Source organism: Vigna unguiculata, chromosome 5 (genome assembly GCF_037176805.1).
Source record: "Vigna unguiculata cultivar grain cowpea cultivar isolate G323 ecotype 2 chromosome 5, ASM3717680v1, whole genome shotgun sequence".
Classification (NCBI taxonomy): domain Eukaryota; kingdom Viridiplantae; phylum Streptophyta; class Magnoliopsida; order Fabales; family Fabaceae; genus Vigna; species Vigna unguiculata.
Window position 1 is genome coordinate 37890286 of NC_140796.1, and position 144179 is coordinate 38034464.

At 33.8% G+C, this 144179-nt stretch overlaps 4 protein-coding genes, 1 non-coding gene and 4 pseudogenes across 20 annotated transcripts; 5 read left to right on the forward strand and 4 right to left on the reverse strand.

Moving 5' to 3' along the window:
* Positions 1–21370: 21370 nt before the first annotated feature.
* On the forward strand, positions 21371–21442 carry TRNAH-GUG (transfer RNA histidin (anticodon GUG)). Its single transcript has one exon. It is a non-coding gene; the product is annotated as a tRNA-His (tRNA).
* A 12341-nt stretch (positions 21443–33783) lies between these two features.
* Positions 33784–39005, forward strand: LOC114185472 (histone H3-like centromeric protein CENH3). 3 transcript variants are annotated; one of them, XM_085674064.1, is made up of 6 exons: positions 33784–33889; positions 33974–34019; positions 34133–34266; positions 35278–35352; positions 37057–37132; positions 38619–39005. In XM_085674064.1, exons 1-6 carry the CDS (start codon positions 33812–33814, stop codon positions 38630–38632), a joined length of 423 nt encoding a protein of 140 aa, XP_085530190.1. In that variant the 5' UTR covers positions 33784–33811; the 3' UTR covers positions 38633–39005. The 3 variants fall into 3 exon arrangements, with proteins under 3 accessions (XP_085530190.1, XP_027929008.1, XP_027929009.1); XM_028073207.2 differs by lacking the exon at positions 38619–39005 and adding an exon at positions 38068–38416; XM_028073208.2 differs by lacking the exon at positions 38619–39005 and adding an exon at positions 38068–38416 and having other exon boundaries at positions 34136–34266.
* A 2270-nt stretch (positions 39006–41275) lies between these two features.
* Positions 41276–43893, reverse strand: LOC114183297 (structural maintenance of chromosomes protein 4-like). 14 transcript variants are annotated; one of them, XR_014995163.1, is made up of 8 exons: positions 43611–43891; positions 43324–43373; positions 43113–43157; positions 42678–42806; positions 42465–42609; positions 42263–42369; positions 41829–41882; positions 41276–41628 (listed from the first exon to the last, which is right to left on the reverse strand). XR_014995163.1 is itself a non-coding variant. In XM_085673569.1 (7 exons), the coding sequence occupies exons 4-6, from the start codon at positions 42789–42791 to the stop codon at positions 42281–42283; spliced, it is 348 nt and encodes a 115-aa protein (XP_085529695.1). In that variant the 5' UTR covers positions 42792–42806; positions 43113–43157; positions 43324–43373; positions 43611–43891; the 3' UTR covers positions 41276–41882; positions 42263–42280. The 14 variants fall into 14 exon arrangements, 8 of the variants coding, with proteins under 8 accessions (XP_085529695.1, XP_085529693.1, XP_085529692.1 ...); XR_014995161.1 differs by having other exon boundaries at positions 41276–41720; XR_014995165.1 differs by having other exon boundaries at positions 42263–42317; positions 43611–43880.
* Positions 43894–52457: 8564 nt separating this feature from the next.
* On the reverse strand, positions 52458–88403 carry LOC146886396 (uncharacterized; annotated as a pseudogene).
* Positions 88404–101595: 13192 nt separating this feature from the next.
* Positions 101596–105882, forward strand: LOC146886397 (uncharacterized; annotated as a pseudogene).
* An 11583-nt stretch (positions 105883–117465) lies between these two features.
* On the reverse strand, positions 117466–118265 carry LOC146886398 (uncharacterized). The gene is made up of 2 exons (XM_085673425.1): positions 117579–118265; positions 117466–117489 (listed from the first exon to the last, which is right to left on the reverse strand). The coding sequence occupies exons 1-2, from the start codon at positions 118263–118265 to the stop codon at positions 117466–117468; spliced, it is 711 nt and encodes a 236-aa protein (XP_085529551.1).
* Positions 118266–133742: 15477 nt separating this feature from the next.
* On the reverse strand, positions 133743–136964 carry LOC114185449 (large ribosomal subunit protein eL20z). Its single transcript, XM_028073170.2, has 4 exons — positions 136562–136964; positions 135628–135703; positions 134291–134405; positions 133743–134072 (listed from the first exon to the last, which is right to left on the reverse strand). The coding sequence occupies exons 1-4, from the start codon at positions 136806–136808 to the stop codon at positions 134013–134015; spliced, it is 498 nt and encodes a 165-aa protein (XP_027928971.1). The 5' UTR covers positions 136809–136964; the 3' UTR covers positions 133743–134012.
* A 4067-nt stretch (positions 136965–141031) lies between these two features.
* LOC146886399 (uncharacterized) lies at positions 141032–142858 on the forward strand (annotated as a pseudogene).
* Positions 142859–143340: 482 nt separating this feature from the next.
* LOC146886400 (uncharacterized) overlaps positions 143341–144179 on the forward strand; it is a 1597-nt pseudogene continuing 758 nt past the window's right edge.

Sequence of the window (144179 nt, forward strand, 5' to 3'; positions counted from 1 at the left end):
ACCTAGAAATATGCACTCAATAGCTCTTGGAGCTAATTTGCCATTATTAATATGTGCATATGCAGGACATCTGAAAATTCTTAAATTAGAATAATCAACAGGATTACCTGACCAAATCTCTTCTAGAACTTTGAAGTCAAGTGCTGAATGTGGAGAATGGTTGACCAAATAGCATGCAGTAGATACTGCCTCGGTCCAAAGATCATGTTGATGCCATAGCCCAGCATTTGAGAGCATACAACGAGCTCTCTCAAGTAGAGTCTTGTTCATTCGTTCTACAACACCATTTTGTTGGGGATTCCTTGGAATGGTTTTGTGTCTAGCAATACCTTGATTTGTGCAGAACTCATTAAAGTCACCACTACAAAACTCTAATCCATTATCTGTTCTGAGCTTCTTTACTTTCTTCCATGTCTGGGTTTCAACAAGAGTTTCCACTTCTTGAATGTGGGGAAAGTCTCATTTTTATGTCGTAAAAAATAGACCCAGACCTTACGGGAAAAGTCATCAATGATAGTCATCATATAACGACGTCCTCCATAGGAAGGAACTTTAGAAGGCCCCCAAAGATTAGAGTGAATATAATCAAGAATACCTTTTGTATTGTGAGTTGCTGTAGAGAAACTAACCTTCTTTTGTTTCCCAAAAGCATAATGTTTGCAAAACTCCAACTTACCAATGACATGCTTACCAAGATATCCTTGCTTGCTTAGAAGATGCATGCCTTTTTCACTCATATGGCCTAGGCGCATGTGCCATAATTTAGTGGCATCATTTTCAACCATAGAAGATGATACAACTACTGAACCAGTCACAACAGTCCCTTGCAGGACATATAAGCTTCCAATTCGGTTAGCTTTCAAGAGAACAAGAGAACCTTTTGATACATTTAGAACTCCAGTTTCAGTTGAGTACTTGCACCCGAGAGATTCAAGAGTGTCAAGTGAAATTAAGCTTCGCTTTAATTTGGGTATATAGCGAACATCAGACAAAGTCCTGACGACACCATCATTAGTCTTGATCTGAATTATACCTATTCCTGCAATCTTGCATTGGGCATCATTACCCATCAAGACAACACCACAATCAATAGATTCAAAAGTAGTGAATAAGTCCTTATATGGACACATATGAAAAGTACATCCAGAATCAAGGATCCATTCTGTTTTACTCCTCTTATTAGAAGAGACAACAGACAAAGTAATGTCACCATCAGAGTCAGCTTCAATATTTGCAGCTTCAGGGAATTGTGTGGCTTTTCCTTTTTCTTGTTTTTCTTGTTTTTTCTTCAAGATAAAACAATCAGAAATCTCATGTCCAGGTTTCTTACAATAGCGACAAAATTTGTTGGATTTGCGTCCCTTAGACTTGGATATGAACTTTTTGTCACTTGTACTCCTTCTTTCTTGAGTTATACCTCTAACACTTAAACCCTCACCCTTGTCCATAGAATGAACTTCAAGATCAAATTTTTCTTTGGACAATAAATTAGATTTAACATCTTCAAAGGATAAGGTATCATTATTTTAATACAATATAATTTCTTTGAAGTGTTTGTAGGTAGAAGGTAGAGAGACAACCAACAAAACAACTTTATCTTCATCATCAATTTTAATATCAATATTTTCCAGATCCAAGAGGATAGAATTAAACTCATTAAGATGAGATTGAATAGGAGTACCTTCAACCATTCGAATGGTATATAAGCGTTCTTTGAGACGAAGCTTGTTTGCAAGGCTCTTAGTCATGTATAAAGACTCTAACTTTAATCATAATTTAGCAGTGGTTGTTTCATTTGCTACTTCACGGAGAACCTCCTTTGATAAGGAGAGTTGGATTGATGATAACGCCTTTTCATCTAACTCCTCCCATTGCTCATCAGTCATAGAAGCTGGCTTATTTTCTATTCCATCTAAAGCCTTCTTTAATCCACTATGGGTTAAAACGACCCTCATTTGAACTCGCCAAATAGAAAAACTAATCTTGCCATCAAACTTCTCAATGTCAAATTTTGCAGACATTTTGGAATTTTCAACTAAGAGCTCTGATACCACTTGTCAGGTTTTACAAAGGGGGTTTCATTGGGGAGACACAACACCAAATGAGACCTGAGCTCAACCATATAAGACACTGATACCATTCTCAACCCAAAACCTTAAGGCAATGGGTTTATGGGTCTTTATCCTTATATAGTGTCTACTTTCTCATTTCTAACCAATGTGCGACTTAGACTCACATTTGAATTCCTAACATATGAGTCGTTAAAGTAACTAGTTATAATGCAAGTTAACATGAATATATTTACATATAAATTTAATTTTATTGTCAACGAGAAAAACATACATTTCTGAATGTAAAAAATTCTACATATAAGAGAATACAATTTTAAACAGTAAAATATATATAATTTTTGTAAAGATAAGTATTGAAAAGTTCTACAATTATTTTTTTTAATAGAGACTGCGAGGTTAAGTTTTGATTAAAAAGATTGTATGGTTATATATTTTATAAAATAGTGGAATTATTTTATAATTTAATAAATAAAAAATTATTAAAATTACAGTAAGAACCGCTATAAGAAAATTATATTACCTTGTATAATGATATATATATAATATATTTTAAATTTTTTTATAATTTTTACTTTTATTAAGTACCTTAGAAGATATAAAGTTTTAAAGATATTTATAAATATTATTGTGTTTAAAACTTCATCCATGTCAATTTTTTATGCAATGTCATTATTAACAAAATCTAAAAAATTATGTTTAAATTCAAAATGAAAGAAAGTATTACAAAATAATATTGGATGGCATATTTAATATATATGAATTCTTACACGATAAATTGTATTTTAGTTTTTTAAATTTTTGATAGACCGATTTGTCTACTTGTCACAAACAAAATATAGTATTTTTTATCTTATATACCCAAAATAAATCAGACTCAGCGTATTTTAAATGGATTGATAACAAGATGAGCCTAATCAAGTTGGCTACCATTACTTATGATTTCTATAACTTAATAGTTAATTATTTTCTATGCTTTAAGATCCTAGAGCAACTAGAAGTTTCAAATTTATCCAGGTCCAGGTTATAAAAGAAGGATTAATTAAGTTTAAGTGTATAGTAAACTAAAGTATCTTTAGTAGAAGTTCTATAAAATGTATTATTTTATAAAGTGCTTAAAGTATTTTTTTTATTTTTATGTGAGTACTTTGCTGCTTGAGTTTTGTTGTTAATAAAATGGTCCGATAGTTATTTTTGTCTTATCATCTCTAGTTAAATAATTTCTTTTCTCTAATTATTTCTAATTTATTGGTTAATTTGCTTATTCTCCCACACCTTAATTTTAGATAGGTTATTTGAGTAAAAAATCAAATCAAATCATTGAATATAATTGAAACCTGCAACTAAATAAATCTCAACCATTAATTTTGAACAGTTGAATGCAATAAATATGTATCACAGTAGAACATTATTTTTAGAATTATCTGTTATTCGTTTATATTACAAGTTATACGAGTGATGGTTGATTTTGTTTCTTATCCATTTCTTTTGAGTGAGCATTATTGGGCTTTTAGGTCATCATAATCCAATTTTACATGTAGACTTATCAAACAGGTTATGTGAGTGTACCCCCACAATTTCTTCATGTACCCCTTGTAAACATCCAAAATGTCCATTTTACCTTCCATAAAAGTGACTTTCAAAATTACACTTTGCAAACAAGTTTTGGAACAACTTTTCCGCAAATTTCTAAAACAACATTTTCATAATGAATTTTCCCAAGAACCATCTTCATTCTCATTTTCTTGTCGCCATTTAAATTATTAAAATACTCATAATTATTAAAATACTCATAATTATCAAGTAATCTAAAATTTTTTATATTATATATATATATATATATATATATATATATATATATATATATATATATATATATATATATCAAACTTTTTAAATTGGGCATGGAATGATAATGTGTATGTATATATCCATTTCTTTGCTTACACACTTTTTGCTCCTAAGTCAATTGTTTGAATTGTTCTATATCTACAAAGTTCAGTCAAATTTTTAAGGTATTTTTCCTCTTACCACAACTTTTGATTGCACAATTTTTCCTTTATGTGCAATTATATATGCTCAAATGGTGTATTCCAATTTTCACTAAATCAGATAATTTCTAAGTTATTTATAATGTCGCCGTTGACTCTATCAAATTAACATTACTTAACTAAAACAATTTCAGTATTGTCAAGCTAGTACCCAACAAATCATAAAAGGCAAAGCCAACCCTAAGTTTTCTCCCGACGAACACATAATTGCTTTCTAACACATTAGTTGTTATGAAGTCTATTCAAGAAGGTTAATGAAATAAAATAAAGTAATAGTAGAAGATTAAGACAAACAAAATAAATAAAATATTAGATAAAAAAATAATAAATGAAAGAAAGAAATAAAATTGGAAAAAGTTATAAAGAGATAAAGATAATAACAAAGAAAATAGGTTGATTCCATTACTTTTCAGAATAGGATTTCAAATTAATCAGTAATTTCTCAATTAATTTGTTGGCGTCCTCACTTATAACCAAATTAATATCTCACTCAAAAGTAAGAACTTTTTAGATTAATCATAGTAGATTTAATCAAAGTAACTTCTCAGTTAAATATTATTATGCCTAATCATGTATATTATTTTACCTCTTATACTAAGTAAAAAGCTAATTAACTAAAGTAACTTTGATTACTTCTAATTAAAGTTTTCACCTTTAATCATAGTAACTTATTGACAAAAACTCATTCAATCATATGAAAGGTTTTAACTTTTATTAAAGCAACTTCTCAATTAATATTATCTTTTGGACTCAAGATTGTTATGTGATGTAGATTTAACATCGTATTAATTTGTTACAATGTAAATATCATTATTTTTACTTGATTAAGAGACAAAAGACATAGATAAAAATAAATCATCTCAAGAATAAAAAGAACAAATAAATTTACAACATCTAACCTCATAATCTAGTTAACAAATGCAACAAAATCAACCCCATGGCTTAACACTACATGAAAGGTAAAAATAACATAAAAGTAGAAGAAAATAAAGGGGAGGACATGAAATAAAAGGGGGAGGTCGAAATTAAGTTCTAAATTACTTTGATGTGTTTCCTTAAGTTTCTTTATATAGAAATTGGGTTGGACTTTTTTCTGCCTTTTTTGTTGATGTGATCTTCTTTTTTATAATGTAATATCCTCAATCATCTTCTAAATAAATCTAATATCTTAAGATATATTTCATTGTTATGGAGATTTAAAAATATTTAAGAAGATCTTGCTAAATTTTGAAAAGATTTATGTAAAACCCCCCTTTTCTTTTAAAACTCTAAACTAGCCACTATAAAATCACAAACAGAGAGCTTCCTTTCCAAAACCCATTCTTCTATAAAAACCTCTATCTTCTTCATCCAAATTTTCATGCATATTTTATCCATTTCATGATCAAAGGTCGGGGTTGTGATCATTGTAGAACCCTCTTCAAATCCAACCGAACAAAATCTCTTTTAGGATTGAGGATAGAGGTTTCGCAAGTTTGAAGGTGACTTGAGGATTCTTATACTTTTGGGTTGTCTTTGAAGGTGAAGGAAGCTAAACCTTACTTTTTGCATGATGATTTTATTTGAATGTCTGGTTGTGTGTTGACGTTGTGTTTGATAGTCAAATTGATCTATTGATGTTGTTCTTTGTGGGTGTGAGATGAAAAATCCCTAAATTCATGTTTGGGTATATGGGTTAGAAAATTTTTGGGGTTTCTTTGAATACATGTGATTTAAGATAAATTTGATGGAAATTAAAACTATAACATGGACTTGGAAATGTTCTTGACTTACATGGGGCTTAAATGGGTTTTAGGTTTATTTGATGCGGTCAAATTGTAGAATTCACATTTCTGCGTTATGTAGACTCGTTGGGCGAACCCAATATCTAGCTAGGTGAACCCTATATCTCGTTGAGCGAGTTGAGCTTTCCAGCCCTGACTCACCTCACAAAATTTTGAATTCCCGCTTCGTTAACCGTTAGATCGAGCTGAAATGATTACAACAGGTCCTAGACGTATGATGTTTTGTTTTTGTAAGATCTGGGAAAAAATTAGAGTAAAGAGAAGCACATGAAAATAGAATTGATGGCTTGATTAACATAGTTGAGTTATTTAAATTAATTATTTTATAGAAGTATTACATATTGAATAATTATTTAATGGATTTAAGTTATTGTTTATTTATTTTTAATTATTAATATTATATTTAATGTGGATATATGGGTTTATAAACCTGGGGTGCATGTTATATATATTCCAATGTGTGCAAAGGCTTGCTTTTGAATCTTGGCAGCGACATGCATCAGTTTATTAATGTTTTGTTTCTCTTTCTTCTTAATGGTGGGGCCCACGTAATTTTCCTAAGTCTTCCCTCTCCTCCTTTAATCTTTCAAAAAAAAGGTATAATTAGTCGCAACGTACCGAATTTCGTCCCAATGTGTCTAAATGGTACCCGCTTTTAACTTTGCATCTACTTAGTACCCAAATTAGTTAATTGGAACGTTTTCTGCGATAGAAGAGGGGTTTTCTGGAGTTAGGGTTTACTAAATTTGGGCCATTTTGTGCGTTGTGGACAAAATTTAAGGTGTAATTGACATCAAATTGGCAACTATTTGGGATTGCAGTTGCGCAAACCAGTTTTTTTGTCGTTGATTGCATTATTTGTTGTTGGGATCGTGGGGTTTAGGGTTAGTGGTTGAATGTTGTGTGTGGTTCAATTTAATGGTGTTATGCGGTGTTGTTGTAATTTTTTTATGATTTCGTTGATGGTGGTGGTCCATAAAGTGTGTTTTTGGGCACAAAAAGTGGTCCCCCATTAGTTATGCTTTTGTCTATTTTGATGCTTTTGTCGGTGTGATAGTGGTATGTTATGGAATAGGTGTTTCTTTATTTGGGTAAAATGGTATTTCGCAGGGTAATATAGATATATTATTGTTGGTATGGACGACCATTTTGAAGTCGTGTTTCATCATGGTGGGATGTTTGAGAGTAATGGGTCACTGCAATATGTTGGACAATTTAGTATTTTGACATGTGACCTGATGTAGGATTATCTTGTTCCTTTTAGAATATTATTGAATATGGTGATGGTTGATTAAGAAAACCAAGGAAATCCCCACTAGACATTAAGATAGCAAGCTATCTAGATGTGAAGGTTCCTTTCCAAGGTTCAAGAGAAGAGAAGAATGGATTGATTCAAAAGAAATAAGAGTGGACAACACATAAAAAGAGTAAAACCCAAGTTGTAAGACATGTGGAATTTAATTAATTAATTAATAACTGCGGGTGTCGCAACCAGAATCGCGACGGGAAGGCGAACCGAAAAAGAGAACGGGTTTAAAAAGATATTGGGAGTCGCCACCACAGTTATTTTTGAAAAACTATGGAAAACCATAAAATAAAGAAAGTCTGCGAAAAACCAAATTTTTGATCCGGGAGTCGGTTACGCATAGGGAAGGTGTTAGCACCCTACGCGCCCGCCTAAGGGCGGTACCTTTAATTAAAAAATGTAAAGTCGATGTGGTTTTCAAAATGTTAATTTTCCCCCAAAAGAAATAATAAGACAAAAAATGCTAAAAAGAAACAAAAATATTTTTTTTAATTTTTTGGGCCCGACAAGGATTGACCTTGGTCCTACGTATTCTCATTCAGGATGAGAAATCAGGGTTACGTAGTTCTTTAAAAGATATTTGAAAAACAATTGAGAAAAAGATTTGATTTTTTTTTAGAGGTGAACCTGACAAGGACTGGCCTTGCTCCTACATATCTCACGGTGGAGAATCAAGGATCACGTAGTTCTTAAGAAATACTCTTTTTTAAAATGTTGATATTTTTATATTTTGAAAATTTTGTATTTTTTGTGTTTTTTTTGAATTACTTGAAAATATGTGTCATACGACGCAAGCGGTCGGAAAGACACTAAAAGAGAAAGAAAACTATTTTTGGTATTTTTGAAAATGAGTGTCACACGATGCGGACGACCAGACACACACAATAAAGCAAAAAAGAATATTTTTCGTTTTTTAATTTTTTCTATTTTTTGTAATTTTTTATAATTTAAAATATTTTCATTTTCTCTTTTTTAGGAAAAGAAAAGAAAAAAAAACTAATAACAAAAAAGATAAAAGTAAAAGAAAAAACAATAGTAGGGTGCATGAGTAATGTGGGAGGTGCAACGAGTAATGGATAAACACAAGACCAAAAATGAGAAACAAAGACATAGGGGATACGAGTTATAAGATATGGGAGGTGCACACAATAAGCAGGCAGGGTGCGTGAAGTAAATGTGAGAGTGCATGAAGTAAACATGAAACAAGTGTGGCAGGGGTGCGAGGTTAGTATATATCAGGGGGTACTCGTAGCATAAAATTAAAACAAGGGTGCGAGATAAAGAAAAAAAAAGGGTGTGTAGAGTAAAATGTGAAACAAGTGTGGCAGGGGTGCGAGGTTAGCAATTATGGAGGTGTATGAAGTGAAAACAGGGGTGGAGAGGTTAAGATAGGGGGTGCACGAAGAAAAAAGGTTCAAATCTTTTAAAAACCCTAATTAAAATAAAACTTCCCCTTTTCTGGCAGCTTCTTCCTCCTCATCTCCGCACACCACAACTCCAGCGCGGTGCTGTCACTGCACATCCCGTGACCGGCGAGACACATCGCTGTCGACGCCAGCCACCACCGAAGGCGTCGCCGGCGAGAACCCAACTTCCCAAATCTTCCCCCTTCTCGTTTCTTCTTCCTGCGTGCGAGACAATGGCCACCTCTTCTTCCTTGTCGCCGCAGACGACACCAAATCCTCTCACGACCACAAGGCCATGCTTGCCGGAGACTACCGCCACTGGTTTCAGCCACTGTCGGTCCTCCATTCTTTTCCAATCCTTGATTCTCTTCCTCTGCGAGAGAGAAAGGCGCCATAGGCTTTGCGACTCGCAACCACCGTGCCGGACACCTCGACTGGGTCCGCGAGCACCACAAAAGCCAACCCTCTGGCCGTCGGGATAAAAAATGCCTCTGTTTGAGACTCAAACTCATTCCTCTCACTATTTTTCGTTTGTCTCACTGTTTTCCGTTTGTGTTTGCGTGGATGGGGATGAGTGATTGACGGAGGTAATGGAAAGCTCAATGGGATGGGATAACATGGTTATGTGAATAAAGTGTGTTTGGGGAAGGTGAATGGAGGCTCTCTATTTTTGGTTATTTGGTGTAGGTAGAAGATGAAGTGTATGCGTGGGAGAGAATCTATGTTGCGTAGGAATATTGGGGTGGAGTGAAAATGAAAGGATGATGGATTATGGTGGTCGTCGGAAGAAGGTTGGGGAAGATGAAGGTGTTGTTTTATTTTTTTATTTTTTAGAGAACAGAATGAAGGAAAGCCCCCTGAGTGAAGAAGGTGATTCCTTGAATGAAGGAACTCTGATGATGTTTGTTGTGTCTCTGCTCTGTTCCTTTCCCACCTCGAGACGTGGGATAAGGCTGAAAACAGATGTTGCTTCCTGCTCCTTCCTTCTTCCGCCATCATGACCATGGCCAGCTAGCTACCATCCATAACTATTAGAGACCTTACGTTAACCTCTTGGTCTTCTCTTTTTTTTTTTCATTTCATTTTTTTTCTTAAATAATAAAAAGTAAAAAGGAAAATAAAGAAAATTGTAAATAAAATAAGATTAAAATGAAAAAAAAATAAAACAAAAATAAAACAAAAATTAAATAAATAAAAAATAAAAATAGAATAATAATAAAAATAACAAAATAACAAAATAAAATAAAAGTAAAATAAGATGAAAATAAAAAACAAAATAAACGTAAAATAAGATTATGAGAAAAAAGGTAAAATACATTATAACCCGGACAAAATTGGGTGTTGACAGCGGGTAGTGGAAGCCTTTATGACATTAAATTCTTATTAGTATGACGTGGAAAAGTACTAGCTGAAATGGTTGAGAGTACTTCGTTGTGTGAGAGGACTTGGGTTAAAGTCCTATGTATGTCATTTATGTGTTATCTAATTACTATTGTTTTAATAATACGATTGATGATGTCTGTTATGAGATAGTGCTTGAGTTGTATTAGTTTGTGTACCACACCTAGCCGGCCTAGCCAAATAATAACCATAAAACTCGTCTATGTAACTACCAAGGACGTAAATAATAACAATCACCATAATAAAAGTAACTGGCCTGAAGGAAGGAGTCAACAATCACCATAATAACAATCTCCTCTGCAGGTAACCCCTCTCGGGTTCAAACCGATTCACACCGAGATATCCATAGGCGACATGTATCGGCCGGAAGGAAGCCTACTAAGAAGATTGCGGACTGGAGTAAGGTAACGCTTGTGTCTGACATATCTTATTTGTTCTCTGCAGGAACAATTAACGCCCACCGTGGGGCACGATATAATACCTTGCGAACCAACCCACATTTTTCCGAAGATGGTTTCTACCAGCAGCAGAGCAGGAGTCAACAAACAGGCTGAAGCAGGTCCCTCAGGACCTGCTAACATCACCTCGGACTTGGCTGCCATCCTAGATGGTCAAGCCAAGATGCAACAAGAATTGGCTGATTTGAAGAAGCGCAGTGCTGATGAGATGGAGGCACTACGACAGGAGAACTCTCGCCTAAGGCGAAAGATTGAGGCCAATCCCACTCAAAAGGGAAAGGCCAAGGAAACTTCCGATGCCGCAGGGTCCCCAGCTTTCTAGCCCACTGAAGAAGAAAGCAAGTACAATCCTACCCCGCACACCTTCACCACCACTCAACAAACTCCCACCCTCTCAACCCATCATACACACTTCCATTCCACCCTCCTAGGAAATACTACGGCTCCTACCCCCGCCGCCACCTTGCCCACCACCCACATCCCGCCTTACAACATGCCCACCACTCTACACAGTACTCATATACCACCCTATAACAACCCTCACACCCTCTTTACCACTCATATCCCCCCTCACAACTTCACTTCCACTTTTCCCACCCTCATTCACCATCCCATCCCTCCTCACCCGCTACCATCTGCTCAACCTAGGCGCTGTCATCCTTTTACTGATTTCATCGCCAACACTCCCTTCCCTACCCAGTAGGAACCTTTCACACTGGAACGCTACACTGGTGAGACCGACCTAGACGAACACCTCAAGGTCTAGATCACCCACGTCGCCCTCTACACTTCTCATGATGTTGTTTTTTGCAAGGCCTTTCCTACCACCCTTAAAGGCCCTGCCCTCGAATGGTTTACCACCCTTCCGCCATACTCCATTGACTGCTTCGACACCCTTTCCCACATGTTCACCACTCACTTCGTCGACAATAGCCGCATCAAACTACAACAATCTTACTTATCAGTGTCAGACAGGAACAAGACGAGACGCTCCGGGCTTTCATCGACCGATTCAGTAAGGCTGCCCTTCGCACACCACACCTAAACCAAGAGATGATACTCCAGTACATGGCCCTCACTCTTAAACTCGACCCCTTCGCCAACAACGTCCACCTTCACCCACCTGCCTCCATGCATGAGTTGAAACTACGCGCCGCCGACTACGTCCGCATGGAGGAAATGCAAACTCTCCATACAAAATTCTGCAATGACTACACACCCTCTACAACAACCCCCCCTTCACAACCTTCCCGACCTGATCTGAGACCCCGAGAACCCCGAGAACCCCACTTCACCAGATACGCCCCCCTAAATGTCCCTAGATCCCGTCTCCTTGACGAGGCCTTACAGGCCGACCTCATTCCACCACCACGAAAGACGACCACTCCTCCCAACGCGGACATGACTAAATATTGTCGCTAGCACCGAAACCATGACCACACCACAAAGGAATATAAAGCACTACAGAATAAAATTGAAGAATTGGTTCGTGCTAGCCATTTCCGCCGCTTTGTGCGCAGAGACAACCACCCTCCCCGATCCAATCACCCTCCTCGTTATGACCACCGACGCCCTCTCTATGACTCTCGCCATGACAAACGCCCAAGCCAACCCGCAAACCACGACCCCCAATCGGCTCGCACCGACGTCACCCCTACCGACCCTCCCTTACGCGGCACTATTAACACCATCTCTAGTGGTTTTGCTAGTGGCGGATCCACCTCATCCGCCAGGAAGAGACACCTCCGCCATATCCAATCCATCAAGCACATCACCCATTCTCATCACAGACGTCGAATGCCCCCCATAACCTTCACGGACGACGATTTTCATGGCCTTGATCACCACCAAGATGACCCTATGGTCATCACCGTCGAGATAGAAAACTACACCGTCAAGAAAGTCCTCATTGACCAAGACAGTTCCGTCGACATCCTTTATTGGGCAACATACCAGAAACTCCAACTCCCCAACACCGTCATGGTCGCATACGATGAGTCGATATATGGATTATCCAGGGAAAAGGTTTTCACCCGCGGCTACATTGACCTCTATACCGTTTTTCGCAATGGCACCCAAACCAAGACAATTCCTACCCGATTACTTGTCGTCGACGCGCCCACATCTTATAATGTCCTCCTCGGTCGACCTTCACTCAACACTCTTGGCGCTGTCATCTCCACACCTCATCTGGCCATGAAATTCCCATCACCATCTGGCGACATCCTCACCATTCATGACGACCAACGCCGCGCCGAATGCTACATGGCCAGCCTACCCCCCACAGCTTCCCGTCCTTCCAATCAATCATATTGAGCGACCATCCGACTCTGAAATAGCCTTATCTGGTGATGATCTAGACCCCAAAGTGGGTCGAGATGCCCGCCACGAACCGATCGAGGAAACCATCCCCCTGGAGCTCCCTAATGGTCGCGCCATCAAACTCGGCATTGGATTACAACCTGAACAGCGCGACATCCTCATACACTCCCTTATCAACAACACGGACCTCTTTGCTTGGTCAGCTGCTGACTTACCCGGAGTTGACCCTCATGTTGCATACCACAAGTTGTCCATTTACAAGGAGGCCCGGTATGTCTCCCAGAAAGAATGCAAGCTTGGTAAAGAACGACGATTAGCGGCCAAGGCTGAGGTCAACAAGTTGCTCAACGCAGGGTTTATCGAAGAAGCCCACTACACCACTTGGCTCTCCAACGTGGTTCTGGTCAAGAAAGCCAATGGCAAGTGGCAGATGTGCGTTGATTACACGGATCTTAACAAAGCCTATCCTAGGGATGCCTACCCCTTACCCAACATTGATCGACTTGTCGACAGTGCAGCCGGTAACAAGGTTCTCAGTTTTCTTGATGGATACTTCGGTTATAACCAAATTCTCATGGCCACATTCGACATGAACAAAACCGCCTTCATTACAGACGACACCAACTACTTCTACAAGGTCATGCCATTCGGTCTCAAGAACGCAAGGGCATTGGTTAAGGGAAATTAATTTGCATTTGTACCACACCTAGTCGGCCTAGCCAAACACGCCACCAACACTTATCATCCTTTACCGACATAGCTATACCGGCAAAGACTGGGGACTAGTGTACCACACCTAGCTGGCCTAGTCAAATAATAACCATAAAACCAATCTATGTAACTACCAAGGACAGAAATAATAACAATCACCATACATACGCTGAATGAATAAAAGTAACCGGCCTAAGCCGCTAAAAGAGCAATAGCGGTTATCGCAACCGAAATCGCAACGGGACAACGAACAAAAAATTAAAATTTGCAAAAAATAGAGTTTGGAGTCGCCACCATAGTTATTATAGGAAACTATGGAAAACCATAAAAAAGAGCAAGGTCTGCGAAAAATCAAATTTTGGGTCCGGGAGTTGGTTACGTGTGGGGAAGGTATTAGCACCCCACAACGTCCGTCCTAAGACGGTACCTTTAATTAAATGTGCAAAAGTTATGTGGTTTTCTCAAAATATTTAATTTTCCCAAAAAATATTAATAAAAGAATGTACAAAAAACAACAAAACTATTTTTTGATTTTTTGGGCCCGACGAGGATTAATCCTCACTCCTACGTATCTCCATGTAAATGGAGAATCAGGGTTACATAGTTCTTTTCGAAAAAATCTATTTGGAAAATTATTTGAAAATGATTTAATTTGTTTTATAATTTTGAAAATCTTTTTATTTAAATTTTAGTATTATTTTAAAATTGGTGTCACGCGACGCGAGCGGCTGGATTTACACTTCAAATAAATTCTTTTTTTTCTAATCTTTTATTTTTTATTTTTTTAATCATTTATAAATTTTTAATATTTTTTTAAAGTTATTTTAGAGTAGGCGTGGATGTCTTTGCGACGTGAGCAACCAAATAGATATAAAAGAGTAAACAAAGAAAGTTATATTTTATTTTTAGATCATCTGTATATATTTTTAGAAAACACAAAAGTCTAAATTGGATATCATGCGACGCGAGCGGTCGGGCAGACAATAAAGAAAGCAGAAAAATATTTTTAATGATTAAAAAAAGAATGAAAATTGAAAAAACTAAATCAAAAGCTGAAAGAATTGAGAGTGACGTACCTTACAAAATTTTCAATAGAGATAAAGGTGAGATGTGTCTATGTGGGTGGCAATGAGAGGAAGAGAGAGTGTAGAGAATGTTTTCTTTTTTTTTCTACCTCCTTCAATATGTTTTTTTAAGAGAGATCAAAAAGGAGGTGTGTATGTGGGAGTGGTGATGGGAAAAAATTAAAAAAGTGTAGAGAATTATTTTTCTTTTTCGGTCATGACAGAGTGTGTATTTATACTCACACCTTGCAATATCAATGCAATCTCAGCCTTAATTGTAACGAACAATATAAGGAAGGAATTGGTCATGATAGTAGCAAATTATGAGTTTCAAATCGCAGCAAATCAGAGCACAAAATCAATCATCATCAATAACAAATCAGAGCACAAAATTAATCCCAATTAATAATATTGATTCTTACCATTTGAAGAGATATTGCTTCTAATTATTATTATATATTAATTTCTCTACCAGGAACAAAGGTAGAAAATATTTGAGTTATTAGGCTCATGAAAATTAATAACAAATTAATAACAAATTGGGCTCTTCTTCTTTTTTTTTCTTTTTTTTTTCTAAAATTAAAGTTTGAAAATATTTAAAGAAAATTTTGTTTCACCTTATTTTCTACTTTTATTTTTATTTTTTGAAAATAAATTTATTCACCCGGACAAAATTTGGTGTTAACAGCGGCCAAAGCCACTAAAGGAGCAACCGGCCTGAGCCGCTAAAGAGTAACCGGTCTAGGTCGATAACTCTAGGAAACTAAGCAAGAACTTGACAAATCTCGAACATTAATGGTAAGACCCATAGGGCCCATGATGATCGAACTAAAGGACCTGGGCTAAGGCCCAAGCCCACTTACGACCCAAACAGGGGTCCGGCCCATGACGTGGCCAGACATAATTAATAATCTATAAATATGTATGGACCCCACGAATTAAAGGTACGCATTCATTACTCTCATAATCACAAGATTTGGCTTTCTAAGAGATTTTGCTGACTTGAGCTTCAGAGTCTCCTCTGCAGGTAACCCCCTTCGGGTTTAAACCGATTCACACTGAGATATCCATAGGCGACACGTATCAGCCGGTAGGGAATAACCTTCATGTCTTATCAACAAAAAGTAAGCATTTCTAGAACCATTACTGTTAATGTCTTAAACTATGTTTTCTACAAGCTTCCATAATTTATTTTTTAATTTATACAGAGACTACTCCCAGCACTACAAGAATGAATACCTAATGTTGAACAAAGGTTCTGTGTAAGGCACATATATGCAAATTTCCACAAGAAATTTCCTAGGAAAAACCTTAAAAGACTCTTATGGAAGGTAGCAACAGCCACTCACCCTCAAGCATGGGAGGCCATAATCAGAGACATGAAAGAGTTGAACGAAGATGCCTTTAAACATCTGATTGTCATTCCTCCAAGGCAAGTTATTCATACTTTACTAAAATTCAAATTTGTCTTTTTTAGTTACTGAACAATATTAAGTTTTATGTATTGACTTTGTTTTGGTGTGATGGATTTTGTTCTAGGTCCAGGTTCATAGGGCAGGCAGTAAGTGAAACACTTGTCAATAATATGAGCGAGCATTTAATAGTACAATCATCAATGCAAGAAGTAAGCCAATCATCAGCATGATGGAAGACATTAGAATTTATCTGATGAAGAGATGGGCCAAAAATAGAGTCAACATAAAAAAGGTTTAAAGTTCCCTTTGCTCCAAAATCAAAAACAGATTGGATAACGAATTAGAGAAGACAAAATATTGGATACCTTGGTTAGTTTTGTTTCCATATAATATAATGTTATTTATTGCTTATATTTTAGATTTGAATTATTATATGTTGTTTTGGTAGTTGGATGGAGAAAAATTGTTTGAGATTAACCACGTGTCCATGACTGGTGACAAGTTCGTGGTGAACCTAGACAAATTGGAGTGTACATGTAGAAAATGGAAAATCACGAGAATTCCCTGCTGCCACTCACTGTTATGAGGTTCCTCAATATTAATGTAGAACAACATATACCTCACTGGTTTTTGACATCAACGTATGAAGAAACATATATTCCATTGATATATCCAGTCAACGGACCTAATGTTTGGGAGATGAATTCAAATATTGATGTCTTTCCACCATCAAATAGGATATTGCCAGGGACACCTGAAAAGAATAGAAGACTTGAGAGTTGGGAGTTGCACAAAGATTCTATACAATTGAGACAGGGTGGGACTAGAAAGAGGTGCGAGATATGCAGACAAATAGGTCATAGAAGAAATGGTTATCCACAAGCCCCAAAGGAGCCACCAACTCAGCCACCAACTAATCCACAAACTCAGCCACCACCTAGGAGCAGTCAACAAACTCAGCCACCAACACATGGTCCTGAAACAGAACCACCAATTCACATACCAGCTGAGGCACCAACTAAAGGTCTTGGAACACAACCACCAATTCACACCACAACTGAAGCAGCAATTGATACACCAATTCAGCCCCCAAGTACAACAACCAATCCAAGTACTCAAACTGAACCAGGTGTAACACAACAAAGTCAGGCACCACCTGCATGTACAAATGTTAGACCAAAATTGGCATATAAAAGGGGCCCAGATTGGAAGCCATGATTCACCAACTGAATGCTTTTTCTTGAAGAATTTGGAATTCCTTTTTGTTTTTTAAAGTGTAATTTGTAATTGACTACTTGCTTTATATTGGGCTTATTTTGGAAGACAAATTATTTTGATATGCCCAGCTTATGTACTCAGCACTTGATATTCACTTCCTCTTTAATGAATGAATTTTCATCCATCTTTAGTTCATAATTTATGAATGTCAAATGAATATGCCATCACCTGTTATGGTTCTTCTTCTATGTGCATCAAATTAATTACAAAAGATTAAATTTGGAGATGTAACCACAAATTGAACACACTTTTTGTAAGACCCGAGGAATTTAAATAATTATTTAATAAATGCGGGTAGTAGGAGCCTTTAAGGCATTTAATGTGGATAGCTATGACATGGAAAATTATTAGCTCAAGTGGTTGAAAGTACTTAAATGTGTGAGAGGACTTGGGTTCAAGTCTTATGTATGTTGTTTGTGTGTTATTTAATTATTATTGTTTTTAATAATATGCTAGAGCACGTTGAGTGATAATATCATCATAAAATTATATTAATCACTACGAAACATGAATTGGTTAAATGGTTGAACATTGAGTTAACTTTGGCATGGTGAGGGGGTTAAACCTTGGTGAACCCAAATTAAACTTTATTTTTGCCAAAATATTCTTTGGCATGAAGGTGAAAGCGCAAGGAAACCCTAGCAGCCAAGGGAGGGCTGGAAAACCATCATAAGACAACAAATTGAATGGCATTAACCTTAGTTTAATTGTAATTTCGTTTTGCATCATTAATCCCACATTAAGACACCAATTATTGGCCAATTAAGGGAAAAAGATAGAGGTTTTGTTGGATGGATAGAGGAATACGAAAATCAGAATAAGGTGAGTGTATTGAGTGAGGCATTGAGGCTAAATTGATGAGAACTAGGGAAGGTTATTGGAAGCAAGGGAGAACCAAGGGCTACTCAAGTTTTAAGCAAAGGAAACCATGTTAGGGGAGCTGAACCACGTTCTATCTATGTTTTATGATTAAATGTATTTATTAAAGTATGTGTATGTATGATCCTTCTCTAATTGCATTGAAATTCGTGTTTCTGGAAATTTTCCAGAAACCGCCTAGCGGGCTATTCATAGCTGCTAGGCGACTCATGTTAATTTTGGTGTTTTCTGGGTTCCTACGAGGAACCGCCTGGCGGCGAGTCTTGTGCCGTCAGTCGACGCATACTGTTCAACCTAGTTTCTGGGTTTTGATGAACTGCCTGGCGGTGATGAACACCCGCCAAGCGACGCGAACCAATTTTGGTTCGATTTTGGTGTTTTAGGGTTCCTGAGTTAACTCTAATTGGGGTAAAAGACAGTAATAACGATTAGAAAATGGTTGGAGATCAGATTTTGTGGGATTATATGTAGTTAAAAGTTCAATTGAGTGAAAACTATATGAACAATAATTTAGGGCTGATGATTTGGGGATTTTCATAGTGGCACTAAATTAAGGGGAAAAGGTTAATGGAATTTCACTTATTGGAAGTTTTAGGAATGGATAGTGAACCTAAACATGTGAGTACAACCTTTTGAGTCGGAAATTGAATGAAACTAGGGTAGTGGAGAGTGGTTGAGGTTCGTAGGTGCAAGGGGGATTTCTGGGTTCCTAGAACAGCAGGAACCGCCTGACGGCCAATTGGGTGTCCTGGCGACACGTGTCCCCCGCCAGGCGATTCTACTGCAGCAGTATTGATGTTTCACTCTGGACATGCGTGATCTACAAGGCTATAGTGATGCTTCAAAGGTGGGTTGTTGGTGTTCCTTGAGTTGAGCTCGGAATGTATCCCTTGAGTTAAGCTCGGGATAGGGGTTAAGCACGTGGCATTCCTCGAGTTGAGCTCGAAATGGCATCCCTCGAGTTGAGCTCGGGATGGCAGATGAACACGAGGAACCCTTAAGTTGAGCTCGGGTTGGCGAGTGTTGCCGGTGTTAGTGTGTTGGTTGTGGCCACTACGGATGGGTCCAAATAGATTGCCCTCCTCAGTAGTTAGCTGACGAGTTTGGTAGTCTTGGGACGTTGCGGACTATGTTCGTATTTGGGAACTCCACCTAGCGTTACGGTGTATGATCCGTAGCAATGATTTCCCGCACGTGCTCTATCGATTGTGGCCGATAGGTATGGCAGCAAGTCATCTTGAAGTTGTCATTAGAAGATGTAGAACACGAATAACATGGTTGTGGCCATGTGGTATGAAATCAAAGGATGGAATTCCTTTGGTGTGATTGCATGACATAAATATATAAGTGTTTTATATGTCTGTATATATTTATATGCGTTATTCTGTTAAGCTCACCCTATCTGCTTGTGTTTAGCGATGATCGTATATGCGGTATACGTGAGCAGAGGATGTGGCAAGTGGATCTGGTGAGGTATAGAGCTGGAGAGGGGCTAGACTTGGGATATTTCATCATGGATTTATGTTTTATGATTTTAAGACAATTGTAAACTCTTATATTATCATACTTTAATTTTATAATGGATATTTACTCGTTTGGATTTCAGTTACTATCATGGTGAAATAAAAGTTTTAAAATTTCCCACGTTTTTGGGAAATGGATTTATAATTAATGAGACTTTAATTTCTTACTTTAATTTATTTTTTTAAATTCGTAATATCCGGCCGAGATGTTATACTTTTCATCACCGAAAATTTCACTTCCAATTCATTTAATAACCATTCATTACAACTTCATTGAATACAAAATACATACCCAAATACAAACCATATTCAATCATTCATAAACTTAAGCCTTCACGGATTTTACAAAACAAGAACATCAAGCCATATTCACCAATGAACCCTTTTCTAGTTTTTTGTCAATACACGTAGAAGAAGGATGGCAATTAAACCCAACAACACAATTATCCTAAATAAGTACATCAGCCACTTCTCGAAATCAATCAACTCTTTCTCTAGTTGATGTATTCTTTGGCTTTGTCTAGCAATGGTTGCATCTCTTTCATCCCCATTATCTTTAGTGCACCATTTGAAGTAATTGCAGCCTTTGAAATCTTCACTCCCAATCTGTTGTTAACAAAAATCAAAGCAAACATGATTTTGAACAACAAAAGTCAACCCAAACGAAAATAAAAATCACATATCAAACCTTGTAGTGAGGGCACCCCCATAATTGTTTCCCACCATTCTTCATTGTTCTTGCAACTCTTAACACTGTAATCTCCCCACAATGGCAATGTGGTATTCCACCCACTGACCTAGATATAGTAGCAGTAGAAGAAACGTTGTGGTTATGTGACCCACACGAACAAGATGACCACAGATGACTAAAACCACGCGACATTTCCCACTTCACCAGCTACCTTACCCCTGCAGCAAATCAGCTTCCCGGCCAAAAAATGAAGAAGATGAAGATGGGAATGGGAAATTAGGGCTTTTTGAATGGGGACAATCAATTCAAATAGGGCATGACACGTTATCCACAAATTACCAATGTACAATTATTTTCATTGACACATATCCATTATGGAATGCCACATCACTGCTCTGTTAACGGCGTTTCTAAAAACTTAACAGGATGGACCATATTGATGCAAATTAACTAATTTGGATACTAAGTAGATGCAAAATTAAAAGTGGGTACCATTTAGACACATTGAGACGAAACTGGATACATTGTGACTAATTATACCTAAATATAAATATGGAAAACCCTTTCATTTTGTCATGCTTCTTGTAACTCTCCTTGGGATGGCTTCCATAGTACTAGGTGAGGTGTTCATGCCTTCATCGTATATTTACTTAAGAAATAAGAGATCGTATATTTACTTAAGAAATAAGAGATAAGTTGAGATCAAATCTATTTGACCAAATTAAACCAAATGTTTATTTTGATAACTACTCAAAGATATTTGTTTTAATAACCAGTAAAAATAATTAAATTAATAAAATAAAGAATTTAATCTTTTGAAATATAACAAATATACAACCATCACTATATATTATATTTCCGAAGGTTAGTGATGAGAATTGTACGTTGTGGCCGAGGAGTCCTGGGCTGGGATCCCTGTAACTTCAATTTCTTTGTTTTTTACATATTTCTCTTTATGATTAATAAAGGGTGAATTTGGATCCAAACTTTATAATTAGAAGGTATCCATGTTGTGGTTGTAGTTTAGTGGTGAGAATTCCACGTTGTGGCCGTGGAGACCTGGGCTCGAATCCCAGCAACCACAATTTTGTTTTAAAAACTGATAAAAATTTACAAAATACTGATTTGTGAAGAAGTATTTAATATACATCCTATTGTAATTAAATATTTCATATAACAATAACAATTAAATTAAATTATTATGAGTAGATTAATTTTTATTAGAATTACTGTTAATTTTTATTAGTATTAAAATTTATATTTAATGAGTTAAAATTTATAAATTATAATTTTATTTAAAAAAAGATGATTAGTTATTTTTATCTACTTATAATCAATTTTGATTTTTTTATCTCTTTGTTATTTCAATTTTGATCTATTTTATTATTTTATCTCTATGTGACTTTAATTTTAATTTTTTTTTATCTCTAAGTGACTTCAGTTTTGTTACTAGTTTTCATTTTTGGTTTAATTAGTCAGATGATATCCACTTTCGTTTATATATGTAAGTTTGGTAGCGACTTTTAAAAAGTGTGAATTCAACTTTTGAAAAAGTGTTTCAAGTAGGTTTCCTTTAGAAAAAAATTATTAACATTGTTAACTATATTCATGACTTTTACCATTAAATTTTAATATAAATATCAATACTTAATTTTATAAGTCATTTTAAATATCGATACCATTAATGACGTTAATAATTTTTGTCGGAGAGGACTTAATTGAGGCATCTTTTTAAAAGTTGGGACTTAATTGATACCTTCTTACGGTTAGAGATGTGTTTCTTTTGCGTACTTTTGTTTAGGGTTTAAGGTTCTAATTGAGAAGAACAATAATTGTTTTAATTGTTTTTATTAATGATTAATCTCAAAATAAACTTTACAAGTCTATAGAAAAATTGAGACCTGAGAAAGATAATTGAGACTTCAAGATACCACAAGTCTACCATGAAATTTACTTTCTTAACAGCTAAAACCAGGTTTTATTGTTTTAACTCATTCCTTTTATATACTTATTTTTAGTAGTATTTTATATATTATAATTATTTATTTAATATATAAATATATACATATGTCAACTAAAAAATTTGAATCAGACTATTAAAAGTCTAAAGAAAAAGAAAAATTGAGGCTTTAATTACATCACAGAAAGGAGCAAAGGATAAATTTATAACAATAGATAAGAAAAATAAATGAGAAAATACAAATTGGTGCTCTTTGAATGAACAAGATAATAACAATATAGATATAGGTGAAAACAACAATAGAGAAAAAAAAAACTAGTTAGTGGTGATGATAAGTCTGATTTTCAAACTCTTGATAATGATTAAAAATATATAAAAAAATTAAACATATCAGCTTTATTGAAAAAAATAAAATGAAATTAATTTCTATAATTTAATAAATAATTTTTGTATATATTATTATAGAATATATAATATATTATAGATTATAGACATGGATTACACATTACAGATTTCATTTGTCAGTATTATAGATTACACATGTAAAATTATTATCCTTTTCAAATTCTCATATTTTATAATTAAAGCAATTAGAAATTTTTTCTCATGTCTACATGTGTGAAGCTTCATTTTCTAAAGTTTTTTATTTTCTTAATATAATACAATCATAACTAATGCACTTCGGTGTTACAAATATCTTGCGCTAATTTTGGAAAAATAATATTTGTTATGTAAATATTTGTATTAACTAAGTTGATTTGTTTCCTTTATAGATTACATGTTGTATCTATAAATAGGATTCTTCCTATCAATAATAATACACAGATGAGTTGCTCCCTATTCTCTCATTCTCTATTCTCTATTGTTTCTTCTCTTCTATATTATCTATTATTATCTCTGTTATTCACTTTATTTCATAACACGTTATCAGCACGATGCTCCAACCAATTGAGGACTAGTGAAAGTTTTTTCTCGACAGTGCTCTGCGTGTCTCAATCTAGACTTTCTCTAATCCTTTCTTAATTTATAATTTTACCTTATATTCTTCCCTTGTGATAAGAATTGTTTGACTTTATCAATTTTCATATCCATCTTATTATTTTTATTTTTATTATGATGCAGTGATTATTATTATTATTTTGATGATGATTATTATTATTAATATTATTATTTTATGTGGTAGTTCTAAACATGCCAAATGTTGCAACATTTGAATTTGTGACCTTTGATATGACAAGGAAGAATTATTTATATTCGATATTAAATGTTGAAATACATTTAGATGCAATGGGTCTTAGGATACCATTAAAGAAATAAATAAAGCATCTGAGCAACTAATTTGCTACTGCAACAACAATATTGTGAACAAAGATTTAACAAATATTATGAATTGATTTTATGCCTTTGTATAGCTGAACAAAGCAATGAAGCTTTTGATGGAAAATCATGAGATCCGCTCCATTCCTAGAAGTGAATGTAGCAATAAATATTATGAATTTATTTCATGCCTTTGTATGGCTGAACAAAACAATGAGCTTTTGATAGAAAATCATGAAACATGTCCAATTAGTTCTGCTCCATTCCCAGAAGTGAATGAAGCAACATTTGATTTATATATTTTCATGATCGTGATATTTTATGGACATGGTTATAAAGGAAATTTCAAAGACACATTTTGTCACCAAAAGTGGCACAATAATGTGAATAAAGGAAAAGGAAAATGTGAAAATATTGACAAAAAAGATGAAAGTATATATTATCATTACGATGGTAAAGGCCATTTGAGTTGTACTTATTGTAAACCAAAGCATCTTACAAAGGCTATGTCTTATTGATAGTGCAACAATTTATACAATTTTCAAGAGTAATAAATTTTTCTCTTATTTGATAGTGCGAGACATCAATGTTAGTATTATTTATAGTACTACAAATATATTTGAAGGCTTTGGAAGAGCTATTATACTTCTACTAAGAAGTTGAATAGAAACTTATTAAGTTTCAAGGATATTTGTCTAAATGGATATTATATTGAGACAAACAATGAAAAAGCTATGAAATATCTTTATATCTCTATGATTGAGTTGAAAAAAAAAAGTGTATTGGAGAAATTATCAACATTCTCTTATAGTTTGTACTACAAGTTTATTAGTGCAATTGAAATGCATGTCATGGTAAACCAGAAGTTTACAAATCAAAATGATTGCCTTGTTTGACATGATCAGTTATTATGATGCGAAAAAAAAAGGTTGAAAAACTCATATGGACACGTTTGAAGCGTGGTAGACCTATTGGTTCCAAAGATAAAAAACTCTTGAATGAGAAAGGGAGCTAAAATGCAAGATGACCTAATCGAAAAGGTGAAAATCCCAAAAGATTCATTTGACATAATTAATGATCGGTTCCAAAAGAACCTCAGGTGCCTGAAATTATTGAAAATGATGAGATCTAAATAAATTATGTCATGAATCATATAATATGGAACCAAAATGAAGTCAACATTGATGAAACTTTTACATATAATATAGCGATGAATGCTATGAATGACAATGAGGATCAATAGCCAATAATCATTGAAGATTGTCGACAAAGACATGATTGGCTAAAAGGAAAATATGCAAAGAAGCCTAATTATATTTGCTTACTAAACGAAAGGTTTTTGGATGTATAGTTCGCACACCTGAAGTTGTGAAACCCGTTGGGTACATATGGATTTTTGCGCAAAAATCAAATTAAGAATGATGAAATTGTTAGATGCAAAGCACAATTGGTTGCTCAAAGTTATTCACAAAGCCTTGTATTGATTTGTGAAAAAAAAATATTCACTAGTATTGGATGCAACAACATTGCAATATTCGATTATCCTAGTTGCACAACAAGGTTTGCATTTACATCTAATGAATGATGTTACAACCTATTCGTACGGTTCTTTTGAGAATCATATTTATATGAAAATCCCTGAAGGATTTTATTTGCCCAACAAGACAAATTCTAAAGAGGGTTATTCAATAAAATTGAACATGCTCTTTTATTGATTAAAGAAATCAGGATGTGTGTGGCATAACCGTTTTATTGAGTACTTATTAAAAAAAGGATATAAAAATGATCCTATTTGTTCTTGTATTTATATGAAAAGATCCAAAAATGAATTTGCCATAATTATTGTTTATGTAGATGGCATAAACATCATTGGAATTCCTAATGAGCTCACAAAAGCAATTGATTACTCAAAGAAATAATTTGAGATGAATGATCTTTGAAGGGCAAAGTCTTATTTGAAATTAGAAATAGAGTATTTAAATAAAGGTGTTTTTATACGTCAAGAGACTTATATAATTAAGATGCTTAAAATGTTCTAAATGGACAAGTCATGTCCATTATGCACTCCAATAGTTGTGAGGTTGTTAGATGTTGATAAAGAATCTTTTTAGACCTCAAGAAAATGATGAAGATCTTCTTGGTCCAGAAGCACCATATCTTAGTGTCATAGAAACACTAATGTATTTTGTTAATTATACTTGATCTAATATTGCATTTGTTGTAAATTTGTTAAGCAAGATATAGTTCTTCAACTATAAGAAGAAAATGGTTTGGAGTAAAACATATACTTCGTTACTTTAAGGGTGCTACGAATATGAGTTTATTCCATCCAAATGATTCAGATTCAAACCAATGAGTTATGTATATGCATGTTATTTTACATATTCTCACAATGTCACAATGGTTGATCACAAACAAGATGTTTGTTCACATGTGGTAGCACAATGGTTTCATGAAGGTATATGAAACAAACCATAGTAGCAACATCGTCTAATCATACAAAATTACAAGGAAAGTTGTGAATATGTTTGGTTAAGGTCTATAATTCAACATGTGCAAGAAACTTGTGATTATCCCCGACAAAGATGGAATCAACAACCATATATGAAGACAATATTGTATTGTTCAATTGAAATGATGATATAGATATCCAAAAATTCATTCATGTGAAAATATGGAAAGTCTATTTATGAAGTTTTTGCCAATAAGAACTTTTGAGCAAATGATTCACTAGTTCGGACTCCGTCACCTTAATGATGTAAGTTTACATGAGGGGGAGAAATAGAATATGTGATGAACAATATTGTATTAAAGAATACATAATGTTGTACTCTTTTTCCTTCACTAGGTTTTTTTTATCCCAAAGGGTTTTTTCTAGTAAGGTTTTAACGAGACACATTCTTTTATCAATGGACACTCAAGGGGGAGTGTTATGAATTAATGATTGTCCATTGATTTGATACATTTACTCATATGATTGATACTCATATCATTCATTACTCTTTATGTAAATATTTGTATTAACTAAGTTGATTTGTTTCCTTTATAGATTACATGTTGTATCTATAAAAAGGATTCTTCCTATCAATAATAATACACAAATGAGTTGCGCTCCTTATTCTCTCATTCTCTATTTTCTATTGTTTCTTCTCTTCTCTATTATCTATTATTATCTCTGTTATTCGCTTTATTTCATAACAATATTCAATTTTTTCTCCTATTTTCACCATGAGATTATTTGCTACGTTATCAATAACAATTACATCATTATACCGAAATTATAGGGTAATAGTCTTTGTTAACAATTAAATGACATATTAATCATGAATTAAAATTACTTGTTTTATAGAATTGAAGAAAGAAATATATAATAATGTTTTATAAAAACTAAAATTACATATTTGATAAAAAAGTAATTTTAAAGCTGAACAATTATAATTGTAATTTGTCAATGTACATTTATATTAACAAGGATGAAAAATGAATCTCATACAGATCTATCAATATACAGTCATTTTGTAAGAATACGGTAGTAACAAGTTGCACATGTTATTTGAGATGATTATACTTTTTTTTCCTACTAAGTAAAGATGATTCTAACTTATTGGTTTTTTGTTTTTTTAGAACATCAACAGAAAGAAATATTTTTTTTAATGCTATCTTCTACTGTTTGTTTATCACATAACTAAAAAGTTATTAATTTCTACAGTACATCAATCACTTAATTAACTTGTTATTTTAATATTTTGATTTTGGTCGTCTTTTTTATTTTACCTTTCATTCCTAGATTAATATAATAATAGTTTAAGAGACAGAACAAATTATTTAATCATTAAACGGTAATATTGAAGCAGGGGTAGTTTGGGAAATCAAGAAAGTGGAGGCAAAATGCTGCATTTTGGAATTTCAAACGATGCAAAAGGTGAAACCAAAAACTGAAAAAAGTTTCGATTTCTTCATAACTAGCATTGCACGGGACACGAGATTTTAAAAATTTAAAATTATAATTAAATTTAATATATATTTTTTATTTTATAAAACTAAATAAAATTTTTTAATTAATTTTATGATAAAAATTTATATAAGTTATTTATATATACTTTTAATAAAATATATCTTATATAATTATTTTAAATAATATATTAAGATCGAGTTAATTAAAATTAAGAAATTAAATTAAATTTTAAATAAAATATTTAATAGATAATATAGAAAAATGTAATAGTTGATTTTGTAATAATAAAGATGATGAACGATATATAAATTGTTGAGTAAACTCTATAAAAATATAAAAGATAGACGAAACAAAAACTACAAATGTCGATCCCATGTAGAAAGATATAAAGAATAGACTATTCTTTTGGAGTCAGTTTTCTATTTTTTTTGGATTTTGAATTTTGAATTTAAATTTTGTTACCACATTTTTATAGTTTTTACAAATTACAATTTTAAATTCAAACTTTATTACTTTATATTTTGAATTTCAAATTTGTTGATATGTATCTTAATTTAGACAAAAAATATTGAAATTGAAATCATTAGTGAATTTTATATCTTTTCGAGAATTTATAATTTTCACTTTACAATGATGCATGGATGGATTTTTTTTCCAAAATAGCATTGTTGGCTCCTTTTTTTTACCAACGTAGCACACTGTTGCTTAAATTTACATGGATATCATTGTTTTTATTTTAGTTGGGAATTCGGTCCTCCGGGAGCCGAATTCCAACCTTTAATGTTTTATTTTTTTTTTCAATTCCAAGTCAGAATTCGGTTTCCAGGAACTCGAATTCTGAACTTGGTTTTTTTCCGATTTTTTAAATAAATTAAAATTAAGATTTTTTAAATTTTTTAAGAAAATAGATGTAAGAGTTATTTTTTGTAAAAAATGTTACATTAAAGGTTAAATATATTTTTTTTAAAGTAGATCTAGTATTGTGTTTTTAGTTATTTTAGGTATTATTTGAAAGAAAAAATAATAATATTTTTTTCTTTTTAAATTTGTTGATTTAAAAATAGATTTTATATTATGTAGTAAGTTTTTTTGTGTAATTTGAAAATATAAATGTCAATTTAATTTAATTTTATATTGTGTAGTAAGTTTTTTTATGTGTAATTTGAAAATATAAATGTCAATTTAATTTTTTTTTTATAATTTGTGTAGTATTAATTTTTTTTTTAATAGGAGTAATTGGGTGTTGTGTTTGGAATTTTTCCATCGTGGACTTTCATTTCATTGTGGGTTCTGTATGTGGGGAGTAATGTTGGAATAAGTGGGGAGTTATTCTTAATATTATGAACATTGCTAACAATTTTTTTAATGTAAAATATGAAACTTGAGTGTTAAGACAAAATGTTTGTTGTCATTGTATCATAGAAAAAAACTATTTTCATCACCACGAGATTGAAAAACAACTTTTTTGGATGGTGGTAATGAAAATATGTCCCTTAAAGTATGTATGAGGTATGTGGGGAGTCTTGTTGGATTAAGTTGTGAGTTACTCTTATTATTTTGAACATCAGTTGCAGTAATTTAATGAAAAGTATAAAAATGGAAAATATAAAACTTAAGAGTCAAGAGAAAAATGTTCATTGTAATCTTATGATAACACAATAATATTTCTAGGATTACTAAATGTTAATTGGATGGGGATAATGGAAAAAGGTCTCATAACTAGTGAATGAGGTAGGTAGGGACTAATGATGGATTAAGTGGGGAGTTACGATGGACATTTTGATCTTGAGTTATGAACAAAAAAATTAAATTATTTTCATGATGACTAAATTGAATAATAGCTTATTTGGATGATGAACATTACAAATTATCTCATAAGTAACGTAAATGGTATGTGGGGAGCCGTGTTGGATTAAATGGGGAGTTATTATAAATTTTTTTTATTATCGGTTGCAGTAACTCAAAATATGAAACAAAAATTGGTACTAATGACCAAAATATCCAACATAACTTCCCACTTAATTGTTCTTCACTTCTCAATTTCGAACATAGTGTGACTCGAAAATTCTAAAAAACCCCGTTGCCACATTACCCAACATTTAATGTCATGGTCATGGAAATGAATTTGTACTATGTTAAGGTTAGTGTGAGGATATTATGTTCACAATGAAATTTGATTTTTATATAAAAACTGGGTAATGAAGACCAAAATAGTCATCACAACTCCTCACTCACTACCTCTGTACTCTCCACTTACAAACAATATCAGTATTAGCACAATTTCAAAAAGGTCCACCGTCCATATAACCCAGTAATGAATGTTGTCATACTGGCTAAATTTTATATGTACATAATGTACCATGCATGAATCATTCCATAAGTGGTGAGTATAAAGTAGATTAATGGGGAGTGGTGATGAATATTTCGGTCTAATGTGTACAGCCAAATTGCAGGGTGAGAGTAAATTTCTAAATTATGTATATTTATGAAGTGGTAAAATTATGTATCTTTATTCGCACACTATCCCAATAGCGTTGGCAAGTCTTGTCCAAATTGCAAGGTGAGAGTAAATTTTTGAATTAAATATCAGTCTTGGCATCTCCCAATAAAGTTGAGAAGTGTTGTCATAATTAGAAGGTGCAAGTGAGGCCATTTATTTCCAATATGCGTAAGCTTTTACAATGGTCAAATTAAATTTCTTAATTGACACGTTATCCCAATTGAAGTATTTGTCACCTTTTACAATAGTGATATAATAAATCAGTTTTGGCACCTCCCAATAAAGTTGACAAGTGTTATCATAATTAGAAGGTCCAAGTTAGACCATTTATTTCAAATATGCGTCAGCTTTCGCAGTGGTGAAAGTAAATTTCTGAATGGGCACGTTATCCCAATTGGAGTATCTTTCACCTTTTATAAGAGTGATAATAAATCATCTTTGACACCTCCCAATAAAGTTGACAAGTCTTGTCATAATTAGAAGGTGCAAGTGAGGCCAATTATTTGAAATATGTGTCAGCTTTTACAGTGGTCAAAGTAAATTTCTGAATTGGCACGTTATCCCATTTGAAGTATCTATTACCTTTTAGAAGATTAATATAATAAATCACCTTTGGCATCTCCCAATAAAGTTGATAAGTCTTGTCATAATTAGAAGGTGCAAGTGAGGCCAATTATTTGAAATATGCGTCAGCTTTTACAGTGGTCAAAGTAAATTTCTGAGTTGGCACGTTATCCCAATTGAAGTATCTATTACCTTTTAGAAGAGTAATATAATAAATCAGCTTTGGCACCTCCCAATAAAGTTGATAAGTCTTGTCATAATTAGAAGGTGCAACTGAGGCCCTTTATTTCAAAGATGCGACAACTTTTATAGTGGTGAGATTAAATATGTTTCTTGGCAGCTATCCAGGTGAAGATAGTCAGTTCTATTTAAGGTTGTGGTTCCTTAGTTTGAAAGTTGTGGAGTGCTCTAGTATAATAAGTAAAAATAGTTTTATTTGAGGAGTTGAATGCATATAATTCCTTTAATGCTGCTATTGATTTTGAAGATGGAAGGTTCTCCCTATGTAGACTTCCAAATGGGGTTACTCTTAACCATATGCACATCATCATAAGAAGTCATTTGATGGGACCATCTGAGCCCCCATTAAGCCATTTGTGGTGCCATGTCCCTTCTGAATTTGTTGCAAAAGGCATTGATGAGTTCCTTTTTGTAAGGAATGACGAAGATCTTCAACATGCCATTCAATGGCACTCACTAATGGTCCCTACGGCGACAATATATTTTTATCTTAATTTCATGAAAGTTGAGAAGTGTGACAACTTTGTACCATTTAGTTTTTTTTTTGTATGTTGTAACATTGGTCTTTAAGATCATTGAACTTGTTGAGTTTATCTAAAGAAATTGTTGTTCCCTATTTAGTAATGAAGCATTTGGGATTATTAAGTTTTTCCATTGTTGATCTTTGAAATATTGTTAAACACGGTAAACTCTTACAAACACATAAACACAACCTGTTTCATATGTAATAAAATATTAAACTACATCTTTGTCCTTTTAATCACCGTAGTGGTGTCCAATTCCACACTGTGGTCGATGTCTATTTTTAGTGGGGTTCCTCCTACGCACTTCAGGTCTAGGTTCTTCCACGTGTGAAGGTTGTGGTTCATGTTCCTCCTTAGGTTGATGATCATCATGCACAGCAGATGATGATGCTTCTGCATATGGATTGTGGACGTAGTAAATTGAGTCTTCTTGAGGCTGATCCAATCCTTCTAAGAAATTTGGACTTTGAGGATATGTACGCAACCACGGTTGTGCAGAAGGTGGTGTTTCATCATAAGGTCCACATGTTTGGCCTCATCCTGCCACAAAAAAGAGCGAGAGGGATCGTCCTAAATCAAGTAGAATTAGGACTATTTGGACATTAAGGAAGGAAGACAATAAAAAAAGTGTTCTTATTGTAGAACTGAAGGACACACAAGAAATCATTGTCCTAATAACCCTGCACTTAGATGATCCACATCAAACCACTTAGTTTATGTTGTACTTTTAATTGTGTTCAATAAATTTGTACTTGATTCAATTCAATGGTATCATCTTTTCTTATTATCTTTTATTGTTACTTATTTTACATAAACCAAAAATAAATAACAAAATTATTTAAAATACAATAATGAAATGCTTTCAAATTATTTTACTTATTTCCATCATTTTTAAAATATTTTTTACAAATTTTCAAAGTTTATAATATACAATTTTTTAAATTATAAAAAATTAAAAGATAACTGTAATTTCAATATTTATAAACATCTATTAAAAATAACTAATACTACACAAAGTATAAAATAAATTAAATTAAATTGACGTCTATATTTTCAATTACACATAAAAAACTTACTATACAATACAAATTCTATTTTTAAATCAACAAATTCAAAAAGAAAAAAAGTATTATTATTTTTTCTTTCAAATAATACCAAAAATAACTAAAAATACAATACTAGATCTATTTTAAAAAAAAATATATTTAACCTTTAATGTAACTTTTTTACAAAAAAATAACTCTTACATCTATTTGATTAAAAAATTTTAAAAATATTAATTCTAATTTATTTAAAAAAACGAAAAAAATAAAAAATCAAGTTCATAATTCGGGTTCCTGGGAACCCAATTCTGACTTAGAATTGAAAGGAAAAATAAAACATTAAAGGTTGGAATTCGGCTCTCGGAGGACCGAATTTCCAACTAAAATAAAAACAATGCTATCCATCTAAATTTAAGGAACAATGTGCTATGTTGGTAAAAAAAAGAGCCAACAATGCTCTTTTGGAAAAAAAATCTACATGGATGTCTATGTTATAAAAATTATGTTTTAAATTATTGTTTAAGATTTTGTGAAATGTCAAAAATATGTGAAATTTGTTTAAAAACATTTAAAAATTCATTAAAAATCTCTTTAACATTCTATAACTTTTTGTAGGGGTATCAAAACGGGCCAGTCCGACCCATTTTGCCTCGTCCTGCCTTTGGCCCGCCTTTTCACTTTACATTTTATCATTTTTTAATTTTCTTTTATCTTTTTAAAATTTTTGTTTATAAATTTTTTATAGATATAAAAATTTGTTTATATAATATAGAAAATTTAATTTTTTAATTATTTTTCATTTTTAAACAATAAAAAAAAGGGATTGCCATTCAGGGCGGGTTTACCTGCCTTTGGTCTGCTAGTGTGGCTAGTTAGGTGGGCTGGGATATAATGGGTTGGTTGGTTGGAAACTCCAACCCGACCTGCCCTTTTTTTGATGGACTGGTTGGCGGCTCAGCAGGTCTGACCTGCTTTGATATGCTTACTTTTTTGGATGCTAAATTGTAGATTTAAACTTTGATCTCATATTTCTATACATTTTCTTCTTTTTTAAATTTTAAATTTAAATTTATTTTATTTAAACTTTGAATTTTAAATTTTTTTATTGTTCACAGTATAAATGTTATTTAAAAAAAATTCATTGTTTCTTTTTTATAGTTTAAATTTTAAATTACAACTTATTTTTTAAAATGTTACAAAAATGTGACTTCTATTTCTTTTTACTTTTTAGTAATAAGAAAGTGATTGTATAATAATTTAAAAAATAAATAAAATAGATAAAATTCAATTAATATATATATATATATATATAAACTGAAAAAAGTTTCGATTTCTTCATTGTTGGGTTCCATGGCGAGAGTGAAGCACACGCCAGCTTCACTCAAAGCCAGTCGCGCTTCCACATCCGTGCCACCGTCACAGCAATCGGTAACTCTCTCTCGCACTCTCTCGCTCCGTTTCGATTTGCGAAATCCCTAATTTGACATCTGTTTTCTCAAATTGTGATTGAAGCCTGTGACTAGAAGTAATAGAAGGGCTCAAGAAGAGGAGCCGCAGGGTACGTGAAAAACTGCGTTTCTTCGTTTGAGTTGAGCTGTGGTTGTAATTATTCTGCTGATACATTTTTGGTGTTCTGATGTTTCATCATCATTTGTTGGAAAATTAAAAAAGAAGAAGCAGCAGCGCCACAGACTCAGGGAAGGAAGAAAAAACGCAGTAAGCCAGGAACAATGGCGCTTCGCGAGATTCGTCATTTTCAGAAGAGTTGCAAGCTTCTTATCCCGGCTGCCCCCTTTATCAGATGTGTAAGTTTTTCCGCAACCATCTCGGATTTGCTCTTTAGTGGAGATTAGTCCATTTTTGTGTCGCTTGTACTAGGAAATTTAATAAACAGTGATAATGTGATGTTAGTTTTGGGTATGCTGCTTTGCTTCGCTTTGCTGCTTAGATTTTCCTCTAAAAACATTAGCAATTATACCAAAAAAGTCATTATTGCTATCTGTCAATCTTTTATTACCGGTGATGAGGGGTGTGCTGGAAATTTTTTTCGATTGGTATATGATCGGTGTTATGTTGGATGGAACGGATATGCCAACATTGTTATTATTAGGGTTGTGTTTGGAAACTGTTTGGTTGGCGTTGAATGGAAGTTTTACACATTTTAATGCAACATAAAAACATCTAGAGATGCTGGATCGGTGTTACCTAGCTGCATTGGGTGGATTGTATGCAAAAAAACACTAATTACAATTACGCAGTTGAGTTAGTATATGTTTGTTGGACAGTTAGCAGAATTAGTTCTCCGTATTTACCATTACTGTAAATATCTGAATCTGAAATTAATGTCCAACATCTGGTTTTCATAATGACAAAAATTGGATACAGTTCTTTTGGTGACGTTTTTCAATTAGAATTAGATTTTCATTCCAGTAATTTGTGCAAGGTTTGCATCTAAATTTTGTGATTTTCATAATACTTCACTTGCAGCTTCTCCCACTCTGACTAACACTAAGTAAATTACTTGGGTGTAAAAGTGGGCATCATACTGTGGTTGCTATTTAACATTAAGTAAATTACTAGGGTATAGAAATGAGCATCATAATTTGGTTGCCGTTTTGTTTTTTTTGGTGGGAATATTTTTGTAGCTTTTGCCACTTGTTCACTGATGGAAGTGCTTGAAGAACATGCTCTGTATGGAATCATGATAATGTTATTAATTAAGATTTGTTGTCATAGCATCACGTACCTTATTTGGCTGAATTAAATCTTGGGAGAAGTTTGTTGACGTTGTTTTGGCAATGTTTGTTTGGCTGTAGGTCAAACAAATTACACATCGATTCTCTACGGAGGTGTCTCGCTGGACGCCTGAAGCTGTGGTAGCACTGCAGGAGGTATGCAACTTATTCCATGTGCATTTGAGTTATCGCTAGAGTGCTAGAATGTTGCAAATTTTCAATTCATCTAATTAGAACGCAAAGGCTGTTTTCATAAAACGAAAAATCCATGCTTAATTAAATTGTTTTAACACAACTTCTTCCTGACCTTGTGTCAATTTGTTGCTGGGTGAACTCTTTAAATTTTTATACTTAAAATGTGTTATTAGATTGTACTGCAGTCCTCAATTCAATTCAATTTGTTTTTTTTTTCTTTTGTAAATTTATTTTATTTGTGTGCCTTTTGCATGGTTTTAAACATTGAAAATCTGTCCAATATTACTGAATCTGCTTAGAAATAAAAACCATTGATCTGTGAAAATTGAGGTTTTAGAAATTCAACGTATAACTATAAATCAAGATGCTCTAGTTAGTTGCAGTCTTAATGAAATGAGAATAATAATAAGTAACTTGTTAAGATGTGTTTCATCAGATTTCCAAGTGATAAATGTTTAATTAGAAATCTCTATTTTCAACGTTTTTTTTTTATATTATAATTTAAGGCATCAATTATACAAGGTCCCTTTTCTTTTTCATAAATCCTTACGAATTCAAAAGGCGTAGCTGAAGTTATTTTTTCTTTCCTGGGTGTATGGAGGGAAAGGTCAGGGAGGCTCCACAGGGAGAGGGGGGAGTGGAAAAGGGTGTAGTGTCGCAGAACTCTTCCAACTAACTTGTCTCCAAGACTGTTTTTAACAATATTTAAGAATCTGAACTTCAGGGGAGGGTGAATGGAAAAGGGGACAGTGTCTCAGGACTGTTCCATTGAAGTTGTCTCCAAGGGTGTTTGTTAACCCATTTTTAAGAATGTGAACTTCTTTTTGTTATCTCTGGGGTTGAGCAACATATGAACACGCTAGTTGCAATGTATGCTTCTTTAGACAGCAAGTAATGTTTTTGTTCTCTTATTATTGCATTCATGTAATCAATTCCGGAATACTTTTTCAACATGGCTATCACATTGGGAAGGAAAGGGGATATTATAAAATCAAAATAGGTTATGGAATGAAAAGGGGTTGCCAACCCTATGCTTGGATTATTGTTATTCTTAGTGAGGGAGGAGGGGGAAGGTAAGCGTAATAAGTGTAAATTTACAATATTATTTGATGTAACTAAACCTACTAGGTTGTAAATTTCAATTTTATTTTCAAACCAAATCTATTTCATCGACTCCCAAGTTCGAGGGAAATAAAAAAAAAGAGTTTAAGCATAAGTGGTTCTGTTAAGGAATTTTGTTTCCTGGATGATTGGGTTAACCTTTTAGTCACAACGTTATCGGACAACTAATCCAATGTTTCGAGTTCAAACCTTAAGGAGAACCTATTCCAACAAAGATCCGAATCCACTGGATTTCCTCCTCTTCCATAAGATTTTTACTTCTAAGCAGGGAATAACTTCTCCCCTCTCAAAGTTGCCTGACATCAAAACTCACTCTTGATCACCAATCCACACCTTTTAAAGTGTCTCACCATTTGCTTACTACGTTTACATCTCCGATGTGTTTTTCGATGCCTTGTATCGAGTCCTTGTCAATAGCGCTGCTGTGGTCGTGATTTGTTTTAAAATGCTAGTCATTGATTCATTTTCTCCTGTTGTATCATTTTTAACCAAATTTCTCATAAAACATGCAATTCTTTTGGAATTTATATAACCATACTGCAGGCAGCTGAAGAATGTCTAGTTCACTTGTTTGAAGATGGAATGCTTTGTGCAATTCACGCTAGGCGTATTACTCTTAGTAAGTTGATATAATTTTTTAAATTCTTAACCAGATTTTTCGTGGATCATCTAATCATCCATGAATTTGGCTTTCATAGATTCTATACCTGCTTTTATTTGTGATAAATGTATTTGTTTCTTCTGTTACATATAAATTAATTGTTTTATTAATTTATTAGTTACAATTAAAAGAATATTCTACCGTCTGTATGATGGAGTAAATGCTAGAGGAAAAAAATTCATGGTGCTGTACTGACAAAATGTTGCCTCTGTTCCTCATGTCTCATGTGGCTATTCCTTTTTTACCCTGGTTGACCCATTTTACTTCCTTTAGAATTCTGGTTCCCATTTTTCCTTTTATCTATAACTATATATAAAGGGGATTCCCTCTTTTGTGTCCACATTTCATAATTCCAACTTTACCCTTTATAATTTAATTATTTATTAAATTTTTAAAAATTAACGGTTACTTTTACAAGTTTTTATAAAATTATTTACTTATCTCCTTTTTCTTTTTTTCTCTTACTATTCATCAACAGTTATTTTTCTCTTATTTTCTCCGTACATTTTATTTTATTTTTTATAAATATACTTTTATTTTATTTTAAATTAATAACATTACAATATCATCAATTATTAATATAATTCAAAAAATACGTACACACAGACGCGATAGCGCCTGTGTTTACACTAGTTTTTTCTAATAATTTTCCCCTTACCTTTAATATTTTTATTTCATTACTATGTTCTTTTATCGCTTATAGATTAACAGTCACTATATGTGTAAACTAACTAGTTATTTTTGATGAATTTCTTTAATTATTTTTTATTCGTGTATAACCATGTTGTATAATTTAAGCTTGTAATAATAATAATAATAATAACAATAATTTTTTTTTGAGTATTTCTTCCCATGTGAGTATTTTTGAGTTCTCTTTCTTCTTGTTATCTAAGTGACAAAGGATATTCAGTTGGCTCGGAGGCTTGGAGGAATAGGAAGGCCTTGGTGAATGCACAATCCCAGACGTAAACACCACTATGAGTGTTTTTTTCGTGTAAACCTTGTTGCCGAATTAGAGTGTTTATTTGGTATTATATAGTAGGAAATATAATATAATTCATTTTGTAGTTGAGACAACAATTATAGAACTCAAATTAAGAATCAACCATTATAGAATGGTTTCTACAATGACTTTTGTTTTATCATTAAACAACCCCCACAAACAATTTTCTTTGCAGTCAATACCACATTCTTATTAGCCCATTCCTTGGACTGGCCTAATTTGATCCCTATATTGCATTAGTTCAAGAGAAATTTAGATTTTCTTTGATTAGCCTATGCGATAAAAAGGCTTGTTATCAAAATGATGTTGTTACCAAGGAATGATGTTAATTTGTATGTGTGTATTGAATATTCCTTGTTTTACATTTGTATAAATCGTAGATAGATTTTTCATTTCTTAGAATAGGTTTGTTATATGTATTGACTTTGCACATACTTTTAGGCCTTGTGTTTTAATGTTTTATGACCAAGTCCATAGTAAAAGATCAAGATCTTTATTCCTTGAACACTGAGATTGAGAGAACACATAGAAGGTTGCAGAGGTCACAAAAGGAAAGAGAGGTTAATCGCACCGATTTTAGTTCAGATTATGATTTTGCAAGCTCTACATCTGAACAAACAAACATTGAAGAGATGGCTCTCAACGGAGAAAGAACTTCGAATGTTCTGATTAATTGTTGTTCTTAAAGTTAATTCTTTTATATGATACGATCAATCATTACCTAGTCATGTATTTTTTTTTCTTTTTTTATAAAAGTGCAAGGAATTGCTGTATTTAAAGTTTAATTGAAGATATTTTATTTTTATAGATTACAGCTATTGATACTAAGCATATGTTAGTCGACTATTTTATTTTCCTCTTCTTAATATCTTTTCGTTGGTAACTTGTCTTATGTTATTATTTTATTGGTGTTTGTGATATTAGACGTTAGCTACGACTATGTATTGTTATGTTGTGATTTTAACTTTTGAATATTTTAAACATGTATTTTCTTATGTTTTTATTTTTATTTTTAATCTTAATAACTAAATTTGTGGGGGTAATGTTGCAACGAAGTAAAGTATTTACTTTATATTTTAGATTATTTATATCCTATGAATTCTATCTTTTTTATATACAGACAGAACTTTTAAAAAAAGTATGATAACAAATTAAATATTTTATTGGATCTATTATTTGACAAATTTATTAATTTTTAAGAGATAAAACTTTTCATTATTATTGTTCTAGTGAAAAAGAAAGTAGATCTCTTCACCAAAACATTTAATTGATATTGTTTATCCTCTTTTCCTTTCTCTAGTTCTCCCTCTATATTTTTTTCAGACCTATTTGTCCTCTTCCTTTCATAATGTTCTTCCTTCATTTAATCCTTATTAAAGCAATGAAATCTTTTTTCATAATAACTAGCATGATACCTGTGCGTATGCACGGGTCTATATTTTTATTTGTATATGAATTTATTTGTGTTACATTTTAAAATTGATATAATAATTAATATATAAAAGAATAATAGTGTTATATAGTTAAAATTTGTCATGTAAACTTTGATCCCGTATAAAATAAAAATACTAAAATTGTTAAGACTACTAATACTGATAATAATTATAATAACAATACTATTAATAATAAGAAAAAAAAATGACCAACAAAAAATAAAATTATACTGCATTGTTAACTTTTGATTTAGAGGATAGTGTTGGCTAATAAATAGTAAAATAACACAATCCACTCTATTCGATAGAGTCCTATTAACATTTCATTTTTTGGTTTAAAATTTAATATAACGCATAAATTTATTTAAATTCCTAATTCATACCATACTTAAATCCTAGTACACACACACATATATATATATATATATATATATATATATATATATATATATATAAAAGATATTGTTATCAAACATTAACTCTCAATTAATTGTTTGGTACGACACACATGTTTTATGAGTTAGTTATATATTATATTAAAAATGAAATGTATATGTACTTATAATTGTTAAAATAAAATATAGGTATATTGTGAACTTTGGTCTCGTGTAAAGTATTGTCCACACATGAATAATCAATTTAAAGAAAAATGGAGAAATGCAAACATATTTTGAGATGATATCTCTATTAAAAAAATTTAGAGAAGCCTGAAATTGATGTTAAAAGTTTTAAACAAAAATACATGCATATGTTGTTATCAACATAGACATTGAATTTATAATAAAAGTTAAACATAATATAACAAATATGAAAGTATTATAGTAATTAATTTTGTTTTTAATATTCAATAAATAATTAATTTTGATTTTAATTTTGTTTTTAGAAGTTTCTTCACACTACGAATATCTGTAAAGGTTACTTAGAAATTTAGAACTTAAAAAACACAAACAATTTTAAGGATATATGTATATAAACAATAATTAATACTTTAGAGAATATATAAAAGGTAAAAGTTATTTTTATTACAATTATAAAATATAGTTTTAATTTAAAAGAAAACTTATCACCTTTTTCTGTGAACTATTTAAAATAATTAGTAATCTGATCTTTTGTGATTCAAATTTATTTTTGAAAAACTTATATAAAACATTCTAAAATAAAATTATAACTGTCTTTTTTATGTAAATCAAAAATGATTTTTTCATGAAAAATAAATAACTAAAACAAACTGAACACTTAATTTTGCTGACAAACAATAACTTACGAAATTCATTTACATTTAAGAATATGAACGCATATGAACACATATGAACGTTGTTTTTACTATCAAAATCTGAAAATTATGAAGCTTTATGTATTTGCTTCATGGCAATTTCTAATATTTCTTGCTCCATCTTTATTTTATTCTTGATGTATTTTGCTCTTTCTATAAATGTAATCACAAAAACCACGTCAATAAGGCTAAATGAATCACTTAAGAAAATTATATCTTCTTTGCTCAATATTCTAATGTCTTCTACCTTTTAGAGAAACAACAGGAAAATATTTAGTATTGTCAAATTAGGTCATATCATGGTTTATAATAAGTAATTCTGAAATCTACAATTCAATTTCTTCAACAATAAAAAAAGAGAATAGGGACAGGAATATAAATGGAAGCTATAGTTTTCTCTCGTCCAATACTTCAAATGTATACCATTTCTTTAACAAATTCATTCATTTTCACTCAATACAATACATACAAATGCCATCAAATCAGGGAAAGGGATAGAGAGTATTGTTCAAAAAAACTTTCAACTACTACAACAAATGGCAAATTACAGAGGAGGATGGATGCATGTTGTAGACTGTAACACTTCTGAAGCACTTTTGTACACAGGGTAACTTCTCTGTTCATTCAAATCAATCCATCGGATCCTCTTGGAAAACCCAAATTTCCTAATTCAGCTTCTCTTATTTAGAATGATGGAAATCATTCGCGTGAAGTTTGGTTCTGCTTGATCAAGGCATAGGCATCACTATATATAGCCACCACGTTAGAGAAGACAACCAAGACTATCATAACAATAGATAAAATCTTGTCTGATCTAGTTGCAATGTTGTAGCAATCCTTGCACGGTTAAAATGATGGTTGGAAATACATTAAACAAGTATCAACATAGGCCAAAATCAAATTCTTAGCATGAATATATAGAAAGAATCAATAAGGGAGACTTACAACAATTATAAGACTTTCTTCAATCTCTATTAGTACTCCTTGAACATTTCCATTCTGTAAAGATTACATGCTAGTGATCTTGGATAACCAAAACAATGGTGAATGCAATGTTAACCATCAAGTTTTCAACTACCAGAACAACCTATTGATCAAGAAAAAAGGAACTGAAAACATATTTATAAATAAAAGAACATGTTGTGTTTGGAATTGAAATAGCAGGATTCTCATGGGCTTATTCATATATTTGATTCGACAGTAGTTGCACCAAAGTGAAAATTGTTGGCTATTTAACTCCATATGATTTCATCTAGCATGTAGGTGACTGTTTTAAATAAAGAGAAATATTTAAAAATGAAAGAAAAAAAATCAATAATATGCAGGACACAATGTTAGATAAAAGTCAATAAAAAGAAGTTAGGAAGAAAGGTTGTAACCTTTATAAAATGAGATACTCATGGAAAATGGCCTTTTGTCCATATCATTGGTAGCCTGAGAAAATAGTAAGGTAAAACAGGGAGAGAAGTTATGGAACCCTCCCAAACTGTTCATAAAAAAATTATGATTAAACAACATTATATTTTTATCAATAGACAACACTATATTAGAAATAAAATAGTAAAAATGATAAAAGTCCACCTTTGGAACTCTTTGTGATTTCATGCAAGATCTTCTCCTCATCAAGCAATAACTTTTGCAGTTTTGGAATATTGTCCTCAAGTTTTGGTATCAAATCAGTGGATTCCTCGCCCTTTTTCATAAGGGCTTCAATTTTGGATGAATCCTGACATACAAAGTAGAAACAAAAGAATTATATGTCTCGTTGCAATGAACTATGACTTGCTTCTCTACCTTTTCTAGTTTATCCTCTAGCTTTTTGATCTTCTGACTTATGTGCTTAAAATCTTTTTGGTAGTTAACATCCTGCCTTTCAAACTCCTTGAACTCTTCCTTACACTTCCTCATATCATTGTCTAACTCCTGAAAATGAAAGAAGTTAATAATGACAAGATTACCACCTCAAAAGCTTATTATTAAGAATTAATGCACAACAATATAACTATGAAAACTGATTCAATTACAAAATCCATGTCATTCAAACGTTTTGTCTTTTCGTATAGTTGTTGTGCTTAGTTTCAAGCTCTTTGAGAGTTTGTTTACTTTCTTCATTTTATCCCTAAAATATGATATCACGAAGTCCTTCATGAGAGAAGAATACAAATTCAACAATATGATATCTACATAAATTACTCTAATTTTAGTTGCAGTTAAGGCATGGCAAATTACTCTAATTCAACAATACGAAGTCCTCCAAGCCTTGTTTCTCCAAACCTGAAAAATTCAAAACCAAAAGTTCTCAAAAAATTAACCCAAAATTGCTTTAAAGATTTAACCTTTCCTCAACTTTCTTTAAAAGGGAATCAACAGAACACAAAAATCGTAGCTCATAATGTGATAGAACTTGGAATGTTGGATAAGTGGAGGATAAGGAACCTACAATGTTGGCTAAAATGAAAACTTGAAGTACTTCCCATTCCAGTTTTAGTACTGTAAATATTACGAAACAAAAAATTAAACCACAAAATAAATATAAAATATAAAATATTAAAAAAAGTACTTTTGCTTAATCGGAGCCGGAACCATTGAATACCAAAATAAAAAAATTTATACATTCAATCCTGCACCATAAAAACTTCAGTTAATAAAAAATCTCGTAAAATCATAAGTTTAAGAAGAATGGAAAGTCTAAAAATTGAAACTATAAAGAATAAAAAAAAATGTTACCTTTCTTTCAACCCACAATATTAATCCATAAAACTGAATTTTCAAGAACACCATATATGTGGATCATTGCATGCACTAATCTGGAGTACCCAAACAACGCTTTCAAAACAGAAACACTAAAAGAAGGGTGTGGTTGGTTCTGAGAAAAAAAAAAAGTGGGTTGATAAAAAAAGGGTGTGTTTTAGGGTTAGGAAGGGAGAAAGAAGAAGGGGGAAGATGGTCTGAAGAGATTTGGCAGCAAAAGGACGAACAATTTAAGAAAAAAAAAATTATGAATTTTTTTGAATGCCGTGAGCGGGAGAAATTGAGAGAAGAAAGAATGGAGACAGAAATCTGAAAAGAAAGGTCAAAGGTGATTTTACAGAAAAACCAACGATGGGACAGGTGTCACTCGTTTAAATTGGGTTATTTGAGTAAAATCCAGAAGTGTTACTGAACCACCGGTGCAGATCACGGGCCATTTTTAGAAAAAGTTAAACTGACCAAAAAACCAAATAAATGGACAGGTGTCAACGAATTAAATAAGGATATTTGGGTATTTTCCAGAGGTGTTTGTTTTCATATCCCTTTGTCTTCACTTTACTGTTTACTGGAATTTTCGTATGAATTATTTAACTAATCGGGAAAAAACCTATCACCCTCATAGGTATTTGGCCCCATAAAAAATCTGACATATTTTACTGATAGGGAAAGATCCTATCACTCTCGTTGGGAAGAAACCTATCACCACATACCTGCTTAACTTATAAATCTTTCACTAAAAAGTTACAAATCTATCATAGACATGGGTATATCACCACATGGTTCCGTTAGCTCTTAGTATCTTATACTAAAAAGTTACAAACCGATCATACAAATAGATAATGGGCCTACTATAACTTTTCTCCTTTGGACCCTTTCAAAATTGTAGAAGATGGAAAAATAGTTGAAGAATAATTTACCTGCATATTATATATTTTGTATGTTCTACCACCGTTGAATATATTTATATGCTTTGTTTAAGCTATCAACGTTCCTGTTTCATCATGCTCAGTACAAATGCACTATTCTTCACTATAAACTATCTCACAACTTTCTAATAATGAGACATACTAAAATAAATGTTATGTTGTTCTTCATTCCATGTCAAAGTTGCTACATTTCTTAAATTTTTAATGACACTCAAACATACCTTCTTTCCTTTAAGTATGATTGGAGGATACTGATCTCCTCTTGTCGATAATTTCAATCAATAGTGATTCGACAATTGTAATCATCTCTTGTCGATAACTTGATCAATCGTTGTCACTTGTTGATGATTCAATCAATAATGATCGAAGGATAATCCTCTTGTTGATTAATTTAATCAGTAACGATTGGACCACAGTCATCATCTCTTGTCGATCAATTTGATCAATAATAATTGGACGATAGTCGTCGCCTCTTGAAAACTTCAAAAATACATCAAATATGCAACTTCTCATTTATTTATGGTTTCACTAAAGCTCCAAGAAAACTTTGTAAGAAAAAATAGGCTTAAATATACATTTGGTCCCTATTTTTGTCATTTTTATTCAATTTGGTCATCATTTTCGTTGTGTTTAATTAGGTCATCATTTTCGTCATATTTTGATCAATTTGGTCCTTTTGACTAATAGTGTTTAAATAGTTAACGTTTTTGAATAGTACATGCCACGTGTCAACTTCTGATTTTTTTAATTTTTTTTAATTTTTTAATTTCAAAAAATTTGTCCACATGTAAAGTCATAAATTGTGCCATGTGTCAATGCTAGTGTCACATGTCAATTTATGGTTGTGCTATTTTTTTTGTTCAATTTAGTCCCAATATTTGTTATTTTTGATCAATTTAGTCCCAATTTTTGTTAAAATAAATCAATTTGTGGCTTTCAAATAAAATATTTTAGATTTTAATATCTAAAATGCAATAAAGATATTAAATATTTTAAATTTAAATTTAAATTTTACAAATGTTAATATATATTATTAAAATTTTAATAATTATATTTTAGTAATATTTAAATAATTATATTCTATTTAACAATTGAATCTAAGAATTATATTCAATTTATAATTAAATATAATAATTTATAATTAAATTTCAAAAATAACTAATAATAATGTCAATTTAAAAAATAAAATTGTTCCATTTTAACAAAATTTGGGATTAAATTAAACAAAAATAATGAATATAGGGACTGAATTGAACAAAAAATAACAATATCAAGACTAGATTGAACACTAAGAAATAATACAACCACAAACTGACACGTGGCATTAGCATTGACATGTGGCACAATTGTGACTTGACACGTGAACAATTTTTTTGAAATGTTTTTAAAAAATTAAAAGAAAAAATTAAAAGAAAATAAAAAAAATTAGAAATTGATACTGTTCACACATGTTAACTATTTAAACACCGTTAGTCAAAAGGACCAAATTGACTAAAATTTGACAAAAATGAGGATCTAATTAATTACAAAACAAAAATGAGGACTAAACTAAATAAAAACAACAAAAATATGAACCAAATGTCCCTTTGTCTTCACCTCACCGAATACAAGATCTTTTGCATGAATTATTTAACTAATTGGGAAAAAATCTATCACCCTCATAGGTATTTGGCCCACTAAAAAACTTGGCTTATTTTACTGATTGAGAAAACCCTATCACTTTCATCCAAAAAAACCTTAGAGTAATGATAGTTTAACTCACCAAATTTGACCCCTTTTTAACCTGCCTACATGTTACTGAGATGTGGCATTTTGATTTTTAGTTTTCAATTTTTTTAACTTGTGTGATGTGGCATTTGTATTGATTGGTGTAGTCCAGAGCCGAAGAGGGCATTTGCAATTCAGGTTTCAAGCCAACCCTTTTCATTCTTTCATTTGTTTCCCCTCCGCCTCCGCTTCTCTCATCTTTCACCATTGAAATCTCCTCAAGTCTTTGTTTCCTGGGACAATGTTCTTCGCTTTTTCTCTTCTGTCAGAGGCACTTTGAACATTGTGTGATGCTGAAATTTGGTGAAAAAAGAGGGGTTAGGGTTTTGTCTTTCTTCCTCACAAGGAACACACACACATTTATCGATTCTTCTTTTTCATTCCACATCTCTCACCATTGTGTATCCTATTCTATCTCCTGGGTAAGTGAGAGTTTCTATCTTCATCCTCTCTCGTTCTAGGGTTTTTTTACCGTTATTTCTCTCGATCTCTGATGCCTAAGCTTGGTTTAGTTCGTCCTCTCAATCTGATGTTGATGATGACCTGGATCGTTATTATTTATTTGATAGGTCATGCCATGGACATAACGAAATTTCAAAATACTTCTTTTGTCCTTTAGTTCAGTTCTTGAATATATAATAACACTTTTTTAATTATTTATATGTATAACGCTATAGGAAATGGCAATTGTTAAGATTCTTGTATGGTGCACTGAAATCATCTTTTAGAAGGTTTGAATGAACTTCATCCGAAAGCGTGAATCCAACTTAAGCATTGCTGATAAGGTGAAATGGTTGTCTTGATTGATCCAATCATCCACATACATTTGAAAGGTATACTATTATTATTACTACTCATATTTTTATGTCTTTTATTGAGTGTTTGTTTGACATTTTATTAATGGAATCTGCAACTAACATGAATAAGTAACCTTTTGTGATAGGTTTTTTTTTTCATGACAAGCCACCTATGCATTCATAAAATCACATTTTTATCTATTTATGTCATGGAAGTCAATGTGGGCACTTCTTGCATTCACTTTATCTTTTTTGTTGGACCTCATCTAATGGACAATAGTTTACTAAGTATACTAAGGATTTGATTGCTATAAAATGAGGTTCTATACCCATATGTGAATAATGTTGTTCTGTTAAGGTAGAGGAATATCACTGGTATTCCTTTTCCTCCACCATTAACAAATGGTTCCATGAGCCATTAGCTTTTGTGGTCAAGTGAAGAATAACAATGATACTTCAATCATTTTTTCTGATTATTCCTGTTACTTTGCCATTCTACAGTTTTGAAATTGGGGCTACCTCACACACCTAACCCCTAGTCAGGCTTAATTAATATTGAAATTTTATTTTTTCTCAAAGTTAGAAGTAGAAGCTTTGGAAATAAGATCTTGACAACTATGAATGTCTCATTTTCACATCTTAGCAAATTTTATTATGTCTCTATGATTCTAATTCCTTTTCTTTTTACATTTTCGATTGTGCATGTGACAAGTTATGGTGGTGGAGTTAATTTGATCAATTGGAGTTAATTGCACTACAACACTCTCGTGGGCATTGCCTATTCATGAAGGGTATTAAAGGTTTCACATGTTGCCCAAGTCAAAATCTGCCATATGCATAAAGAAGATCAGACCATGTGCAGTTCACAACTCTAAAGATCAGTGTTGTTAAAGTTACTCATAGATGATATATCTAATTAGATACATTAGAAAAATATTAGATAACTTTTTATTTTTCATAAAGCTGTTAAAGTTGCTCATATATGATAAACTATATTGTTCATTGGTTATTAGCTTTGAACCAATCCTATAATTTGTGGGGTAGATTTGATTGCCACTTTCTTGATATTAGTAAATTTTGTTCAATGTTTCTTGTTGCTGAAACTACAATTATAGAAGTTTTATGGTGTGCTTGCTCATAATTTCAAAATTTATTTGGTTGTTTCATTTTAGAGTTTCATCGATCTATTTGTACAGGACACGTTATATGTTTATGTGTATGTATGTTATTCCTTGTAAGATTTTGCACACAAGGATGTCCTCATTCAATTAACCAACGAATGATTATTAAGTGTCTTTCTATGTATAACTATTTATCTATTTCTTTGTAAGATTTTGTACAAATGGATGTCCTCAATAAATTAAGTATTTTTCAATGATTTTTCTAAATATGATATTAATTTTCATTAATTCTTTCACGAAGTAAGGAGTAAACTTTGTTGAATTATATACCATAAATGCACATTTCAAAGGTAATCTCATGGATATCTACAAATACAACTATCTGTCTTTTTGATTGTAAGATTCTGTACATGGACATCCTCATTAAATTAAGTATTTTTCAATGATTATTTCCAATACGATATTAATTTTTATTAATTGGTTCACAAAATAAACATTCATTGATAACAAAAATGAACATTTCAAAGGTTATCTCATTACCACACTATCAGTAATAGTATGTGTCTTTTTGTGCACAACTATCTGTGTTTTCTTTTATAAGATTTTATACATATGCACATGCTTATTCCATTAAGTGTTATCCTCAAGAGTAAAGGGTAACTCCAAATACGATATTAATTTTTATTAATTGGTTCACAAAATAAACGTTCATTGATAACAAGAATGAACATTTCAAAGGTCATCTCATTACCACACTATCAGTAATAGTAGGTGTCTTACTATGTACAACTATTTGTCTTTTTTTGTATAAGATTTTGTACACATGGAGTACCAGCAAGTGTTTTTTTGTGCACAATTATCTGTGTTTTCTTTTATAACATTTTGTACATATGCACTTGCTTAATCTCGTTACCACACTATTAGTAACAGTAGGTGTCTTTCTATGTACAACTATCTGTCTTTTTTTTATAAGATTTCGTATACATGGAGTACCAATAAGTGTCTTTTTGTGCACAACTATCTGTGTTTTCTTTTAGAAGATTTTGTACATATGGACTTTTATTCCATTAAGTGTTATCTTCAAGAATAATGTGTTACTCCAAATACGATATTAATTATTATTAATTTATTCACAAGATAAACGTTCATTGAAGGTCATCTTATTACCACACTATCAGTAATAGTAAGTGTCTTTCTGTGTACAACTATCTGTCTATTTTTTATAAGATTTTGTACACATGGATTACCAGTAAGTGTCTTTTTGTGCACAAGTATCTATCTTTTCTTTTATAAGATTTTGTACATATAGACTTGCTTATTCCATTACGTGTTATCGTCAAAAAATAAAGGGTTATTCTATATATGATATTAATTTTCATTAATTGCTCCACCAAATAAAAGTTCACCAAAAACGTAAATGCACATCTCAAAACAAACCCTCCTCATAACCATACTTCTAGCAACAGTAAGTGCATTTTTACGTACAATTATCTATTTTTTTATTTTTAAGATTTTGTACACATGCAGATATTTACATCCATTTTTACACAAAACAAAGTACATAGAAACTAACAAAATATATATAGATATTCATTCTGTACACTTTTTATTCAGTAATGAAAATTTAAATCTATAAAAAAATTATAACACAATCTATAAAAAATTATAACACTACAAAAAAAAAATTCTTCAATTATTGTAGCAAATTCTTCAATTATTATAGCACGGTATTCCTTCATGTCAAGGATAATGATCATGTTTGTGCGATATAACTAGTATAACTGAGCCTTATAGTATTAACCCCGCCCGCCATGATCCATGATGACCTTACTCCATTATCCAGATCCCTGTAATTGAATTATGAACCTGCTTGCTAATATTCAATCATCTACAACCTTCAAACATCAAGCATAAACCTTCAAACGCCAAGCATAAAGGACAAAATACAAGTTCCAATAAAAATAAAACAAGTTAGTTTGAATCAAGCTCCTGACTTCTCGTCAGATCCTGGTATGACAGTATCTACAACCTTCAAATGCCAAGTTCACTAACCTATGAATATCAATAAATATAATAGGAGACAAACATAGTTAAAAAAATAAGACAACATATATTGTTAAAACTAAAAGAAGATTTTCTTTATCTTTGCATGTTCCCTAGCATCTGTAAATATAAGCGCTAATAACAATGGAAGAGTTAAAGACAACCACAACTATGCTACATCTGAAAACTATTGAAGTAGAGTTTCGGAAGAAGAAATCTAAACAACCTAAAAAATTTCATTAACTCAACAGAGACCTTATTTTGTTTGAAATAATACTTTATAGTTTACTTAATCGGCAGAGTATACACTCCTCATAACCAAAATAACATTAAAACAAATTTTTGCCTCCAAACCCAAAACAAGCAGTGCACTAACCTATGAATATTAGTAAATATAATAAGAGACAGACATAGTTAAAAAAAATCAATCAAAGTTAATAGTCAAGAAAACAAAATAACTTCCACCCAGGTCCAACAATTACAGATGGTGGGCTCAATTTTTAAAATTATTATATCATTGAATCATTGTAAATGATAACACAATCAGAAGGTAAGATCCCCAATCGTTGCTGTTACAAATGATTGGTTCAATTTTTTAAATTACTCCATCATCGACTCACTATAAATGATAACAAAATCAGATGGTGTGACGACCAAATACCAATCTTGAAAAACCACAATCAATAAAAGATTGGGGAAACAATTATCAATAAAATACTGAATACTATATAGTTAGCATATACTTTATTACTTTGAAAACATGTATATTCTTACAACACCAGTTTAAAGAATTTGTCTACAATTGTCATTGCCAACAATTTCTATTGATATTAAACTATTTATATACAAAGAGACAATTAGGTCGTATGCTTGTTCCTTATAAAACTAAGTCTTCCTTACACCACTTATTCTTAAGCTAGGAATGCATTAATCCCTATGTGATAAAAATTAGAAAAGGCAAATGATTTTATTTCTCTGCATACACTCACAAGAGTGAACTATGAACCTGTAGAGCTTCAACAAATCAAATTTTGAATCTTATAAATACACACTCATACACATATAGTAAACAAACTCATGTTAGGAACAATAAGCCCAAAAAAATAAAAAAAAAGACGAACAGGGAGAGAAATAACGAAAAAAAACCCTAAAATGAGAGAGAGGATGAAGATAGAAACTCTCACTTACCCAGGAGATAGAATAGGATACACAACGGTGAGAGATGTGGAATGAAAAAGAAGAATCGATGAATGTGCGTGTGTGTTCCTTGCGAGGAAGAAAGACAAAACCCTAACCCCTCTTTTTCACCAAATTTCAGCATCACACAATGTTCAAAGTGCCTCTGACGAAAGAGAAAAAACGAAGAACGTTGTCCCAGGAAACAAAGACTTGAGGAGATTTCAATAAAAGATGAGAGACGCGGAAGCAGAAGGGAAAATAATGAAAGAATGAAAAGGGTTGGTTTGAAACCTGAACTGCAAATACCCTCTTCGGCTCTGGACTACACCAATCAATATAAATGCCACATCACATAAGTTAAAAAAATTGAAAACTAAAAATCAAAATGCCACATCTCAATGACGTGTAAACAGGTTAAAAAGGGTCAAATTTGGTTAGTTAAACTATCATTACCAAAACCTTATGACCACATAGCCCCTTAGCTTGTAGTATCTTGTATTAAAATGTTACAAATCTATCTTAAACATTGGAAACATGCCTATCACCACAACTATGATTTGATTTAAAAGTTAAAAACTTCGATAAACTAGAAGTGTGAAATTTAAAAATGCAAAATCCGATCTAACCCATAAAATATTAGTTTAACTAATTATTATGTATGGTTAAGAAGTCCTTTAAGAAAGTGATCTAACCAAATCTCATTACAGATACACTATCTCGGACATGAGACATTAATTTGAGCAGTGATGTCAACAGAGATTTTTGTATAGTGTTCCGTGTTATACGTGCCATAAAATCTGTCAGAAATATGGGTATTCATCATTTGTAATTAGATTGCACGATTTTAGAAATTAGAATAGCTGTCATTTGTAGCTATTTCTGTAATATTTAAGGATGATATCACCATCAATGAAAGACATAAAAGCAGAAATGTCGGCACATGTGAGTCATTTAAAAATGATTAGAAGCAAGTTAAGGTCACTAAAACTACAGAAGAAACTATACAAATAGTGATTCTCAACAAACAACAATTCGAAGTAATGTGCATTTTCCAAAATCTTCCCAAGTAGGATGTGGTGTTATATGACCCTTTTGTGCATTAGAGTTAGTAATATCTTCGCTTTGGATTACCCAAATAGATTTCACCTGATGAATATTGTTCACCTGAAGTGTAGCTGGTAGTGCTTGCTTCATTAACCCTGGTATCCCCAGAGAAGCTAGCTTTTGCAAGCTCCCTTAACATCTTTAGCTCCTTTCTTAGCCCAACCTTGTGCCCCTTTAGCCATTTACCTTCCACTTCAATATGAGAGTTTGCACCTATCTCAGGTTGTAGGCTGTGTTCTTTCAATGACATTGTGGCTGGGTGTGCTTGGAATTTACACAGGGACTACAGTAGTAGTCATGGCACTAATTGGATCCATATATCCATTTCTGTTTCTTCTTTTAAATTCTGTGATAGGATTCACTGAAAGCTGGACTGTTTCTGGTTGGGAGAATGTGGATACAACACTAGACCAATGCTTGCTTGGAAGAAAAGGCAGGATGAGTCCCTTGGCTGTAAATTTTAATCCATGTCTCAAAGTGTTATTCTGAGACTTCAAGAATTTCAATAGGGTATTTACCATAGCATACCATTGGTTGGTGAGCTGAGCAATGAAGGTAAACAGTAGAAGAAACAGAATGACCAATTCCCAAGTTTTAGCTTCAACTGAGTTTGAACCATTCTGCAGGATTAAAATAGCAAACACACCTACCTCACACAAGAGCGAAATACCTTCCACAACCTGTACACTTCTACTGATATATGGTTTGGTGGTAAATAGATAAATGAATTGTATTGATGTGATTATCAAAGCGAAAAGGCTTTTATTTGAATTTTCTGAAGGGTAAGCTACTGATATTATTCCCAAACCAACTCTTCTCAGTAAGTCAATGATGATATATGATGCTCTCATGCAGCCCAGTACCCTCTTGAATTCAGAGATTTTGGTTTCCTCATTGTTGTCTTCTAAACTCACTGTCTTCGTTCTTGTGATCTCACTTTGGCCACTTTCAGTCCACTTGGTTATGCTATTTGATTCATTTTGATCGCCTAAAATGAATACTGGAGGACCCTTCCAATCATCAAAGAGAATTCCAAAGCGTGCAAGGAAAGAGGAAGGTACTCCATTCTTGTCAAACCACTTGCCAGTGGTAGGCCTCCCAATGAAAAAGAACAACAAGTTTCTATACCATTTTTCTTCATTTGTTACTTGATTGGATTCATTGTATTGGGCAAAACTTTCGGAGTAGATTGCAATAATAAGAAATAGAAATACTAAAGAGATGAATGCCAGTAATAACACTCCAGTAATTATTCCCCCTGTTGTGCCACCTGCATATAAATGTAGTCTAAAGGGATGAAATAAATTTGCACATGAATCTCTACTCAAATAAAAGTTTTAATCTTGTAATTTAAATGACTGGAATAGACAATGTTGTAACCAATTTCTTACCTTTTATTACAAATGTTGATGCTTGAGAAAGATAAGGTAGCATGAGAATCAGAAGAAATAGCTGAAACCTAGGGACTACTAACCTGCCTTGAGGTGGTCTCCCCGTTCTTTGTCTTAGGAAGAATAAAATGAACACATGAACTAAAAGTAAACATCCTCTTCCTACACCAAGCCAGAATAAGTTCATCTCCATGTCCTGCCACCTGTTTATAAGAAAAGAGATCTCAAATGTTCTTAAAATCCTGCAAATTCTAAAACTTATTTTTCTTGTCACTCAAGAACACAATCAATAAGTCCAAGTCCTTTATAAGTGACTATGTTCGGTGTGTGAGTGAATGTCTTGAGCCTAATACTGTTTAAACATAAAAGGATTGAGGATAACTACCTTTTGTAACTCTCCATTCCTTTGATGATGTTGCTAGTAGACAATGGTTCTCTTCTCTACAAGGCAGTTGAATCAGTTGCAAACAAGTGTCTATTCACATACTTCTTTTAAAGTTGATGTTAAACTCACCAAGAAATAAGTGAAATATTCGACTGAATTGAGAGGTAGATCATACAGTGTACTTGTCTTACTTATATCGTGATGATTATGAAGCCGACCATATTTGGTGGTATTTTCAGATTGAAATGATTGTTTGTGATCAACATAAGACAAGTTCATGAAGTCACTATGTTGTTGATCTTTATTGTAAGAATATTCTACTGAAGATAGGCCATTGCTTCTCTCTTCAAGTTTCTCTATTTCCCAGACAGAAAACCAAGTGTCATAGTTTTTCCAAGGAAGCTTGTGATGAGGTATGAGTCACCGTAGACCTCTTGTTGTCTCAGAGTATTTGGTATACTGATTAGTTGAAAACCAACTTTGTGAGAGCAAAGACTTGCAGGTGTCCAACCATGCCCTGATAAATGTTCCAAATGTTTAAGCCATGGTGTTTGAGTAAAAAACACAGCGAACAAGTGACCGTACACCGATTCTCAGTATCATTTGTTGATGCTTTGGTAAACAATTCACATTTGATTTTTGAATAATAAAAAGGGAAGTGTGATATAATAGCCATTTATCATAATAAACAAATAGAAGGAAAAGAGATATTCATATAATGCTTGGTATCAAGATGGTTAGATGCCAAATTTTCATTTTCTGAAATATCAGTTACCTTCCCTGCAGGAATGGTAACTGACACCTCCTTTGTCACTGCCTGGACACTCAATGAGTATAAAGCCCTTGATAGTTCCTTAAACCTGTATGAAATAAAAAAAATTTAGATGTTTTACATTACTTGAACCATTAATGAAATATAATGTTAATAAACTTTATCCGTTAAGACATTATGCAAAGAGAGTAATATAATGTTCATAACTGAACTTTATGTGTTGAGCCATTATGCAAAATAATGGTTTGCTACACATGCCTTGTCAATCTTCCCCCAGAAAGATTTCTACAGTAGATGCCCCAAAGTTTTGTGAACTCAGCAATTATGTTGATGTTGAAATCCCTTGTTTCAGTGAGGGAGCTAGTCCTTGTTAGGTAAACTTAAATGTGGGTAATTGGAAGTTGCTATATTAATTGTCTAGGAGATTGCAAAAGGTTGACAGTGGGTCTAGCTATGATTAAACATGCAATAGAGTTCATTAACTGTGAGTTAGATAGTAGTTATATTTAATGAATGTAGTAGGGTGATACAAAGGCCCATAAAAGGACCATGTAATGCTTCATTTCAATACACACCAAATCTGAATACAAAGAGTGTTTATCCAGAGAGACTTGTTTGTCAACAAATTGGCATCAGAGCTTGAGAGCCTAAGTGTTTGAGTGAGTTAGAGAGTTTGATAAAGATGGCCAGCTTAGCTAATAGCATGCCCCTGCCAAAGTTATCAAAAGGCGTCAGCTATGATAACTGGAGCCTGTAGATGAAGGCTCTCCTTGGTTCCCAAGAAGTATGGGAGGTGGTCAAAAATGGGCACCAAGAACTAGAGGATATTGGAGAAATGACGATAACCCAGCTTGCTACGTTAAAAGCAACACGAGCAAAGGACAAACGGCTCTATATGTGTTGTACCGAGCTGTTGATGACTCCGGCTTTGAGAAGATAGCAAATGCTATGTCTTCAAAAGAAGCGTGGGGTATTTTGGAGAAGGCATACAAAGGGGATAACCGTGTGAAGCAAGTTCGGCTTCAAACTCTCAAAGGTGAGCTTGAAAGGATGAGGATGAAGGAAGATGAAGGGATTGCCGAGTACGTCTCCCGAGTTGAGACCGTAGCGAATCAACTCGGTAGAAATGGAGAGACGCTGCCCGCTTATCGAGTGGTGGAGAAAATCTTGAGGTCGTTAACTGACGACTTCGAGAATATAGTTTGCGTAATAAAGGAATCCAAGGACTTGACAATGCTCTCGGTGGAAGAGCTTGCCGAGTCACTTGAAGCGCATGAGCAACGAAAAAGGAAGAAGAAGGAGGAGTCCCTTGATCAAGCACTCCAAGCAAAGGCAACCATTAGGGAGAAGAAGGTTCCTTATACTCAAAACACTCGAGGCCGAGGTGTTAGAGGCAGAGGAGGATATGGAAGAAGTCAAGAACAGGTCGGCCAACAAAACTGGCGTGGCCGAGGACAAGGTGGAGGTCGTGGTGGTAGAGGCCGAGGAGATCATTCGAACAACTCAGGAGTTGAGTGCTTCAAATGTGGTAAGTATGGTCATTTTGCTAAAGATTGCTACTCAGGAGTCAAATGTTACAATTGTGGGAATGTTGGACATTTCACAAAGGACTGCCGATCTGAAAGTAAGAAGGAAACAAACTTCCTTTCTGAGGATGCTAAGGAAGAAGGAATATTGATGATGTCCAGGAGATCAGGTGCTGAGCTAAGTCCGAGCTGTTCTGACAACTCAGTTTGGTACCTTGATACAGGAGCAAGCAACCACATGTGTAGGGACGAGAATTTTTTTAAGGAGCTCACCAAAGTTGACGCTGGACACGTATCATTTGGAGATGCATCAAAGGTGGCAGTAAAAGGCTGGGGTACAATTTGATACCTGTAGAAGAACAACCGAGTTGGAGAAATTAGAGATGTGTATTATGTACCCGATCTCAAGAACAACAAATTGAGCATGGGCCAGCTGATGGAGAAAGGCTACTCGATTCTAATGAAAGACCGAGTACCATACTTGAAAGACAAGTCAGATCGATTGATTGCCCGAGTAGAGATGAAGAAGAATAGGATGTACAAGCTGGACTTGAAAATAGTCCAAGAGAGGTGCTTGAAACTTGACCTGAAGGATGAAGCTATGATGTGGCACTTCCGATTTGGCCACTTACATTTTGGTGGGTTGGTCGAGTTGGTGAAAAAGGAGATGGTGCGAGGACTCCCGACTGCGGAGTTTGAAAAGAAATTTTGTGAAGAGTGCGTGCTCGGGAAGCATCCGAGGACCTCATTTTCGAGGACTGCCGAGTACCGGGCAAAGGAAGAACTCAGACATTTGTGGACCAATTACCCCTGAATCTTTCAGTGGGAAAAGGTATTTCATTTCTTTCATAGATGATTTTTCAAGAAAAACATGGGTGTATTTTTTGAAGGAGAAATCCGAGGTGTTCCAAGTGTTTAAAAGGTTCAAAGCAATGGTTGGAAAGGAGACCGACATGCCTATCAAATCTGTTAGGTCTGAATGAGGAGACGAGTTCATCTCATCCGAGCTCATGAAGTATTGTGAGGACCAAGGAATAAGGAGATTTCTGACAGCACCATACTCACCCCAACAGAATGGAATAGCTAAGAGGAAAAATCCAACCATACTTGACATGGTTCGTACAATGTTGAAAAGCAAGAACGTGCCTAAGGAGTTCTGGGTGGAAGTAGTGCAATGTGCCATCTATGTGCAAAATAGATGTCCACATGCTAAGCTGAACGAGAAGGTGATTATGAGCCAAGATGTTCAAGTTGATGAAGAGAGCGAGTGGAAGTGAAACAACTCGGAGAAGAAGTCTAGAAGCTTGGAAGTAGATACACCACCAGCTTTGAGCGATCATGAGACTTTTGATGAAGAAGATGAACCTCTCCAGCCTAGAGCGCAAAGCTTGCAAGACATATATAACTCGAATGACAAAGTATATGTTGTATGTTTCTTGGCAGATTCGAAAGACTTGAGCTTTGAAGAGGTCGTGCAGGAGGAAAAGTGGCAAATGGCAATGAATGAAGAGATCAGAGCAATCAAATGCAACAACACATGGGAGCTAACCGATCTGCCCAAAGGAGCTCGGCCTATTGTGGGTGTACAAGAAGAAAACAAACGCTGAAGGAGAAGTTGAGCGATATAAAGCTCGACTTGTAGTTAAGGGGTACAAGTAGAAGGAAGGAATAGACTATGACGAAGTATTCGCTCCAGTGACAAGGATGGAAACAATCAGGTTGTTGATTTCCTTAGAAGCTCAACACAGATGGATAATCTTGCAGATGGATGTGAAGTCAGCATTTCTGAATGGAGTCTTGGAGGAGGAAGTATATATTGAACAACCACTTGGATACATGCGAAGAGGCGAAGAGAAGAAAGTCCTGAGATTGAAGAAGGCACTTTATGGCCTGAAGAAAGCTCCACGAGCATGGAATGAAAGAATCGACACTTACTTCAAGAGGAATGGGTATGAGCAGTGCCCTTATGAACATGCTCTTTACATAAAGAAGAAAGGAGAAGATGTGATGTTCATTGCCCTTTATGTTGATGATCTTATCTTCACGGGGAATAATGGGGAGCACAACGTTCACCTGGCTTTCAAAGAAACAGCCCATTGTAACACTGTCAACATGTGAAGTAAAGTACGTTGCAGCATCCTGGAGTGTTTGCCATGCAGTTTGCCTTAGAAACCGTTTAAGAAAACTAGAATTGAAACAAGAAAAAGGGACTGTGATCCGAGTTGATAACAAGTCAACCATTGAATTGGCAAAGAACTTGGTCAATCATGAGAGAAGCATGCACATTGATGTTCGTTTTCACTTCATCCGAGAACAAGTGAAAGAAGGAAATGTAGAGTTGGAGCACGTCGAAAGTCAAGCACAAGCTGCAGATATGTTTACAAAGCCGCTGCCATCCTCTCTGTTCGAGAACAATAAGATGATACTTGGAATGAAGGACAAGAAGAGCATTTAAGTTTATATGGGAATTTTGTTAGGTAACTTAAATGTGGATAGTTGGAAGTTGCTATATTAATTGTTTAGGAGATTGCAAAAGGTTGAGAGTGGGTCTAGCTATGATTAAGCATGCAATAAAGTTCATTAATTATGAGTTAGGTAGTAGTTATATTTAATGAATGTAGTTGAAGGGTCATGTACAAAGGCCTATAAAAGGACCATGTAGTGATTCATTTCAATACACAACAAATCTGAATACAAAGAGTGTTTATCCAGAGAGACTTGTTTGTCAATAGTCCTTAGTACCACCTTGGGTTTCATGGAATCTACAAAAAGATTAGGATTTGGTTTAAAGTTAAAGTTATTAAGAGAAATGATTATTAGCAAGTACAAATTATTGCATACCATAAAGGAATGTGATAGGAGAAACATGAGAGACAGGAGTGCCTGTACTGCCAAGAATGGATGCAACTTGTAATTCAACTGCATAATCTCAATTCTTAACGTGTTCTTGAGCTACAAAACGAAGCTAATTAATAAAAAGGAATGAAATATTAAGAAATTTTCAATTCCTCTTCTAATTTTGTTAGCATATGACTTCTACCAATGTTCATGGTAAGAAAACTGTATAAGTATATCAAACTCAAACAACACTTTCTCTCTTACTTCAAAACTAAATCTGCGGGCTCCATTGCTTCTACCATGGAGAGGAGTTAAAACAACATAGTTAACATGTAGTGCATTTAGAACTTGTTTAGTTGAGTTTCTTATAGGAATGTTGAAGTCCAAGAAACTTCTACCATTGTGATTACTACACATCCATAGGTAACTTCTGAGGAGATAATCACTTCAAGGTTGTGTTTGGTACCTGGTCTAATAGTTTGTAAAGAAGATGCATCCACTTGGGCAAGACCAGCTACCATAATCTTGCATGTTAAACCACAATGAAAATGTCGTCAACGTTTTCAAGGAAAATTACATAGCAAACACCATAGATACTTTTAACACAATGTTCATCATTGGAAACCAACTTACATCACAGTTTGATGAGTTTATGCAATGAAATCCTCCTAGTCCAGTGCACGGTTCACTGAATGTGACATCAATTGGTATCCTTTTTCCATTTGTTTGGCTCTGTTTACAAGTAATGGCAGCAGTTGGGGGTATTGTATCTGTTTAGTAAAAAGAAAATCATTAACAAAACCCCAAAGGGATTTTACTGAAGTTTAGTATTATTTGTTAGCAAAGGCACTCTATTTCTGAAAATATGATTTACTTCACTAGTATATTTCATATGAGCAAGACACTACAATTTACAGGACTTACATTTGGCTTTTCATCTCCAAGCCATAATATCTCCAATTATTACAAAAACATAACACTAATCACCATTAACATCCAAAACATAACACATTAAACTTTTGACTTTTGCTCTCCTAAAACATCACAAATGTAACCACTCATAAAGTTTGTTCAATAACTCCTAATTTAAGTTTACCCTAACATTATTACTAGAGAATTAAACTTAAATGGGGGTGAGAAGAAAGGAAAGAAATTGAGCTCACCAATGAACCATGAATAAAGTGATGAATTTCTCTCTCTTTTGTTTGTGCTGACATTGAGAAGAAAGGAAAGAAATTGAGCTCACCAATGAACCATGAGTAAAGTGATGAATTTCTCTCTCCTTTGTTTCTGCTGACATTGAGAAGAAAGCTATGCTCATGATTTAGAGTTAAGTTGGTTAACACAATGCCATTATCCTGGCAAGGGTAAACTCTTTCATCAAGCTGTCAAGCAAAATTCAAACACTCAACATCAATAAACTCTTTTCACACTTCAATAGCAAATAAAAGTACTCATTTCATAACCAAATCATTGCCGCAACATGGATGAAAATAACATCTGCTACTAGTGTACTATAGTAAACCATGTCTGTCCACACCCAATATCGTCCGGGTGAATAAATTTATTTTCAAAAAAATAAAAATAAAAAAAGAAATAAAAAATGTTTTTAGTTAAGGGTAAAAGGTGAAATAATTGTTTTCAAAATATTTTCAAACTTTAATTTAGAAAAAAAGAGAAAAAAAAGAGATGGAAAAAAGAAAAAAAAGGCAAAAAAGAAGGAAGAACCCAATTTGTTTTTAATTATCACATACCTTCTCATGAGCTCAATAACTCAAATATTGTCTATCTTTGTTCCTGATTAAAGAAATTAGTTATATAATAATAATTATAAGCAATATCTCTTCAAATGGTAAGAATCAATATTATTAATTGGGATTGATTTTGTGCTATGATTTGGTACTGATGATGATAAATTTTGTGCTCTGATTTGCTGCGACTTGATCCCATAATTTGCTGCTATCATGACCAATTCCTTATATTGTTCATTACAATTAAGGCTGAGATTACATTGATTTTGCAATGTGTGAGTATAAATATGCACTCTGTCAAGATTGGAAAAAATTCTCTCCATTTCTCTAATTCTTTCCCATCACCACTCCCACATACACACCTCCTTTCTGATCTCTCTTAAACAAAAAATATTGAAGGAGGTAGAAAAAAAAACATTCTTTACACTCTCTCTCTTCCTCTCATTATCACCCACATAGACACCTCTCGTCTTTATCTCTATTGGAAAAACAAACACAAATTAGAAAAGGAAGCAAAAACAAAAAAGAAAAGAGAAAAGGTGAGGAGATATTGACATTTTTTTAAGGTACGTCACTCTCAACTCTTTCAGCTTTTGATTTAGTTTTTTTCAATTTTCATTCTCTTTTTATCATAAAAAATATTTTTTCCCTTTCTTTATTGTCTGCCCGGCGGCTCGCATCGCATGACATTCAATTTAGACTTTTGCTTTTTCTAAAAATATATATAGATCTAAAAATAAAACATAACTTTCTTTGTTTACTTTTTTATATCTATTTGGTTGCTCATGTCGTAATGACATCCACAACTACTCTAAAATAAATTTAAAAAAATAATAAAAATTTATAAATGATTAAAAAAATAAAAAATAAAAGATTAGAAAAAATAATAATTTATTTGAAGTGTCTATCCGGCCGCTCACGTCGCGTGATACCAATTTTAAAATAATACTAAAATTTAATTAAAAAGATTTTAAAAATTATAAAACAAATTAAATCATTTTCAAATAATTTTCCAAATAGATTTTTCAAAAAAAACTACGTAACCCTGATTCTCCATTCACATGGAGATACGTAGGAGCGATGATTAATCCTCGTTGGGCCAAAAAATGAAAGAAATAGTTTTGTTGTTTTTTGTACATTCTTTTATTAATACTTTTGGGGAAAATTAAATATTTTGAAAAAACCACATAACTTTTGCACATTTAATTAAAGGTACCGTCTTAGGACGGACGTTGTGGGGTGCTAATACCTTCCCCACGCGTAACCGACTCCCGGACCCAAAATCTGGTTTTTCGCAGACCTTGTTTTTTTTTATGGTTTTCCATAATTTTCTATAATAACTATGGTGGCGACTCCAATATCTGTTTTTACAAATTTTATTTTTGGTTCGCTGTCTTGTTGCGATTTCGGTTGCGATAGATGGCGACTCCATTGGGGATGCTAGAGAGTCAAACCATTTATTTGGATGTGCAAAATTGATGTGGTTTTTTTGCATATGTTTTCTTTCTCATTTTTTTTGGGTATGTGTTTCTTTTAATCTTTTTTTTTATATTTAGAATAATTGTATGTGTATATTCTTCTTTATTTTTGTATTTGGAATAATTGCTAGGTGCGGGTTTGGGTATACATTGTGTTCTCCCTTCACACACACACATTTTATTCATTACATGAGTGTGTTCCTATACTCGGGTCCTAGTTGCTTAGAATTAGAGGGGATTGTGTAGCAGTATCACAGTGGATGTACTTCCCAAGTGGTCATTGTGAGAACCCCAACTAGAGTTTGTTCATAGTTTCAACATGCATTTTTATAATTTATAAAAAAAACAAAACAAAAAAAATTGCACTAAAATAAATTCAAATTATTTCCCATTTTGCTTGTCAATGATTTCTTGGAATATTTCTTACAAAAAATGAGTAAATAATAAAACATTCTTTGGTCAAATCAGTGGATTTAATAAAGAAATAAAATATTGTTTATTATCATTTCTTTTGAAATACCCATCTAATCTTGCATGCATGAAATTGCTCAAATCTATCTTCCTTTCCATCTCTCTTCCACCATAAACCTTGTTTTCTTTTTCATGGAGAATTATCATAACGGGGACACATGCCTTAAAAATGATTACAAGAAACTCTTTGAACACACAAAAAATACAAAGGGAAGAAAAGTTCGCTAGACTAACAACTTTGAAGGACAATCTAGGCAAAAAATAAGACAAAAAAAAAGTGAAAAAAGAGAACCAAACAAGGGGCATCCTGTAAGATGAAATCAATTATTTTCCTATGAATTAATTATTTTTAGAAAAAACAATCATGTTTTGAAATGATGTGTGACCATGTTTCTTTATCCAAAAAAAACAAAAGTAATTATCCTTTGCTACCCAATTTGAGCCTTCCAAAAACTTTCTTTCAAATTACCCTAAACAAGGATCACCCTCCCACTTAGGGTTGACATAATGTTTCATTTGTTTCATTCGAATTGTAGTTCACCAATACAAAAATATAAAAAAAGAAAGAAATGACATAGTTATATAGAAAAAAAAAACAGAAGTTTCAAGAATGAGAATAAAATGTCAAAATATAGAAAGAAAAAAAAGGTGAACGAAATGAAGTCAAATAAATATTGAATGAAACCTTATTCAAAGATCCTTGTTTGAAACAACCCTCACATCACTTGTTCGGGCCTTTACTATCATTCACTTCCATACCCCTAGCCTTGGCCACGATACAAACCTAATAAAGTCCACACAAATCAAAGATTGGTTGTTATCTTTCAAATGCGGGTGGGAAGAGCATTTATGACATTAAATTCTTACTGGTATGACGTGGAAAGGTATTAGTTCAAGTGGTTGAGAGTATTTGATTGTGTGAGAGGACTTGGGCTTAAGTCTTATGTATGCCAATTTTGTGTTATTATTTGTTATTGTTTTAAATATATGTTAATCATGCTGTGGAATAATATGATATTTGGATTATATTTGTTAGCATGAAATATGAATTGGCTAAATGGTTTGACATTGAGTTGACATTGCATGGTTGTGGGTTCAAACCTTGGAAACCCAAATTAAACTTTATTTTTGCTAAACTTTGGTTTGGCTTGAATATGAAGGGGTAGAGCAAACCCAAGGAGAATATCAATGTGAACACCTTTTGGGAATAAGGGTAGCCTTGTTCGCGGTAGTTGAGTTGTAGGAAATCTGCATTTGTGAGATTAACGTAACCACAATGCAATGGTAGGTTCTTCTGTTGGAGATAACTCGGCTTGAGTGTGCATAGTTTGCCTTTCGTATGCAGAGTCACGAATCATCGAGTCTCGTCGGGCTTGATTTTAGGTGCAACCAATTTGAGGGACGACCATAAGTCTGTCCTCCTTTCTTCATTTCATTTCTCTACAACCATGTGTTTCTTTTTATGAAAGCCAAGGCCATATGAACCCATTCTTCTTTGGGTACTGGTGGGACCGAGATCCATTTGCAAGGACCCACGTGAATCAAGTAGTTCCTTCACTTTTCCCTGGGATTATTATAGCTTGGTGTATGTTTGGAGGAATCACGGCATGCATATGGCTCTGTCATCTACGGTTGTGGTGCAAACATCAAAAACCAACCTTTAATCTTTACTTTATTAGTATGTAAAGTAAACTTTGGATGAGACACTTTTACGTTGGCTTTTCTTTCAGTTTCTCTATCTTAGTGCCTAAATTTTTAGATTAAAAATTAAGCTTTTACACTTTAGCAAATGTATCGTGAAAAAAAAATGGAGCAAAAGTTAAGTGAGTTCTGGATGAAATTTTAACAAGGAGGATATTGGATTGAAAACAAAAATTCCCACGTGAACAAGGTTGGAATCTATATATAGATAAATATAGAATTTTATATCATGTATTGAATGGCAGGGTATATATTTACATATATTTAGTATGATATTATCATATTATGTTATGGGAAAAGATTTATTAGGTGTCAATTGTATAAAATCTTTTATATATATATATATATATATATATATATATATATATATATATATATATATATATCTAATACTATATACAATTGGGAACTAACAAAAGACAACATTTTCAATTGAATAATATATCTGACCTACTTCACAATTCAAATTTTTATCTACAAAAGGTAAAAACGCTGATGTGTCACTCTCTCAGCATTTTGAAGTATTAAAAAAAATGGAAAAGAAATTAAAATCGAAAGTTTTAATTAAAACTTCTTTCTCTCTCTTCCTCAGTCTTCTCAGCTTCCTCTGTCTCAATTCTTTCTCTATCTTTCTCATTCTCTCTGCGACCGCCTTCTTTCTTCTTTCTCTCTCTTTCTCATTCTCTCTAGCACCGCCTTCTCACTTCTTTCTCTCTCTTTCTCTGTCTCTGTTTCTCCGCATCGATCATGGTTTCATCTTCTTCTTTTCATCGATTTGTTTTTATCTCGCAAAAAAAAGACTATGGAGATGGTTTCTATTTTTTTTCTGAACTTTGTTTTGATCATCTTTTTCTGTTCATCATTATCATTTTTTTTCTTTACAGGCTTCAACTGACGCTTACAAAGACATGCATATGAGATTTGCCGTTCATCTATCCATTTTTGTTGTGGATATCTTTTTTTTTTGGTTTCTCAAGCTAACTGGTATTTTTCTTTATGTTTTTTCCAAAGATCTAATGGTTTCTTTGGTTGATCTTATTTTTCAGGTGTGTAAATGCTTGAAATGAAGAGTACATCCACAAACATCTTTTTTAAGCAGCAAAAAACTGAGTCTGGAGATGCTTTTTCTATTTTTCTTACATTTCATCTGTTCATCTTCTTCTGTTCATCATGTTTGTTTTGTTTACAGGCTTCAATTGACGCTTAAAAAGACATGGATCTGAGATTTGCCGTTCATTAGTCCATTTTCGTTGTGGATATCTTTTTTTTTGGTTTCTCAAGCTAACTGGTATTTTTCTTTATGTTTTTTACAAAGATCTAATGGTTTTTTTGCTTGATCTTATTTTTCAGTGTGTAAATGCTTGAAATGAAGAGTACAACCACAAACCTCTTTTTTAAGTAGCAAAAACACCGAGTCTGGAGATGCTTTTTCTATTTTTCTTACCTTTCATCTGTTCATCTTCTTCTGTTCATCATGTTTGTTTTGTTTACAGGCTTCAACTGACGCTTAAAAAGACATGCATCTGAGATTTGTCGTTCATCTGTCCATTTTTGTTGTGGATATCTTTTTTTTGGTTTCTCAAGCTAACTGGTATTTTTCTTTATGTTTTTTACAAAGATCTAATGGTTTTTTTGCTTGATCTTATTTTTCAGTGTGTAAATGCTTGAAATGAAGAGTACAACCACTAACCTCTTTTTTAAGCACCAAAAAACTGAGTTTGGAGATGCTTTTTCTATTTTTCTTACATTTCATCTGTTCATCTTCTTTTGTTCATCATCTTTCTTTTGTTTACAGTCTTCAACTGAAGAGTACAAACACATTCATCTGATATTTTCCTTTGATTTTCTTTTTCTTTTGTCGAAACCTTTTTTTTTTTGGTTTCTCAACTGAACTGGTATGGTTCTGTATGTTTTTTACTGAGATCTAATGGTTTCTTGGCTTCATCTTATGTTTCAGGTTTTTAAATGCTTGAAATGAAGACTACAACCACACACATCTTTTTTAACCAGCAAAAAACCGAGTCTGGCGATGCTTTATATATTTTTCTGACCTTTCTGCTGTTCATCTTCTTCTGTTCATCATGTTTTTTTTTTGTTTACAGGCTTCAACTTAAGAGTACAAACATATGCATTTGAGATTTTCCGTTCATCTTATGTTTCTTTTCTCGATATCTTTTTTTTGTTTGCTTTCTCAAGCCAACATGTATGTTTCTTTATTTTTTGTTCTCAGTTGTATTTGATTTTTGGCTTCATCTTAAGTTTCAGTTTTTTTAATTCTTCAAATGAAGATTACAACCACAAACATCTTTTATAAACCGCAATAAATCGAGTCTGTAGATGCTTTCTATTTTTTTTCTGAACTTTCTTTTGTTCATGTTCTTTTGTTCATCATTTTTCTTTTGTTTAAATGCTTCAACTGACGAGTACAAACACATGCATATGAGATTTTCCGTTCATGTTATGGTTCTTTATGTTTTATTATTAATTGTAATTGATTCTTTGCTTCATCTTAACATTCAGTTTTTTTGAAGGATCTTAACATCTTTACTATTTTCATGGAAGACCAGGTTTTTATGAACTTGCTTCTTATACATTATTTACCATCATTGTTCTCCGACATCCTTTACTAATTTTTTTTATATTGGTTTTATTTTGAAGGATTTTGCGTTCGTCAATCGTTTGTTTGTCATTCAATTAGGCAATGAACTGGGGCCACGTTGGACTATTTCTGATAAAAAAGGCCATGTTCACCATGTTACCTTCAACATGAATACCTATGGTCCACGAATTATTGATGGTTGGGTTGATATAAGAAAGTTTTATCAAGTCCAACCACCCAAACTATGTTATTTAAGGCATACTGGGAATTCTACTTTTGAAATACACTTTTACGATCACTGTTCAGAATCAACTGTCCATAAATTCCTAAGTCATGTTCGAACAAATGCTCCTCTGATAAGGTCCAAGTTAATTCATTTTGAGTTCCGGCTTTCTAAGTACAACTGCAAAGCAAGCTTTCTGGTGACTTTTCTTATCTTCTTTTTCGATCATTGAATACAATCTCTACACAAAACTTCATTTATTCTTTTTAACCTTGACACATACAAAATCATTTGTTTTTGATATTATTTCTTATATTTTTTATTTTCAGGGTTTAAATTCAGACATACGTCAATATTTTGCCAACACTCAATTCTCACACATTGTGCTTTACGGTCCAAAGGCACGAGTTGAATGCAAGTTGTTGATTAGACCTAGATCAGTCAAGATAGGAAGTGGATGGAAACGTTTTCATGAAGTTCATGGACTGGAGGAAAAAGATTTAATTCTTTTTGAGGTTGACGGTCAACAAGCAAGCAATGATGTCAATGTTCTTCTTAATATAAATGATTATTATCATCCGCTATGAAGAATCTATAAACAATATTACTTAACAGATTGATAATCTGTATTTTTTGTATCAAGTTTAGTTGTTTATTATTATATTATATATATGTATATGTTTTACTATGTGTATTTTGAACTTATGCAAAGTTATTTACTCATACCTGCTCCATATCTTCTTCCATATACGAAAATCTGTGGCATTTAATTACTGTTAGACACAAATTATATCATGTGCCTTCTCCTCGAAGTTTCTAACAAAGTTCCTTCTCCTAGAAGATTCTTTGGCTTTTCTACACCACACTTTTATTTGACTTTTTGTAGAGATCCAACACAGTTTCTTCATCCAGAACACGTTCCACATCCATTCACGTATTCTTACAAGCCATTAAGGTTTCCACTCATCACAGGTATGTACTTCATTTGTTTTATGTACAAATATAGTAGTCTTGCTATACAGACGAAATGGTATGAGATTTTCAGTTCTGAAATTTCGTCTAAGACATTATCGTTTGCTATCATTTTTTTCTACATTTCCTCTTTCGTTAATGCATAAGAAACCAGGATGTATTTGCAGTTTTTGATTCTTTCCACATTACTGTTTCAATTAATTGTTCACTGCTTAATCCATCACGCCAACAATTTTTTTATTCACTTTCAAGTCATCTGCTTCATGTTTTATTTTCATCAGAATGCTTCTCTCTTAATTTTCCTTTTCTATGAAACCTGTCAATAAATCAATATGAATACTTAATTTCTTCTGACATCAATAGCTGTTATTTGCAGGTTTCACCAATATATATTCGCATGACTTCTGTCAAAACGTTGGTACTCCATGTTTGAAGAGTCCTTATTTGAATATATTCTACTTTTTGCTTTCTTCTACCTTTTCAAAAGTTGGCATATCCATGTTTTGATTAATCGTTACACTTCTTTTACTCTCCTTTGACCAATAAAAAATAGATTCTGATAAAGTTATTATTTCAACCTTTTTTCGGTATTTCTTTACTTTAGTTGTATGAATTACAATTTTGTCTTATTAGTTCCTTATTTCTCTATGTAAGTATAAATATGTCTCGAATCTAATCCTGACTTTTTTACTTTTCATTTTTCAATATTGTTGTTGTGAGTTCAACATGTCTCTCTGTGAAGTTCCAAACCGAAGCCAGAGCGTAAGCGAAGTAAGTCCCCAGAAGGAAAATTGGAATATTATTGTTAGGGTCATTCGTTCATGGTTTGTTCCTGATTTCACTAAACAGAGGTGTCCTTTTTCCATGGAGTTCGTTATTCAAGACAAAAAGGTTATTATTCATGTTATTCTTTAAATTCTTCCATTACACCTACTTTCGTTTACAAATTTGTATGAATTAAATATTTGTATGCTAAACATATTTATACTTAAATTTATATATGTTCTTTTTATCTGTTTCAGGGTTCTAAAATATATGCTTCAATTAGACGTACTCTAATTTACAAATTTCAGAATGAGATTTCTGAAGGCCATGTTTATGCCATACAAAATTTCAGTGTTGCTCCGAATTCTGGAATATACAGAACAACACACCACCCTTATAAGATAAATTTCCAGTTTGGTACAAAAGTTTCTTTGCTTAATGTTAATTTGGTTCCTGATATGAAACCACAATACACACCTTTGTCCTTATTGACAACCACTGCATTTGATACTGATTATTTAGTTGGTAAGTCAATCTTTTTAGTTCCAATACTATTAATATTTTTATTAATAAACATTTATTGTTAAAGTATATGATTTAACATTTATGAATTGCATTTTAGATATTTTGGGATTATTGGTCGGAGTGAGGACTGAAAGAGAATTGCAAGTTGATGGAAAGACAACAAAATTAAATGTCATAGCAATAGAAGCTGATGGGTATTCTATATCTATACTATACTAAATTCCTTTTATATTTCTTTTCAAATAACGATTTGACATAACATTTTTTTAATCTTTAGGTTTCGAATAGAGTGTACTTTTTTTGGTATTTATGTGGATGAACTGAATGTATTTCAAGTGGAGAAGTACAAAATGCTGCTATAAGTATAGAATTTGCGAAAGTCAAAACTTTTCAAGGTAAAATTTTGTTATTACTTTTACAAAGTACTTTGTACTACTTATTCCATGTTACTCTCACATACACTATATTTTTAAATATAGATAAGGTTCAAGTTCAAAATTGTAAGTTCTGCACCCGTATTAAGTACAATGTTAACTTCAAGGAAGCCTCTGAACTGAAATCAAGGTAATATTGAAATTGTTCTTCAGTTTATTCGAACTTTATAATCCATTTTTGTAACAATATTTTCGTTACTTTGTAATGTAAATTATCCTTCATTTGCTCAACTTGATATTTCAGATGTACATACATTCAATAATAGATTTATTGTTTATGAGAACAACTATATTTTCTTTTGCACAGAATGTTTGAGAACAATGAATCTCCCTCTCAAGGATTAACGCAACTTTCTCAGACTTCCAAAAATATTGTCGAAGAGGACTTTTTAACACTTACACCTAGGACCACCATTCAAGGTCTAAAAGATTGTAAAGAGGTTAGAATATTTTTTTTTATTATTGTGCAATTTTTGTTATTCACAATAATCTCTTGATTAATGTTTTTTATATTGAAAGGTCACCACTTACATATTGTTTGGAACAATTAAGCATATCTTGGTTGACGATGACTGGTGGTATACTGCTTGTGTGTGCAACAAAGTTGTTTATCCAGATTCCAAGATGTTCTTTTGTGAGAAGTGTAACAAGCATGTTATAAAAGTCTTTCCAAGGTTAACTAATTTTTTTTAATATTAATGACAATTTAAAACAACATTGTAATTACAACTTTTGTTCATTAATTTTTTTTTTCAATTTTCAGATATAGAATTAAGATCCGAGTTATTGACTTTTACATTTGTCCTCTTTGATAGGGATGCAACTACCCTTTTCAAAAAAACTTGTGTTGATATGTTAGACACTCATGATAAGGTATACTCTTCAATATATCCACTTATATATTTAATTACACAATGTTTAATTATTTTGTTTTTGTAGATGAATTATTCTGGAAATTTGCCTAAGCAGTTTGATGAGTTAGTTGATAGAAGTCTGCTTTTTAAAGTGGAAAGTAGGAACGATCAGAATTTCAAACTTGAGCAATCTTTCAGAGTGAAGAAAATATGTGTTGATGATGATATAATTGAGAAATTCAATGATTTTCGTTGAAATCTGTGGTAAGATATAATTTACGATCAAATTTGTTACATTATAATCTCATTATAATGCAATTATATTTTTCTTTTTTATAATGTCATTATTTATACCTATTTGAAGGATGTTTATGCTGGGAATGATGAGTTTAGCAGGGAAAAAATGCGTATAGTCAATGAGTCCACCGTTAATATTTCAGAGGTATACAAATTATATAAATGTTTTTGACATGATGTATTTTTTTAATACTTTTAATCATGTTATCAATTTTGAACATGTACTGTATGATTTATTAGTCCGATTTACCAAAGAAACAATTGAGTGTGGATCCCAATCACCTGAACTAATCCAAGATAATCCAACCAACGATGATGCTAACAGTTCACATAAGAGAGAATCTGGAGAGAAGACTGCATCACTTGAATTCATCGAAGAAGACAATGTTCCATTGAAGCTTTTAAAAAGAAATATTAAGAAGGAAAAAACAATGATTTGAGATATGATTTTAGTTATTCTATTTCAAGACAATTTTTTTATACCTTTCATTTTGGGAATGTAATATGTCTACGCATAGTTTTGTCTTTAATTTCATCTGAACTACAACTTCTATGTTAAATTTCATCTTTAATTTCATCTGAACGACAACTTCTATGTTCAATTTCATGATAACAATATTATGCGCTTTTGAGTTACATTATTTAGATTTTTATTTATTTCATACGCTGGTCCACAAGATATTGTTGACATTTTTCAATTTTTGTCAACAAATATGACTACCAGCTATATCAAAACTTATGAAAATTGATTTCATTTTGTAGCATGATGTAATGAAAGTCATAAATAACATATCTTTTGTGAAAAAGATCTTTTGTTTAAACTTGTGTGACTCATAAATAAGATATATCTATTTTTTCTGACAACAGAAATTATAAATGTCTATTTTTCATAATATTGACTTTTCATAAATAAGATAAATATGGCAAAGCAATTATCTGTTGACAGATTTTAAGTTGTCACAACAGAATTGGATGCCATATACAATTTTTATTGACTATCTTTTTTTGACTTATCTTCTGTTAATTACTAACTTATTAAACATTGTACAATATAATTGAGATATTTTTATACAAAAAGTACGAATGAAATATTATATTTTTACGTATAATATTATATATTACAGAAGTTCATTTTTGGAAATTTGTTATTGGTATATATTACATATATTATATCATGATATTGTGTAGCATAATAGAATAATTTAATATATCTTTAATAACGTTATATCTTTTTAATGTTTTATTCTGTTATTATCGTCTTCCCGTTTTCCAATGCAGTAATAATTAAATTACTGTTCAAGAATCTATTTGTAATCGTCCCGTCTTTTCATGTGTCATTTATCTTCTATAAATAAATATTCATCTCCATTCTACCATGAAGATTAAACTTCAAGATCAGTTCAATCATATTCTACATTCCTCCAACTTTTACTCTACTATCTCTCTCAAAGTCCAAGCAAATGGAAAACAACTTCAATGAAGATGACGTTATTAATAGAATGAGTAGGTACCAGTTCTCTATTATTCACCTTCAGGATGAGGTAAGTTCATTGTCAAATTTTTCAGACATATTTTCTTTTACAAGATTTCTTCTACTCTTTTTATTTGTGTGACAGATTTCTTCTTCTCTTTTACAATATCCTGATTTTAACCTTAACTAATCCATTTTTTTCTTTGAAAAATTCTCTCTTTGGAGGCTGTTGGTTTTGTGGATCGTGCATTCGCCATTCTTTATGATGACGATCTTCAGCGTCAATGGACTTTAAGAGATGAAGAAGGGAATAGACATGTGGTTACTTATAACAAAAATTTACAAAAACCAATGCTAATTGGAGGATGGACTGAATTAAGGCACATATATGAACTTCACGATTTCCACACTATTTATTTAGGATATGTGGGTGATTCTTGCTTCCACATCACTATTTTTCCCAGTAAATGCAAACCTTTGTCTATTGCACGTTTTCTTAAAAGAATTGAGGCAGATCAACCCCTTTTCAATGGACCGAAGTTGCATTTCTTCATATTTCTGAATCCAAATCAATGCAATGCTAGCCATCTGGTGAGATTCATTTCATATTTTTTACTAAATGGATGTTTATTTCATATTTTTATTTATGTTTCCAAATTATTTTAAAAATTTAATCCATATACTAATTTCATTAATACTTTATGTATGTTTTAGGATTTGCCAGCTGATTTTGGCAATTATCTTCGTCAAGGAAGATTTAAATACATTTTTCTTTATGGACTGCGTAAAATAGTGAAGTGCAAACTACTGTTGAGAAATCATCCTAAGAAGTCTAGGAAAATTGGAAGTGGCTGGAAGGAATTTTGTACTGCTCATGGATTTCATCAAACTATTGACTTGGTGTTTGAAGTGGACCACATGAAAAGCAATCAGAATGTCAAAGTACTAACATATTGTAATTTTTAATTTACAGTTAGTATAAATAGTTTTCTTTTTATTTCTGCCACTTATGTAGTTTTCAACCTAGAAGTTTTTTTATTTTCAGCAATGCATATGTATAGTTCTACCTTTTTATCAATGAAAACTCTTTGAAGCTTCTCTGAATTTCTCTGAAAGATGAAAAGTGATACATGTTATGTATGATATTCATAAATAAAATTATTTTGTTCTATAATTCAAATGAAATATATATGATGCAATTGAAAGATTAATAGTTGGATGAATAATGAAAAGTTCTCTGTTCTATAATCATATGTATGGATGTATGTTGCTTTAGTATGTGCATACACTGACTGTATGTTATCATTTTCACACATAATGAGGTTAAGATTGCAGATACTTTCTATCAAACAGTCCTCTTTGTTGTACTATATATAGTAGTGCATAAAAAAGACGTCTGATTGTACCTACATAAAAAGCAAATGTTTTGTTAGTTGCAAGAACAAATCAACTCTAAAATAAGTGCTATATATATGAATGATTCTGATATATTAACACTCAGCACTGCATGCTCTTTCTATTTTTAATGTTTGTCTTCTGAAACAAGTGCTTCCTATTATAATTACAAATATTTCTGTTTCCACAATTGTGATTAGAGGTACAAGCTAGACAAAAAAGTTTAACAAAGACATTCAACAATATAGTAATAAAACAGTAAACACTTTTCCATCCATTGAGTCAACTTACCTTTATTTTTGCTTCTTCCATTGTAACCTTTGAAACTATTCCATAACATTTTGGTACTGTAATGGAGCAAAATGATTGTAAAAATGCAAGGCTGAGAAGGAAACTGGTGCTACAACAAAGGTTCAATGCAAGAAGTAATCAACATTCATGTAAGTCATTAACATCTTACTTAAAGCATTTATCTTTTCTAATTCTTCATCAGTAATTTATTTAAAAATGATGCAATTGTATGTTTGTATGTTTTTTTATGTTGCAGATGACAAAGAAGAGAATGCAAGAAAGAAAACTAAATTTGCAAACCATTCTTCTCAAAGTAAACAAATCTCAGGATTTCTTTTTATATATATATATTTGTAAATGTATGTTTTGGATTGTAACTTCACAACACAGATGCATACTCAAACATTTTTGTTGTTTTAATCACAAATAAACCAACTTTATCTCAAAGATCATTTCAGAAAAATATAGACAGGAATCCATTACAATAGTTGGATATTAGTAAGTTTTTTTTTTCTAAGCTATATCTTTACAGATTGTTGTTAAATGAATCAATGAAGTATTGCTGTTTATTTCTTTAATAACAATGCTTCTACAATAATCCTTTTCCAGATGTTGACAACAACAACAACAACCTTCAGAATATGAATTCAGTATTTCACAGACAAATTGGTCAGTTTTGAAGTTCTTCCAATACTTAATTTTAACATTGTTTATGAATAATATTAATTCCGTCTGACTTTAAACTAACCTTCGTTTCAATGCAGTAACTGTCAACAATTTTTCAAGTTGTTCAAGTACTTTAGTTGAACAACAAATCACTTCACAATCTGCAACTTCTACTTTAACTTACCATAGTCCTTTCGGTATATTTCTACATTCATCTTAATTTCTTATATACCTATTTAAATGACAAATTTAAAATTTATATCAATGTTTTTGAATGACTCCAGCTTTTAACAATAACAATCAGAGAAATTATGGACAAAATAATTACAATTCCAGTGCAGGTAAGTACATTTGGATTCATACTCACAATGCCAATGCAGGTAGGACAATTGTTTTCTGTTGTTTTTCATAGGTGGGAGATCAGAGGTTGTAAATGATTCGCATTCTGTTTCTAAGAATAAAGTTGTCAAATATCCTTTTCAAGTCATACAATCACTTCAAAACAGATTCAATCTTGATGATGAAACAACAACACAACATAATTCTTCAGACACGACAAATGATGATTCAACAACGATAAGAGATGATGGTAATTCAGATATTAAACTTATTGATGTTAATATAAATTTCTTTGAAATCATTAATTAATTTTCATCTTACTAATATTCAAGAACATACTACAAGTACTACAACTACAAACGAATTGTATTGCAAAGGAGAGTTACAAGGTACATAATCTCCAACACAATTGTATATAACTGCAGATTAAAATATACGCATTTTCATGCTAATGTTTTGTAATGATGTTCAGAACTGCTCAATATTGGAGAACCTTTCTTGGAATGCCAATACTGTAAAGCTCAACTTTGGTATGAAGAAAGAGCAGAAAAATGTAACACCTCAAAGGAAGTTGAATTCTCATTGTGTTGTCAAAAGGGAAAAGTCCAAATTCCACTATTAAAAAGACCACCTAATCTTCTTGAAGGTTTGTTAAATGGTGAAGATCAGAGAAACAAATCATTTCTACAAAACATAATATGATACAATAGCATGTTTTCATTTACTTCAATTGGTGGTAAGATTGATAATTCAATGAACAATGGTTATACTCCACCATAATTTATTCTGAATGGACAGAACTATCACCGTATTGGCAGTTTATTGCCATAGCATAGATCAAAGCCAAAGTTTGCAAAGCTGTACATATATGATACCGAAAATGAAATGACTAACAAAGTCAAGCATTTCAGGTTAGTGAATATATTAACTAATTTGATTATATGAAATATTTAAATACATGTGTTGACATGTATTCTGTTTATTATTTTTTAGTTCAAACACCAAGGAATCTGTTATAGATGAATCATTGGTTGCTGATTTGATTGAAATGATTGACAATCACAATGTTCTTACGAAATCTTTTAGAAGAGTAAGAGATTTGTCACTAGAACATATGGAATCAGATTTCACGCTAAGACTATTTAGAGGCAGAAACAAAGACCCTAGAGTCTACAATACACCTTCATGTGATGAAATAGCTGCACTTATAGTTGGTGATTTTGGCATATGGATGTAGGCAGAGATATAGTGGTCAAAAAATGTTCTGGTGAATTAACCAGACTGCACGAAACTCACACAACTTTCATTCCACTGCAATATCCTCTCATGTTTCCATATGGAGAAGATGGTTATCAAGAGGATATCCCAATAAGAGAATCTCATTCAAAAACAAAATCCAGGGTAAGAGTTAGAATTTCTTTGCGAGAATTTATTGCCTTTAGAATACAACAAAGAGTTGTAGAAGCAGGAAATATTGTGAATGCATGCAGATTGTTCCAACAGTTTCTGGTCGATTGCTATACAATGGTTGAAGCCCAAAGGTTGTCATTCATCAGAGCTAATCAGAAGTTAATTCGTTGTGATATTCTTAATGGATTACAAGAAGCTGTTAATAGAGGAGGGACAGATCCTTCTTTAATTGGAAGACGTATTGTCTTGCCTGCTTCTTTCACTGGTGGTACCAGATACATGTTCAACAATTGTCAAGATGTTATGGCAATTTGTAAAAAATTTGGATATCCGGATTTGTTCATTACTATAACATGCAATGTGAATTGGAGTGAAATAAAAGAATTTGTCTTAGCAAAAGGCTTATCAGCTTCGGATAGACCTGATATTGTATGTAGAGTGTTCAAAATGAAGTTGGATGAAATGATGACAGATTTTAAGAAAAAGGACTTCTTTGGAAAAAACACTGCAGGTATGTTATATATGAAGTAATATACATTATATAATTTTTTATTAAATTTAATTCTGACAACTATATTTATTTTTTATTTATATATGCAAGAATGTACACAGTAGAATTCCAAAAAAGAGGTTTACCTCATGCACATATATTTTTATGGTTGGATGGAGAAAGCAAGTTGAAGAATTCAACTGATATTGATAAAGTAATATCAACTGAATTGCCAAATGCTGATTTGTACCCCAAATTGGAAAAAGTTTTCTCAAGTTACATGATTCATGGACCATGCGGACCTGCAAGACATAATTCACTTTGCATGAAGGAAGGAAGATGTTCTAAATTTTATCCAAAAAAATTCACATCTTCGACTTCAATTGATGAAGAAGGATATCCATGCTATAGAAGACTTGATAATGGTAGATTTGTTGAGAAGAATGGAATTAAGCTGGACAATAGAAGTGTTATTCCTTACAACAATCCACCACTTCTAATGAGGTATCAAGCACACGTCAATACAGAGTATTGCAACAAGACCAATTCAATAAAATATTTGTTCAAATATGTGAACAAAGGTCCCGACAGAGCTACTCTTAAAATAAGCAACAACTCTGCACAGTCTGAAAAATCAACCATTATTGATGAGATCAAAAGGTATTACGATTGTAGGTATCTATCACCATGTGAAGCTGCTTGGAGAATATTTGCTTTTGACATCCATCACAGATGGCCTCCTGTTCAGAGATTGACCTTCCATCTTCCTGGCTAACAATCAGCTTTGTTTAAAGATGATGATGATATTAATGTGGTCTTCAACAGATACGAAAATGCTAACACAATGTTTCTAGCTTGGTTTGAGGCTAACAAAGTTTATGAGGAAGGAAAACAATTGACTTATTCAGAATTTCCAAGCAAATTTGTGTGGTTTGCCAAAGAAAAAGAATGGAAACCAAGGAAGAAAGGCTACAACATTGGTAGACTTACTTATATTCCTCCTGGGTCTGGAGAACTTTATTATTTGAGGATATTACTGACCATTCAAAAAGGTTGTATTGATTATGAAAGCATTAAGACAATTGATGGAAAGTATTATGAAACATACCAAGAAGCTTGCTATGTTTTGGGATTATTGGCTGACGACAAAGAATATATTGATGCAATCAAAGAAGCAAGTGAATTTGCTTCTGGGTATCAACTTAGAAGATTATTTGTTACTTTGTTGTCGATGAATACAATTTCTAAACCAGATATAGTTTGGAATTCTACTTGGAATATCTTATGTGATGGAATTTTGTACCAAAAAAGGAAGGAGATGAACTTACCAGGTATTTTATATATACTTTTTAAATTTCCTATACATATATATTTTAATTGTATGATTTACTTATTGTAGGTCTTCAAATTCAGAATGCTGAATTACAAAAACCATGTCTGCTGGAAATAGAGGAAATGCTAATGTCAAATGGTAGAAGTTTGAAAGATTATCCTTCATTACCTCAACTTGATCTTTCAGATGTACATACATTCAATAATAGATTTATTGTTGATGAGCTACAATATAATAAACAAGACATGGCGAAAGAACATGACAGTTTGTTTAAAGCACTAAATGATGAAGAAATTCATGTATATCAGGATATCATGACAACTGTTCTTTCAAAGAAGGGAGGATTCTTTTTCTTATATGGCTATGGTGGTACATGTAAGACTTTTATGTGGAAGACATTGTCGGCTGGTCTAAGAAGCAAAGGCATGATTGTTTTGAACGTAGCATCAAGTGGAATTGCTTCTTTATTACTTCTTGGTGGAAAAACAGCACACTCTACCTTTTGCATCCCACTGTTAATTAATGATGAATCAACTTGTAACATAGCACAAGGTAGTCTCAGGGCAAAACTTCTTATGGCAACCAGTTTGATTATCTGGGATGAAGCACCAATGATGAATAGAATGTGCTTTGAGGCATTTGATAGAACACTAAGAGATATTATGCAAAATGTTGATGATGCCAATAAAGACAAACCATTTGGTGGCAAAGCAGTTGTGTTGGGAGGTGACTTTAGACAAATTCTACCAGTTATCAAAAAAGGATCTAGGTTTGATATCATAAAATCATCAATCAACTATTTAGAGTTATGGAATTGTTGTAAAGTGCTAAAGTTATCCAAGAACATGAGATTAAGTACTACATCAAATACTGAAACAGCCAATGATATTCAAGAATTTGCTGATTGGATATTGAAGATTGGAGACGGGAAAATGGATCTAAATGAGAATGGTGAGTGCATGGTTGAAATTCCAGAACAGATCCTGATTACAAACACAGATTTACCTTTATTGGCATTGGTTGAATTTGTCTATCCTCAATTTGTGGTTAACATGTTGAATCCTAATTATTTTGATGATGGAGCAATTTTGTGCCCAACAAATGATTCTGTAGAGCAAGTAAATGATTTCATGTTGTCTTTAATTGGTGGTGAAGAGGTGACTTATTTAAGTTCAGATACACCTTGTCAATCTGATGAACAAGATGAAGTGCAATTTGAATGGTTTACATCTGAATTTTTAAATGATATCAAATGTTCAGGGATACCAAATCATAAATTGAAGTTGAAAACAGGTGTTCCAATTATGCTCTTGGGAAACATTGATTAAGCGAAAGGTCTATGCAATGGCACAAGATTGCAAGTCAACCATTTAGGCAAGAATGTAATATGTGCAACTGTAATTACTGGAAAAAACATTGGTGACAGGATTTTTATACCAAGAATGGATTTAGTGCCATCTGATTCAGGGTTGCCTTTCAAATTTCAAAGAAGACAGTTTCCGATATCTTTATGCTTTGCCATGACGATTAACAAAAGTCAAGGACAAACACTTTCTAGAGTTGGCCTTTATCTTCCACAACCTGTATTCACATATGGCCAACTATATGTTGCTATTTCTAGAGTCAAAACCAAAAGAGGATTGAAAATACTTATATTGGATGAAGATGGAAAGGTAACAAACACAACTAAAAACGTTGTGTACAAAGAAATTTTTGAAACTCTTTGAAAAGAAATCAATTATAGGTATGTCATTTCTAATTTTTTTTTTTCATTTCAAAACTGTTATAAATATATATCAATTGATTTATGTTATTTTCTGCCATGTAGGAAAATCATGGTACATAAAAAGTTGAACAAAGAAGTCATTGTGTACAAAAGGAAATTCTGTACAAAACGAATTTATGAACTTCAATACCAAAGGATACATTCTAGGTATGTAATTTATTCTTTTTTTATTCTTATATTAACAAAGTAGTGTATTAGTCATATTTTTGTTGTTGGTGGTTGACGATAATATTCAATGAAATCAAATATTAACTTGACATACCACTTTAATTACATTCTAAATTGATCTATTCTATTGATAAACTTCAACATCTTTTTAAAACATTAGATTCTCATCATATAGATTATTAAATATCCAAAAACCCATTGCTATTACCACAATTATTACATATAAAAAAAACCCGTGCGTTGCACGAGTAGAAGGACTAGTATATATATATATATATATATATATATATATATATATATATATATATATATATATATATATATATATATATATATATATATATATATATATAAAATAAAGAAAAGGAATGATTTTGGCATATGATAAAATGCTTGGAGTGGTGATTTAGTCTAGTGAACGTGGTATAGGGTAAGCTTTTATTATAAATTAAAACGGTGCAAGTCCAGGGAGTGAAATGCGTAAGAATGTCAGGATTTTATTTTTAATAGGTATTGATTTTGTTATTAACCAACCACTTTTCTTTAAAAGGAAACTTCAGGATGAAAAGTTGTGTAGTAAGTTGGTACGAATATTGTAGAAAGATGGATTACTTGATTTTGGAGATCAACAATGATTAAGCATATTGGAAGTTCCGAAAGTCGTGTGTTGGTACTGATAATGGTATAATAATAACAAGTGATGCAATGTTAATAGAGTTAAACGTATAGAAACATTTTAATTGGCAGACACATGTGTTGGAGATAACAATTACTAATGTTTGGATTGGGGTCAGAATAAACTATGAATAGGTGCGGGTTTTGTTTTAAGGGGATCAAATCAATTGTAAAGTGGTGCAGGCGATAACTTAAATCCAGATAGCAAATTGTACATGTGGCGACAGTATTGAGCGTTCTGCTAGGCGATAAACACAGATCCAGGGGTGGCTGGGAGAGAGTGGTGCCTGGCGATAGGGTTATCTCTGCCAGGCGATATGTGCAGCGACAGATGTGTAGGGGAACTAGGCGCCTGGCGGTATGTGTCTCCCGCCAGGCAGTCTGGAAGCGGCTGCACCCGGCGGTACGTGTCCCATGCCAGGCGATTTTGCTGCTGCAGCCTAGAGTTGTTGGATTCTGCATGCGTGATCTACAAGGCTTTTGGTGATACTTCAAAGGTGGGATTGTTGGGTTCCTTGACTTGAGCTCGGAACATATCCCTTGAGTTGAGCTCGAGATAGGGGTTAAGCACGTGGCATTTCTCGAGTTGAGCTCGAGATGGCGGATGAACACGAGGAACCCTTGAGTTGAGCTCGGGTTGGCGAGTGTTGCCGGTGTGAGTGTGCTGGTTGTGGCCAGTACGGATGGGTCTAGATGGATTGCCCACCTCAGTGATGAGCTGACAAGTTTGGTAGTCTTGGGATGTTACGAACAATGTTCGTATTTAGGAACTCCACCTAGCGTTATGGTGTATGATCCGTAGCATGGTTTCCCGCACGTGCTCTATCGGTTGTGGCCGATAGGTTTGGCAGCAAGTCATCTTGGAGTGATCACTAGAAGAGGTAGAACACGAACATCCTGGTGGTGGCCAGGTGGTATGAATTAAAAAGGGATGGAATTCATTTGGATATTTGGGTTGCCTATATATATATATGTGTATGCTATTTTATATGCTTTATCTATTAAGCTCACCCTATCTGCTTGTGATTGGCAATGATCGTGTACGCGGTACACGTAAGCAGATGATGTTGATGCAGATGGTTCTGGTGGAGCTTAGCTGCGGAGAGGGGATAGCTCGGGAATCTTTTATTTTTATTTTTATTGTTTTTGAAATGAGTTGTAAACCCATACGGGTGTTTGTTTTATAACATTTTGGGTTTGAGAATTATGGATTTGTGTACTTTTTATTTATTTAATAAAGTTTAAATTTTTCGCATTTTGGGAAATGAGGTATTATTAAATGCGACGTGTTATTTATTTTTCTTTATTTTATTAAAATTCGTAATATCCTGACGGGATGTTACAATCAGTTTGGGCAATCAAGCAATCTAGTTAAAATTGGGTTGTCTTCTTTCAATTCATTCTTCATGAAACTCCATCTTTGCTCCAACAATAACCTGCTCTAAGCCTAAACCTTGACCAACCTTAAAATAATCCATCTTTATCAATCTCAAATCCAAACTGGGCAGTCACTTTGCTTGTAATTCATATATTCTCATAATTCATTATGAATTGGGGCATTTATTTACATCAAAGATTGTGATCACATCAGGGGCAACTTGTGAAGACCTCATCCTTTTTTAATCTCCTCATTTGGGAAAAGTCAAATCCGCTTTTGCACCCTAAGACCGTCCCAGACTCTCAATCAATGGGCAAATATTGGAGTCCCCATAATTTCCTTCATACCATCAATAACTGGGAAAGCCCAAACACCTTTTGTGCCCCGAGACCAATTCAAATTGGGGCAACTCCCTAGTTAATCTCCATCACCTCATCCAAACCTTTTCAAGCCCTTGGCAATTTCGTGCATGTCATTCAAATAGTGTTTCAAAAGAAATGATTAAAAAAGTGTTCGTTAGTAAACTAATTAGACCAAAGAAATGATTTGAAAAAGTAAAAAATATCAAAGTAGAATAATTCCATGAATTCGAAATAACAATGAAATGGGGAACAATACGAATTTGTTTTTTAAAAAAATGCAAAAGAAAATTCATACATTAGGTAATTCATACATCATACCAAGTCATGCATACATGAGTCATTCATCTTTTTGAATAAAATAGTTTCCACCTTTCTAATCAAAACCCTCTTCACTCATATGAATGGTTATTGAATCCTTGAGTTTTAGAAGGAAGAAAATTAAAAAAAAAGCACACACACAATTTAGTTTCTATTATGTTTCTCAAATTTTGGTCATTTTCATTCGTATCAATGACCAATATACCCTAAGCCCAATTTCCATTGGCCCCCAAGTCCAATTCCCACACTAGTTCCTAAGTCCAGATTTCACACTAACCTCAACCCCAGTTTCCACACTGGCCCCCAAGCCCAGTTTCCACATTGACCCCTAAATCCAGTTTTGTCTGGCCTCATAGTTTTTTTCTAGCCTCTAAGCCTAGTTTTCTTTGTTCTCAAATTAAAATAAAGGAAAAATGAAAAAAGCAAATTCCACTCATGCATTCACGCATCCATGTAAGCATATCATATAGTTTCAAAAAGAAAATCATAACATGTCATGCATCATCACATCATATCATCCCTCATACTCCACAAAATGATTGAAAATCATTTAAAAAAAAAGTAAACAATGATATTTTGTTGTGTAAGTCTCACCAATGTTAGGCATTCACGCAGTGTTTGTCGACAATTCCCAAGTAAAATTCAGGTTCTCCTTTTATATATATCAGGACCCTCTACAAGGCAATGGTCATTGATTTCCTTATGTTTACATCAAGACCATCTACGAGGCAATGGTTATTGATTTCCTTTCTTTACATCGAGGCCCTCTGCGAAGCAATGGTCATCGATTCCTTTACATCAAGGCCCTCTGCGAGGCAATGGTCATCAATATCTTTACATCAAGACCCTCTGCAAAGCAATGGCCATTGATTTCTTATGTCACATCGAGGCCCTCTGCGAGGCAATGGTCATCGATCTCTTTACAACAAGGCCCTCTGCGAGGCAATAGTCATTGATTTCTTATGCCACACCGAGGCCCTCTGCAAGGCAATGGTCATTGATCTCTTTACATCGAGACCCTCTGCAAGGCAATGGTCATTGATTTCTGTGTCACATCGGGACCCTCTACACGGTAATGGTCACTAAATCTTTTGGATATAGACCCTCTACATGGTAATGGTCACTAAATCTTTTGGATACAGACCCTCTACACGGTAATGGTCTAATCTTTTCTAAAAAAGTCAAAAAAAGAAAAATTTTGGATCGGAATCCTCTGCATGATAATGGTCGCCGAATCCTTTGGATCTAGATCCTCTCCTCGGGATTGGTCTAATTTGGTTTTTTCAATAAACAAAAAAAAAACAAAAAGAATTAGTGTGTCAAATCGAGACCCTCTACTTGGTATGGTCAAGTTTGTCTTCAAATTTGTCTTCTTTTGAAACCCGAACGAAATTAGTGTTTTTATCTTTACTTATCTTTTATTACGATAATATGGAAGTCAAAATTTCATATTATCTAGTAAAATCTAAGTAAAGAGGGGCAGCTGTCAATACCCAATTTCGTCCGGGTGAATAAATTTATTTTCAAAAAAATAAAAATATAAAAAAGAAATAAAAAATAAAAAATGTTTTTAGTTAAGGGTAAAAGGTGAAATAATTGTTTTCAAAAGATTTTCAAACTTTAATTTTAGAAAAAAAGAGAAAAAAAAGAGATGGAAAAAAGAAAAAAAAGGGAAAAAAGAAGGAAGAACCCAATTTGTTTTTAATTATCACATACCTTCTCATGAGCTCAATAACTCAAATATTGTCTATCTTTGTTCCTGATTAAAGAAATTAGTTATATAATAATAATTAGAAGCAATATCTCTTCAAATGGTAAGAATCAATATTATTAATTGGGATTGATTTTGTGCTCTGAGTTGGTACTGATGATGATTAATTTTGTGCTCTGATTTGCTGCGACTTGATCCCATAATTTGCTGCTATCATGACCAATTTCTTATATTGTTCATTATAATTAAGGCTGAGATTACATTGATATTGCAATGTGTGAGTATAAATATGCACTCTGTCAAGACCGGAAAAAATTCTCTACATTTCTCTAATTCTTTTCCATCACCACTCCCACATACACACCTCTTTTCTGATCTCTCTTAAAAAAAAATATTGAAGGAGGTAGAAAAAAAAAACATTCTTTACATTCTCTCTTCCTCTCATTATCACCCATATAGACACATATCATCTTTATCTCTATTGGAAAAACAAACACAAATTAGAAAAGGAAGCAAAAACAAAAAAGAAAAGAGAAAAGGTGAGGAGATATTGAATTTTTTTTTAAGGTACGTCACTCTCAATTCTTTTAGCTTTTGATTTAGTTTTTTTCAATTTTCATTCTTTTTTTATCATAAAAAATATTTTTTCCCCTTTCTTTATTGTCTGCTCGGCGGCTCGCGTCGCACGACATTCAATTTAGACTTTTTCTTTTTCTAAAAATATATACAGATGATCTAAAAATAAAATATAACTTTCTTTGTTTACTTTTTTATATTTATTTGGTTGCTCATGTCGCAATGACATTCACAACTACTCTAAAATAACTTTAAAAAAATATTAAAAATTAATAAATGATTAAAAAAATAAAAAATAAAAGATTAGAAAAAAAAAATAAGGCTTAAATATACATTTGGTCCCTATTTTTGTTGATTTTATTCAATTTGATCCCTATTTTCGTTTTATGTTCAATTAGGTCTTCATTTTTGTGAAATTGTGGTCAATTTGGTCCTTTTCACTAACGGTGTTTAAATAGTTAACGTTTTTGAACAGTACATACCACGTGTCAGCTCCTGGGTTTTTTGATTTTTTTTGATTTTTTTAAATTTTTTTCTTAATTTTTTTTTTAATTTTTTAATTTTTTTAAATTTTTTTCAAATTTTTTAATTTCAAAAAATGGTCCATGTGTCAAGTCACAATTGTGCCATGTGTCAATGCTAGTGCCACGTGTCAGTTTGTGGTAGTATTATTTTTTTTGTTCAATTTAGTCTCTATATTTGTTATTTTTGTTCAATGTAGTCCCAATTTTTGTTAAAATAAATCAATGTTGTCCCTTTCAAATTGATACTAAATTTAATATTTTTTATAAAAATTATATTAATATCTTTTCTAAAATTGACCTTTGAATTTATTATTTTTTAAATTCAATTATAAATTATTAAATTTAATTATATATTGAATAAATTCTTATATTTAATTGCTAAATATTTTCAAAATTGATATATAAAAATATTTTAAATATTCAAAATATTTTAGAAAAATAAACTAATATTTGTAAAATTAACATTTACATATAAAATATTTTAGATTTTAATATCTAAAATGCAATAAAAATATTAAATATGTTAAATTTAAATGTGAATTTTACAAATGTTAATATATATTTTTAAAATTTTAATAATTATATTGTAATAATATTTAAATAATTATATTCTATTTAACAATTGAATCTAAGAATTATATTCAATTAATAATTAAATATTATAATTTATAATTAAATTTAAAAAATAACTAATAATAATGTCAATTTTAAAAATTAAATAGTTTTATTTTAATAAAATTTGGGACTAAATTAAACAAAAATAACGAATATAGGGACTGAATTGAACAAAAATAACGAATATCGGGACTAAATTGAACAAAAATAAATAATACAACTACAAGCTGACATGTGGCACTAGCATTTGACACATGGCACAATTGAGACTTGACATGTGGACACTTTTTTTGAAATGAAAAAAAATTTAAAAAAAATTTAAAAAAATTTAAAAAAAAATTTAAAAAACAAGGAGCTGACATGTGGCATGTACTGTTCAAAAACGTTAACTATTTAAACACTGTTAGTGAAAAGGACCAAATTGACCACAATATGATGAAAATGAGGACCTAATTGAACATAAACAAAAATAGGGACCAAATTGAATAAAATCAACAAAAATAGGGATCGAATGTATATTTAAGCCAAAAAATAATTTATTTGAAGTGTCTGTCCGGCCGCTCGCCTCGCGTGACACAAATTTTAAAATAATACTAAAATTTAAATAAAAAGATTTTCAAAATTATAAAACAAATTAAATCATTTTCAAATAATTTTCCAAATAGATTTTTCAAAAAGAACTACGTTACTCGGATTCTCCATTCACATGGAGATACCTAGGAGCGATGATTAATCCTCGTTGGGCCAAAAAATAAAAAAAAATAGTTTTGTTGTTTTTTGTACATTCTTTTATTAATATTTTTGGGGAAAATTAAAAATTTTGAAAAAATCGCATAACTTTTGCACATTTAATTAAAGGTACCGTCTTAGGACGGACGTTGTGGGGTGCTAATACCTTCCCCACGCATAACCGACTCCCGGACCCAAAATCTGATTTTTCGCAGACCTTGTTTTTTTTTTATGGTTTTCCATAATTTCCTATAATAACTATGGTGATGACTTCAATATCTGCTTTTACAAATTTTATTTTTGGTTCGCTGTCTCGTTGCGATTTCGGTTGCGACAATGTCCATGCAAACCATTCACCCCGAGGTAAATTTACAAAGGAATATAAAAATGAACAAGTTTTTCTCTTGCATGCATTGGAACCATCCAACCCCTCAACTAGATACTGAAAAACTGCATTGGGAGACCTAGACCGAGGTGGAGGAACACGCTTGAAATAAACCAGAAGTGTTGATTCAGCAGAGATAAACAACACACCCACCATCATCAATGCAACAACACAAGCACAAAGCTTAAGAGAGTTGAGTGTGGCCATAGTACAAGGTGATTTTAGCATAACATTGAAAGGGAAAATAATGAGAAGAAAAGCATAAAGAGGAGGAGTTGAGGGTGTAGGTAAGATAACATAGTGCAGTTGGTGGCACATTTAATCATACAACGTTCATCGCTGCTATAAATGGAAGAGTAGACATAAGTAAAAGCAACAGACAACTACCTCAACTATTTACTGTCACCCTCATAACTGCTTTTCTCAATACCTCACGTACCACAATAAGGCCTCTTGTTATTCAAACTATGAAGACAAATTTTCTCCATAATTTATGCCAGACAATAAAAATTGGATTAATTGAAACAGACCAACTGTATCAAGTGTTTTTTCTCATTGTCATCCAATCATAAATTGTTGCAGATTCCTAAAACATATTCCTAGGTCTCAGAATTTCAGATTTAAAGTTTTTACACATATATTGAGAATAATAATAAATATGAATTGAATAAGTTATTTACATCATTTAATAATATTTTTCTAAAATAAGCAATTTTAAAATTTGAAGTTTGGTTATACATTATAATTACTTTTTTTTTACGAGAATAACAAAGATTAGTAAAAATTTATATAACTAGGTGATTTCTTTATGTGAAGTTAGATTTTTTTTCCTTGTAAATGAGGACGAAATATTATACATATATATTTTTTATGTAATTTACCGAAATAGTCTTATTCTCTCAATAAATATACCCTTTTAACATTGATTGATGAAAAGCAAAGAGAAACAATTAATGGACACATCGTAAGCCCATTAAATTCCTTATTTTTCTTTCTTTTTTTTTCTGTCCTAAATTAAAAAGGTTGCCCCAAACTATTGGGCATAAGGACTGGCCCAAAGGGAAAACAGACCCTAAGTCTGCCCTAACGCTTTCGTCCCATTCACTTTGCATAAACAGTTCTCCCTTTCTCTATAGAGCAGCCGCAAACCTCTGTTAGGGTTTCGCATCCCCTCTTACGTTGAGCTAGAAGGACTCCATCGACTCGAGTAACTTAACCTTCCAATTGTTTTCCCTTATTCTAGTTCTACTGTCTTGGTTTCAAACTGAAGCTTTTCCTTATTGATCCAGTTTCACCTCCGTTCTGCGAATCTCCAGTTCTCTGTGCTAACCTCGGAGCTGTTGTGCTCGCTAGTTTTGGTTTAGGAGTTTTGTGCTAGCTTATTTCAAGGTAAGGGAAGCTAGAACCCTCCTGTTTGTTGGTGTGATTACTGTTGTTTTGCGTTTGTTTCGTGATTGATTGAGTTGTATGTTGTTGTGGATGTATGAGATGGTTGGCATTATTGTTTGGGTATGAAATATGACTGTGGCAGGGAGAAATAGTGGCAAGGTTCGACACACTCGCCCAAGCGAGCCTGTCTCGCCTAGGCGAGACTTGTAGGAACAGATCAGAGTTGCACTCGAGCTCTCACTTAAGCGGAAGCTCTTGTTTTGAGCGAGGCACTATCTCGCTCACGCGAGAGACGCTCGCCAAGCGAGGACACGTGAGTGCTCTGGGCATGTTGCTCCTGTTTTAGCCCAGGCGAGGGGTTGTCTTGCTCAAGCGAGGAGGACTCTCCTAAGCGAGCCATATGAAAGCCTCCCCATGCCCCTGTCGCAATCTCGCCTAAGCGAGGGTCCACCGCCTAAGCGAGGGCACTCCTCTCGCCTGAGCGAGGGCTCCTAGCTTGAGCGAGATATGTTGTGAGTTGTGTTGTTTCCTTCGCTTGGCTAAATGAAATGTTTGACTTATGATGTACCCTATATAATGCATGAGGCCTGCGAAATGAAATGCGTGATATAAGTTGTGGTTACAAATTGGATTTATATGATTGTATGATCTTGGCATGTGAAACAAATGAGATGGTTGGTGTTAAAGTGGCATGGTATTGGCATGAGATGGAATTCCACAACTATGGTTTGAGAGTAATGGATGGGTATGGAACCACTGGGAAAAAAATGAAAGAGGTGAATTATAAAGAGCTAGTATGTGATGTATATGTATATGTGTGATAAATATTTCTTGATTAGTCTAGTATGCTTGGTCCGTGTCAGTGCGTAATTCCTTGGAAATCTCTAGGTAGGATTTCAGGGTCGTGCTTCAGTGGTCGGGACGTAATTCCATGGCCCCTGTTAGTGGGTGTCCATGACGGTGCCCCATCTATATAACTTGGTAAGGATTCAAGGTAAGGATTGCATCCTGACACTCTAAGGAGTCAGTTAGTCTCACTTAGAGCGGACTGACTCTTGTGGTGAGAGTAGCAAGAGGCCTGAAACTCATTAAGGGCTAACCTTGTGTGTGAGAGAATTGATTCATTGTAACACTTGTAACACATAGCTCGGGGGTGAGCAGAGGTATCCACCACAAGTGCAAGCATCCGCTGAATCCGACCAAATTATATGTATCCGGATGAGTCGAGTCGAGTCGTAGTGTATGGATTGAAAGTTCATAACATGCTTGGATGATGTACGCGTAGTTGATTGTGAAAGTATGCCTGATTACTTGTTATAATCATGTTTGGCTCTAGCTTACCCTTCTGTTGTTTATTGTGTGTTTTGTATGTGTGGTTCTCTCTTTTGCAATGATCATCAACTTGTTGATGTGAGCAGATGCGAGGAACACCCGTGGTCAACAGGGAGGTGATTCCGCTGCATAGTCCGCTTGGGCTAGGCTTCTCGTGTTAATTGGGCTATTCTTTTAGGACAAAGGCCCATGTATTGTCTGGCCTTTGGGCTTCCTTTTGAAAACTTTGTCGTTATTCCTTTATGTTTTCTTTTGGCATCGTGGTGTGTCCTAGTTACTGTACGAAGTGGTATTTGTACTCCAGGACTGCATTTATATGTTATTCGATGTGACATTTCCTTTTAATTTTGGTTTATCAATTAAATGGGACGTTACACACACTGCGCTCAAAATTCTTGGGATAATTTATGTGAGAGAAAATTATTAAGATTTTCGGATTTTAAAAATATAAGATATATGTTATACGGATAAATTTATTATTTTATTTTATTTGTATATTTTATATTTTATATGTAGAGTAAAATATGATAAAATATTAAATATTTATAATATTTCAATTTTGATTTTGATTTTTTAAAATCTAAATAATAAATAAATATGTTTTTAATATAAAAAATATTTTAAAAGATAAAAATATTTTTTAAAAATAATTTAAATAAAAAAAATATAGAGCAAATATTTTAACATTTTTACTTATTTTATTTGAATTTGAAGTTTGAAATTTGATTATCTTTCTTTCTTGACATGATTTTCACTTTCTCTTTTACTTATAAGTCATGTCATGTCTTTTTTTTTCCCTTAAGATCACATCTTTATTCAATTTAAGATTTTTCATTATATATCTTCTTACATTAAGTTTATTTTCTTTATCAATTCTGGATTTCACATTAGTAACATTACGCCTTTGATGGATGATAGGCTGTGATTTTTCATCTATTTTCTCATCTTGGATATCAAACTTCTTCGAGAGATATTCGTCTTCTTTTAATTTTGATCATTCTTTTATATTTGCACTTTCATGCCTCAAATCTTCTTGTTCCATTCATATTGTTTGTTCCTGCACGGACAATAGTAGATCATTATGAGATTCAAACTTTATCTTACCACAACCTTTGAACTTCTCGGATGGATATTCTTCGATTCTATTCGTCATGTCTTTGGCCACTCTACACTTGATGGAGCGTTTGGGAGCTACCTACAAAAAGGACTCCAACGATCAAGTCAGCAAAAGCTCTCAAAGTCAAATATTAGATTATGCACTAATGAAATGCGTATCTTTAATCGTTAGAGTCCACTCTTATTTATAGAAGACTAATCTTATTTTCCTTGATTTAGACCATGGGTTGGGCCTTGATTGTCTCTTTGGTGGTCTAGTCCTTTATTGAGCTTATGTGGGCTTGGTTGGGCCTAGGTTTCAAGTCCAACACTTTTTCACAATGGTTTAATTGATTTATTCTAAGTTAGAGTATGCGACATGACCAGTTATGATAGGCGTTTGAGGAGGTTGTATAGTTAGTGAACTTGGCCGTGACGTAGGCTTAATTGATTCATTATTTTTACCGTTATATGTTCAACTGTGGACCGTGTGGTATTCCATTAGGCTTAGCGGCTATTTTCATGTTAGTGACATTTAGGATTGACGACTTTCCTAACATGGCAGACCATTTGAGTACTTATGATATAGTGGCTAACTCGGCCATTGTGGTACATATCGGCCAATCTGGCCACTATGGTACATTGTCCTTTCAAATAATCCCAATTTTCTTTTGGATGACTTTAGGGTCATGATTAAGGTGAGGATCATTTATGAAACACCAATAAACTAACATGACTTTATCTTTGCCTTCTTTCTCTTTTGGGTCATAATGAGGTTTTTAAGCAACGAATCAACTCCACAATTTTCCATAAATCTAGCCTTATAGATAAGTTTGCATTCTTATACCCCATGTGTCATAAATTTCATCATCAAAGAGTGAACTAATGACTTATAAGAAATTTTCTTCAAGTTCCATTCTATAAGTCCTCTAAGAATGATGAGTCTTGATACAATTATAGGAATTTTTAGATTTCTTAAAATATAAGAGATATAACAAATATGTTATATGAATGAGCTTGTTATTTTCTTTTATTTAAAGTAAAATGTAATAAAACATCTAATATTTAATATTTTCTAACCGTATGTAAAAGATATTTCTAAAAAGTTAAAAGGTTTCGTAAAGGCTAATTTAAATAAATTACACAACTATTCTTAACACAAATTAGGAAAAAGATAATTAATATAATATTATAAATTGAAAACTTTAGATTAGGGATGACAACGGATCGGGTCGAGTTGCAACTCGACCCGCAAAAAAAACCCTACCTGAAACCCGCCTCGCTACCTGTCGAATACATGCGTAAAAAAAACCGCAAATTTTTTTAAACCTGCGCGAATATTTTAAAAAAAATTTATTAATTTTTAAATGAAATCTAAATAAAATTGCAAAAGGAATGAAAAAAATCAAATAGTACTTAAAACATACATCCAAATAGGACGCTCGGGACAACTAAATATATTTAAAACATAAATCCCAACTGATAGTACTTAAAACCTACATCCAAATTCAAATATAAGTAATTTATAAAACAATTCTTATAAAAATAACACTCTAAGATTTATCCTCATTATCTTCATCTTGACCACTTAATTCCTCCTGAAACAAATAATACACAAAAAAATTCATCAATATATCCCTGACAGTGACACTGTTAGTAAAATTAGAATGAAATATTAAAAAAAAGTACTAACATCAACATCAATTATCTCCTTTAATATTGTATTAAGTTTCATCTTGTCCACTTTCAATTTTGAAGAACCTGAAAAGGGAAATCAATTCATTCATTGTAACAATTAATATGAATATACATAAATATGTAATTTGAAATGTTAATTTAATTACCTTCTATGTGAGTCCATAACCAATCTTGAACACACATCAATGCCTCTAAAGTGTATGGGTGTAATCTACTACGATGTGAAGTGAGAAATCGACCACCAATACTAAAAGAAGACTCAAAAGTAATAGTTGAGATATGGATGGCTAGAAAATCTCTTGCAATCATTTGCAAGATTAGATATTTTAACCCATTAGCCTTCCACCAAACTAAGATGTCAAATTCTTCATTTGAATCAGGCAGTGTTGGTTCCTCCAAGTAGTAATCAAGTTCTAACTTATAATTTAATGGTTCAAATTTCTTTGCAATTTGATATTTTGCAAAATCTCTCCTCCAAGAATCTTTTCTTCCCTCATGAAGAAACTAACTTCTTACTTTTCATGTTCATTTCATACTCTCTTACCAAGTCCTTACAAAGAGCCTTCACTTTTTCAATTTCACAATTAGATTCCTCTCCACATATCTTAGGGAAACAATAATCCAACAAATCAATTTTATACCTTGGGTCTAACAATATACCTATAGCCATCACCCCACTAATCACACCCCAATACTTGTTAAATTTTAAAACCATGGATGTAGTCATTTGATGAATAATAGAATCTGGAAAGTCAAGCCATTCCATTAAAGCCAACTTAATTTGGCATACCTTTGGAAAGAAAATATTAGTAGTTGGATATGAAGTACTAGAGAACAAAAGTGTTACATCATAAAAAATTTCCAACTTTTGACAAATTTCACTTGCCATTTGCCAATCATATGCACTAGGCAAAGCTTTATATTGAGTCTCTCGTTGTGATAGTCGATCAAATACATCTTTGTACTTTATGGCTACTAACGCATTAAAAATGTAGACTTTCCACCTAGTTGTGCACATGTCTCTATAAATTTCTCTTCTCTTTTAGGTGTTGTTGTCCAATAATTAGCACTTTCTCTAACCTTTTCAATGGCATTACCAATTACGGACAAACTATCCTTCATAATTAAATTCAATATATGTGCACAACATCGCATGTGAAACAATTGGCCACCTAAAATAAGAGACCTAGGTGAAATCTTATCTAAAATGCATTCAATCATAGCATCATTTGTAGTGCAATTATCAACATTCATAGTAGAAACCTTTCTATCTAGATTCCAATCCATTAAACATTGAACCAACACTTCAGCAAGAACTTGACTAGTATGAGGAGCAGGCACATACATAAACCTAATTTGAAAGACCAAATTTTAATAATGTAGTCAAGAAAGTAAAGTTAATGTAAAATTAGTATTATAGTGTTATTAGCTCACAAGTCTACTTTGTAGCCTCCACAAATCATCAATAAAGTGAGTTGTTATAGTCATGTATCCTCTATTTTGATTACTAGCAGTCCACATGTCAGTTGTAATTGCAACTCGACTTTGAATCCTTGACAGTAGTAACTTCATTTTCTCTTTTTCTTCATTATACTCATTCATAAAATAAATTTTTTATAGAGTTCCGAGAAACCACCTCGAATAAAAGTGTTAGAGCAACACAAAACTCTTTAAAACCAATGTGATCAACCATTGACATTGGATACTCATCTAGGATTATCATCTTTCGGAGTGCATGCCTAGTTGTTTGTTGATTAAACACATAATTCCAAACAACCACAATTTCATTCTCTACTTTCCGAGTTTTTAAAAATGCTTGTTTGATGTCTTGTGTTGTTCGAAACTTACAAGTCTTGAAATGATTTTACAAATGTGATGTACCTTGCCTTTCATCACCCAAAAGCTTTTTCTCACAATAATTGCACATAACTCTCCAATTTCCATATACTTTTTTTCTCTTAAAATGATTCCAAACATCTAAAATTAACTTTCTTGAATTCATAGTTGGAGTTGAGCTTTATGTTTGCCTTGGAGTTGAATTAATAGGAATATCATTTTGCTCCTTCATATTTGATTCACCCACATTTGGTTCTTCAAATTGTTCTTATTCTTGTTGATCATCCATAGGAATAGGAGTAAAGGTTTCTTGAATTGATATTGATGTTGGCCACAATTGAGATGAAGTGAGGATAAGTATAATTAGAAAATCCTACAATTGAGAGAATTAAAAATCACATCTTTTTCTAGCCAAAAGGTGAGACAAAACAATTAAAAAACTACAAATTTTTTCTTAAAATATTTTCATGAATTTTCAGAAAACAAAGACAAAGAAATAACAATAAAAATTGGATTGGTGGTGAAATGTCATGGAAAGCACTTTGTACGTGAAAAAACCACATTGTAAGGAACATGGAACTAAAATTTTTCAAAAACTAATAAAATAATACATGGTTTTATTGACTGGAACGTAAAAATTTGCAACGTAAAAAGCATAATTTTTTCCTTAAAAACTAATAAAATATTACATGAACCATACATGATATTATATTCATGCAATATTTACCATATTCATGCATCTCACGTTTTCACTAACCATGGACTCCACTTTTCTATTCATTCAATATTTGTTTCAGTTTTTTAATTTCATTTGGCACGAAGCAAGCAACGTAGTGAAGCAAGAAAAAATTTACCTTTTAAAAGTGTTGAAAATTTATCTATGTCATAATCTTTAATATTCTTTAATTACTACTTCACAACTTCTGGTATCGAAATACAAACTCTCTCCAAAACTCACTACGATTGAACTCACACACGTAGGTACTTACATAATTACTACAAATGAATATATTTTAATTGCTTCCCTTCATGTTACCCTGAAGGTGTTTTTATAAAAATTTCTCATCCTTTATTCAAGGGTTACAACATGTCAGTTTTTTGTTAAAATCCTGATTATTGTAAAAGAAGTTATTTCAAATTTTCCCTTCATCATAGAGGACTTGACCTCAAGTCCATGTATTATTTTCTATCTAACTCTAAAAATGAAATCAAAGAAATTAGACTCAGTTGTTAGTATCATGACCAATGGCAATGAGTGCCAATTCATCCACTTCTCCCTTGGTAAAGAGAATGTTCCACTAATTTCTTGAGTTTTCATATCGAAAAGAAAATAAATAAAAAATGGTCCTTGAAGGAATTGAGAACCACAAGAGAGTTGAAGCTCTAAGCATAATATAAGGATGTTTTCTGAATCATTCACATTTTTTTCTAGTTAAGACCTTTACGTTTTCAATGGTAATTATTAATATTGTCCAAGCATTTACCATACCAGCAATAGTACAAAAGCTCAACATAACTCTTTTAGCCAACCACATTGTTTTTCTTCATCCTCCACCCTTTGATAACACACAAATGCTCACATAGGGTATGTTCATGGCCTTTGCATTTACAAAATGTTCAAATTGTCTAACCAAAGTTGCAACCCAACCTTTAGCTCAAAAGGCAATGTCAAAATTAACATAACTTTTGTAAAGATTTTGAACTTCATCTTGTAAGCAAGTAATCTAAATTATTGTCTGAACAAATCTAGGACTATTAAGCCTGACTGAATTTCCTAACTCAACAATCAAACAACTTCTTTGAGTTTGAAGGGTTCCTTCTAACTTAGAAAATCGTTCTAGCAATGAAACAATTGTCTCAACAAATTCATCTTTCGTGTCATCATCTTTAATGGCTTTCTTGGTCATCTTGAAAGTTGAAATTATTGTTGTGAGGCATGCAATTGGCCTTTTACCATTTCCAAAGATTTCCTCCCTAATTCTTGAAGATCAAAGAGCCTATAAGAATCCATCATCACACAACAAAATTGATACCAATAGGATAATATTTTATATTCTTTAATCACCATTTTATCGCTTATTATCTTTTGCTCAGCACGGACCACACCACAACTCTAGACACCAAAACAAAATCTCTCTCCATAACTCACTACGGTTCAACTAACACACATAAATACTCACAAAATTACTGCAAACTGATTATTTTTTCATTGATTCCCTGGGTTCAAGTCCTGTGTATGTCAATTGTGTGTGGTTTTATTATTTATTATTTTTAATAATAATATGCTTGATCATGATGGGTGATAATATAATCCTAGAATTTTAGGAAAGTATCATGAAACATTAATTCGTTGAATTGGTTGTGCACTTACTTTGGAAATTGAATGGTTGTGTGTTTGAACCTTGGCCTACACAAAAATAACATTCTTTTTGCCAAATTTCATATTGGCATGAATTGGAAAGACCAGATAGCCGTCTTGAAGGCAGATAGAGGGGCTGATGGAGGTGGTTCATGACCGTCAAGGGATTAAGAAAACAAATGATGGAATCATGCCTAGGATCTTCAAAGAGATCTCAAATTAGCTTCGTATAGTGGAATAACAACTTTTTTTGTAATTTTTGGAATGTTTTTGTTTGAGCTTTATCGAACCTTTAGTTGTGTTTGATTTTTTGGTGTTCTGGCCCATAGTATATAAGCTCTTGTGAGACACATTTGTATTCAGATTTGAGTATTATGAAACATTGAGTTTTTTCTCTCAAGTCTCGAGGTTCTTCTTCGAACCACTAATCCTTATCGTTAAATCTCTTATTCAAAGTTGTGAATCTTCCTCAATTATCTTGGAACCTCCTCCAAGTGGCGTGATTTCCTCCTGTTCCACAAAACCCCCAATCGACGTCCTCCATTTTCTCCCATTTTCGTTCTACGGTTTATACCCATTTTCGTTCAAGAAGAAATTTACCCGCAAATCCGAGACGATCCTTCATCATTGACTGGAAAACTCAAGTAGTAATGGCTTTTGAAATGAAATTACACCCATTAATGATTGATGAGTTCAAATTTTTGCCCTCATTTAATATTTAAATTTGGGGATTTAATTAAATTTTCTGTGCTTAAAGATTGATTTAATTAGGATTTGTGATTATTGGATTTATTGAGTAAGTTTGGTAAAAGTGGCGTAAAAATTGATTTTAGTTGCATAAAATATTATTGGATATTCTAACGTTTGTTAATGCAGCTGGAATTGATTTTTGGTCAACTAATAGTGTGATTTTAAAATATTCAAAGTTACAAAATAAGTCCAAAATCAAGAAATTCTGAAAAAGAATAAATCAGGAGCTAAATGCACCCCTAGATTTTATTTGCACACTCCTACAAAGTGGACCACCAAAAACCTGTTCTGCACCCCCAGTTTTCACTAAGTTGCACCCCTCCTACCACTTAAACTCCACTCAACCAGATTATGCCATGTGGCAATCCTCACCTTTTAAAATTAGCCAACCATAAGCTGCCACGTGTCATAATCCTCCACTCACCAAATTGACCACTCAGATCTTGCCACGTCATCATCTCCTCCATCTCACACATGAAACCCTAACCCTAATTTCCCTTCCACCCTCCACACAGCCGCCGCCGCCAATCTCGCCGGCCACCGCACCACCATCGCGCACCATACTCACGACCACCAAGGCAGCTACTGCTCCGTGCACCACCACCACGAAATTGCATCTGCCGCCTCCATCTTCTCCACAGCGCGTCAGCCATGGCAGCGTTCCATCGTCCCCGCGTCGCACCTCTTCCGGCCACCGCGTCGCACCTTCTCCGCACCACAGCAGCAACCAATCCGAACACCACCATCTTCTTCCATTCGCGCCGCCGTTTTCTACCACCATTGCAGCTCCGCGCACCACCACCACGAACCAGCGGCGCCTTCTCCACAGCGCCACCATCATCGCGACGCCACTGCACCTGCAAACGCGCGAGCCACCAGCGAGTTATTCTTCCTCGCGCACAACCATGGCGGCCACCACAACAACCATCCTCTCCGTTCACGCTCCGCACCATTGCACCTGCTCCATTTCCGCAGTCACCACCGCAGATCGAACCAGACACACAAACCTCCGCCACCTTCGCTTGAACCACCGCGCACCAGCAGCCACGAACCTGCAACACTTCGCCGGAACCAACAGCCACGCACCTGCAACCACCGCGAGCTTTGCCGCAGCCACCATGAACAGTAGCAGTCTGCGAGCTTTGCCGCTGCCACCATCACGTTTCAGCCGTCAAAGGAGGAACATACCCTAAGGAAGGAGAGAGAAATCTGATTTGGAAGAGCTGACACGTGGCAGTCTCTCAATGGACACTGAAATGGTCAAAACTGGTCAACTCTGGTCAACTGGTCAAAGTTAGCAGTCAACTCTGGTCAAAACTGCAAATATGGTTAAATGAGAAGGGCAGAATTGGAAATTGGACAGGAATTAAGTTGCTAATTAATTAAATAAAAATAAAAGATTTTAGCAACTGATAGATAAAGCCCAAAGTCCAGTTGAAGCCTATATAAAGAGACTTAAGGGAGCAGAAGGGACTGACAATTTACAACTGACAGCTTAGACACTTAGAACTCTCTGGTTTTGGCAGATACCATCTCCACCACATCTCTCATTCTTTCTTTTATTTTCTTTCTTTCATATCATCATGTATTCCATCAAAGCCATGGAGGGCTAAGCTTTTAGGGTTGATTCCACTGTAATTTCTTAAATGGATTCTGAGGTTAGATGAATTTATATGTTTTGTTATTTTGATTATTGTTGTGGTTTTTGTTTATCTATGTCCTTTGCTTCTTAATCGAATAGAAAATAATGATTTAAAATCTACATACATGCTAATCATATGAGTTAAAAGGTTTTTAAATTAAATTGAGACTTTACTTTGATTTTGTTTAGAAACTTTCATTTGATTAAATAAGTTTTTGCCAATAATTGAGACTTTAATTTGATTAGAGGTAATTACTTTAACTAAAATTAGTCAAGACTTTACTTTGATTAATTAAGTTTTCTATTTGGTAAAGAAACAAAGGAATAGACATGATTAGGCATAGTAAAATTAATTGAGACTGTACTTTGATTGAATTTACTATGGACAATCTAATAATTCTCACTTTTAATTGAGACTGTACTTTGATTAAAAGTGAGGATGCCAACAAATGAATTGAGTCTTTACATTGATTGATTTGTAAAACAACAACAATAATTAATCTAACAATAATCTCTAGATAACCAATGAAGAATCTTATTTAGAAAAAGCAGTGGAATTAACCTATTTACTATTCTTGTGTTTACAATCTTCCGTGTCATTATCTTTGCATATCAAAACCCCCCTATTGTTATAGTTGCTAGTTTTAATTGCATTTTTGAGAATCAAATATTTGAGATCAATTTCGTATTCATTGTGAGACGACTCAGGGTTATCTTAACCCTAACTATTTTCTTCACTACAAACTGGCAATACTGAAGTTGCTAAAGTAGTGGTAATTTGATCGCCTAACGACAGCGATATCAAATTTGGCACCGTTACCGGGGAGTACGGTTAGTATTTCTTTTATTTTGATTCTGTTTTTATTTATTTATTTTATTTTATTTTATTTTTTATTTTTATTTTTTATTTTACGCATATACGTTTGATATAGTTTGTTATTTTGTAGTATCTAGTTTTCTGTTAATATATTTCAAGCAAAGTTCTATTTTTGTTTTGATTAAGAATTTCTTTTAAGAAATTTTTTGAGACTAGTTTGGAAAACTCTGTCTAGGAAAGACTTGGTATTTAAGTTGTCCACTATGACGCACCTCTCTTTCCTGGGAGTAGACCCAACGACATCTTAACTCATTTCTTTCTTGAAATCTTTCTCCAAAACAAGAATAGGAAGAGAAAAAAAAATACACAGGGAAACACTTTCACTTTCAGGTGGACTGCATAGTGCATGACTCGGGCCAATCCGGGTCAATTCTATCAACTTGATTCAGAACTTGAAAGGAACTTGCGTAAATCACGTAGGAGACTTGAACTCAGGTGTTCTACTGAAGGAGCACCATCATCATCTGAACCTACCACTGAAAGTGTACCACTAGAATCACCTCCGGTGATTAACATATCTTCTGATCCATCACCTGAACCAGAAATTCAAGAAGATAGAATGGAAGAAAGAACAATAAGAGAGTTGGCTTCACCGGATGCAGCAATTACACAAAACATGTGCATCCAATATCCAGATGGAGAATGTGAGCTTAAGTCTGGGTTAATCCATCTTTTACCCAAATTCCATGGATTAGCAGGAGAAGACCCATACCATCATTTGAAGGAATTTCATGTTGTTTGTTCATCCATGAGACCTACAACAGTGACAGAGGAACATATCAAGCTTAAGGCTTTTCCATTCTCATTGCAAGATGCCGCTAAGAATTGGTTATACTGCCTTCCGCCAGGATCCATCAATACCTGGGAGACTCTGAAAAGATTATTTCTGGAAAAGTTTTTTCCAGCATCTAGAGTTGCTGCTATTCGCAAAGATATTTATGGGATAAGGCAACAAGAAAGAGAAAGTCTTCACGAGTATTGGGAAAGATTCAAAAAGTTATGTGCTTCATGTCCTCATCACCAAATAAACGAGCATCTCCTCATTCAGTACTTTTATGAGGGATTGAGTATCATGGATAGACAAATGATATATGCTGCAAGTGGAGGGTCATTGGTGGACAAAACGCTAACAAATGCAAGACAATTGATTGAAACTATGGCGTCAAACCATCAACAATTTTCCACAAGGAGTAATTCTATAACTCTATTGAAGGGAACCCATGGAGTAGAAGCTTCATATGTTGCAGATCATAAGAAATTAGAAGGGAAGTTGGATGACTTAGCAACCATGGTAAGGACCTTGACAGACTTACAGAAAAAGCCTATCCCTTCTACTTTATGTGGAATTTGTGCTTCTACTAATCATCCTACAGAGGCTTGTTCTATGTTAAAAGAGACAGGGACGTTAGACAATGAACAACCTCAGGCATATGCTGCAAACATCTATGGCAATAATAGACCACCTCGGCAACAATACAACCATGATTTGTCCTCCAACAAGTACAACCCAGATTGGAAGGAATATCCCAGCCAGAAATGGGGAAATCAACAGCCTCAACACCAACAAGTCTATGTTCCACCTCAACAGAGGCAACAACCACAACCAGCAGCAACCTCTGGTGATTCAAACATGGAGGCAATGATGAAAATGATGGCTGACATGATGAAGGGACAAATCAATGAGTTGAAACAGACGATGGAAGCAACCAATCAAAACTTGCAGAACCAGATTGGACAAATGGCAAATGAGTTAAATCAGATGAAGTCTCAACAAGGCTCAAGCAATTTGCCTGCACAAACTATAATCAACCCGAGAAATGTAAGTGCTATTACTTTAAGATCGGGTAAGCAAATACAAGGTCTTGGGGATACCCAAGAAGATGAAGATAAGGACAATGAAGTTGTACCTAATAATGAAAGAGGAAGATTAGATGAAGCAACACAAGCAACATCTGAGATGCTTGCTCCCAGTGATAACTCCAGGTTGGTATCCCCTAATACTTCCTCTGAAAATCCTTTTCCTTATTCTCCTCCTCCTCCCTATCCAAACCGTTTGAAACCAAAAACTAAAAAGATGGAGGAGTTAGACAAAGAAATTCTGAATACTTTCAAGAAAGTGGAGATAAACATTCCTTTGTTGGATGCTGTGAGACAAATTCCTAAATACGCCAAGTTTCTCAAAGAATTATGTACACATAAAAGGCGTATTATGGACAAAGAGGTAGTGAACATGGGAAGAAACGTCTCTAGCTTAATTAAGAAGCCTGTAGTTAGAATGCCGCAAAAGTGTAAGGATCCAGGTATGTTTTCTGTTCCCTGCATTATAGGTAGTACTAAGTTTGATAATGCTATGTTAGATTTAGGAGCTTCCATTAATGTAATGCCTTTATCTGTTTTTACTTCACTTCATCTTGGACCTCTTAAGTCTACTGGTGTGGTCATTCAATTGGCCAACCGTAGCACAGTTAACCCTGCAGGTGTGCTAGAAGATGTGCTTGTCCGTGTGGACAAGTTAAGTTTTCCTGTAGATTTCTATATCTTGGACATGAAGGATGATGAAGGAATGAGTTCAACCACAATCATCTTGGGAAGACCATTCATGATGACAGCACGTACCAAGATAGACGTGCATGCAGGATCCTTGACTATGGAGATAGGAGATGAGAAGGTGCAGTTCAATGTGCTAGAAGCCATGAAGCACCCAATTGAAGACCATTCTTTGTTTTGCATTGATTTATTGAGTAATGTAGTGAACAATTATGCTTTTGGACTTTTGGACGTTTTATCTAGTTTTTCTTCTTCTTTGGATTTTTCTTTTTCGAATATTTCGGGCTCAATTTTAGACGAAAGAGAAAGTTGTAAAACAGGTGATATGGAGGACGCGGTGTCACTATTTGATACCTTTGTGGCGTCCAAGTGTGATGCTGAGGTGGCTGAAATTATCTTAGGCAGTAAAATGTTGCCATCTGTGGAACAGCCACCCACTTTGGAGTTGAAACCTTTACCATCTCATTTGAAATATGTTTATCTTGAGAGGGATGGGAAACTCCCTCTTATTATATCTGCCTTGCTTACTAACGAGCAGGAACAAAAGCTATTGCAGGTTATCAAATATCACAAGCGAGTAATAGGCTGGACTTTGGCAGATATTCCTGGTATTAGTCCTTCTTTCTGCATGCACAGAATACTCTTGGAGGAGGATGCTAAGCCAGTGAGGCAACCTCAGAGGAGACTGAATCCTCAGCTGATGGAGGTTGTGAAGAAAGAAGTCACCAAGTTGCTACAAGCAGGTATTATATATCCCATTTCTGACAGCACTTGGGTGAGTCCTATACATGTGGTCCCCAAGAAATCTGGGATCACCGTGGTCAAGAATGAGAAGAACGAGTTGATTCCTACTCGTATTCAGAATAGCTGGAGGGTCTGTATTGATTATAGAAGACTAAACCAGGCCACTAGGAAGGACCACTTTCCTTTACCATTCATGGACCAGATGTTAGATCGATTGGCAGGTAAGTCTCATTACTGTTTTCTTAATGGATTCTCTGGGTATTTTCAGATTTGTATTGCCCCAGAGGATCAACATAAGACTACTTTTACTTGTCCATTCGGTACATATGCTTATAGGAAAATGCCATTTGGCCTTTGCAATGCTCCTGGAACATTTCAGCGATGTATGATGAGTATTTTTACAGATTTGTTGGAGCATTGTATTGAGGTTTTTATGGATGATTTTAGTGTATATGGTTCATCTTTTGATCACTGCTTGTCTAATCTTGCTAGAGTTTTGGAGAGATGTGAAGAAACTAACCTTGTTCTAAATTTTGAAAAATGTCATTTTATGGTGGAACAAGGTATAGTTTTAGGTCACGTTGTTTCCAAGAATGGTATATCTGTAGATCCTGCTAAAATTGATATTATTTGACAATTGCCTTACCCCTCTTCTGTGAAAGAGGTTCGATCTTTTCTTGGACATGCAGGATTTTATAGGAGGTTTATCCAGGACTTCAGCAAGATAGCCAACCCTCTCTCCAACTTGTTGCAAAAGGATGTAGTATTTGACTTTGGAGAGAGGTGCAAAGATGCGTTTGATACATTGAAAAAGGCGCTTACCACCACTCCTATCATCCAGCCACCTGACTGGACATTACCATTCGAGCTGATGTGTGATGCATCAAACTTTGCAGTAGGAGCGGTGCTTGCACAAAAAGATGGGAAGCTATCACATGTGATATATTATGCTTCCAGAACGTTGGACACAGCGCAGGCTAACTACACCACGACTGAGAAGGAATTATTGGCTGTTGTGTTTGCCTTGGACAAATTCAGACCGTATATACTTGGTTCCAAGGTAATTGTTTATACTGATCATGCAGCATTAAAATTCCTTCTGAAGAAAGCAGATTCGAAACCAAGGTTGATCAGATGGATGTTACTGCTCCAAGAGTTTGACATTGAGATTCTAGACAGAAGTGGAGCACATAACTTAGTAGCCGATCATCTTAGCAGGATTGAAAATGGAGAAGATAACATTCCTATTAAGGATGACTTTCCTGATGAAGTCCTCCTAGCATTGACTGCTGTGAAAGGTATGTTTCCTGAACCTTGGTTTGCTGACATTGTTAATTATTTGGTTGTTTCTGCTATTCCTCCTTCCTTCTCCAAATATGAAAGAATCAAGCTAAAAAGTGAGGCAAAGTACTATATCTGGGAAGACCTAATCTTATGACGCATTGATAGTGACCAAGTTATAAGGAGGTGTGTTCCAGATATCAAGATACCTCATGTGCTTGAGTTCTGTCATTTGTCTCCTTTTGGTGGACATTATGGCACACAAAGAACAGGTAGGAAGGTGTTGGATTGTGGATTATATTGGCCTACTATTTTTAAAGATGCACAGAGGGTATATGAAAATTGTGAGCAGTGCCAAAGGGCAGCTAGATCCATTACAAGAAGGGATGAAATGCCTCAACAACCCATGTGATAACGCTGTCGTTGACGCGATCAAATTAATACTACTTATCTATAACAACTTCAGTATTGTTAAGAAAGTAGTCAACAAAATAGTAAGGGTAAAGTAACCCAAAGTCGTCTCCCAACGAACACGGAATTTATTTTTAACAAGTTAGTTCTTATAAAACTATACAAGAGTTAGTCAAATAAAATTATAAAAATATGAAGGATAAAGATAAGAAGATAAAATAAGATATAAACAATAGTAAAGAAAATAGATTGATTCCATTGCTTTTTCAAAATAGATTCATCATCGGTTATCTAAAGATTATTGCTCAATTAATTATTGTTGTAGATTTGCAAATTAATCAATGTAAAGTCTCAATTAATTTGTTGGCGTTCTCACTTTTAACCAAAGTACAGTCTCAATTAAAAGTGAGAACCTTTAGATTATCCATAGTAAATTCAATCAAAGTACAGTCTCAATCAAATTTTACTATGCCTAATCATGTCTATTCTTTTATCTCCTCACCAAATAAAAAGCTTAATTAATCAAAGTAAAGTCTCGATTAATTTTCATTAGAGTAAATACCTTTAACCAAAGTAAAGTCTCAATTATTGGTAAAAACTCATTTAATCATGTGAAAGTTTCTAAATAAAATCAAAGTAAAGTCTCAATTAAATTTAAAAACCCTTGACTCATATGATCAATATGCATATAGATTTAAAATCATTACTTTTTATGTGATTCAAAGATAAAAGACATAGATAAATTAAAACCTCAACAATAATAAAAAGAACAAAGAAATTATTTCATTCTAACCTCAGAATCCATAATGAAATTACAATGGAATCAACCCAAGAAGTTTAGCAATCCATGGAATACAAAAGAAGAATAGAGAGAAGAAAAGAGAGAGAAAGGAAACGAAATTAGGCACCCCTAAGGGTTCCAAAACTCCGAAGTCCCCAGCTTGTTTTTTTTCTGCTTCTCCCTTGGTCTCTTTATATAGGAATTGGACAGGGCTTTTCTGTTGCTAAAATCTCTCAAATATCTTTTAAAATAAAGATAAAGATAAATATTTAAAAATATTTGGAGAGATATAGACTGTTTGACAAATATAATTGGTTGATAATATCAATATCTAATATAATTAAATTAATTAATTAATTAAAGATATATGATAAATTATCACCAATTAGTATTTGTATTAATTTTCCAAATCAACCCTTTGCAATCTCCTTAAATTATCTTCTAAATAATCCAATATCTTCAAGATATATTTGTTTGTTGTGTAACTAAAAAGATTCAAGAAGATCTTGTCATATTTAAACAGATTCGGTAGTTATTATCTTTTAATATTCTATGATATAATTAAATAAGATAATTATTTAAAAATATCAAATAAAATATCTAAAGATATATTTTCCCAAATTATCTTCTATCATAAAGATAAAGAAAACCGCAAGGTCCAATTTTTTTGTTCCTTTCTTCTTGGTTTAGCCAAACTTCTTCACTTTTCCAAGTTTTTCTTGTCGTCTTCATGCAATGCTTGGCCTGAATTTTTGTGCTTTTTATAATTTCTTATTCTTTGATTTATCTTTAAGGTGTCATGAAGCTTTAATCAATTTATTTCCACACCTCTAAATGAGCTTAAAACTTAACTTCAGCTGCATCAACAAACGTTAAAATATCCAAAAATAATTTATGCAGCTAAAAATCACTTTTTAAGACATTTTTATCACACGAGCTCAAACAACCTAATTATCAGAATTATCAATTAAATCACTCTTTAAGCACACAAATTCAATTAAATACCCAGAATTAAACATTAAATGAGGGCAAAAATACGCACTCATCATACCCACACACTTATCCTTTTGCACTCCTGGGCAAAATCAAACAATTTCAAAACTTAAGCTGAGGTATTTTATTTCACATCAACACTGGATCAAAGGAATGAACATCACTGGAGACAATTCAATACTCTAGAGATCAAATTATCATGTATATACAAACAGAAAGGTTCTATTTTTCACACATGAGTTAATCTTTTGAATTCACAAGACAATCAATTATGAAAGAAAGCACTCAAGTTAAATGTGTATTTTCTCACCAAAATTCTCTCAAGTGTTTTGGCTTGTGTTTTCACTCAAAATACTCTTGTAAGTAAACTCTCATAATACTTAACAAGACTCTAATATTCACAAACTTTCAGAAAATATGCATTCAAAGATCATGAGGACTTTTCACAAGTTATAATGGGGCTAAGGCAAAGGTAGGAAAAAATTTAAGATTTTTGGGATTTTGAAATTAAAATATAGAAAGATAATGGAGCATAATTTCAAAAGCAACTCCTTTTCGTTTATTGCTTTGTTGCTCTCTCTTTTTTTTAGAAAGCAATTATTTCAACACTTCATCAACAATTTTTCCTTTTGCCATTTTTATTAATTTGTGGGTGAGGTACTCACCCACACACTTTATTCCTCAACCATTCCTGAACACAATCCATTAGCTCCTTCTTTCTTCCTAAGGTAGAATATAGTCTTTTTCTTTTCAAGGTTATGCAATAGGCTTAAAACAAGAAAAAGAGGTTTAAAGCTCAAAGGGGCTACCAATGGATTAATATCAAGGTGGGCTTATTTGGCCAAGTAGCTAAAAATAAGAAATGCCTCAGTCATATCAAATCATGCATATTCACCTAAGATGCAAAACAAAAGACTCAAGCTAAACATTTGAGTATAAACAAACATGAGCAAGTCACTCAAGAAAAAAATAGGAATGACATATGGCAGTTCATCCTTTACATTAAGGCTCAAGACTCACAAGGTCAAATTCTTTCACAAAAGATTTAATCAAGAAATTCTCAAATCAACTCAATTAGAAATTCATAGAAACAAACCACTCATATCAACATGACTTTTATTTTTCCAGAATTATGATCATCCCAATTACTGAATCAAATCCCAAAATCCAATGTCAATATGTTTTATTGAAAGCAGGGAAATATTTTTGTGGATTTCTTATGAGACATATTGTTTAAAAGTTTCCCTTAGTAAAAAGTTAATACTTTCACAATTTTCTCAAAAAGAAATCACAATTTTTTTCCTTTTAAATGAAAACAAAAACAAAAAATTGAAAAACATAAAAAAGAAAAAAAATCCTAGCTATAGTTTGTCTGCCCCTCACTTATTTCAAAAAAAAATTGTCCTTGATGGACTTATTTTGGGGAGGAAACGAAAATTTTTTTGATTTCTGGCTCAATCTGGCCATATGTCAAAATTTATTTTCTTTAATTTTATAAAGTACAAGTTAGCTTGTACCATTTTTTTAATTTTTACTTTTTGAAGTTTATGAAAACTAAAAACAAAAAAACATATTTTTGAAATTTTTTATATTTTTTATTAAAATCAAAAACAAAAAACAAATATGCATGCAATTTAAATTTTTTATCAACAATGCTTTCAAAAGAATTTAAATTTAACCTGTTTACCTGTTGTAGCAACCTTTCTTCTTTTTCTGCAGCCATGTCAACAAAGATAACCACTGAAAACATATTTGCATCATTCACATCAATAAACTTGATGTGTGGAGTGTGTGGCTTCAACTCAACTTGAGCATCATCAGGTGCATTCGGATGGTTAAGTGGATCATCAGTAATCCTCATAATCTCATCTTCTGAGCAAAAATTTTCACCTAGTGTTGTTGACTCTACTGCTTCATCATTAACCAAGTTAGTTGCAATAGTAGATGCTTTAGATGCATCTTCGAATACTGTTTTCTCTTCAACTGCACTTGGTTTCTCCATTGTATTGTTCTCACAACTTTGCTCTTGAAAATGATCATTTGTACTCATAACATCATCAACAGGTACAACTTTATATTCACATGGAGCATCGTCAACATATCCATCAGTAGATATGTTTGTGTGAGAATCTTTAATTTCTTCATCAACTTCAGCAACATCCTTAATATGTCCATCAGTAGACATATTACTGTGACAATCATTATATCCATCAGTAGATATATCAATGTGATGTGATTCCGCTATTGATTTTTCAAACTGACTCTGCAAGCTTTGTGTGGTGGCATTCATCATCTCTTTCTGATCTGTCTGATTCATCTTCATCATTTTAGTCATCATATTCATCATATCTTCCAAAGTGACCTTTCTCAATGCATCATTCATTAGCTGACTCAAATCTTCAGACATTTGTTCAGCTCTGATGGCCAACTTCAGAAGCACATCTTTGATTTCATGACGAAGTTTGTTAAAATCTGGATTTTCAGGAAATCTTTGATGGGGTTGAGGGGTAGTATTAACAATTACAAGTAATTCTATGAAGTTGTTCTTACTTGCATCCCTCAACATATCAGACAGTATTTGCTTATTTTCGTACCACTCTTGCTCAATATTTCTGCATCTTTGATCAACTCGCAACCTTTCATCCATGGACTCTAATTTCTCTATAACTTCGCCCATTAGTATCATAACTTCTTTGTAGGATGGTCCATTCGTTGCTTCAAATTGCTGTGGTGGTACATATTGTTGCTGAAAACTATTTGGAACATATGATTGCTGAGGTGGACACTCAGAATATGGTTGTTGCTCATGTCCCAAAAAAGATGATCTAGGATATAGATCATTAAATTGTCGTAAAGTTAACCCACTGATATCAGGTGCAGAAGTAGGTTTGACAATTTGTTGTTGATAATCATATGAATCACGTGGTTGCTGTGGATAGTAATCATAATTCACTTGAAAATCACACTGTTGATTATTTTCATATGAAAAACTATTTTGCATTTTTGATAGAGGTTTTCTTAAAAGAAATAAGTTGAAAGCTTGTTGAGTATGTAACACCCCAGATGGATATTACTAGATAAAACTAATTTTTCACAAAATATACTTTAAGAAAATCAGACATTTCAATAAATTCCCAAGCGCGGGAAATTTCAAACTTGTCTCGCTATAATCCATTCGTACTGTCTCATCTTTATTACAAGTTCATAATGGATAAAACATCATAATGTCTATTACAAAAAGGTAGGAAAGCATAGCATAAAGAAAATCCCCCATCGATAGCCCCGCTCTGTTGCTAAGCATCAGCATGATCACCTGAATTCACGTCTGCTCCCACGTAACAAGTCACGTGATCATCGCCAAACACAAACACACAAACAAGCAAGGGTGAGCTGAGAAAGAAAAATTATACAAATAATAAGATAATAAGAATTGACCCTCACCCAATCTAACTTAGTCAATTTTAGTTTATCGACCTTTTTATAACATTATACCCCAATCTCATAACCTATATGAGAAAGATCCATGCACAACCTTGGTCCTTAGGGATTATCATGCTCCCACGAACCTACCCGCTCGTGGTCCAACTCTACGGACCTCCCCGCCCGTAGTCCAACTCTACGAACCTGCCCGCTCGTAGTCCAACATGCGTGAACACCTACTATGAACCTCCCTGCTCATAGTAGCCTCAAGTGTGAGCACGGAACATACGAACCTCCCCGCTCGTATCCCCACACAAGAGTACAACAGATACGGACCTCCCCGCCCGCATCAATCACGCATCTCAAATCTCCGTTACGAACCTCCCCGCTCGTAACTAGTCCAGCATATCCCTGACCAAACTCTCAAGACCATCGATGTAAAACGCTACAAAATAATACATTGTTCGCACGCTATTGTCTGGCGTTGCCTAGGCACCGCCAGACGAAGTTGCGTTGCAGACCGCTTGGCAAAACCTCTTGCCGCTTCGTGCCAGGCACTCCTAAAAACAATAACACATATCCCATACATCAATTATTCATACATATATGTATACATTCACAATTGAGATTGAGTTGAAACTTGAGTTTATCCAAGAGTTAATAATACTCTTAGGAACTCTAAAACAACAACACAATAATGCATATTTTAATACCAAATCCAAAATTCATCTCAAACAGTACCTACAAAAGCCCCTTCAACCCACACCCTCATGTCAACCCAAAATTAACATCAACACAGTCATATAACCTCACATTATACAATCCAAAACCAGAAACTATATTCTGCAACATGTTTCTTTATAATATATACACATGTATATATTAGGATCATATATATTTTTTTAAAAGTGCTGCACCAACTACATAATTCTATTGCACCTTCATTAATCACATCGTCATTTTTTTTATTCTTATTTATTTATTTATTTTTATAATATAACTCATAAAGAAAACTTCTGCACCTCGCAACCATTCTTCTCATGATCTCCAATTTTTCGTGACTGCACCCATTTTATAAACTTATTTCACACTTAATAGATCACTATTTTACACTGCTACCAATACATATTAACCTTTTATTATTCCAACGATCAACACCTAATAAAACTTCATACTTACAATTTCAACCCCTGGCTTAATCACTGCACAAACATAATAATAATTTAACTACAAAAGCCTTTAATATATCTTGACTATATCATATACATTACTATGCAATACATTATATATACACAAAACACGCTGCTACTTTCTTTTGAGACCAAAACGTAATATCAACCCACCATTATTCATATTAGATTAGCTTTTATTTGATACAATGCCTAATATAATATTATATATATACACACACGTTGTCTATATTCCTGCATAATTAATATAGAAAATCACACTTGCATTTTGATACTTTTATATGAATACATGTAATATATCTACATCTTGAAATCCAGAATTTTAATTCACCTCTAGATTCATTTTTTTTGTCTTTTCAGAAAGGATTCCACTGTACCCAATTCACATAAATAACTTTCCAAATCCTAATGATCTTTTACACTTCAATTACCTAATTATTTATTTTTCAACTTGTGTTCATGCAACTTCCCCCTAATCCAAATCTTCCGACGTACTCACCCATGAAAACACCTCCAACCCCAAAAGGAAAACAATAAAAAAAACAGACCCTACAATTTTTTTTATCCACTTTCGCATCAACAATCACTAAGAAATCTCACACTTGAACATCTTTCAGATTTCTATAACACAATAACACCAATAACCATACCACATATACAAGAAAAATATAGATAGCTCCCCTTACCTGGTGTTTTAGCTTCAACAATTCCAAATGAATTCTTTCTTGTTTCCCAAAGCTCCCCTCCTTGCCTCCACTCTAATTCCCTCTCTGAATTGCAATTTCTCAGAACTCCCTAGCCACACAATATGACTCTTTGTTTTCTCACTCACTCCTCCCCCTCTCACCAATTCAGCCCAAAATAAATAAAAAATTATAAAAACGAAAATTAATTTAAATTTAAAGTTTAATAGCCATTACTACACCTAAACTGCTACCTTTTTGATTTCCAGAGAATTTCTACAGTTTCTAGATCATTTAACCACTTGGCAAAATAGTAAAAACATAAGGATAATATTCACTCTAGCCGAGATTCGAACCCATATCCTTCCTACCCATCAAACACATGCACACCAACAAACTATCACATGATTCCTGTTAATTCACACATTCGTATGAACCTAATTCATGCTTTCACGTTCACGATATAATTGCAAAATAAAACAGAATTAAATAAATCTACTAATGACATACTCAGGACTTGAACCCAAGTCCCCTCAACATAATCAAGTGCTCTAAACCACTTAGGTTAACATTATTTCTTGTCTAGGATTTATCAAAGAACTCTCTTATGGTAGTCTCAACCCCTCATTTCTTATACTCTATTAATTATTAATTTTTATGAATTTCTTGGATCTCACATTACTCCAAACTCAAAAGAATTTTCGTCCTCGAAAATTTCACTTACCAGGAAATAATTGTGGATATGATTCCTTCATGAGGTCCTCCATTTCCCACGTTGCTTCTTGTGTTGCCTCATCCCAAAGAACCTTTACTGTCCGGATCTCCTTCCCTCTCAGCTTCTTGACCTGAGAGTCCACTATGCTTACCGGTCTCACGTCCAGGGTCAGATCATCCCTGAACTGGACATCATCGGTCTCTAACACATGGCTGGGATCCGCAATGTATTTACGCAACTGAGACACGTGAAACACATTGTGTAAGTTGGCTAGATGTGGTGGCAACGCAATTTCATAGGCTACCAGTCCAATCCTCCTGTTAATCTGATATGGCCCTATGAACTTCGGCATTAACTTTCTGGATTTGATTGCTCTCCCAATGCCTGTAGTCGGGGTGACTCGTAGGAACACATGATCCCCCGCTTGGAATTCTAGCGGCCTCCTCCTTTTATTTGCATATGACTTCTGTCTACTCTGAGTCGCACGCATCCTGTCCTGAATCAGTTTGACTTTTTCTGTCGTCCGTTGCAACAACTCTGGCCCAATGGTCACTGACTCTCCATCCTTATACCAACATAGTGGGGTTCTACATCTCCTCCCATATAATGCCTCGTAGGGCGCCATTCCAATGCTTGAGTGGTAACTGTTATTGTAAGTAAATTCCACCAAGGGAAGTACTTCACTCCAACTACCCAAATGATCCAATACACATGCCCGAAGCAGATCTTCTAGCGACTGAATCGTTCTTTCTGATTGACCATCCGTTTGAGGATGATATGCAGAACTCATCCTTAGTTGAGTTCCCAGCGCTGCTTGTAAACATTGCCAAAACCGCGAGGTGAATCTCGGGTCACGATCTGACACTATACTTGCTGGAACCCCATGTAATCTTACAATCTCCCAGATGTATAACTCTGCGAGTTTATCCATTGACATCCTCAGATTGATTGGTAAAAAGTGCGCACATTTGGTGAGTCTATCAACTATTACCCAAATGGCATCATGCCCTTTTACAGATCGAGGTAGGTGAGTCACAAAATCCATAGAGATACCATCCCACTTCCACTGAGGTATCTCAAGTGGTTCTAGGGTACCTCCTGGCCTTTGGTGCTCAATTTTAGCCTTCTGACACACTAAACAGGCTGCCACAAAGTCCGCCACATCGGTTTTCATCCCAGGCCACCAGAATGACTCCTTAAGATCCTTGTACATTTTCGTCATACCCGGATGGATACTGAGGCGACTCTTATGTCCCTCATCCAGAACTCTCCTTCTCATCCTCCAATTCCCTGGCACACAAACCCGATCTCGAAATCTTAAGATGCCATTAGCCCCCATCTTGAATTCCTTTCCTTTCTCTGTACCCAACCATCCAACCATCCAACAATCCGTTGTAATTCAGCATCATGCACCTGCCCCTCTCGGATCTCCTCAAGGAAGGTGTTTGTAACTGTTAACATACTGCACCGGATATGATCAGAATCCAGTTGTAAACCCAAATTCATATCGCGCAATTTCTCTATCAGTTCCAATTCTTTCATCATTAGTGAAGACATATGCACTTGTTTCCTGCTCAAGGCATCGGCTACCACATTAGCCTTGCCTGGATGGTAGAGGAGTTCAAAATCGTAATCTTTAAGGTACTCCATCCATCTCCTTTGCCTCATATTAAGTTCTTTCTGATCAAATAAATACCTTAAGCTCTTATGATCGCTAAAGACTCGGAATTGGGAGCCATATAAGTAATGTCTCCAAGTCTTAAGAGCAAAAACTACCGCAGCCAGTTCCAGATCATGGGTGGGATAATTCTTCTCGTGGATCTTCAACTGTCGAGAACCATACGCTACCGCCCTTTTCTCTTGCATTAACACACATCCCAACCCCTGGTATGATGCATCGCAGTACACTTCAAATGCTTGAGTTGTATCGGGAATAGCCAATACTGGAGCCGTGGTCAGTCTCTTCTTCATATCTTCAAAACATGCCTCACATTGGTCCGTCCATGAGAAAGGTTTGTCCTTTCGCGTGAGTTGCGTTAAAGGACTTACCATTTTGGAGAACCCTTCTATAAATCGCTGGTAGTACCCAGCCAATCCCAGAAAACTCCTTACCTCTGTCACCGTCTGCGGCCGTTCCCATTTCAACACGACTTCTATTTTTGCAGGGTCGACTGCGATACCATGAGTCGAGATTACATGTCCAAGAAATTGGACCTCGCTCAACCAGAACTCACATTTTGATAATTTCCCATATAATTGATGTTCCCTGAGTATTTCCAACACCACCCTCAGATGCTCAGCGTGTTCATCCCGATCTCTGGAGTAAATGAGGATGTCATTGATAAACACGACAACAAACTTATCCAGACACTGTCGGAATATCCGATTCATATAATCCATGAATACCGCTGGAGCATTTGTCACCCCAAACGGCATCACGACATATTCATAATGTCCATAACGAGACTGGAATGCCGTTTTTTGTACGTCCTCAGGCTTGACCAAAATATGATGATACCCAGATCTCAAGTCAATCTTTGAGAACACCCCAGCCCCTCGCAGCTGATCCAATAGATCATCTATCCGCGGTAACGGGTACTTGTTCTTAATTGTAAGTTTGTTTAACTGACGATAGTTGACGCATAGTCTGGAACTCCCGTCTTTCTTCTTAACCAGTAGTACTGGGGCTCCCCATGGTGATGCACTTGGCCTGATGAATTTCTTCCCTAACAGATCTTCTATCTGCTTCTTGAGTTCAGTTAATTCAGCTGGCGCCATCCTGTAAGGGGCGACAGACACTGGACCTGCCCCAGGGATGAGGTCGATCGTGAAATCCACATCCCTGCTTGGGGGTAATCCAGGAACTTTGTCAGGAAACAAATCCGCAAAATCAGCCACCACTGATATGTCGCGGATCTGTTCTTCACTACTCTTTTTCTCTGACTAAGCTATCATCATGTAACAGGTAGCTCCCTCTCTCAGTTCTTTCATAGCTTCTTGTGATGAGACCAATTTTACCCCTTCAGTTTCTGGGAATATCAATTTGTGCCGCCCACAATCCATTACCACATGGTGATTGGACAGCCAGTCCATCCCCAATATCACATCCAAATCCTCCAACGGCAAGCAGATGAGGTTCACCTTGAACCTTCGGCCCGCCACTTCAATCGAGCATCCATCACAACTGGTACTGGTTGTAACTTGCCCAGACGTCGGTGTCGAGACCACTAGCTCACACCCCAAGTCATGAACCTCTAATCCCAACCTCCCCACACATGTATTGGAAATAAAAGAATGCGATGCTCCCGAATCAAAAAGCACCCATACATTCTGACCCATCATTACACACGTATCTTGTATAAGATTACCTGATCGATTTGCCTCGGCGCTAGTCAGCGCAAACACTCTCCCTGCTGCTCTTGGCCTCTCTGTAGAAGGCAATTGTGGTCGTGGCTCTGCGATCGTTTTCTTATTGAGACACATGTCCGCAAAGTGGCCAGGTTGATCACACACATAACATTTCCGCCATCCTCCACTACTCCCTACATTACGAGTAAGTCTGAGGCAGTCTCTTTTTAAATGTGCTCCCCCACACTGGAAACACTTCAACCCGTGTGACGACGTCTGAGGTTGATTATAAGGCTTCTTTTGTTGTCTAGCCTCCACAACATTTCTCTGCGGTCTGGCTACTCGACTAGGCCCCATCTCTAACTGTTCCACACTTTTCGCTTGTTCCACTAAGAGAGGAAACTCTCGGATCCTGAGTGGCACCAGAACCCTGAGCAGTTCATGTCGTAGACCCCTCTCAAATTTTCGACAACGCCATTCCTCTGTGATATTCTGTGTGTAAAATTGCGCCAGATATTCAAATCGGTTAACGTAAGCCTGTACAGTCATATTGCCCTGCTGTAAGGTCAAGAACTCAGCCTCCCTCTCATGTTTAGCACTATCTGGAAAATACTTTTCCAGAAATCTCTTTTTGAAATTCTCCCAGCTCACTTCCTCCTCCCTAGTTCCCATCTGTTGCTGCATGCCAACCCACCAGTATTCTGCATCACTCACCAAGAGAAAGGTGGCATAGGCCAGCTTCTGTTCCTCTGAGCAGCCTAGTACACGGAATATCTTCTCGCACTCCCTGATCCACGCATCTGCGTCATCAGGGGTGGCCTCGCCATTGAATTTGCCTGGTTTGTGCCTCATGAAATCGTCCATGCTGACAGGTCGTGGTGCAGGCTGTGGTAGCACCACCTGTTGCGGCTGCATAGCGTCAACCAATCGGTGAATAGCATGGGCAATTTCATCAGCTGAGTTATTGGCACCAATTCTTCTACCTCTTCCACCAGCCATTTCCTAGTTTCTGGTACATAGGTATCATACACCATTATAAGTTATCTCTGAAAATGCATTAGCAATACACACCATGCAATAACACATATCTCAACAACTCTTACAATTCAGTCAATTTACACTAATCTCACAATCGCAATAAGCTCACTTCCCCAAGGCCCAAAAATCATTTTGAAATCATATGCTCTGATACCAAATGTAACACCCCAGATGGATATTACTAGATAAAACTAATTTTTCACAAAATATACTTTAAGAAAATCAGACATTTCAATAAATTCCCAAGCGCGGGAAATTTCAAACTTGTCTCGCTATAATCCATTCGTACTGTTTCATCTTTATCACAAGTTCATAATGGATAAAACATCATAATGTCTATTACAAAAGGTAGGAAAGCATAGCATAAAGAAAATCCCCCATCGATAGCCCCGCTCTGTTGCTAAGCATCAGCATGATCACCTGAATTCACGTCTGCTCCCACGTAACAAGTCACGTGATCATCGCCAAACACAAACACACAAACAAGCAAGGGTGAGCTGAGAAAGAAAAATTATACAAATAATAAGATAATAAGAATTGACCCTCACCCAATCTAACTTAGTCAATTTTAGTTTATCGACCTTTTTATAACATTATACCCCAATCTCATAACCTATATGAGAAAGATCCATGCACAACCTTGGTCCTTAGGGATTATCATGCTCCCACGAACCTACCCGCTCGTGGTCCAACTCTACAGACCTGCCCGCCCATAGTCCATCTCTACGAACCTGCCCGCTCGTAGTCCAACATGCGTGAACACCTACTATGAACCTCCCTGCTCATAGTAGCCTCAAGTGTGAGCACGGAACATACGAACCTCCCCGCTCGTATCCCCACACAAGAGTACAACAGATACGGACCTCCCCGCCCGCATCAATCACGCATCTCAAATCTCCGTTACGAACCTCCCCGCTCGTAACTAGTCCAGCATATCCCTAACCAAACTCTCAAGACCATCGATGTAAAACGCTACAAAATAATACATTGTTCGCACGCTATTGTCTGGCGTTGCCTAGACACCGCCAGACGAAGTTGCGTTGCAGACCGCTTGGCAAAACCTCTTGCCGCTAGGTGCCAGGCACTCCCAAAAACAATAACACATATCCCATACATCAATTATTCATACATATATGTATACATTCACAATTGAGATTGAGTTGAAACTTGAGTTTATCCAAGAGTTAATAATACTCTTAGGATCTCTAAAACAACAACACAATAATGCATATTTTAATACCAAATCCAAAATTCATCTCAAACAGTACCTACAAAAGCCCCTTCCAACCAAACCCTCATGTCAACCCAAAATTAACATCAACACAGTCATATAACCTCACATTATACAATCCAAAACCAGAAACTATGTTCTGCAACATGTTTCTTTATAATATATACACATGTATATATTAGGATCATATATATTTTTTTAAAAGTGCTGCACCAACTACATAATTCTATTGCACCTTCATTAATCACATCGTCATTTTTTTTATTCTTATTTATTTATTTATTTTTATAATATAACTCATAAAGAAAACTTCTGCACCTCGCAACCATTCTTCTCACGATCTCCAATTTTTCGTGACTGCACCCATTTTATAAACTTATTTCACACTTAATAGATCACTATTTTACACTGCTACCAATACATATTAACCTTTTATTATTCCAACGATCAACACCTAATAAAACTTCATACTTACAATTTCAACCCCTGGCTTAATCACTGCACAAACATAATAATAATTTAACTACAAAAGCCTTTAATATATCTTTACTATATCATATACATTACTATGCAATACATTATATATACACAAAACACGCTGCCACTTTCTTTTGAGACCAAAACGTAATATCAACCCACCATTATTCATATTAGATTAGCTTTTATTTGATACAATGCCTAATATAATATTATATATATACACACACGTTGTCTATATTCCTGCATAATTAATATAGAAAATCACACTTGCATTTTGATACTTTTATATGAATACATGTAATATATCTACATCTTGAAATCCAGAATTTTAATTCACCTCTAGATTCATTTTTTTTTGTCTTTTCAGAAAGGATTCCACTGTACCCAATTCACATAAATAACTTTCCAAATCCTAATGATCTTTTACACTTCAATTACCTAATTATTTATTTTTCAACTTGTGTTCATGCAACTTCCCCCTAATCTAAATCTTCCGACGTACTCACCCATGAAAACACCTCCAACCCCAAAAGGAAAACAATAAAAAAAACAGACCCTACAATTTTTTTTATCCACTTTCGCATCAACAATCACTAAGAAATCTCACACTTGAACATCTTTCTGATTTCTATAACACAATAACACTAATAACCATACCACATATACAAGAAAAATATAGATAGCTCCCCTTAGCGCAACTGGTAGCATCTGCTGGTGAGCCAGAGGTGTTAAAGGTCAGGTTGGGGGTTCGATTTCCACTGGCAACAACCCACCCAGTATGAATGGACGGAGAAGGGTGATGGGTTGGGGTGTATTGGGCTGCAGACCTAACACAACCGGTTTGAGGGTGGCAGGTGGGATGCCTGGTAAGCCCAAGAGGATCCGGGGGTGTTACAGAGTAGACTTCCAGGAAAGAGAGGTGCGTCTCAATGGACAACTTAAGTACCTTGTCTTTCCTTAGCCAAAGTTTTTCCCAACTAGTTTCACAAATTTCCCATCAAAATTCCTCAAACAAAAACTATGCTTAAAAAAAATAACTAAATAAAATAAAATAAAATAACTAAAGAAAAAAAAATGTTAGTACAAAAATTGAGAGAAAAAAAAATGTTAGTGAAAAAATCAAAAATCAAAATCAAAAGAATAAAAATAAGAACTAAAATGATAAAAATTCTAACCGTGTTCCCCGGCAACGGTGCCAAATTTGATAACACTGTCGTTGACGCGATCAAATTAATACTACTTATTTATAAGTATTGTTAAAAAAGTAGTCAACAAAATAGTAAGGGTAAAGTAACCCAAAGTCGTCTCCCAACGAACACGGAATTGATTTTTAACAAGTTAGTTCTTATAAAACTATACAAGAGTTAGTCAAATAAAATTATAAAAATATGAAGGATAAAGATAAGAAGATAAAATAAGATATAAACAATAGTAAAGAAAATAGATTGATTCCATTGCTTTTTCAAAATAGATTCATCATCGGTTATCTAAAGATTATTGCTCAATTAATTACTGTTGTAGATTTGCAAATTAATCAATGTAGAGTCTCAATTAATTTGTTGGCGTTCTCACTTTTAACCAAAGTACAATCTCAATTAAAAGTGAGTACTTTTAGATTATCCATAGTAAATTCAATCAAAGTACAGTCTCAATCAAATTTTACTATGCCTAATCATGTCTATTCTTTTATCTCCTCACCAAATAAAAAGCTTAATTAATCAAAGTAAAGTCTCGATTAATTTTCATTAGAGTAAATACCTTTAACCAAAGTAAAGTCTCAATTATTGGTAAAAACTCATTTAATCATGTGAAAGTTTCTAAATAAAATCAAAGTAAAGTCTCAATTAAATTTAAAAACCCTTGACTCATATGATCAATATGCATATAGATTTAAAATCATTACTTTTTATGTGATTCAAAGATAAAAGACATAGATAAATTAAAACCTCAACAATAATAAAAAGAACAAAGAAATTATTTCATTCTAACCTCAGAATCCATAATGAAATTACAATGGAATCAACCCAAGAAGTTTAGCAATCCATGGAATACAAAAGAAGAATAGAGAGAAGAAAAGAGAGAGAAAGGAAACGAAATTAGGCACCCCTAAGGGTTCCAAAACTCCGAAGTCCCCAGCTTGTTTTTTTTCTGCTTCTCCCTTGGTCTCTTTATATAGGAATTGGACAGGGCTTTTCTGTTGCTAAAATCTCTCAAATATCTTTTAAAATAAAGATAAAGATAAATATTTAAAAATATTTGGAGAGATATAGACTGTTTGACAAATATAATTGGTTGATAATATCAATATCTAATATAATTAAATTAATTAATTAATTAAAGATATATGATAAATTATCACCAATTAGTATTTGTATTAATTTTCCAAATCAACCCTTTGCAATCTCCTTAAATTATCTTCTAAATAATCCAATATCTTCAAGATATATTTGTTTGTTGTGTAACTAAAAAGATTCAAGAAGATCTTGTCATATTTAAACAGATTCGGTAGTTATTATCTTTTAATATTCTATGATATAATTAAATAAGATAATTATTTAAAAATATCAAATAAAATATCTAAAGATATATTTTCCCAAATTATCTTCTATCATAAAGATAAAGAAAACCGCAAGGTCCAATTTTTTTGTTCCTTTCTTCTTGGTTTAGCCAAACTTCTTCACTTTTCCAAGTTTTTCTTGTCGTCTTCATGCAATGCTTGGCCTGAATTTTTGTGCTTTTTATAATTTCTTATTCTTTGATTTATCTTTAAGGTGTCATGAAGCTTTAATCAATTTATTTCCACACCTCTAAATGAGCTTAAAACTTAACTTCAGCTGCATCAACAAACGTTAAAATATCCAAAAATAATTTATGCAGCTAAAAATCACTTTTTAAGACATTTTTATCACACGAGCTCAAACAACCTAATTATCAGAATTATCAATTAAATCACTCTTTAAGCACACAAATTCAATTAAATACCCAGCTAGATCCATTACAAGAAGGGATGAAATGCCTCAACAACCCATGCTATATTGGGAGGTATTTGATATTTGGGGTATTGATTTTATGGGTCCTTTTCCTCCTTCTTTTGGGTTTTCTTATATTTTGCTTGCTGTAGACTATGTCTCCAAATGGGTGGAAGCCATAGCTACAAGGACTAATGATTCTCGAGTTGTTATGAGTTTTGTTAGGTCTAACATTTTCTGCAGATTTGGGATACCACGAGCCATCATCAGTGATCAGGGGACTCATTTCTGTAATAGGCTACTTGAGAACATGTTGAAGAAGTATGGGGTGACACATCGCATTGCTACACCATATCACCCCCAAACCAATGGACAAGCAGAGATCTCTAACAGAGAGATTAAAAAGATACTAGAGAAAGTAGTGAAGCCTAGTCGAAAGGATTGGGCCACAAGATTGGATGATGCACTTTGGGCACACAGGACAGCCTACAAAACACCTATAGGTATGTCACCTTTTAGGGTGGTTTTTGGAAAGGCTTGTCATCTACCTGTGGAGATTGAACATCGGGCCTATTGGGCCGTGAAAGCATGCAACTTGGATTTGGAAGAAGCAGGAAATGAGCGAAAGCTTCAGTTGCAAGAACTAGAGGAGATTAGGCTTGCAGCCTATGAAAATTCAAAGTTCTACAAAGAGAAAACCAAGAAGTTCCATGACCAAAAGCTTGTGGCTAGAAAGGATTTCAAGGTAGGCCAGAAAGTGTTACTATACAAATCCAAGCTTGGTCACATGAGTGGTAAGTTGCGTTCTACTTGGGAAGGACCATACATTGTTACAGAAGTCTTCCCTTATGCAGCAGTGGAGATCAAGGAAGAATCTTCAGCAAGAACTTTTAAAGTTAATGGGCATCGTCTTCGGATATTCAATGAAAATCAAGATATGTTGAACAAGACGATGGATGGGATGAACTTAACTTCTCCCTCATACCTTCCACCTTGAGGAGGTAAGTAGACTTCATACTTTTTCTTTGCATTTTATACATATTGAATACATTGAGGACAATGCATGGATAAAGTGTGGGGGTGTGGGGAGATTTCCCCCTTTTCTGTTTTTGTTTTCTATTTGTTTTGTTTTTCCTTTTCTAATTTTGTTTTCTGTTTGTTTTTATTTTAAAAAAAAAAAGAAGAAGTTTTTGTTTTCAATAAAACATATTGACATTGGATTTTTGGATTTGATTTACTAATTGGAACGATCATAATTCTGGGAAAATAAGAGTCATGTGCTATGAATGAATTGTTTCTGTGATTTACCGATTGAGTTGATTTGAGAGTTTCTGGAATAAATCTTTTGTGAAAGAGTTTTTGACCTTGTGAGTTTTGAGCTTTATTGTAAGTATGAACTACCATGTGTGATTCCTATTTTTCTTGTGTGATTTGCTCATGTCTTGTTGGCACTCAAATGTTTAGCTTGATTCTGTTGTTTTGCATCTTAGGTGAACATGCATGATTTGATATGACTGAGGCATTTCTTGTTTTTAGCTACTTGGCCAAATAAGCTAACCATAACATTGATCCATTGGTAGCCCCTTAAGCTTAAACCTCTTTTTCTTGTTTTGAGCATATTGCTAAACCTTAAAAAGAAAAAGACCATGTTTTTCCTTACCTTAGGGAGAAAGAAGGAGCTAGTGGATTATGTTGAGATCGGTTGAGGAATAAAGTGTGGGGGTGAGTATTTCCCCCATAAAGTTGTAAAAATGGCAAAAGGAAAATAATTGTTGATGATAGAGTGTTGAAATGAAAAATGATTGCTGTCTGAAAAAAGAGCAACAAAGGATAAAAGAGAAAAAAAAAACAACAAAGAAAAAAAAGGATTGTTTTTGAAACTATGCTCCATAACTCTTTCTTCCCTACTATTTCAAAAACACGCAAATCCTAAAATTTTTCCTACCTTTGCCTTGGCCTCATTATAACCTGTGAAAAGTCCTCATGATTTTTGAATGCATGTTTTCTGAAAGCTGTGAATATTAGAGTCTTGCTAAGCATTGAGAGTGTTTACTTGCATGGGTATTTTGAGTGAAAACACAAGCCAAAATACTTGAGCGAATCTTGGTGAGAAAATATATATTTGACTTGAGTGTTTCTCTTTCATATTTGTTTATCTTGTAAACTCAAAAGATTAACTCATGTGTGAAAAACAAAATTTTATCCATTTGTTTGTGCATGACAACATGATTTCTAGAAGTTTGATCTGTTTCCATTGGTATTCATTTCTTTAATCCACTGAAAATATGGAATAAAAGACCTCAGAAAAAAGTTTTGAAATTATTCAATTTTGCCCAGGAGTGCAAAAGGATAAGTGTGGGTGTGTGATGAGTTCAAATTTTTGCCCTCATTTAATATTTAAATTTGGGGATTTAATTGAATTTTCTGTGCTTAAAGATTGATTTAATTAGGATTTGTGATTATTGGATTTATTGAGTAAGTTTGGTAAAAGTGGCGTAAAAATTGATTTTAGTTGCATAAAATATTATTGGATATTCTAACGTTTGTTAATGTAGCTGGAATTGATTTTTGGTCAACTAATAGTGTGATTTTAAAATATTCAAAGTTACAAAATAAGTCCAAAATCAAGAAATTTTGAAAAAGAATAAATCAGGAGCTAAATGCACCCCCAGATTTTATTTGCACACTCCTACAAAGTGGACCACCAAAAACCTGTTCTGCACCCCCAGTTTTCACTAAGTTGCACCCCTCCTACCACTTAAACTCCACTCAACCAGATTATGCCATGTGGCAATCCTCACCTTTTAAAATTAGCCAACCATAAGCTGCCACGTGTCATAATCCTCCACTCACCAAATTGACCACTCAGATCTTGCCACGTCATCATCTCCTCCATCTCACACATGAAACCCTAACCCTAATTTCCCTTCCACCCTCCACACAGCCGCCGCTGCCAATCTCGCCGGCCACCGCACCACCATCGCGCACCATACTCACGACCACCAAGGCAGCTACTGCTCCGCACACCACCACCACGAAACTGCATCTGCCGCCTCCGTCTTCTCCACAGCGCGTCAGCCATGGCAGCGTTCCATCATCCCCGCGTCGCACCTTCTCCGCACCACAGCAGCAACCAATCCGAACACCACCATCTTCTTCCATTCGCGCCGTCGTTTTCTACCACCATTGCAGCTCCGCGCACCACCACCACGAACCAGCGGCGCCTTCTCCGCAACGCCACCATCATCGCGACACCACTGCACCTGCAAACGCGCGAGCCACCAGCGAGTTCTTCTTCCTCGCGCACAACCATGGCGGCCACCACAACAACCATCCTCTCCGTTCACGCTCCGCACCATTGCACCTGCTCCATTTCCGCAGTCACCACCGCAGATCGAACCAGACACACAAACCTCTGCCACCTTCGCTTGAACCACCGCGCACCAGCAGCCACGGACCTGCAACACTTCGCCGGAACCAATAGCCACGCACCTGCAACCACCGCGAGCTTTGCCGCAGCCACCATGAACAGTAGCAATCCGCGAGCTTTGCCGCTGCCACCATCACGTTTCAGCCGTCAAAGGAGGAACAAACCCTAAGGAAGGAGAGAGAAATCTGATTTGGAAGAGCTGACACGTGGTAGTCTCTCAATGGACACTGAAATGGTCAAAACTGGTCAACTCTGGTCAACTCTGGTGAACTGGTCAAAGTTAGCAGTCAACTCTGGTCAAAACTGTAAATATGGTTAAATGAGAAGGGCAGAATTGGAAATTGGACAGGAATTAAGTTGCTAATTAATTAAATAAAAATAAAAGATTTTAGCAACTGACAGATAAAGCCCAAAGTCCAGTTGAAGCCTATATAAAGAGACTTAAGGGAGCAGAAGGGACTGACAATTTACAACTGACAGCTTAGACACTTAGAACTCTCTGGTTTTGGCAGATACCATCTCCACCACATCTCTCATTCTTTCTTTTATTTTCTTTCTTTCATATCATCATGTATTCCATCAAAGCCATGGAGGGCTAAGCTTTTAGGGTTGATTCCACTGTAATTTCTTAAATGGATTCTGAGGTTAGATGAATTTATATGTTTTGTTATTTTGATTATTGTTGTGGTTTTTGTTTATCTATGTCCTTTGCTTCTTAATCGAATAGAAAATAATGATTTAAAATCTACATACATGCTAATCATATGAGTTAAAAGGTTTTTAAATTAAATTGAGACTTTACTTTGATTTTGTTTAGAAACTTTCATTTGATTAAATAAGTTTTTGCCAATAATTGAGACTTTAATTTGATTAGAGGTAATTACTTTAACTAAAATTAGTCAAGACTTTACTTTGATTAATTAAGTTTTCTATTTGGTAAAGAAACAAAGGAATAGACATGATTAGGCATAGTAAAATTAATTGAGACTGTACTTTGATTGAATTTACTATGGACAATCTAATAATTCTCACTTTTAATTGAGACTGTACTTTGATTAAAAGTGAGGATGTCAACAAATGAATTGAGTCTTTACATTGATTGATTTGTAAAACAACAACAATAATTAATCTAACAATAATCTCTAGATAACCAATGAAGAATCTTATTTAGAAAAAGCAGTGGAATTAACCTATTTACTATTATTGTGTTTACAATCTTCCGTGTCATTATCTTTGCATATCAAAACCCCCCTATTGTTATAGTTGCTAGTTTTAATTGCATTTTTGAGAATCAAATATTTGAGATCAATTCTGTATTCGTTGTGAGATGACTCAGGGTTATCTTAACCCTAACTATTTTCTTCACTACAAACTGGCAATACTGAAGTTGCTAAAGTAGTGGTAATTTGATCGCCTAACGACAGCGATATCAATGATTGAAATTCGTTTTCTAGCATTAACCATTATTAAGTTATGATTAAAGAGGCAATTGAGGGAAAGAGATAGAGTTTTTTTTATTGGCTTCTATGAGGGTTGTGAGGAGAGGATCTACAAAGCATCTATTGTGCTAATTGAGTGAGAAGGAGAGCTGAATTAAGGAAGAAATAAAGAGGTCCTTGTTGATCAAGGGGAGACTTCAAACTATCAAGTGTAGCAAGGAATTCCAGGTTAGGGGAGCTGAACTCCGTGATTTTGATTTGTAATATTTATTTTGCATGATATATGTATAACTGGATGATTGAGGCTTATCTGATTCTGTTTAATTTCGTAGTTTCTGGAAATTTTCCAGCAACCGCCTGGCGGGCCTTCAAAGTCGTCACACAACTCATGCAGATTTTAGTGATTTTTTGGGTTCTTGTGAGGAACCGCCTGACGGCTAGCTCATGCCGCCAGGCGACACAAGTTGTCCCACCCAGTTTCCTGGGTTTTTAGATGATCCGCCTGGCGGTTATGAACACCCGCCAAGTGACGCAAGCCAAATTTGTCTCGATTTTAGGTCTTCTATGTTCTAGGCTATTTTTGATCGATGGAAAAGGTGTTTTAATCATGAATTGATTAAATGGAAGGGGCTAATTATGAAATTATGAGGTGATATGAAGAAATTAGATTATTATTGTATTTACTTTTATTACGGTTTGAGTAATTGGGGGGATTTTGCGTTTAGGAATCAATTGCAACGTGAATTGGACTGAAAGTGGTTCATTTTATGTTAATTTGATACTTGGTTGCGGTGGATTGTATTATGGTTTGATGAATGGGTGAAATAAGGATGATGGTGATCTTAGGGTTCTCAAGCGTAGGAGGATTCGGGGAAATTCCCATTATGGTATGCACTGCCTAACGACATTGTGATTGTCGCCAAGTGCCAGACCAAACCAGTGGCACAGAGTAGTTGGACTTGTAGCAAGTTGGGAATTCTTTGTGGGGTCAATTTAGGGTATTAAAAAGTAAAGTTAGAATATGTTGGCTATGGTATTATGAAGAGTAAGTAATACATGGAGTGAGATTAGAGAGAATTCTAAATGCTGAGTTGTGTTAAAAGATTTGAATATAATGATAGCACAATAGATGTCAATGTAAACCAAAATGCTAAATGATGAGGCATAATCTAATTTAGGAGTTGGGCTATAAAGTGGAGTTGCCTAAGGTGAATATGTGTTATAATTCTAAAATAAGGTATAATTGGTATGTTACTTGTAATTGAGTGGAGATTGATGTAATAATTGGACACAGTGATGGGTTTTAGGTATGTTGTGACTCTAGACTATAGTTGAGTAATATGGTTGTCCTTAGTTGATTATAAGGGATTGGTGTAGTCAAAAGGGTGAATCGATCAATGAGGATGAGTATGATAGCAAGGCATAAGAGAAGTGAGTTTCAGGACTATTGAATAGAACTTATGTGATTGCTAATTATGTGATGTGTTATGAAGGCATTGAGAAGGATTGAAATCTACTCTGATGTGCCTAAACCAATACAATTCGTTGTATTGGTGTAGTGCCTGGCGGTGGGGTTTGGACCGTCAAGCGATAACTACTATTCCATGGGACTATTGTGATGCGTGGCGCTTGTGATGAGGGTAGTCCCGCTAGACGATAGTTGTAAAGTCAATGGCATCAGAGGCACGAAGCGCCTAGCGGCAGAGGAGTTTCGCCAAGCGGTGTGGAACAAAATTTTGCCTGGCAGCTCCAAGGCAGTTTCAGGCAATAATGAAGAGACAAAATATTTGAATGCTTTGGAGGTGCGTGGTCTACAAGGCTTTGGGTGATACCTTAAAGGTCTACTTGCTGGGATGTTCCTTGAGTTGTGGCTTAGAATAGAGGGTAAACACATGGCATTCCTTGAGTTGTGGCTCGGAATGACATCTCTTGAGTTGTGGCTCGGGATGGCGGATGAACACAAGGAATCCTTGAGTTGTGGCTCGGATTGACGAGTGTTGCCAGTGTGAGTGTGTAAGTTGTGGCTCGTACAGATGGGTCTAGAAAGATTGCCCTCCTCGGTAATTAGCCGACGAGTTTGGTAGTATTGGGACATTACAAACTATGCTTTGTATTGGGAACTCCACCTAGCATTATAGAGTGTGATCTGTAGCAGTTTTCCCGCACGTGTTCTACAAGTTGTGGCTTGTAGTTGTGGTAGCAAAAGTATCTTTAGGTATTCATCTAAAGACGTAGAACATGGATAAACAAGGTGGTGGCCATGTGGTATGAAATCAAAGGATAGAGTTCCTTTGATATGTGTGTGCTTATATATTTGAAATATATATATGAATTTTATAATGTTAGCTCACCCTATTTGCTTATGTTTGGCGATGATTGTATAATGCGTTACATGGGAGTAAATGATGTTACAGGTGGTTCTGGTGAGGCATAGAGCCGGAGCGGGGATAGCGTGGGAAAAACTTTTACAAAATTTTTATTATTTATGGATTTTGGAATTTTGTAAACGTTTATTTTTATTTGACTTGGAACTTGTAGTCGATATTTATGTATTGTGGTTTTTGAGTTAATAGAGATTTTAATAGAAGTTTTCATTTTTCCTTGTTTTTAGGAAAAGATAAAATAAATTAATGTGTAATTATTATCTATTGAATTTTTATTTATTTAAATTCGTAATATCCGACCAAAATGTTACAATAATAGAGTGGTAATGAAGAAGATTGGTAATAGAAGAAAAAGAAGATTATTACTTGTTAATTGGCAATGAAGAATTCCTCAACATTAAGAATATATATGAAGAGAATAGGAGAAGTCATACCTATTTAAAGAGTCACAACCGTATATAATCATGCTTCAAATTTATTGCAATTTCTTGGGAATACACATACCAACAATTAAGTAGCACTTATTAAAGAAAAATAATAATAACATTAGAACAAATAACAAAATAAACACTATAAAATAAAAACTCGTTAAATAAAAAATTATACAATAAAAGCTTTATTAAAAATATATTTATCAAAAAGTTACATGTTGAGTAATTAGGAACTTAAAATCAAAACTAATGAATAAAAACTTAGAAAAACAAACAATCAGATCTTAAAGAAGAACAAAATATTAGCCAAAGTATAAAATTTTTTCGTACCTTTATTCTCGTCATCAAAGAGTGAAAGGTTGAAAGATTGAAACTGTATTGTGTTCTTCAAATATTTGAGTTGATCCACCTCGCAAAAAATATACATTCATCAGTTTTAAAAAAAATTCAAAAACCATTCAAATCTTACAAAAGAACAAAAGATTCGACACAGTCTACAAATTTTGTAGCTTTATTGTCGTCGTCAAAGAGTGAATCGTTGAAAGATTCAACCTTTATTGTGTTCTTCAAATATTTGATTCATCTCACAGAAAATATACATTCATCAGTGAAAAATACATCAAACCATTCAGATCTCACAGAACAACAAAAGATGCGACACAGTCTAACAATTTCGTAGCTTGTCTTCAAAGAGTGAAAGGTTCAAAGATTCAACCTTTATTGTGTTCTTCAAATATTTGACCCACCTCGCAAAAAATATATATTCATCGGTTTAAAAAAATTCAAAAACCATTCAAATCTTACAGAAGAACAAAAGCTCCGGCACAGTCTAAAAACTTCGTAGCTTTATTGTCGTCTTCAAAGAGTGAAAGGTACAAAGATTGAACCTTTATTGTGTTCTTCAAATATTTGATCCACATCGCAGAAAATATACATTCATCAGTATAAAAAAACATCAAAATCATTCAAATCTTATAGAAGAACAAAAGATCCAACACAATCTCAAAATTTCGTACCTTTAATGTCGTCGTCAAAGAGTGAAAGGTTGAGATATTCTATCTTTATTGTGCTCTTCAAATATTTTATTCATCTCGTAGAAAATATACATTCATCAATATAAGAAAACATCAAAACCATTCAAATTTTAAAGAAGAAGAAAAAATTTGGCACAATCGTAACTTGTGCGACCATGATGGTTAGTGTTGTGGTTCACAGAGTTAGTATGGTTGACGGTGGGTTGAAGCAGTGGCGGATCTTGACTAATAATGTTGGGGGAGCCAAAATAATATACTCAAAATTCAAAATTTATATATTTAATTATTGTCATTAACATAATAAAAATGTATAAATAATTTAGTATAATCGTGTATCTAAAAAAGAAATCACACATATACAAAGGATTGTCTTTCGTTTTTCAGATTTTTGAACTCATCCATAATTGAGTCAAAACTAAAATTTTCAACTATTTCTTTTTCAATGTAAAGATAAACATGTTCTAAAATATTAATATAAAACACGCTCCTCTAATAGAATAATATGATTATTTGTATCATGATTCAGGATACATAAAGCTAAGATATTGAATTTGTATTGATTCCTTCTTCACCAATAGCTTTCTTTTTATCACTTTTAAGAAATAAATCTATTCTTTTATTCTTCATTAATATACCTATTTCTTTTTTAAGTTTAAGATTAAAAAATAATTTATCATAATTTACTTAAAAAAATAAAAATTAAGTTACTAAAAGAAAAAAACCAATGACAATCAAGTCCCATTAAAAGATGATTATGAAAAAACACATAGTACAATCATTTTTTTCCTATAATCATAAAAAATGAATATAAGGCTCATGTGGTAAAAAATAATGTTCACTATTAAACAAATATTTCACTATCAAGTAAGGTGAAAAAGTTACCTTTTGTCTTCACAAATGAAAGAGAACAAACGATAAATGAAAGAAAAAAGAATAAATTTGTAGTTAACTGTTTTTTTTTTCTCAAAACGAAAAGAAAACATGAGAATATGAGATCAATATAACTTGTGAAAAAATTAAAAATGCAATAAAAAAGAAAATAAAAAATATTTTAATAAATATTTTTATTATTTATTACATTTGATTTTATATTTTAATATTTATTAACATTAAATATTATGTCTTATAAAATAAATAAAAAGATATCTCATTTAACTTTGTATTTTAATATTTATCACTTTCTACATGTTATATATAATAAAAAATTAAAAATAATTAATATATATAATATAAAAAATTAAAAATTGTGGGGAGGGGACATGCCCATCCGTGCCCCCAATGATCCTCCCCCACTGGGTTGAAGTTCCCGAAGAGTGAGAGAAAGTGAGATAAGAGAGAGTAAGAAGAAAGTCCGAGAGAAAAGAGAAAAAAAAGAGAGAGAAGAGAGTAAGAGAAGAGCCTGAAACTCTTTTTGATATGTTTTTTTGAAAAAAAAAATTGAATTTAGATAATTCAGAAATAATATTTTATTGAAAAACTTGTTATTTATTAATTCTTAATTATATATAGTATTAGATTTATTACATCAAATAGATATTATTATACACCACTCATTAATCATTACATTTACAATTTTTATTATTAGTTACTTTGTCTTTTGCCATTGTATTAAAAACTTAAATTACTTTATAATAATAAAAAAATATTTAAAAAAGTCCCGACGGGTAGAAAAACTAGTTACATTATCATTTCTCGTAAAACTTCTACAGTTTTAGTACCTTTTCTTCTCTGTTCCTTTACTGACTCCAATTGTTACTCAAATAGTTATTGCTATTATATGCTAATCTTGAGTTAAAAACCTATCACTTGAAATAGTTTCGATGGTTTACTCACTTTTTTATTTTTTTTTTAACTTTTTGCATTTTTAATTTTAAATTCTCTTTCAGTATAATTGTCCAGTCCCTTTGCAAAACAATTTGATCTGTTGTGGGCCCATCACAGCTTCACATGGGTCAATTTCTTTGCATAAAATACAGTTCATTTCTGTAACATAAATCCTATAGAAACAAAAAATATGAAGTATTAAGAAAAAGAGATCAATTACAAGATAAACTTTCATACGTATAAGTTGTGATTGTTAACTAGGTATAAATGTTTCATACAAATATTGAAGTACATAAGTCTTGCCCGATGATAAATATAAAAGTAAGGACCCAAAGAACCTTATAATAATAAATCAAACAATACAAACTACATATGGTATCAGTTTTCAGTGAATACATAAACTGCACTCACACATAATATTAAGCAACTGATTCACTTTACATACACTCGTCTACCAAACTTTACAGCTTTTAACGTGAAGATTGATTACCAGTCATCTGCTCCCTTTGTCACACCAAGAATAATCGCAATTGTACCCAGAACAGCCTGCGAAAAGCAGTTTCACAAACATGGTGTTACCTTCTAATGCTACATGCAACTAACACTCCAAAAAACTCTGGTAATGTGGAGATAAAACCAAGAGGTTTAGTGCAAAAACCCTATATAACAAAATTCAGACAAGTAATAGAATAGCTAAAAGAATACAAGAACTTGAGAGAGCTGAAACAGGCTTCAAGTGAATAAGAAAGGATAAAATCACTTACAGCAACTACACAAGCAACATATCCAGGTTTCTCTCGGTGGTCTACTCTGGAACACAGCATAATTATTGCCCCAACGTACCATGGAATAGCAGCAAGAAAGAAGCCTAGTATAAACCTTTTACAAAAACAAAAGTTATTGGAAATCAACAGCCAATATTAACTTCAAAGTAAGTGGCTCATCAAGTATCAACACATGAGAAAAGAAAGGAAAATAATATATGAGAATTAACATTAAGTAATATAAAAGGGCTGAACATAAATCGCTCTAGCATTTTATAAGATAATACAAAAAGAAAATGGAATCATATATGAACCATCTCCATCATGCCAGAAGTCAGATTAAGACTGAAATGATCCCCCAGGTTCAAGTTCACTGGCAGTGAAAAAAAATTCTCGAACCAACGCAAAATATAATTCTATGAGATGTTATTAATCAAGTTAATTGGAACAATTTATGTGTAAACGGCCCACCCGTCTGACATTGTGAATAGAGTATGCTAACGTATATGTACAGTGATATGGCAGAATATCTGCGAGTTCAACCTGATCATAAACCGATCAAATAATGGCTTCAACCACCTTTCTCTGAATGGCAAGGCGGTAAGAGGTGGGAAAGGGGTGTCAATAAGAAAGAACAGGTGTAGACACCAAAACAGGAACTGCTGGTAACTCAAAGCAGTTTTGTCCAGAAGGTGACCATGTTCAAAACACGTAAAATGAGTTAATGTTTGAGAAGGGTCTCATGAAATGGCAAATCCTATGCCATTTCCCTTCTCTCCCTCTCAAGTTGTAATAAGTTCCACTCCCCATCTATTTAAATGCAAACATAATGAGAAAGCTATGATATTCCAGTTCCAGTAAAGAAAAACAAGAATGCACTCACAATAAAAGAAAAATAACACTAGAAATGAAATAGAGAATTTTCCTAAAGCACAATAGACAAATTTGAGATTTAAGTTTCAGCATTAAATAAGATCAACTTTTGTTGATGAAGATGTTAATGATGATTGGTGATAAAAGATAAAGCAATTATCCAAAAGCAGAAGATTGAAGTTAACATAAACCAAACAAACACTATATATGACATACTCTACAACGAATAAAAAAGAGGAATTCTTTTGCTACATGGATTTAGCAATCTTCACCAACAGAATAGGCTAGAAACTATAGTGTGGCTTTGGATGGCATATTATTTCTATTTATAATATATTTATATAATACATAGCTTCAAATGTCATGCGCACAAAGGTCAAGTCAAAATCCTTATTTCCTCATATCTAGTTATCTACAAGTTATTTCTGATAAGTAGTATGCCACTAAGCATTAAATTTACTCACAGACACCAGCCACAACCAAGGCCACAGCAACCAAGGCGCCGCTCTCTTACAGGTCTTCCTTCAGCAACTGCATAACCTGAATCAATATCACAGAACAAAACATATCAAAATCTAGCAGACTGGAAAATTAAGCCTGTTACCCAACAAAGAGACATGATCACCAAACTCCCGCACATAAATTTCTAAATTATAAAAGCCAAATGCTCATAATTGCTCCTAACATGACCAGCTTTGCTCTCACCAGACAAATGCTGCAAAATTTCTAACTATTAAATTGAATGCAACAACACGAATAGCTCACTATAAACATGACTCTTAAGCGAATCAGCATATACAAGTCTTAATGATAATTGTAAGATTATCAAACAGAGTAGATCTAGTGCTTCTAGCAGTCTATCAACCTGCCAGATCTTCCTGTAACCTATCCCGCAACTTCAATCACAGCCAACATCGAATAAGCAAAAACCAGGATGGAAAGGGATAACAAGTAATCACAGTCAAACCAGTGATTAAGCAAAAACCCTGAATCACCAGTCACCGAATCGATTGAACTCTACACCATCAAACTGCGAACAACATTGTCCGAATCACTCCAGTCACCACACTAACAACCACTATCAAACTCCACTGATCAGACAAAAACAAACCAGAAGTCTTACTCACAAAAACCAAGTCAACCCAGGAACAGAAACTTTTCCTCAAACCCCAAATTTCCACAAACAAACAGTTGACCTAACTCTCTCTCTCTCTCTCTCTTGCAGTACAAATCAAGCAGAACAAAACAAAGCTAACCCGATCTCGAAAGTTCCGATCTTTGACCCAAACCATCACACGAATAATCATTCCAGAAACCAAATTTGGGACCTTTCGTTTCCAAGCTCAAATAAAAACCAGGAGACTAATATAAAATAAGAATCAAAGGGCAGAGCCATACCGGGTACTGCTTGGTATCCCGGGTAGTACGGTGGAAGAGGACCGGCGTTGACGGCGCCGGCCGGTGGAACAGGTTGGGGAAAGCCAATAGCGGGATGTGGCTCGGGCGGAGGAGGGTAGTTGGCGACGCCTTGGAAGGTGCCATACTGTGGTGGTGGACCGGGTAGTGGCTGCGGCGGAGGGTGGTGGTGATGGTGCTGGTGTTGGTGGCCGACGATGGAGGCTTTGGGCTGGTCCTCTTCGGCCATTTTTGTTCTGTTACGTGGTCTCTCAGAGGGTTTTGATTTGACTACTGCGGAATGGTGGATGGTGCGATCAGAGAGAGCAGTGGAAATGAATGAATGAATGAATGGGAAACGGATGATTGTGACTTTTTGTTTTGTGGACCAACTTGTATCAAGATTTTCGGCAAAGTGTAAATATTTTAGCGTTTCTGAAAAGTTTTGTAAAAGGGAAAATCGCGTTCGGTTAGAGCGTGTTTGGGAAGGTGTATAATTCGCGTTAAATGAATATTTTACGTTTTCTTAGACACTAACGTGGAAAGGAACAGGATTTACACACAAACACGGACACATGCTTAGTGAGTTAGTTTATCAACTTTTTCCTAATCACTCACAAAAAAGAAAAAATTAAACAATTGTTGTGTAAATTCAAACTAATTTATGCACAAACTAAAAGTAAAAAGTTAGAAATGTTAGATTAGAGAGCTTATGCACGAAGTATAGACATTTTAATTTATGAAAGAAAATTATTTTTTCATTTATTTTCTCCTAAAAATATTTTATAAAAAAGTTTGTCACAAAAAATATGATAAATAAAGAATAAATGCATATTTTTGCAATGTTTTAAATTTTTTTTTCTACAAAAATATAATGCTCATATATGTCAATATTTCATAGTGGTTAAAAGGAAGGGAAAAGAGGAAAAGATGAAGGATTCGATCCTTCTTCCTAACATTTAGGAGAAATAAAATTAGTTTAACGAGGTTTAGAAAGAATGGTGAGAGAAGTTCTCGATTTAACTTTCCCCCTAACAAAATATTAATGACAACTGTCAATAAAATAAAAAAATTTCTAAATTTTTTTCTACTTATGCTAAAAAAAGAAAAATAAATGTGCATGCAATTTAAATTTTTTATCAACAAAGTTTTCAAATGACTAACCTTTTTTCCTTATTTACCAACCTTTCCTTGTGCTCTGTAGCCAAGCCAATAAAGATCACCACTAAAAATTTATTGTCATTGTTCACATCAACAAACTTAATGTGTGGAGCGTGTGGCTTCAACACAATTCCAACATCGTCAGGTACATTAGGATGATTAAAAGGGTCAATAGTAATCCTCATAATCCCATCTTGTGAGCAAAAATTTGCATCTAAAGTAGTTGTTTGCACTTGAAGTAGTTGACTCTGCCACTTTATCATTAGAATGATATGTTCCTCAGCATTCTACTTTTTCTCTTGAGTTATTACCATGTAACAAGTAACCCCCTCATCGATATCTTTCAGAACCTCTTAAACCGATCTCAGTTCCAAACTAGTCGCTTTAGGAAACACAACCTTCTTTTGCCTGCAGTCTATAAGAATGTTATTGGCAGTCAACCAATTCATCCTTAGAATAATGTCTAAACCTTCAAGCAAAAAACATATAAAGTTCAATACGAACTTATGCCTTGTCACTTAAATTGGACACCCAACGCAGACAGACTAGTTGAGACTTGTCCAGACATTAGTGTAGAAACCAACAACTCACCCTAGATCATGCACCAGTAGCTCTAGAGTCTAACAACACATGCACACATCTTCCAAACAAAGTACATGTATCTTCTATTAATTACTTGACCGAGTAGCTTCCACACCAAATAGAGCAAACACTCTTCTAACTACCTAAGGTGATGAAGATGTAACCACCTCATCAAGTTCTAAGGATGCGAACCGTAGGAGGATCACTAGGAGTATGAAAAAAGAGAAGGCATCATCCTCTTTATCTTTATTTTGCATTACTCTAGCTTAAATTCCATAAAGTTGGTTTTGGTTAACTATTTTTAGTTGACTTGTTCACTTGTTGACCTTGACTTAGGGGTTGACTTGTTGACTCAAAATTAGCTTAACCTTAAACCAACATGCTAATGTCACTTATTTGCTTTTGTAGGAATAAAAGAGGGAAGGACCACATAGGATGTCACTTGGCGCATAAAGGAGGAAGAGAAGGAGCAAGACCTTCTAGAAGCATCTAGAGAGGGGGCGACCCACATGCCTTGGACACCAAGACTTCTAGAGACTTCTAGAAGCATCCTTTGGAGCCTTGGCTGTGAAGTCTTGCCACCTAGATGGCTTGGCCGAAAATCCTTCCTAGACACATCCATGTGCACCTATGTTGACCTACCTTCTAGAACATGCTAGCTTTATTTTGTAAGCTTCACACTTTGTTATTTTTGCTAAAAGCCCTTAGACTCTTCTATTTAAGGAGACCTCTAACACCTGTAGGGGGTTGAACATTTTAAGGAATTTATACACTTTGTGTTTCAATCTTTTTGTGAGAGCATTCCTCTTTAGGAAGTGGATTTCTTTCAAGCCTTATCTTGTCTTGGCAAATGGCGGCATACATCACTCATCTTCAAGGTTGTCATGGCTTCTTCTAGCCTAGCCTTGTAGTGGCGTGATCCCTTCATCCACTCCATTTTCCTTTGTTTTTCATTTTAAGTTTCTTCCCTTCTTTGTTTCGGTTTTCACTCTTGAATGTGTTTCCTTTTGGTTTTTCAATTATAATCAATCTATTATTCTCTTCTCTAGAACCTTGAAAAGGAACCTTCACATCTAGATATCTTGTTATCTTAATGTCCAGTGGGGATTTCCTTGGTTTTCTTAATCAATCATCACCATATTCACAAATCTTAAAAAGGAACAAGATAATCCTACATTATATGTCATGAAAGTGTTAATGAGCTCTACTTTGAGTCATATGTCATATACTAGTTGAAGTTGTCTTTTATTGTATTCTAAGTGCTTGAAATATTACATGAACCATATATCTTGCTTGGTGTATGTACCTTGAAATGGATTTTGACCTCAAAAGAAGGGATTAAGTGTCGAAGACACCTCATTTTATCCTTAAACACTTTTGGGAAACTAGTTTTGAAGAAGAAAGGAAAATTTGAACATTTGGCTTCCAAAAGCCGAGACCAAAATTATTCTTTGGTAAACCAAAATGCAAATTTCACTAAAAAAGTTATGCTACTAGTTTCTTAACTTGAATGTGGGTGATATTGGCTTATTAGTCCAAGTTATTTCCAAAGGTTATTGTCTTTCTTGGTATATGATTGAGTGAGAAATGGTGATGCATGATTTAAGTGCTTTCCAATAGAGTCTTTTCATATGCTTTTCTTGTTTGTCTTGCTTAAAGTTTGGTCTCAATGATCTCCTTTCATTAGAGTTTAACTTTCTTGTTTTAAGTGCTTTTATTGATTGTCGTTAGGTTCTTAAGTTTTTTCTTAGTTGTATCCTTCCCTTTTTTTCGTTTGGGGTGTTGTTTGAACCTCTTGAAAGGTGCTTGATAAGGTTTCTCTTTGATTGAAAGATATTTCACTATCCTTGTAAAATGCATGAGGGTGGCCTTGCTTTGGGGTGGGAGAGTGACCTCTAAACACTTGGGAAAATGCTTGTGTGACCAGCCTTGGTCTCAAGTGTTATTGGAATTCATATTCCATTTAACTTTGCTTTTACTTTGATCACGGGTTAGGCAACCCTGCACCACTAGAACGTGGTTGCTCTCAGGTTTTGCCTCCCCACACGCATTTAACTTTCAAATTTTGTGCTATTTTTGGTTTGTTTTATCAGGCAATGGATCTAAGTCCAGTTTTGTAAGATGTCCGCAAGGAAGAAGAAGAGTTGGAGTCTCCATACTCCCCTCCTATTGTCACACCCGTGGCTACTCAAACTGCTCTAGGAGATCTTGGCTCATTTTTGCAACAAATGAAAATCAATCGTAGAAAAGATAGAATCAATAATGACAAGGCTCTTCAAGCTCACATGCAATACATGGAACAATAACAAGTCAACATGCAACAACAAGTGCAACAACAAGTGCAACAACAACAAATCAACATGCAACAACAATTGCAACAACAACTCCAAAGAATTGAAGAGAGAAGAGGGCGAAGAAGATCCCCATCCGAGGAGTCCCATGATAGTGAAGGAAGGAGAAGAAAACCCGGTGGTGGTGGTGATAGGAGATGCCAAGTGCAGCCTCCAAGGCAACCTCCTCCCATCAAAATTCCAAAATTCAAAGGAGAACATGATCCAATTGCTTACATGGAGTGGGAGCAAAAAATTGATCAAATTTTTAGCATTCATAGAGTTAGTCTTAGTAGTTTTAGAATTTGAAAAGTATGCCATGACTTGGTGGCATCAAGTTTGTATGGACACTTATAACTAAGAGCCACTCGCGGCTTCTTGGATGGACATTAAAGTTAAAATGCACAAACATTTTATTCCTTCCTATCATAGGAGGGAGACTCTTTTGAAGCTCCAAAGGCTTCAACAAGAGCCTATGTGTGTTGAAGAATATTTCAAGTTGATGGAGTCCACGCTCTTAAAGGTAGGACTACATGATGAGCATGAAGAAGAGAAAGTGACTAGGTTTGTGAGTGGTCTAAGGAAGGAAATCCAAGATGTAGTTGACTTGAAAGTTGAAAACCAATTGAAAAGAAAACAAGAGGCCAAGAAGAGTACTTCTTACAATGACTACTACTCTAACCTTGGAAGGGTAAAGAGAAAAAGGAATTCAAAACACCTTCCAAATCCTCCCAAGACCCCACACCTAAAACAAATTCGACTAGGACCATGCATGATAAACCAAATTTTCCACAAGAGACAAGAACTAGTTCTATCAAATGTTTCAAATGTTTAGGTTTTGGACACATAGCCTCAAATTGTCCTTCTAGAAGAAACATGTTCTTGAACTCTAAAGGAGAAGTTGAAAGTGAACATTCCCCCCTTCTTCCCCCAAAAGTAGTTCTTCCCACACTTCTTCCCCTTCAAGTGAAGATGAAATCAAAATCCATGAAGGAGGTCTTTTAGTTGTAAGGCACATGTTGGACCAAGTCCCAAAAGAATTTGAATCTCAAAGGAAAAATATTTTTCACACAAGGTGTCTAATCAACAAAAGGACTTGCTCCCTTATTATTGATGGAGGAAGTTATGTCAATGTGACTAGCACAAGGGTAGTGGACAAGTTTGGCTTGGAAACCATCCCTCATGCCAAGCCCTATAAGTTATCTTGGCTTAGTGAGAATGGTGAGATAAGTGTTGATAAACAATTTCTCATCACCTTCTCCATTGGGAATTATAAAGATGAGGTCTTATATGACTCAGTGCCCATGGAAGTAACTTATATACTTCTTGGACGGCCATGAGATTTTGACAAAAAATATTTTCATGATGGTCATGCCAATAAATTCTCTTTTCACTTCCAAGTCAAGAAGATTACATTATTACCTCTATTTCCTAAGGAAGTGAGTGATGACCAAAAGCAAATTTTTGAGAAAAGAAAGGAAAAGAAGGCGCAACTAAAGGCACGCACCAAGGATGCTAAGAAGAGCTTGATCTCCTTCAAAGGAGTTAAAAAGGTAATATTTTCTCAAAAACAAGTTTTTCTTGCTTCTCCAAGTGAGTCTTGTTGGCAAAAAGAAGGAAGTCGAGTGATTTTGAATGATGATCAAGCACTAATGAAGACAAAGTGTTTAATTATGCAAATGTTATCTTGTAAAATAAAATAAGTGTATTGTAGAATAGTTTAATTAAACTTAGAATCAGCAGCATGGCATTCGTCTTTCTAGAAGGTTTCTTATTTTTAGAAAAACTACAGTGATAATCGATTATAACTATTGATAATCGATTATCTGTGCATAACTTGTATTTTTCGAAAACCTACTGGAATAATCGATTATCTCCTGAAATAATCGATTATCCTGTTCAAAATTTTCTTTTCAAGAAACCTACTGGAATAATCGATTATCCTTGGTGATAATCGATTATCCTTGGCAATTGGAACATAACGATTCAGTTTTTAACTTAAATTTCGAAAACCTACTGGAATAATCGATTATCCTTAGTGATAATCGATTATCCTTGGCAGTTGGAACATAACGGTTCAATTTTTAACCTAATTTTCGAAAACTCTATTTAAGGAACTGCAGTTCAACTTCAAAAACACCTTTTTAAGATTCAGAGTTCTTTGGCTGTGACTGCAAAGTGTTGCTTTGTGAGATTCTCAAAGAAAGCTTTGAAAAACCTAGTGTGAGTGAGTGATAACTTTTTCTAAGTGAGTTCTTAGAAGATTGAGTGTTGTGCTATTGCTAGGAAAGCTGGTCATCCTCTATGAGATTCAGGGGGAGTTCTGTTCATCTCTTGTGGTTGTTCAAGAGAGGTGTTTTCTAATCTTTACTCTTATATAATCTGTTGTAATTTGATTATTATAGTGATTGAGTTAATCTCTTTGTTTAAGAGATTAGCAACTGGACGTAAGGTCTTTTGATCTGAACCAGTATAAATATTAGTGTGCATCTTCTTCCATTAAACTCCTTATTTATCTACACTTGCATTTAAAGTAAAGATTATTTTAAGTTAACTAATTAAATTTTGAGAAAAATTTTAAAACCTGACAAGATTTTTAAAAATCCAATTCACCCCCCTCTTGATTTGACCATTGCTTAGTCATTTCGTTGCGCGATACCAACAATTGGTATCAGAGCTTGCTTTGATAGTTATTCAAATTCTTTGAAAATGGTAGGGTCAAATCAAACTTTTGCTGAAGGTGCGTATATTAATAGACCTCCACTTTTCAAGGGTGAAAACTATCCTTTCTGGAAAGTCAGAATGCAAATATTTTTAGAATCAGTTGATAGGGTATTTGGGATGCTGTTTTGAATGGACCATTTGTGCCTGTTAACGTTGTTAATGAAGTGCAGGAACCAAAGCCTTTTGCTCAATGGACTGCTGATGAAAACAGGCGAGCTCAATATGACGTTAAAGCCAAAAACATTATATCATCTGCTCTAACTCTTGATGAGTTCTACAGAATTTCTGTCTGCACCAGTGCACGTGAGATGTGGGAAATCCTTCGAGTGACTCATGAAGGAACTGACGATGTTAAACGGGCTAGAAAGAACTCCTTGATACAAGAATATGAGATGTTTCGAATGCAGCAGGGAGAAACCATCTACGATGTGCAGAAGCGGTTCACACACATTGTCAACCATCTCAATGGGCTAGGTAAAACATTTGATACTGATGAACTTAACATAAAAATTCTTAAATCTTTTAATAGGACTTGGCAGCCAAAGGTGACAGCTATCATGGAGTCACAGAATCTTGCAACAATGACCATGGCGGCTCTGTTTGGAAAACTGAGAGAGCACGAGCTTGAGCTGGGAAGACTGAATGATGAAGAAGATCAAGGAAGAAAGAAGAATATTGCATTCAAAACTGAGGTTGTCAAAGGCAAGAAGCAAAAAGAGGAAGAAGATTTTGATGATGATGAGAATCTCAGTCTCATGATAAAGAAGTTCACAAAGTTCATGAAGTCCAAAGGAAGAAATCACTTCAAGAGTAATAAGAAGGAG

Bases quoted from the DNA above. Each gene is read 5' to 3' on its own strand.
- LOC114183297 (XM_085673568.1), bottom strand. From the start codon at position 42,791: ATGAGGAAGTGTAAGGAAGAGTTCAAGGAGTTTGAAAGGCAGGATGTT. The intron at 42,610-42,677 runs GTAGAGAAGCAA...TTTGTATGTCAG, and splicing joins TAGAGGATAAACTAGAAAAG to GATTCATCCAAAATTGAAGC. The intron at 42,370-42,464 runs GTGGACTTTTAT...TTTTATGAACAG, and splicing joins AATCACAAAGAGTTCCAAAG to TTTGGGAGGGTTCCATAACT.
- LOC146886398 (XM_085673425.1), bottom strand. From the start codon at position 118,265: ATGGCTGGTGGAAGAGGTAGAAGAATTGGTGCCAATAACTCAGCTGAT. The intron at 117,490-117,578 runs GCTAGACAACAA...ACATTTAAAAAG, and splicing joins CGCAGAGAAATGTTGTGGAG to AGACTGCCTCAGACTTACTC.
- LOC114185449 (XM_028073170.2), bottom strand. From the start codon at position 136,808: ATGGCCGAAGAGGACCAGCCCAAAGCCTCCATCGTCGGCCACCAACAC. The intron at 135,704-136,561 runs GTATGGCTCTGC...ATATTGATTCAG, and splicing joins GGGATACCAAGCAGTACCCG to GTTATGCAGTTGCTGAAGGA. The intron at 134,406-135,627 runs GTGAGTAAATTT...TTTTTGTAAAAG, and splicing joins CTTGGTTGTGGCTGGTGTCT to GTTTATACTAGGCTTCTTTC.
- LOC114185472 (XM_028073207.2), top strand. From the start codon at position 33,812: ATGGCGAGAGTGAAGCACACGCCAGCTTCACTCAAAGCCAGTCGCGCT. The intron at 34,020-34,132 runs GTACGTGAAAAA...AAATTAAAAAAG, and splicing joins TCAAGAAGAGGAGCCGCAGG to AAGAAGCAGCAGCGCCACAG. The intron at 35,353-37,056 runs GTATGCAACTTA...ACCATACTGCAG, and splicing joins CTGTGGTAGCACTGCAGGAG to GCAGCTGAAGAATGTCTAGT.